This window comes from Cupressus sempervirens, chromosome 1 (assembly GCF_028749045.1).
Source record: "Cupressus sempervirens isolate cs-2001-9-10 chromosome 1, ASM2874904v1, whole genome shotgun sequence".
Classification (NCBI taxonomy): Eukaryota; Viridiplantae; Streptophyta; class Pinopsida; order Cupressales; family Cupressaceae; genus Cupressus; species Cupressus sempervirens.
In genome coordinates, this window is record NC_143118.1 from 331,866,421 (window position 1) to 332,010,599 (window position 144,179).

At 35.3% G+C, this 144,179-nt stretch overlaps 3 protein-coding genes across 3 annotated transcripts; 1 reads left to right on the top strand and 2 right to left on the bottom strand.

Annotated features, from left to right (window-relative positions):
* Positions 1-28,820: 28,820 nt before the first annotated feature.
* Positions 28,821-29,835, bottom strand: LOC149577525 (dirigent protein 16-like). The gene has a single exon (XM_089788562.1). The coding sequence runs from the start codon at positions 29,470-29,472 to the stop codon at positions 28,939-28,941; it is 534 nt and encodes a 177-aa protein (XP_089644688.1). The 5' UTR covers positions 29,473-29,835; the 3' UTR covers positions 28,821-28,938.
* A 5,384-nt stretch (positions 29,836-35,219) lies between these two features.
* Positions 35,220-90,860, bottom strand: LOC149577526 (ribokinase-like). The gene is made up of 5 exons (XM_089824192.1): positions 90,441-90,860; positions 77,411-77,698; positions 36,925-37,110; positions 36,600-36,795; positions 35,220-35,711 (listed from the first exon to the last, which is right to left on the bottom strand). The coding sequence occupies exons 1-5, from the start codon at positions 90,801-90,803 to the stop codon at positions 35,614-35,616; spliced, it is 1,131 nt and encodes a 376-aa protein (XP_089680318.1). The 5' UTR covers positions 90,804-90,860; the 3' UTR covers positions 35,220-35,613.
* A 768-nt stretch (positions 90,861-91,628) lies between these two features.
* On the top strand, positions 91,629-93,035 carry LOC149577527 (NDR1/HIN1-like protein 6). Its single transcript, XM_089824201.1, has one exon. It carries the CDS (start codon positions 92,083-92,085, stop codon positions 92,851-92,853), a length of 771 nt encoding a protein of 256 aa, XP_089680327.1. The 5' UTR covers positions 91,629-92,082; the 3' UTR covers positions 92,854-93,035.
* The last annotated feature ends 51,144 nt before the right edge of the window (positions 93,036-144,179 follow it).

Here is a 144,179-nt window from a genome sequence, read left to right on the forward strand (position 1 = left end):
TCAACACATTCCTTGATGACATATGTCTCTAGGGGTCCTAGGACCCCTAGGGACATATTATAATCGTTTATATAGGTCGAAAGTGACCATAGGATGACCTATGACCCCTTTCGACACATTCCATGATGACATATGTCTCTAGGGGTCCCAGGACCCCTAAGGACATAATATAATCATTTATATAGGTCGAAAGGGGCCATAGGATGATCTATGACCACTTTTGACACATTCCATGATGAAAAATTAATCTAAGGGTCCTACAACCCCTAGAGACATATTATAATCATTTATATAGGTTGAAAGGGGCTATAAGATGACCTATGACCCCTCTCGACACATTTTATTACAACATATGTCTCTAGGGGTCCTAGGACCCCTAGGAAAATATTATAGTCATTTATATGGGCCGAAAGGGGTCATAGGATGACCTATGACCCCTTTTGACACATTCTATGATGACATATGTCTCTAGGGGTCCTAGGACCCCTAGGGACATATTATAATCATTTATATGGGTTAAAAGGGGCCATAAGATGACCTGTGACCCCTTTTAACACATTTTATTACAACATATGTCTCTAGGGGTCCTAGTACCCCTCGAGACATAATATAATCATTTATATAGGTCGAAAGGGGCCATAGGATGATCTATGACCACGTTTGACACAATCCATGATGACATATGTCTCTAAGGGTCCTAAGACCCCTAGGGACATATTATTATTATATATATGGGTCGAAAGCGGCCATAGGATGACCTATGACCCCTTTCAACACATTTCATGACAATACATGTCTCTAGGGGTCCTAGGACCCCTAAGGATATATTATAATTGTTTATATGGGTCAAAAAGGGCCATAGGATGACTTATGACCCCTTTCGACACATTTTATTACAACATATGTCTCTAAGGGTCCTAGGATCCCTAGGGACATATTAGAATCATTTATATGAGTCGAAACGGGTCATAGGATGACCTATGACCCCTTTCATCACATTTGATAACGTCATGTCTCTAGGGGTCCTAGGACTCCTAATGAAATTTTATAATCATTTATATGGGTCGAAAGAGGCCATAGGATGACCTATAATCCCTTTCGACACATTCCATGATGACATATGTCTCTAGGGGTCCTAGGACCCCTAAGGACATATTATAATCATTTATATGGGTCAAAAGGGGTCATAGGATGACCTATGACCCCTTTCGACACATTCTATGGTGACATATGTCTCTAGGGGTCCTAGGACCCCTAGGGACATATTATAATTGTTTATATGGGTCGAAAGGGGCCATAGGATGACCTATGCCCCCTTTCAACACATTTTATTACAACATATGTCTCTAGGGGTCATAAGACCCCTAGGGACATATTATAATTGTTTATATGGGTTGAGGGGTTGAAAGGGGTCATAGGATTACTTATGACCCCTTTCGACACATTCCATGACAACATGTCTCTAGGGGTGCTAGGACCCCTAGGGACATATTATAATCATTTATATGGACTGAAAGGGGCCATAGGTCATCCTATGGCTCCTTTCAACACATTCCATGATGACATATATCTCTGAGGGTCCTAGGACCCCTAGGGACATATTATAATTATTTATATGGGTCGAAAGGGGCCATAGGATGACTTAGACCCCTTTCGACACATTCCATGATGACATATGTCTCTAGGGGTCCTAGGACCCCTAGGGACATATTATAATTGTTTATATAGGTTGAAAGGGGCCATACGATGACCTATGAGCCCTTTTGACACATTTTATTACAACATATGTCTCTAGGGGTCCTAGAACTACTAGAGACATATTATAATTGTTTATATGGGTCAAAAGAACACATTCCATGATGACATATGTCTCTAGGGGTCCTAGGACCCCTACGGACATATTATAATCATTTATATGGGTTGAAAGGGGTCATAGGATGACCTATGACCCCTTTCACAACATTTTATTACAACATATGTCTCTAGGGATCATAGGACCGCTAGGGACATATTATAATCATTTATATTGGTCGAAAGGGGTCATAGGATGACCTATGACCCCTTTCAACACATTCCATGATGACATATGTCTCTAGGGGTCCTAGGAACCCTAGAAACATATTATAATCATTTATATGGGTCGAAAGGGGCCATAAGATGACTTATGACCCCTTTTGACACATTCCATGATGACATATGTCTCTAGGAGTCTTAGGACCCCTAAGGACATATTATAATTGTTTATACGGGTCGAAAGGGGCCATAGGATGACCTATGACCCCTTTCAACACATTTCATGATGACATGTGTCCCTTGGGGTCCTAGTACCCTTAGGGACATATTATAATTGTTTATATGGATTGAAAGGGGTCTATGATGACCTATGACCCTTTTTGACACATTTTCTTACAACATATGTCTCTAGGGGTCATAGGACTCTTAGGGACATATTATAATCGTTTATATGGGTCGAAAGGGGTCATAGGATGACCTATGACCCCCTTTGACACATTCCATGATGACATGTGTCTCTAGAGGTCTTAGGACCCGTAGGGACATATTATAATCATTTATATGGGTCGAAAGGGGCTATAGGATGCCCTATGACCCCTTTTGCCACATTATATGATGACACCCCGAGGGACATATTATAATCGTTTATATGGGTTGAAAGGGGCCATAGGATGGCCTTTGACCCCTTTTGACACATTCCATGATGACATATGTCTCTAGGGGCCCTAGGACCCCTAGGGACATATTATAATCATTTATATGGGTCGAAAGGGGCCATAGGATGACCTATGACCCCTTTCGACACATTTTATTACAACATATGTCTCTAGGGTCCTAGGAACCCTAGGAACATATTATAATTGTTTATATGGGTTGAAAGCGGCCATAGGGTGACCTATGACCCCTTTTGACACATTCCATTACAACATATGTCTCTATGGGTCCTAGGACACCTAGGGACATATTATAATCATTTATATAGGTCGAAAGGGGCCATAGGATGACCTATGACCCCTTTCAACACATTTCATTACAACATATGTCTCTAGGGGTCCTAAGACCCCTAGGGACATATTATAATTGATTATATGAGTCAAAAGGGGTCATAGGATGACCTATGACCCCTTTCGACACATTTCATTACAACATATGTCTCTAGGGGTCCTAGGACCCCTAAGGACATATTATAATTGTTTATATGGATTGAAAGGTGTCATAGGATGACATATGACCCTTTTCGACTCATTAGATTATAACATATATCTCTTCAGGTAATAGAAGCCCAAAGAACATATTATAATTGTTTATATGGGTCGAAAGGAGTCATAGGATGACCTATTACCCCTTTTGACACATTTAATTACAACATATGTCACTAGGGGTCCTAGGACCCCTAGGACATATTATAGTTGTTTATATGGGTCAAAAGGGGTCATAGGATGACCTATGACCTCTTTTGACACATTTTATTACAACATATATCTCTAGGAGTCCTAGGACCCCTAGGGATATATTATAATTGTTTATATGGGTTGAAAGGGACCATAGGATGACCTATGACCCCTTTTGACACATTCCATGACGATATATGTCTCTAGGGATCCTAGGACCCCTAGGGACATATTATAATTGTTTATATGGGTCGAAAGGGGCCATAGGATGACCTATGACCCCTTTCGACACATTTTATTACAACATATGTCTCTAGGGGTCCTAAGACCCCTAAGGACATTATAATTGTTTATATGGGTCGAAAGGGGTCATAGGTCCTTTTGACACATTCCATGACAACATATGTCTCTAGGGGTCCTAGCACCCCTAGGGACATTATAATCGTTTATATGAGTCGAAAGGGGAAATAGGATGGCCTATGACCCCTCTCCACGCACTTCATCACAACCTATGTCCCTAGGGGTCCTAGGACCCCTAGGGACGCATTTGGTTGGTTCAAATGCATTGAGAGGGATCATAAGTTAACCTATGACCCCTCTTGACGCATTTCATGAGAATGTATGTCCCTAGGAGCCCTTGGACCCCTAGGAACCCATTGGGAATGCGTTGAAAGGGGTCACTAGGGGCCCTAGGGACATATGTTGTCATGAAATTCGTCAAAAGGAGTCCTTTCGATGCGTTTGATGACAATATTATAATAATAATATATTATTAGATTATATAGCAATAATAATCATATATGTTGCTAGATTATAGATTTAATAACAATAATAACCATATATATTATTAAATATAATAATATTCATATAATATTACTATATATATTTAATAATAATAATATTTATCATATATATTACTATATTATATTTAGTTATAATTATTATTATTATATTTATAACTTTATTATATTTAATAATAATAATCATACATATTACTATAATATAATAATAATCATACATATTGCTATAATATTATAGTAATTATAATCATATATAATAATAATAGTTAATAATAATAATATCAATGTCCATACTTCCCCCAAATAAATTTCCCTCTAAAACACTCTAAAGTTTCCCTCTCAAATTTATTTCCTCTCAAATTTCCCTCCCTCCAAAATTGCAATTGGAATATCTTTCCTCTCAAATTTCCCTCCAAAATATCAATTGAAAAATCACGAACCTAATTGGACACCTGATTTCAAATCAGGTATCCAATTTGACCCAATTTTATTTTGGGTATCCGATTAGGCTCAGTATTTACCAAGCCTATTTGGTCAACCCAAAAAATGTGTTTGAGAAGGGTTTCACTGACACTCAAACATCGGGTAGCCATCTGACAATGTTATTTTCATCAAAATTGAATGAAATGAAAAAGGTTTTTTTATAACACTCTCAAGATTTCATCGATATAGTTGTTGTCAAATTCTAAGTTCGATAAATATTTATTAGTTAATTTTCAATGAAGATGATTGTAAAGTGTTGATTGACATACTAATTGAAAAATAGCTATAACTTTCAAATGGCATAACATTTTTTAAATCCAAAAGTTGTGTCACATTATATGCTTCGCCTAGTATAAGAAAAATAAAACAAAAATTAAATTTGGTAACATTTTTTCTATTAGTTAAGGTGGTCAGACACGGAATTTTTTTCTAAAAAAGTTTTAGTAGAAAATTCATATTTAATTATTTATTTGGAATAAAAATACCCAAAAATATGTGTCACATCTAGGCATGAGTCTACTTTTCATATCTATAATTATATTAAAAAAATATTATCATTTGATTTTGATTAAGGTGGTCAGACATACACCTACTTTTTATTTTTGCCCTAAAATTTTTGTAGTATTGCATTATAATCCAAACTCTTGACCAATCAATTATTTTTTTCTCCAGATAAAGCCTAGTAGTTTAGAAACTACATTCAATTTCCTACAGATTATTTTCTTACAACTTTTTTATATAAAGTCCATAACAACTTTAAAATTATGTGTCAAGTTGACATAACCCTGATTTGTTGGTTTTTCACTGCCACTTAAGGCCATAGTTTGGTTGACCATGATCCTGCACATACCCAGACCTTCAATTCGATAGTTTACAATAGTATGATCCCTTAAAATGGCTTGTAGCAAACCCCCACCCCCCTAACCCCTCGCCCTCCCTCTCTCTCCCCCCTTGAGTGTTTCATATTTTTATCTTGGTTTTCGATGAGGACCCAAATCAATTAGAGGATTGGTGCCTCCTTGACCTTGATAAAAAGAAAACTTCTAATGTGTTGATGTATTTTACCATGATAATGAAGTTATGTGAGCACTAAAATGGAGCCTAAATGGATCATCCTAAGTAGTAAGTGTAGACACCTAAAAACCTTTAGAAAATAAAGTATTTTTATTTTCTAAAAAATTCTTGATGACATCATCATTTATTAATTATTTATTTATTTAATTTATTTATTTATTTTTATGTCATTAAATCCCTTTATCTTAATTAAAAATATTTAATTAAGGAATCCCTCCCAAAAATGTTTAAATCTTATTTAAACATTATTTCCTTATTTATTAATTATTTAATTAATAAATTGACCAAAAAACCCAAAATAAATAAAAAAATTATTTTTTTCCCAAAACTTGGCCAATTTCCTTAAGACCACTAACCTCTTCCAAAATCTTCTAATCCTTCTTTAATTTTGATTAAAGGCTAATCCCATCATTTCCTACCCCTAATCCCAACTCAAAATATTTAATTAAGATTAAATATTAATCCTCATGTTTATTAAAAAAGTTTTAATAAATATCTCCTCAACCCAAACCCTTGAAATAAATAAAACTTTATTTCTTTCCTAAAAATCTAATTTATCCTCATCCTAAGAAGTTCTAGACTCTTCTAGAAAGTCTTCATCCTCATCCTAGGAAGTTCTAGACTATTTTAGAAAGTCTTTATCCTCATCCAAAGTCTAGACTCTTCTAGAAGATGTCTTTAAACCTAATCCTAATCCCCTCCTAACCTTGTCACATTCTCTAAACATGGGTTAAGACTTACTAAACCAAGCCAAAGTTAACAAATATCTCCTCCTTCACCCACCCTCATTAAATGCCATCCACTTGTCTATCCCTAAGCTAATTTTAAACCATCCTAATCCATCCTCTAATCATTTGCACAAGCCTAAGCAAGCTTAAAACCTTCTTAATCAAGCCCAAGTCGAAATTCCTCTCATCTCCCTCAAAATATCCCAACCATAAAACTTTATGAAGCTCACTAGGCCATAAATGACTCCTCCAAAGCCCTTTTATTTCTCTTACAAGCCATTATGAGGATCTTTATGAAGATTTTATCCCTTGAGCCTCCTTTGTTGACTCATCCTTCCCCTTTCCTCCATCCTCTCACCTTGTGACTCTCTGATTGGCTGTAAGGAAGCACAATCCATGTGCTCTCCTCTCATGCAATCTGAGCCCTCCATGAGCTTTTTTCCATCCTTGCATCTTAGCCCTCAATCCCTCAAGCCTCTTTCCTATAAATTGGACCCTTCCCCTTTGCAAAATAACACACTCCATGAAGTAAAGTCATAATGTCATTTTAAGAAGCTATTTTACATCAAAACCATACACTCACACTCAAATTCCAACTTCATTTGAAGCCCTTTTTGAAGCATAAAGCTTGAGCATACATCCTATCTATTTAGACAAAGCCACTCAACAAGAGAGCTTCTTATTGAGAGAGTCCATTAATGGCTCATATTCTCAATTGAGAGCTCATCTTAGTCTATCTTGAAGTTTATGAATTTTGTTTAGTTTGTAGAAGCTTTATTTAAATTTGGTTTATATTAGCATACTAACATTGCTCATATACATTTTAGCACGCCCGATGGGACCCCGCATGGGTCATCTTCATTAGCTTTTTTAGTCAAGTTTTGTATGTCATTTGCTAATTTTCGCTAATTTTGTTTGTTTTTGTGATTGGTAGGATTGTATAAATTGGTTTTGTAGGTCCACATGAGCATGAAAAAGACAAAGGAACTCATAATCTATTTCATAGTGTTTGCAGATTTTTCAAGCTTATAAGTGGACAAAGCACTTGGAATTCTTCTTCCTCTTCTTGTCTATATTCTTCTTATTCCATCTACTTCTTCTTCTTCTTCTTGTGGGAGATCTTGGCCATTTTTTTTTGAAGGAAGCAAAATCATACACACTTCTTTTTAGTGCTTAAAATGAACCCCTAAATCATACTTAAATCCATTAAAAACTAAAAATTTGCAAAAAAAAAAAAAAAAAAAGCCTTTTAACAAGTGAAACTAAACCAATTCAATCATTTGCATCCTTGCAACATCAAGGTTTTAGATGCATTCATGCAAAGTTAGGAACACTTCATTTTTGGAAATTTAAAAAAAAATTCAAGTTTCCATTTCAAAAGGTTCAAAATCAACACTAAGTGCACACTAAAATTTAAATCAAACTCAAAGCATCAATCAAGGATAAAATGAACCTCATTTGCAAATATTTTAAAGTTCTTTTAAAAATCTCATGAAAACTAAGAGTCCTAAATGGTTGCCAAAAATTGTCCTAAAAGCTTTGTTATTTGTTCCAAAAAAATGTCTTGTTGCAAAATCTTGAATGTTTCTTAGGTTTTTCATGCATCAAAACACTCTAGGAATATCATTTTTGGGCTTAAAATATGCAAACTAGAACACAAAATCTTGAATGAAAACCAAAGTCCAAAGAGTCATTTTCACTTTTCAGTCCAAAACAATCTTGAATGATCTAAGGTTAAAACAAAGCACTTCAAAGTTCTTAAAACAACACACAAAATCTCAATCTTGAATGCTCAAAGGAAAAAACTTGAATGTTTAATCACTTGTCTTTGAATGCATGTTGCTAAACACACTCTTGAATGCCATGGATTAAAATCATATTTTTTTTGAATGCATGATTAAAACAACAAATCCAATCTTGAATTCCAAGGATCAATTAACCATTGCAATATCAAACACTTCATTTGGAGCTTCTAAAATTGAACAAAACAAATCTCTTTTCCACATGCAATTTAGGTAAAGTTTGATTTTTGGACATTTAAGAAACTTTTTTAAGTTAAATACAAATTTGCAAAAATCAATTTGAGTAGTTCCTTGGACTCACCTCTTTTCTAATCACCCATCAATTCAACCATTGGTTGCAATCTCAACGCCATTTATGGGGATGGGTCTACTTGAAAAAGGTGTTAAATGTTCCACAATCTAACTCACTCACTTGGTCTTTGAACGTTTGCTTTAACTTTATCAAAAAATTTAAATGACCAAAACTCTAGATTAAATCGATCACACTTCAAGTTTGGGCACTAAAATTGAACAACTATTGATGTGGAGGGCCTCTGAGCACGCGCTTGACAAATCGAATCTCACACATCTTTGCTTTGGGCTTAAAACAAAATCACACCAACTCTTGAATGCTTTAAAGAAAATTAATCGATACTTGATGTGGAGGGCCTCCGGGCGCACGAGTTTGCTTTTGTTGACCCTAACTCTTCTTTTTTTTTGCATTCTTCGATCAATTTACTTTTGTTGGCACTTCAAGTTGGAATTGAACATTGTCTCTTAAACATGAGTGCTTGCAAATTCTAGATTAGCACACATAAGAGTCAGTTGGTAAAAGAACAAGCGTGTGTTTTTTAGCCCAAGGTCATCCAAGTCTTCTCTCCCCTTGTCGTCTTTTGAGGCCATCTTGGGTGCATAAGATTAGGATCCAAAACCTTATTTCTTTTTAGGAGGCCTACTTGGAGATTTCATCACCCTTTGGATGACCTCAACTCCAGCGTTCTGGCAGAGTATAAGAATCGGGAGGTGAATCGAAAGACACCTCTCTTGGAATCAAGATTTTTGTCACTCGGACTAAGCCTCAAGAAACTTTACACCCTTGAGAAGTGAAAGAGGAGAAGTGGGTTACTGCTCCTCTCGGCTGTGTGACATCTTGTTGGTTTCATCTACGGATTTGGGCCTCACGTACCTTTGGGTATATCAAGGACTCCCTAGCTAAACCAATTGTCAACCTTGTAGACAACCATCTAGAGTGTTAATATGTTTGAAGTGACTGATCGAAACATTTGTAAAACATACACACTCCTTGGCTCAAGTATCACATTCTAGAAATCAAAACTTCCATCTGGTTGTTTCTATCTATTGCTTGGTCTTTTACTTATTGAATGCATGTTTGCCAAACTTGGTCAATCCTAGCTTAGGGCACACTTAGCGTAGTCACTGCCTATTCCAGAAGTTGAAAAAGTTGAAGAAAAACAACCAAGATCTCTCAAAGCTAAGCAGATTCAAGAATTGATGTCAGAGCAACCCAAACCCAAACAGAAGTTTCACAAAGTCAAACTCAAGCCATCTCAGGCATACCAAGAACTTTTAGCCAAGAGAAAGGAACTAACACCAAGCCCTCGAATTGCCAAACTCCACAAAGCAGAGGACAAAGCTGCTGACGAAGCCCTTCAAGACGCCTGGTTAGATCGCACCATCCAATTTAACCAACATCCAGGAGTTAACAATGCTTATGCCTTACCAACTAGGCATGATTTCTATGATTAATCCCCCTTGTTTCTCCACATCTTCTTGCATAAGCTTCACTTTTGCATTAGAGTCATCTTTGTAGGAAAGCCAGCCATCTTTAGTCTTCCCCTTAAGCATTTTAGCTCATCCATCTCATTTAGAATCAAACCATCTAGCCAACAATCAAAATCTTCACATTCAAGCCTTCAAAATTGTTGTCACTTTGCCAAAAGTTTTCCATTCCTAACATCTTCCAAATCCACCAATCTCACCAAGGTTATCCCTTTGACAGAGCTTTGTCTAGGGTAATCTAGCTTTGTCACTTGTCATCCCTCATCACCTTGAGCTAAAGGTTGGGATCCACAAGTGGTCAATCTCGTGTTCTTCCTAAAGGATCATCAGTCTATCCTTAAGTTGACACAATCACCACCAAGCTTGCACATAGGAAAGCGGACCTTTTGTGCTTTGGCAACATATCTTTGAAGTTAGAATCCCCAACCCAATCCTCCTTAGGTTTTGTCATATAGCTTTGCCTCAACCTAGGAAATCATTTGCATAGAAAAACCTTCCTTTTGCATCCACCAACATTTGTTGCATCTCATCCCTAGGAGCATTTTTCATGCCACCCATCACTCGCTTAGCCAAGAAGAAAGAAACAATGGAGCCCTATCATTTGGATCGAACAGCCTCACCCCCCTTGAGCACTCAGCCATCCTTCAGCCCAGAGAAATCTATGCCATCATCTACTGACATTGAAGCTTTCATGAACCAACCAGGAAATGCAGTATTGGTAAACGCCATTATAGACAAGAACAAAGAGACAATCATGGCTAATTTTCGAAGGGACAATGTAGGAACCTTTGACTTTGGAAGACCCCCTCCATTATCAGATCCATCTCACCCATTGTTTGGGCAGCTTCCACCACCCATAGGCTCTTATGATCCAAATTATCCTCAATATATGCCAAAAGAAGAGCCTCCAGCCAATCCATATGATCCAGTAGACCCAAACATACCATCCTCCACCCAAGTCGAAATCTCCATTCCGCAAGCCAATCCAGCCACCACCACTCCACCATTGGTCCATACTACTCCATCCCAAACTCCCTTCACCCAAAGCACCTCATCATTCACCCCCTTCACTATTGTTGCTGCTACTCCCCAACCCAGCCTTCCAAATCCACCCATCTCCCAAATCAGTGCTAGTATCTTTGGCCAACCTCTGCAATACAAAACTGGGATGCCACCCATGGGGCCAAGTAACCAACCCTTCATCACCCCCAGCTTGTTCACCACAGCCCAAAGCACAATCCCATCATTTCCATTAGGTCTTGGGAGCTCAGTGCCATCAGCCACAAATCCGCAAGCTACTACCCTCACTCCACAAAGTTATCAAACCCCACAAGCTACTACCAATGTTCTACCCAGATCTCAAGTGACCCAAGCTCCTGCCACCACTCTACCAAGCTTCCAAATCCAGCCACCAAGCTATCAAACCCCATCAATTCCATTTCCTAGCTTTCAATTCCCACCACCTCCACCACCAACTAATCCATTACCTCTTATTACCAACTACTTTTCAATGCCACTTCTAGGAGGTAACCCACCAATCCAGCCAACCACCAATTATTTGCAGGTACCATCCCAAATGGGGGCACAGCCTACATATATTGGTAACTCCTCAAATCCAAAGTCAAGTTCCACAAGCTCCCCAAGCTTCACACCCATCTTATACCTTACCTCCACAAAGCAATCCATTTATCCCATAGCCAGCTTATGTTCCTCAATCCCAACCTCAAATCCAATATCAGCAGCAAGCCTCGCAACATATGCAGCAATATGTGCCACCTCCACCTCAGCAACCCATCATCCACCATTCAGTTGCCCAAGCCATGTACAATCCCTACCAACCCATACCTCAAATCCATCCATATTCCATTGCCCCATCTAGCACATACCTACCTCAGGGCACTCCTACATTGGGGGCACCCCAAATGTCACCCATTAATTCAGAATGGGAAGCCATGAAAATAGCTTTGAAGAACATCCAAGAGGGAAATGATCCAAAAACCTTCAAGTTTGAGAATGTGTGTCCTTACCCGTTTGACAGAGCCATTACCATGACACCATTTCCCAAGCATTTTGAGACACCCAAATTTAACAAATTTAGAGGAAAAGGAGACCCTGTCACACATATCAAAGAATTTTACATGCACTGCCAAGAAGTGGCATACGATGACATCTTCCTCTTGCGTCTCTTTCCCAAAAGCTTGGTCGGACCAGCTCTTGAATGGTTTTATAGAATCCCCTATGGCACAATTAAAAATTTTGCTGAATTATCTGAAGCATTTGTAGCCCAATATGCCCATCTTATTGAAACAGAGCTATCAGTAGTTGATCTTGTCCACACCAAGCAAAAAGGTGGAGAAAGCCTTCCCGAATATCTGCAAAGATGGCAAACCCTTACCACCCGCATATCTTGCACCTTTCCAGAGCACCATTTGGTGAAAATGTTTATTGATAATGCCCATCCTAGCTTGGCTCACCACATGACCATGAACTGTTTGCAGACCTACAAAGATATCAAAGAGAAAGGAATGATCCTTGAGCAAGGACTCATTAAAGATGGTGTGGTCAAGATTTACAAGGAAGCCAACCAAAATCAATCACATTCCAATGACAAGTCTAGGTATTGGAACAAAAACAAGCATGTTGCAACAAATGGCGTCACTGACACCAGACATGTGAATATTGTTTGTCCTTCTCACAACCAGTCCAACCCACCCTATCAACCAAAAAATCAGCAAGCTATCAACTACCAACAGCAAAATAACCACAGCTATCAAAACCACAATCCAAGACCAAACTTTCAAGGGTCTAGCAATCAAGCTAATGTCATCAATGTAGCTATAGGACAAAAGTCAAGATTCCAACCTACACCTAGAAACTATACACCCCTTGGTGAGCTATTGGATGTCATTTTTGAGAAATTAGTCAAGGAAAACCTCATCAAATTTCCTCCTACCCAGCAAATTGACCCAAGCCAATCCAAAGCTGCATGGTACAAAGACAATGAGTACTGCAAATTTCATAGGGTAAAAGGTCACACTACCCTCAGATGCATGAAACTGAAAGACTATGTGTAGGACCTCATTGATCGGAAGGAAATCACTGTTGGTGCCCAAACCTCTCCCAATGTAGGCTTACAGATCTATCAAAATGCTTTTCCTCCTCACAACAATCAAAATCCTGGAAAAGCACCTATCCAAACCAACAACAACAACACCAACAACCATCAGCCAAACCAACAGCATGGGAAGAACAATGACCACACTTCATTCTATATAGACTATGGTAGCCTTATAGGTTGTATATCTGAGAAAGAGCCTTTTGTCAATGTTATCAATATCCAAGGACCAAACAATGAGTGTGCAGTCACCACTCGAAGAGCCTGATTTAACATCGCAGGCCCACCCGTTTCACCAGCACCATCAGCTCCATCAAAAAGCCAGTACAATATCTTGGAACACCTTGGAAACATGCCAGCCCAAATCTCCATTTTAGACCTTCTTCGCACTAGTCTTGTGTACAAGAACATCCTTGACAGTGATCTCATAGAATCCCGTGTCCCTTCTAATATCAATGCTACTGATTTTCGTAATCTTGTTAGACACCTTTCATCCTCATGTGCCCTATCGTTCAAACCCACTGACATACCCGTGGTTGAGCCAGATCACACCCTTCCGCTTCGCATAACCATCATGGTATCTAATTTTGTTGTGAAAAGAGTAATGATAGATAATGGATCAGCCTTGAATATTTGCACCCTAAAATTCATAAAACAAGCTGGGTATACTGAGGCAGATATCATCAGTGAGGTTATCACCATCAAAGCTTATGACAACATGGAAAGAACCACAGAAGGAACTATTTTGCTGCCAATCAAGGTTGGGCTAGTCATCCAAGAAACACTCTTCCATGTTATTGATCTAAACCTACCATTCAACATCCTCCTCGGTTGCCCATGGATTCATGCCATGAAAGTTGTTCCATCCACTTACCATCAGTGCGTCAAATTTCTGCATCAAGGCACTGAGGTAAACATCCATGCTGATCCAGAACCCTTTTCTTACTACAATGCAGTTGAAGCTTCATATACAAACCATTGCCCTAGAATTGATATCGGCACATCCATCGCCAGCTCATCCCACACTTGTAATGACCCAAAAACCATCCTCGCTTCTACCCTGTCTACCGTGAAGATTAATAACAAGGGTTGTGGAGAGTATAGTCTATCGGATGCATTTGCTGTCGGGGCACTCCCACTTGATCCACATGCCCATGGAGGACCGACATATCAAAAAGCTAAAGAGATTCCACCTCCTCGATACAAACAGTTTGGCCCAACAACCTTTGTATCCTCAAAAATCCCTCTTCGTGAGGAGCTCACTCCAGATATCAACAATTGGTTACATAAGGATGCACCTCAAAGGAATCAGGCACACCTTGATCACTTAAGCTAGAAGTATCCCCAAGAACATAAGCTCATCACTGACAAATGGAACTATCAAGGTGGTGGTCTAGGACCAGAAGAAAGAGGCATGTAGTGCCCCATCGACGCACACAAGTGGGAATCGAAGTCAGGTCTTGGCTTTGGCATACCCACAACTGAGGGCACCAATACAGATGGTCACACTTTTTTGAACATTCACCGCGACCTTGTCGAAATTGAAGACATTCCTGAGGAAGTTGAAAAGAGAGCCTACGACGATATCCTAGACCAAATCTCCCTCGGAGACTCTGTTCTCCAAGAACTATCCATCCACCTCATTGACCTACCACTCGCCCATCCACAACTCATAGATTGGAACCAACCAAGCATCATACACATTGATGAGTTCACATCAAAAGAAGCGCTTCTGAGATTCATGGGAGCTAAAACACCTCACAAGAAAACAAAGACATATTCTACCTATATCTACAAGCTAGATCCCAAGGGGTATTTTGGAGAAAATCTCCAACCTAGTTTCGATACACCCAAAACTGGAACTAAGGTGAATCTGAGACTAGCTAAGGCAACGAAGAGAACCCCTCAGCAAGAACATCCAGAGTCACAAGTAGAACATGAGGATTTAGCATTACCTCCTCAAGATAATCGCCCAGAGATATCTTCTATTCTAATTGACGATACTAGGGAAGTCAACATCGGTTCTTCAGAGATCCCTAGGCTTGTTCACATTGTTGCATCCCTATCACAAGACCAAGTTGATCTCCTCTTTGAGGCCTTAAGAGAGAACATTGGCTGATTTGCATGGTCATATCAGGACATGCCAAGACTTGATCCAAAGCTTGTAGTTCATCATCTTTCAATCGATCCAAAGATCAAGCCCGTCAGACAAAAGCTTAGAAAAATGCACCCCAAGGTGGCATTACTGGTCAAAGCTGAGTTAGAAAGAATGTTAGATGCTAAGGTTATCTAACCTATCGACTATTCAGAGTGGATCTCCAACATGGTCCCCGTCACTAAGCCTTCTGGTGACATTAGAATCTAGACTGATTTCAAAGATCTTAACAAAGCTTGTCCAAAAGATTATTTTCCCTTGCCCAACATAGATATGATTGTAGATCTTACAGCTGGACATGAAATTTTGTCCCTCATGGATGGATTTTCTGGGTATAATCAAATCAAGATTGCAGAAGAGGTTCAGTATAAGACAGCATTTACTACCCCTTGGGGAACCTTTTGTTACAACATGATGCCTTTTGGCCTAAAGAATGTTGGGGCTACCTATCAAAGAGCTATGACAGCCATTTTTCATGATCTCATCCATAGCATTTTGGAGGATTATGTGGATGATATCTTGGTCAAGTCTCATACCTTCATGGATCATCTTGCTGACCTGGAGAAAGTCTTTGATAGGTTAGCCAAATATCATCTCATGTTGAATCCCAAGAAATGTGTCTTTTGGGTCACATCTGGCAAGCTTCTAGGCTTTATAGTTTCTAAACGAGGTATAGAGATCGACCCCAAGAAGGTCAAAGCTATCTTATCTTAGACATGCCTCCTTCCTAGACATTGTGACAGCTTCGTTCTCTTCAGGGAAAGCTTCAATCTGTTTGGCGCTTCATCTCCCAGCTTGCAGATAAGTGTACACAATTTTCACATTTACTGAAGAAGGATGAGAACTTCAAGTGGGATCCTTTATGTCAACGTAGCTTCAACCATCTCAAGCAGTATCTCATCAATCCCCCTATCTTGGTTCCACCAGTTCCTGGTCGTCCCCTTATTTTGTACATATCAACAACACCTACTGCTCTAGGGGCTCTTCTAGCATAGCTCGATGACTACAGCAGAGAAAGAGTCATCTACTGCATCAGTAGAACCCTAGTTGGTTATGAACTCAATTATACTCCTATGTAAAAAGCTTGTTTGGTAGTTGTTTTCTCAACTCAAAAGCTTCGCCATTACACGCTAAGTCATACCATCCAACTAGTCTCCAAGATTGACCCTCTCAAGTATATGCTCTCCAGAACAACACTTATAGGCCGTTTGACCAAATGGGTTATGCTCCTTAGTGAATCTGACATCCAGTATGTGGACAGAAAGGCAATCAAAGGGCAAGCTATAGCAGATCACCTAGTTGATACACCTCTAATAGATTCTTATTCGTTGATCACAGAATTTCCAAATGAGCATATCTGTCTAATTGAAGAACAACCCCCATGGAAACTTTATTTTGATGGCTCATACACATCTCATGGAACAGGGGCAGGAATATTATTGGTCACACCTCAAGGAGATTACATTCCAAAATCCTTCAAGCTACAATTCCCTAACACCAACAATATAGCTGAATATGAGGCCCTCATAGCAGGATTAAAGATAGTTGCAGAATGGAACATCGCTGAGCTACAAATCTTTTCCGATTCTCAACTCATCATCAAGCAAGCCCTAAATGAATATCAAACCAAAGATGAAAAGCTATTACCCTAGAAAGAGCTAGTTGATCAGCTAACCCAGCATTTTACAAGGCTTCAGTTTACACAAGTGCCTCGAATACAGAACAAAGAAGCAGATGCTATGGCTACTATAGGCTCGCTCTTGGAAATTCCCCAAGCAGCTACACAGTATGAGTTTTTAGTGGAGCAGCTCCTCACACCCGCCTATGCGAATGAGGATTCAAACCGTGTTTGTATCTTGGTTAGTCCCCAATCCCCTTGGTACCATGAGATTCACACTTACCTTAACGATGGTATCATATCCCCTCACCTCACACGTACCCAACGCCAGAACCTCATCCAAAAATCATCCCTCTATGTTATCATAGCCAATACCCTATATCGCCGAGGTTATCACGATACTCTCTCTCGATGTTTAGACCAAAACAAGGCCGTGATGGTGTTAAAAGAAGTACACTCCAGACTTTGTGGTACCCACACAAGTGGTATTGTCCTAGTGCAACAAATCCTTAGAGCAAGCTACTATTGGCCTACCATTGAAGAAGACTCCTGTGACTTTGTCAGAAAGTGTCTCCCATGTCAGCAGCATGCAAATCTTGTGCACGCTCCAGCACAGGATCTACAGCCTATTGCACCACCTTGGCCTTTTGCTTGTTGGGGCCTTGATCTAGTTGAAACTATCACACCCCTCTCATCTGATGGACATAAATGGATAATAACAACTACAGACTATTTCACTAAATGGGTGGAAGCAGTCCCCCTAGTCTCAGCTATAGGAGTTCAAGTCTCCAAGTTCATCTTGTACCACATTGTTTGCCGCTTCGGCATCCCATCCACCATCTTCACCGACCACGGAGATAACTTTGAAAATCTCAACATGGAAGAATTATGCACTTCCCTCCACATCCATCACCGCTTTTCTAGCCCATATTTCCCACAAGGTAACGGCTAGGCAGAGGCAACTAACAAAAGCCTCCTCAAAATCCTAAAGAAAGTTGTCAATGATTTCGGCCGTGATTGGCACCTACAAATAAATCCAGCCCTATGGGCCTATCGAAGTTCCTTTCGTACATCCATAGGAACAACTCCATACTCCCTAGTCTATGGTGCCAAAGCAGTACTACCTATAGAGGTTGAACTTCCCTCCTTGCGCATATCTTTGCAAGGGAAAATATCAGATGAAGAATACAGAGTAGCTCGGCTCACCCAGCTAGATCTCTTAGACGAGAAGCGACAACAAGCCTATGATCATCTCACAGTCTACCAAACTCATCTCAAAAGGAATTTCAACAAGAAGGTGCTTCTACGACACTTTTAGCCAGGTGACATGGTCCTTAAAGAAAACATGAAAGTCCAAGAAGATCGAGAAAAGAAAGGCAAGTTTGAACCTACATGGCTTGGTCCTTATGTTGTCACTACATCCTTTGGCTCTGGAGCCTATCAGCTATCTACACCAGAAGGAGAACTCTTGAATGATCCTACTAACATCATTCACCTCAAGAGGTTCTATGCTTGAAGATCCTTGGTATACCCAGCTTTTGAAAAATACAAAAAAAATAGTAAAGAGAAATAAGCGTCCAATGGTGAAAACTTGGCAATTCAAGCGCCTTGGATAGGTACCTTGGTGAAAACCTGGTAATTCAGGCACCTTGTGTACTAAGACTAATCCATTATCTATCACTATCCTATCCTTCATCCATTCACCCACCATCCCATAAAACACCTGCTTGTTCCCTTGGTGTTCCAACCAAATATCCAAAATTTATTGGAACTTTTAAATACCTCCTGTACAGCTTGTAAATCGTGTACCTCAGCTTGTAAATCTTGTACCCCAGCTTGTAAATCTTGTATCATCCCTTGTATCATAGCTTGTATATCCAAATCTTGTCCAAAGCTTGTACCATATTCTAGCTTGTATTATATGCCAAATCTTGTATCCTAGCTTGTATCCTATCACATGCACACAAAGAATCCCATTTTCACTTAAGCTTTTCGCAAACCATCTACCTATCCGCCTATCAACTATTGCAGACATCCCACCCTTCACAAACATTTCCATCTCACAAAACCCAAACATGAACAACCTTGTACATTTGTAACATATCTTGGTCCGTTAGCTTGTACATCCTCTTTAACTTAGTACCATTGTATCTATCCATTTTTCGTGTCAGATCATCCTTGCTCAACATCTTGCACACATCGCACAACCCTTGGTTAGCTATCCCAATGCATCTTTTAGCTAGATCTTCTATCACCAAAGTGTTATCCTTCTTAGTGCAGCTTGCCAGACACATCACTCATCCAAATCCACCAGCTTAGGTGCTCTCTGATAGATCCTTGTAGGATATAGCTTTCCTCATGTCTGATCTTGGTCCGTTAGTACCTCGTCCTACCCATCTCGTTGGCAAATGTTTCTCTTTTGGATTTTCACTTTCTTTTGATTTGGAATCTTCCCTTTTGGGTCTTGAAGTATCTTTTCCAAACAATCTTTTTGTTCCCTCCTCAAAGTTGCCACGATCTTCCATATCATGGTATACTGCGAATGGGACAATCTGGGCTTAAGGTCTTGATCAAGTCTTTTGTTTGTTTTTCTTTTCTGCTTGTGGGTTACCCAGTGTTGGTTCCACTCTGATTCTTTTGAGATTCATGTGTGATGTTGGGGCAATCCTTGCGTGTTTGTTTTGAGTCAGTCCGTCAGTCCTCTGGATAGTTGGTGAAAAGGCCTTGATGTTCTTGGTAACCTTGGCAATTAACCAACAGTCCTATAGCAAATCTAGTGCTCAACTACATGGTGGTACTTCTCTTTGAAGTATCCCCTCGCTCAAAAAGCTTCAATGGTTTTCCTTCATCTCCATTATCCCCCATCCATATCCAGCATCTGTATCTCCTACCCCAGCTTATGCATCAGTATCTCTTTGAATCACTCCTCACATTTAGCTTTAGGGATCCACAATCCTAGTCTTAGGGATCCACCAATCCAAATCAATCCACCAAGACTCATCTTTCGAGATCCACAATCCTAGTCCTAGGGATCTCCGAAACCCATCTGCCGCCAATCTGACTCTTTGAAATCCTGTTGCATCAGCTTTTTAATCCCCTCATCCATCTCCCCATCCTGGATTCCTTTTATAGCGCTCTGCTCCTTCATCGTCTGCAATCCCTAAGATCTTAAGCTTGCTTCCTCTTGTGCCTCTGATTCTCCCTTTATCATTCTCCCGTAGTGAGAGTTTGAGCTAACTAAACCTCTTCTCTTAAGCCAATCTGAGTCTTCTTGCTCATCTCAGATTCTTGTACTTTTCAAGAAGTCGTCGAGCCTCGCTTTCTCTCCCCGCCGCCTTCTTGAGGGGGCATCTTGCAGTCCATTCTCTCCTCTTCTGCTCTAGCCTTCGGCATCTTATTTTCTTATCTTTGATGCCATGCCACTTGCGGCATCACATCAAAGAGGGGCAAAATGTAGACACCTAAAAACCTTTAGAAAATAAAGTATTTTTATTTTCTAAAAAATTCTTGATGACATCATCATTTATTAATTAATTATTTATTTAATTAATTTATTTATTTTTATGCCATTAAATCCCTTTATCTTAATTAAAACTATTTAATTAAGGAATCCCTCCCAAAAATGTTTAAATCTTATTTAAACATTATTTCCTTATTTATTAATTATTTAATTAATAAATTGACCAAAAAACCCAAAATAAATAAATAAATTATTTTTTGCCCAAAACTTGGCCAATTTCCTTAAGACCACTAACCTCTTCCAAAATCTTCTAATCCTTCTTTAATTTTGATTAAAGGCTAATCCCATCATTTCCTACCCCTAATCCCAACTCAAAATATTTAATTAAGATTAAATATTAATCCTCATGTTTATTAAAAAAGTTTTAATAAATATCTCCTCAACCCAAACCCTTGAAATAAATAAAACTTTATTTATTTCCTAAAAATCTAATTTATCCTCATCCTAAGAAGTTCTAGACTCTTCTAGAAAGTCTTCATCCTCATCCTAGGAAGTTCTAGACTATTCTAGAAAGTCTTTATCCTCATCCAAAGTCTAGACTCTTCTAGAAGATGTCTTTAAACCTAATCCTAATCCCCTCCTAACCTTGTCACATTCTCTAAACATGGGTTAAGACTTACTAAACCAAGCCAAAGTTAACAAATATCTCCTCCTTCACCCACCCTCATTAAATGCCATCCACTTGCCTATCCCTAAGCTAATCTTAAACCATCCTAATCGATCCTCTAATCATTTGCACAAGCCTAAGCAAGCTTAAAACCTTCCTAATCAAGCCCAAGTCAAAATTCCTCTCATCTCCCTCAAAATATCCCAACCATAAAACTTTATGAAGCCCACTAGGCCATAAATGACTCCTCCAAAGCCCTTTTATTGCTCTTACAAGCCATTATGAGGGTCTTTATGAAGATTTTATCCCTTGAGCCTCCTTTGTTGACTCATCCTTCCCCTTTCCTCCATCCTCTCACCCTATGACATGTGTCACTCCCTGATTGGCTGTAAGAAAGCACAATCCATGTGCTCTCCTCTCATGCAATCTGAGCCCTCCATGAGCTTTTTCCCATCCTTGCATCTTAGCCCTCTGTTGGGTGATGCGACGCACTCCCCTACCCACAGGTGGTTAATTATGTGGTGTTCCATGTTCACTAACAGTCATGGCTTTTGGTGCAACGGCAAATGGGCCCCACAATTGGTATCAGAGCCTGGTTTTGGCCTGGTCATGGGTTCAAATCTCCCCGGTGCCTTCTCGACCCACGTAAGCACCTGGTATGCGCGTCAAGAGGGAGATTGTTGGGTGATGTGACGCGCTCCCCTGCCCACAGGTGGTTAATTATGTGGTGTTCCATGTTCACTAACAGTCATGGCTTTTGGTGCAACGGCAAATGGGCCCTACACCCTCAATCCCTCAAGCCTCTTTCCTATAAATTGGATCCTTCCCCTTTGCAAAATAACACAATCCATGAAGTCATAATGCCATTTTAAGAAGCCATTTTACATCAAAACCATACACTCACACTCAAATTCCAACTCCATTTGAAGCCCTTTTTGAAGCATAAAGCTTGAGCATACATCCTATCTATTTAGACAAAGCCACTCAACAAGAGAGCTTCTTATTGAGAGAGTCCATTAATGGCTCATATTCTCAATTGAGAGCTCATCTTAGTCTATCTTGAAGTTTATGAATTTTGTTTAGTTTGTAGAAGCTTTATTTAAATTTGGTTTATATTAGCATACTAACATTGCTCATATATAGTAAGCACCTATAATTAGATGCTCAATTAGGATCCATTTTAGTATTCTTGAGTTTAAGTGTCCATTATAATTTATCCATCCTTTAATTGCCTGCATTTTTGGATTTCTCTCATCATTATTGGCTCCCAAAATTAATTTCACCTCTTATTGGCAGGAAAATTTCAGCCATGTCATATTCTTACTTCATTTTTTCTTTCCTTAAAATTTAGATCAAGGGCCTATCTCATTGGTTTAGTAGAATTTACATATTTCCATTGGCTTGTTTTTAGTTTTTAGTCTCAAATTTTTGTGAGAATTATAAGACAAAAAAATGTCTCCTCATTTTGGTAACCATGATTAATATTTTTACATAATCCAAAAGATTTGAAGACAAGGATTCAAAATAAAGATTTAATTTCGAGAATTCTTCAAGCATCCAAAGAACCTTTGAAGTAAAATCTTATCTATTGTAGAAAGATTATCTCCCATGATGACCAAGTAGAGGATAGGTCTCAAATCATACAATAAGATCCTTTTTCATTCATCCATTCATTCTTCAATGCAAGAGTCAATCAAATGATTAAAACATTAAAAATATTTTAGGGGTATTTTTGTATCTATATATTTTTTAAGGGTTTATTTTCCAAGATTAAAAACTACATACAACTTTATCAAATCAAAATACAAGAATCTTCTAGGGCATCATGATCTCAATATATGTTTATAAAGGTATATGCATTTATATAATAGATCTAATATATAATTTACATTTAGAATCTTTACTTTCATGCAGATTCGTTTCTTTTTCATATTGATTCCTCAACTAGGGATTGACCAATTCAAACCCCTTTTGTTCACAACACTTTTTACATTTTTTGGTTGCAAAAATAGGTAGCATTCACACTGGCTTAGATCTACAAAGTTTCAGATCTTATAGATAGTATGAAACTAAGTTTAATGAAAAGTTTAGGGAACATTTTGAGTAAGGTGACGTCTTCTTGAGAATAGGTCGAGCATGGTGACCTCTTCCCTCCAAAACAACATCAAAGTGAAATCACAAATTAGAAACATTTTCTAGTTTTTCTTTCTAGCATCCATACAAATTTGTATGTTTCCTATCAATCTATGTGCAATGAAAGGCATTCACTTCCTCCATTTCATAGTAGTTGTCATATATTCCTATCAATTGTTTATAGTAGTGAAGGAACCTAGATATCCATCCAGTGTTTGGATCCTTCTAAACCTATTGAGTTATCTATCCTTCCTAACATATGATAGGAAATAGGATTAATCCCACCTTTTCTAATTTTACAGGTTATATTATATTTCTCAAAATATTTTGAGATTTTAGACTTGATTAATTTAAATATGTTTAAATCTACTATTATCCATTCATTTTATAATATTTTCCATTATGTATCTTTTTATGTATGACTATTATAGAAAGGATATGGGTGTCTTCCATTTCAAATAAATTTCTTCTTTGGTTAGTTAAGGATTTTACATCTCTTATTTAAAATTATACTAGTACCTAAAGATTAAAGTTTGAGCACTAACAAAACTTGGTCATAAGTTGTGTTTTATATTTGTTTATAAAATCGATAAGGAGCATATAACTTATTAAAATAAGACAAATACATATGCCTTCCTTAGTAGAATGGGGTTACAAAAATATTGAACATGTCATTGAAGAAAAAACTATAAATATGATTAGTAGAGCCATCTTAGAGTAAAAAATTTAGGTATAAGTTTGTAGCATCCAAAATTTCATCCATGTGCAATTTATTTCTTACCAAGACCCTATTTGTAGCTTATATGACTTCTCGTGCCTAGATCCATTTTTCCAACTAAAAATTGGCTAAAATTTTAACTTTGCCTTGACATTCTAGACCCTAAGACCAAATTTGGGTCTTTATTAGCAGGAATAAGTTTCCTTGGGTGCCTCACTCCCCATATCCTCACCCTAAATAAAAATTAGGCAATAATTATCTTGTCAAAGTGGGAAATTGAAGCCTACGTCAGCTTTCTCTTGAATTAACACCCAGAAATGATAGGGATATGTTGCAAGTTTACCCCCCTTATTTTGAAATGAACGCACAAGATTTAATTAAGAACTAGATAACTCAAAAATTCAAATAATTTCATTAGATCTAACACTATTACAAGCTTCAACATCCTCTATGCAAGCATGTGTTCATAATTTTCCTTTGAGTTTGGTGAAGTCATATTATTCCATCAGAACTTGTGATCATATTCAAAAATTATTTTATCAATAAGGTATAATACATCTCAATTATTAGATCTAGCCTCTACTACATATCAACACATATTTTCAGTTTATTTCAATTTCATTATTAATTCCAAAATTGAAGTTCAACATAGCAAAACCCCTTTCAACACAATATTTTATCTCTTGTGTGTAAGAACAAGTAGTAGATGCATGGACAAAGGTATAAACTAAGCATTAGGAGATCTACAAAATGCCTACCAAAAGATCAAAAATGCAATTATCTCCTTAGAATGGATTTCTTAGATGTGATTGAGTCCCCTTTATTCTACCTAAAATATGGATCACAATTCAATTACCATATGTACATCCCAAATTATCTTCTTGAATCTATATATCAATTTTTTATTATGTTGGGATTTCTAAGAGTCATTGTCTAATCATCTCCTAGATCTTACATTCATCTTCCACAATTGCATGGTTACAATTCAGCTACCCCATTAAGAACCACTAAATTCACTTTGTGCCCAAAAATCATTTATCCAAGTGAATCATTCTCCTTTCAAATGTAATTAAAATTGAAATAGGTTTAAGCTTCCTAGTTTTCATATACAAGCTAGTGGGCCCTATAACCCACTTTGTACTCAAGAATATTTGAGCCAAGTGGGTCATTCTCTTAATTTAATGCCAATAGTGAAATAGGCCTAAGAGTCCTAGTTTGTGTGTAGACTAGAAAATCCTATTTCACAACACTACAAAGTTATTTATATGGCTTTTTACCTAAATAATGTGTATCCTACATCAACTTGTATTAACAAGGTCCCTATGTAGATAGCTTTATGCATGTCTAAGTCAAGAATGAATCTATCCTTTTTTTATTTTCTTCATAAAGTGAATAATTTTGTGATTGATGATGATGGATTCCAAATTCTATCTACTCTTCACAAAACTTCTTTTTTTGCGGAAAAATGGCCTCAAGGATGGCTTCAAACCTTAAAGAGAGTATTTTAAAAAAAAAGACACACTGAATTGCAAAGACTAATAGGTATCGATTTCACAAAGTTGAAAGAAACATTATTGTAAGGAACAAACATGTAATAATAGTAAGTTATGATGCTTGATTGCATAAATTCTTGAGGAGACTCCAAATATTTCCTCACAATATGTTAGAAATCATTTCAAAAGAAGGGAAGCCCAACTCATCCAAGAACTTTATGACCTTCAAAAGAGTTAACCAAATTTCTTTCCCCTTCAAAACTGAACCAACCAACATCTCATTATATTTATCCACCATGGTAGGATTAACTAGGTTTAAAAGCTACTTGGGTTTCTCCAAATCTTCAAAGTGGTCATGCAAAAGCATATTTTTAGATTAATGAGTACTGGTATCTCCAATTGGTTATTCTTCTAAAGAAAAAAATCGTTGGAACCAAGTCCTTAATTCTTTTAGCATGACAATATTTTGTAGCTATTAGGTGCAAAACCTTGTATATTTTTTCATCATCCCCAAGCCACATAATGAGGTTCTACTTCTTGTCAATTATAGAATGACACTCATATGATAATGTTTTCTCTTTCCATTATATGTATTGAGTCATGTCGTTTTGATTTCTTTTAGAATGTATTCTAGCCCAACAAAAATCTTATATTATTTAGAGAAGATATATACTTTTGAATTTCTCTTGACATTTTTTATTTATACAACAACCTAAACTTGGTTATGTTTCTTTAACCTTAATGCTCCATTAATCCTTTCGTTATGAACAAACTATGGATGATGTATCCCCATTTTTTATATAAAAAGGATACCCATTCATTGTTTCTCACTTCAAGTATGGAACCTTAATCAACACTTTCACAACCTACCTCTACATCCCATATAGCATAAGAGGAGATAAAGGAGGAACGATTATCCATATTTGCAGAGAAATATTAAGATTTATCATATGTTTTGAGGGGGGAAATGAGTATGAAAGTCATTATATAAAAGTTTATTTTCTTTTAGTGCAAACTTCTAAGCCTAGCCAACTCATTCTATACATTTCACCATTCTCAAAAGAGTTATGGCTATTTGAGACCGCTCATAAAAAGTATTATCTTAGATGAGAAAAAAAGATAGAAAAATGATCTCAAGGGGTAGCAATGATAGACCCACTGATAATAGAAGGATTTCAAAAGGTAATAAGACCTCTTGAAAAACTAAAAATATGCCCCCTTAAAGAATAATCAGCTCTCATAATGTTCTATTTTTTAAGTAACATTTCCATTAACATCTTAGTTTCCTAAAACATATAAGTATTTGGTCTATACTTTTCTTAGTATTAGCAAGTCCTACTAGTGGGTATTATTCAACCCTTATATACTTCATAAGATCAATTTTATAGAGTCAAGTGAGAAACCCACTATTTATAAAGTTTCATGACTCTCACATATCAATGTTTTTATTTTTTTTATTACGAATCTTCTTTTTATTAGATCTCCCCTTTTTCATCCAAACAAACATATCATTCCACTTACTTCAATTTATTGCGTTTGTAGCTCCAAAATGGCTTATAATAGCTTTCTTCTAACTATAAGTGTTTGTCATTTTTAGAGAAGAGAATTGTTTCCTAAATGGATATGACTATCATGCTTTAGAAACGTGGCATCCATGAGAGGATCGTCAACCTTCAAATCAAGAAAAGATCAGTTTCACCCAAGATTGTGTAAAAACGTGGTTGTGGCATGCAAAGAATATTTTTCTATTGAGCTAGACATCATGGAATAGATGCAAGGGCATATTTACCATTGGGGCTTGAAGACCATTTACCTTTTAAGTGTCTGTCACAAGCATCAAATAATTTATTAGAGGGAAATACCTTCTTAAGTAGACTCAATAGATTTGGCAATTAAATAGTCCTAGATATTTTGTCAATATCTAGGGGGAAATGCCTTGACTCATTGGACTTGTTATTTATCTTTATTTCATTATCCTATTTAAGCTAGTATTTTTTGTAATATGACCTACTTTATGGCAAAAAAAACATAAAAAGAATTTCTAAAGTTATTGCTTCTAGGAACCAAACTTGGGCATCAAAGTCAAATCTAAAGGTGGTGAGAGTGAAAAGAAATATTGACACTAAGTCTAAGTGAAAATGATGGATATTTTAGACCTGGTAATAAGGTCATTAAAGGCTAGTTATTTTAGAGAACTATTCATATCACATTCTTGTCCTCTAAATATTCAAAGGGGATAGCCAATAGTCTTTACCCATATTGATGTAAGGTTAAAAATTTCCTTAGATACTCGAAAGTCTAGGTACCATTTATTATTAAGAAACAATCTAACATGACTAAGAGTCCAAGGACCTTCAACAAGGAAAGGAAAATCCTTGCCCATGGCATGTTGGCTCTCATTTCTTCGTGGTGGTCACCTCCAATTGCCCATTTAGTGTACAACATTTAGCCATCTAGTTCCTAACTATGTTAATGTTTGATCTAAGGTTAGGAACTTTTTCCAACCAAAGAGTTAGTTGTTCTATCGACCAACATATACAATGTGATTCACCAAAATCAAAAATAGAAGCAATAAAAACAAGAAGGTTGAACACTTCACCCTAAAAATAAGAAGGTTGAACACTTCACCCTTGCATATGTTAAATAATAAAAGAATGCATATAATCTACACATCAGAATTGCTATAGAATCACCATGGAACTTGAATCTATAACCTGCTTTAGAATACCGATCCCATTTAAGAAAAATTAACTCTACTAGGGGAGATGACCCAATACTTGAACACCCTAATTTCGCGCTTAACAAAACCCTACGAAAAAATTTCAAATCACTCCCAAATTTTTATAGTAACTTACTTGGCGAGTCACCTACTTATAACTAAGGTTTCAAGTCCACATCACCCATTATGATGCCACATCAGCATGCTTTTTGCCAAGTTGCCCAAAACAGGCCAAAAAAAAAGTGAGACCAATGGTTGTGCATAAAAAGTACCCATAGTTGAACAGCTGATGTGGCATCACATCATTGGTTAATTTTTATAACTAAGGGTATATTTTATTCAATTTTGGATAGTTAGCATTGTACTAACAACTTTAAAGTCACAAGTATTGGTACAATGTTGTCAAAAAAATTGAGCATTGAGTCAATAAGTGTAGGTATCAAGTGAACAACTCCTATCACAACTATCGGAATGCGTTCAAGTACTAGGTCCTCTCCCCTATATAGTAATATACTCAAACAAAGATGAATAGCAAATCCCTCATTTTTCTCAAGTAAGCGTATCCATGTGGACGAAAAGTTAATTTATTCAAGAGAGCATATGGATTTCACTATTAGTGAAGTACACATTTCAGAATTTCACAATCGATTTTTCAAATCATTGTAATCTCTATTTATAAACTTTTGCCCCTTTACACGGCCATAGCAATACCAAATTTTATTATTGAAATTAGCTTATTAATGAACACATACAGCAAACAGCCTGCTACACACAACCCACTTCAAAATGCCTAAAATGTAAGATGGAGAGTGAACTTGATGATGTTATGTGGAACCGTTTGAAGGACGGCATAACCTCTTGCATTCTTGAATTTACCCGTCCCTCCCACCACTGCAATCTGCCTCTCATCCAAAAACACATTGTCTACTCCAAACAGATTAACAGAATCATGCCCATATTCACCATTCTCCTCAATCACAGCAGAAAAGACCATGAACTGAATCTTCTCATCATCATCCTTGTTATTCTCAGAGGTGGAAACATAGAATCCATGGCCTTTGCCCAATGTGGGTGAAAGCAAATCAGGTGTTTGAATCAGAACTCCTTCAATGGGTGTAACAGTTCCTAACCCAATGTTCAATCCCCCTATTGTGGGTGCAATTGGATTCAAATTGGGTATCCTCTCATTGATGTGATGATGCGTGTAAAATGTTATTGTATTTTGGGGCTTTTTGGGTTGTGGGGATGGTGTTGGGGCATCAGCTTCTCCATTGCTCAACACAATTCTAGCTATCAAAAGTACCAACATTATAGCTATCTTCATATTTTTTCAAAAGATATGATTTGCGGAGTCCCAATATAGTTGCAGATAGAGGCAAGTATTCATGAATGAGGCTATCACATTTGTAGGAGGTTTTAGTATTCTGAGTAAGACTTATTAAAAGTCACGAGTGGGAAGGTATTGGCTTACGCATCATTGAGAATAGTTAGTCCGAAGTCAATACATGTGATCTCACTCAATGTATGGGAATTCCCATTAGCTGGTCAGGTGTACCTGCTTTTCAACAAAGACCCAACTTTTATTGTCTTTCTTGTTTCATTCCAAAGTAGGATCGGAATGAAAAAGAGAGCAGAAGAGTCTATGAATATGATATGCCAATGTTTTTGTCTGCACTACCGTTGTGGTGAGAATAGTTTATTGAATAGATTTTAGCAATGGCCAAGACTTATCAAACAATAAAATGGGTTGTTACCTCTGAAAAAATATTAATGCAGATCTTTGAAGTCCCTGCATTCCCACGATACAGTATTGGAACCATCTTGTTTGATCGATCTAGGGAAACGATTCAGTAGCTGTTCACTTTATATGTAGTTTTTAGAAATTATTAGTATATGTGTGATTGGTTATTAGTACATTTAGGGTTTCTTACCTTTTTATGTTTTGCTGAATTATGATTTCTTAACCGTGTTTGTTAATTCTTGGAAGTAATTTTTTCTTTCACTATTATTTTTTATTTACAGGTAATTCTATTTTATTGAGTTAATATAATTGGTTAACATTTTTTATAAATTAAAAAATGATTTAAAGTGGTGTTTCCTGGTTGATTTGATTTTCAAATGTAATTGATTTTGAACATTGAACCATCTATTATATTGATCTGATTGACAAAATTTAAGTTTCTTAAAATTGATGTTTCTTGATTTCTTTACTATTCAAATGTAATTGTTTTGTCTATATATATATATATATGTCATCCAATCAAGAATTTATTTTTCAAATACTATGAAATTAAAATTTCATCATTTGTAGTGTTTCAATATATATATGTTATAAGAAAATAAAAATATTTATTTTTGCATATATACCCACATGTTGGGGCATCATGTGCAATTTGTCTAATGGTAACTACATTAAAGTAATGTCACATGTTGAAGTTATTAAACTACGTCTTTCTTTAGTTTAATTTATATCATATGTGTTGTAGAATAGCCATGAATGTAAAATGTGGAAGTATACAAGATGCTAATATGTTAGTTATGGGTTAAAAAAAAGATTTAGTTTAGACTCTTGTTGTTGTGTCTATGTCTATGTCTATGTGTGCTCCATTTCATTAGCACTTTAATGAATGAGTTCATGTGCAATTTTTCTAATGGTCACTACATTAAAGTAATGTCACATGTTGAAGTTATTAAACTACTTTTTTCTTTAGTTTAATTTATATCGCATGTGTTGTAGAATAGCCATGAATGTAAAATGTGGAAGTATACAAGATGCTAATATGTTAGTTAAGGGTAAAAAATAGATTTAATTCAAACTCTTGTTGTTGTGTCTATGTCTATGTGTATGTGTGTTTGATTTCATTAGCACTTTTAATGAATGAGTTTTCTTATCTCTATTTATAGTTGTATGTTTTGGTTGCAAACAAATTGTTTGGTTGGTACAAGTGCAAATCATTTTTAATGTATTAGGAGTGGATAGTCTAGAAATTTAAGTTGATGGTTTACACATTAAGGGTTTCAAAGATTCTTGTATTTTATACACTTTTTATTGGATTCTTTTTGTGCAAGGTGTATAATTAATTAAAAATATGAATTTAGTTATTTGTAGTGCAATGGGCATGGTTAGGCTAGAGAATAAATTTGTGGCTTTTATAATGACAATTTGAAGCTTTACTATCACTTTATATAGTTATTATTTGTATGTTATTGTTCCAAATATTTCTTTCTAGATTTGTGTTTGTTTTTAATGGTTCTTTATTTTCTTTGTATTTGATAGGATGGACTATAGTTTAAAAAAGGTAGATCTTTTTAATGATAGAAAATTAGTGTTCAATAAGTGCTACATAGTCTAATCTCATAGAAATTTGAAACAAATAAATAAACAAGACCAGTCTATAGGAGAAATAAGCTATCAAAAAATAAATGAAATAACACAATTACTTGGCACTTTAAAAAATGTGCAAATGTCAAGATAACAATATTGCATTAAAAGCTTAAAGACAAACTACATTATAATGACTACATGCATCAATGGTCATATATGTCAATGTACACAAAGGAATCTTAATTTGCGTATGTATATGCAAATACAAGCTAGATAATAATTTTATATAGAACTATTGAGAGTATGGAAGTCAAATATAGTGAATTATCCTTGATTTTAAGATTGTGACACCTCAATATCTAACCTACTAGTTATCAAGTAATTAAGACACTTTATTAACCTAAGCAAGTGTGAGGTCCCTCTTTAAACTACTTTTCATTTCTTATCATTGTTTGTGACGTTGACATCTCCACATCCCTTCTATGGGATATGGTTCCCATGATTAGGGACAAACCATAGACTTAATTAGGGGATAATGAGGGCCTCTCCCTTTAATTTTGTTGGTGCTTCTCTACTAGTCATCTAGCTACACATTTTTCTCCCTTGCATCGTAAAGGTGACACCACTTGGTCGAAGGATGCAAATGAGGATCATTTGATCACCCTGGCTTTTGGCTCTTCCTTTGATGACTATTAATGACTCTCCCCATGGTGATGCTCCTATTGATTGGCCTCTTCAAACTCGATGGATTCAACTCCACCACTTGTTATTGGTGTGGTCATCTCTAACTACTTGGACCCTTCTCTGACTACTGCTACTTTGCATATGCTCCAACCTTTGCCATAATGAGGCACAACATTGTCATCTCTCTAAAACTCGTGTTGATTTTCTCACATAGAGGATGCCTCCACCTTTCCCTTGTTTGGGGTTCCTAATAAAAGTATCACCTCGATGATTGTACATAGGCGAAGAAAATATTGCTCAAGAGTCTCTCATCCTCCTTCCCATTACAATGTGACTTGTCTACCCACTCTTGATGCAAATGACTCGCTATGTTGCTAATTTATTGTTAATGGTTTGCTCTTAACCTTATGTAAATAATTGTTTTGATTTGTTTTATTAATACTTTCAAACTATAATTTTGGGACGTAACCCTCATTTTACTACTTGATAAAATATAAAATAATACACCTCAATGATTATCTATACCATTACTTTTATGTCTTTATCATTAAATATCTTATTTGCCAAGCAATGCGTTGATAGTACTTACATTAATAAATTGTTACATGACAACTACTGATATGGAACTTTTCCTAAACCTACTTTTTGAGTTTTTCATTTCTTAAACAATTTTGAATTGCTTGTAAATGGTGTGACAAAGATGTCAAAGGCCTTCCAAATATTCATGCCAAGAAAATACACATAGATTGAATGAATGCATTTTTGTACACGTCTGGATATCGATTTATTTCTAACAATTTGTTTTTGTACATGTTTGCGAGCGCATATATATTATCAAATACATGTTCACTTTTGTTTTTGTACATGTTTGCGAGCGCATATATATTATCAAATACATGTTCACTTTAAAATCCACGTGCACTTCATAATAAAGACAAATTATAATGATGAAACTTTCATTACTTGTGTCAATGTCCATTTAATTTTGTGTTTTTTAATGGAATATAAGATTATACAATGGCATGTTAAAAAAAAATTCCTATATCCATTTACTTACCCATCCTTACACATCATCATTTCCTCTCTTACACACACACTCCTCATTCTTGTCTTATTTGCACCATTTATTACCAGGAATTCGAATTCTATACGTCCAATTCTTATCCTAAATCTCATATTACCAACTCTTACTCTTTTTCACTAGTCAATGGGAGTAAACTTTGGCACAACAATTCATCAAATATCCAAGTCATCATATCTTTATATTTGAAGTCGTTCATTAGAGCATTTCAAAACTATCCAAAATTCAGTAGAGTAGGCCAACACTTGCTCAAATCCCAAAACTAGACCCTACTAATTTAACTACCTACCTAAACATGTGTTTACATGAAACCAAACCATTCACATCTACAAAGAGTAAAACCATTGCGAGGTGTAGTCCTCTATAGCTAGATGGACAATACCACTGCTCTTGATCTACTCCAACCGTACACAATCCATTTAGTGTTGCCAACACTTCGCTCCTAATGTTGACAGTCCCACATTTGGAGTTCCACTATCCTTTGTGAGGAGCCCCTACCGACTACATCACTTGGTTGTATGTCAAACAAATGAAGAATTACTCTTCTATCTCTCCTTGTCCTCCCCCTGTTGTGAGTGAGTTGGCTACCCACTATAAATGTAAATTAGTAATGGTGTTGTTAGTGTGTTATTAATCATTTGTTATTGAGCCAATACCTTTGTTTAAGTATTGTTAATTTATTAATGGCTTTTAAGTAATGATTATATAGCAATCAACCCCCTACTGACAACATCACTTGGTTGTATGTCAACAAATGAAGAATCACTCTTCTATCTCTCCTTGTCCTCCCCCTGTTGTGAGTGAGTTGGTTCCCCACTATTACTGTGAATTAGTAATGATTTTGCTAGTGTTATTGATTATTTGTTATTCAGCCAATACCTTAAAAAGTATTGTTAATTTATAAATGGCTTTTAAGTTATGATTATATAGCAATCAACCCCCTTGCTGGCTGCTAAACTTCATCAAAAACAGTCTACATTTAAACCAAACATAAACGTTTAGTATCATGCAGAGGCTCAACCCACTATTTCTTGTCTGCATACAGTTCAGGGAGAATCTACACTCCAAGGTCATTCAAGTCACCAGCATCTGCAGTTCATTATCAATTCCAGATCTCAGCACACCATTCATTTGCATTTTTATTTAGCTAGCTCTGTTATTCAAGTTTTGCTCTTATTAACCCAGCTTTCTTATTTACGTTTTGCACTCATTAACCCAGCTTTGTCATATAAGTTGCTTGTTTCCTAATTGATGGCGTAAAATTGAATTACTTAGATGACTTCTTAAGAAAGTTTATTTTTCCTTCAGAAAATATTTGTTGAAAAATAGGGTAGCCCAATCGCAGGGAAAATTTTTACTCGTGTGCATCGATTAACAAGCGCAATACTTGTTCAGACGTGTCATTTATAACGGTCTAGACAACAGAAGCATTCCTAAGCAGGATTACTTCTATAATTATAATTTTTTCACAACATTTGGAAAAGAACTCCAAAATATCAACCATGAGGTATTCCAATCCTATTTTGATGCACATACAAGTAGGTAATTTGCGAGTACAAATCTACTGCATCGCTAGATAGCAGTGGAACAACATATTTTAAGGGATCCCTGAATGTGGTTGATAGATTTAGGTTGCACATAAGCAGTGACATTATCTAATTCATTGTACAGATTTCTGCTAATAGTCACATTCATTATATTCAGTAAAAGTCAACCAAAATGAGTTCATGGATTCAGAAGAGTATATCAGTTGAGCTAAAGACTCCCGACACTAACTATGGGAAAGAAGCCATATCTTGATTAACTTTTAATACTGCTCTAATAAGACTAAATTAATGGCTAAAGCACCCACCCAAACACTCGTAAATAACTCAGAACCAATGATCAAATGCATCCATTTCACATCTTAAAAATTGACTTCAAATACTACAAATTAAAAATAAATTATGAGCTATGAAACTTACCCCATTTCAATGCATACTAAAGCAAATAAAGCTCTCTCAGATATGACGAAATATACAAATAAATACTATACAACAATTTCACGAAACCTGCACCAAATTTTGGGGCATGAAACATCCTGACAGACCAGCATATTATAATTGCTCCAAGGGAATATACGAGTAAAGCTTAACTCCACATTACAGTAACAAAATTTCAACTTAAATCGTTGCATTAAGCAGACCAAGCTGTCTGCAGCTCCAACGGGAATTGATAAAGTTCAACACTGAAAATTATTTTGTGGCAGTAAAGATTTTCAGACGCTGAGATTTCAAGAGATTCTAAAACTTAGAACACCAAAATCCTCTCCTCTCTGATGTAAATGAAGAAACCAGATGCAAAACAAACACATAGACCCTAGAGTCTTAAAAAAATTACATGCCATCACCCTGCAGAAGTTTTGATACTGCCGATCTATCGGGCATGCTAGGAATGGCACCTTTGATCTGAATACATAAAGATGCTGCTGCAGCTGCCAGAACAGCCAATACAAAAGGTTCAGAATAATTCAGATAAATATGTTAAACATCCATTTCTATGTTGCTTAATAGAAAGGTCCATACAAAATATAAAATACAAAGAAAGACACAAGTTTTGAAGCTTTATATATTTCTTGACTAAATATTTGATATCCCTCTAAAAACGAAGTAATATGAAACATAATTCAAAGCATTCAACGATTTTTGTATTTATTGTGATAACTCGAGCAAAAATGCTTCCTGTGAAAGGTACCCATCTAGAATTTATGTGAACAACCCTACTGAAAAAGAGGAAAACAAGGCATGCTCAGTAGGAGAGCAAGGTAGATGAGAGTTTAAGGCAGCAGAAATTATGAAAACAAGAACCCAAAAGAAAAATTTCCTTAATGGGAAAATAAAAAGAAACACAATTAAACTTTGGTGACCCAAGCTTCCAATGTCTTTTTGTTGCTGTCACAAATAAATTGCATTTTCCCGCCTATGATAAACTTTCAGTTATTTCTAAAGATTGAATGACACCTAAGAACTTTGATAGACTAATTTACAAGTCATTTCATGTAAACTCGATCTATTTGTATTGCCATGTATCATCTTGAAAGATATGCATGGTTTAACTTCACCAAAACTTACTAATAAAGTGATGAATTTAATATTTTCCAGAAACAACCTGAAAACTAATTCGGTCAAATGCAGAAACAGCCATCAGTATCTCACAGAGATAAAACAGTATAGAGTCTAGACCACATCATATAGTCAGAAATAATGTTCTAATTCCAAATGATCTTGCAGTATACCTGCCCCAGTCAAGCCAAACATCACAATTTCAACAACAACATCAACAAACCCAGGATGGTACTTTGAATTAAATATAAGCATACAACCTGCAAACTTGAGACTGTCTGATGGCGACCTCTTTTCCAATAGACCAACAGCAAATGCAGCAGTAAAAGTATCTCCTGCACCTGTTGTGTCTAGTACTACAGGAGCAAGGATAGCAGGTTGTCTTATTGGAGGAGCATCTTTAGTCACAAGGATTGATCCCTGTTCTCCCCGTTTCACGAGAACTTGATTAACACCCTGTTAATTCAAACTAATCAGATTGTTAAAAGCTCATAAATATAGTCAATCTTATGGTAGCAAGCTAAGGCATTTTCAACAAAACAGACTCAAAAGCTTTAATGAAAAAAATAGGCTTAAGAAAAATACCATTTTGAGTAATTTTGTAGCTGCCTCAACAACCTGATCAACAGTCTCAGTAGGCATTCCTGTCAATCGGAGCAGCTCAGTTTCATTTGGACTTAGAATAGTAATTGACTTAAGGAGGTCCTCAGGAATAGGATCATCCATGCCTCCTGCATCAAGAATAACAGGAACATTTGCACTTTTTGCAATCTGCGCAGTTGATAAAAGCTTAAGAGCGGATTAATAAAATGGCCAGAGATCATAAACATTAAAATTATCCCATAGCAATAAAAATCACCTCTAGACGTCAAGAAAAATCTCCAGAGTATCAAAAACAAAGTTGAAACCAAATATGTTTCTACTTAATAGCCACATGTATGTCTCCTATAAGGCACACTAGTGTGCTTTAATTAATAATTAGGAGATATTTTCCACATTAAGTGAAATTGTGATACTATCAGGATTCAACTGTGTAGTTTCATGAGTCAAACTCATGAACCCATGTTTCATGAGTAGGAGATATTTTCCACATTAAGTGAAATTGTGGTACTATCAGGATTCAACTGTGTAGTTTCATGAGTCAAACTCATGAACCCATGTTTCATGAGTAGTGGTTGACATGAACCCATCTCTCATGAGAATGAATGGATCACTTAGCGCTCATTGCATTTAGGTGATGCTCACAAAGGTGAATCACACGTACATTCCAGGAGATCACCTTACCAGTATTATTCCAGCCTGATAGCACTTAACTAGGGAGTTTCCTCCATGGTTAAACCCACTCTGCTTGCAACCCTATTTGAAATATTACAGTTGAATCCTGATAGCAATATCACAATGCTTTAATTAGCCAAGAAAACACAAATCTGGCCTTACAATCAACAATAAATCAAAGATGACAACTCGTAGTTTCAAAGCTCAAAACAGATGCTAATATAGATTCCAGTTCTACCTCCAAACATCAACTAGCCTGGAATTCAAAACATCATGATTCATAACAGAAATGAAATTTTGATTATCTACAGTCATTAGGCTGCCGTATAAACATGGTAGCATTACACTCCAAAAACTTGTAGTTGACACCCAGTAATTAGCACCCCCCTCATTTGTCATGTTGTTCAGTCGTTCCCAAATTATTTGAATTTTTTTTGTATACATTCCGTGTTTGGCCATATTTTATAACTAGAAAAAGAAGCACAAGATTTAAAAAATTTAGTTTAGGGTTAAGACTAGGTAAGTCCAGAGTTTCAACTTTGAATAGATTTTTTTCATGCTGAAATGTTAAACTAATGATTTTTTTTACTATTAATTTTATCCTAATGAAAGTTTGGTATAAAAGATATAATTGCCACTAAAATAGTAGGCTGTGTTCCATTTACAGTAGAACTTGTGTGCTATTCTAGGACCAACCGTATGTTAGACTATCTTGTTTTCATATACTTCGAATTTTTAAATGTATGTTTACTTCTCATTTGTATGCACTACATTTGACATGAAATTTTTAAAAAATTAAAAACCTTCTTTGTTATTAATATAATATCTAAAGGTATCATCTCTCAAATTGAAACTTTAATCTGCACCTTTCTTTGGTCAAATAATATGAATGGTCAGAAGAAAATACTGCTAATTTCTATTCTTGCCATGTCAACCTCTTATAGAACAAGAGGTGCCGGACTTCCCAACATTACCCATAGGAATAGGGCTTTTGGTGCTAAACTTGTTTGGCAAATGTATGAAAAACCCTCTGCCAAATGGTGTCGCCTTTTGTAAGAGAAATATTTAGATGACTTGGAACCTTCCAGAGTTCTTATTGTGCTAGACCCGCCAAAGGGGTCTATCATTTGGGATTTCATGATGGCTTCTCGAGAAGTTATTACTTCATTCATATCATGGCAAATGAACAATGGGGATAGTGTCAATTTTTTGTTTGATTCATGGAATGGGTTCCCCTCCCCCTACCCTTGCCACTATTGATTCTCTAAAGGATTTTTCAAACATAGTAATTCAAGCTTGGGGGACATCCTTTTCTACTTATGTCTCAGCTATTCATAGGTTCACAGGGCTAGTCATTTGGCAAGACCCCTCATCTCTTCCTATATCCCACAATTAGGTTGCTTCTTTCAAACAAGTACTAGCTGAAAGGAATGTCTTTATGTCTAATCATCCAAATTGCCTCTTTTGTGTTCCAGCTAAAAATGGTAAATACTCTATTAAACTAGGATACTTGGCTCTCCAACACAACCAATATAATCAGACCATGTATCGTGCTTTTGAAATTCTGCTAGAATAGCTCAGTTTTGCCAAAAGCAGGATGCTTTGCATGGCTTGCACTAAAGAACCGAATTTTAACTAATGATCGTCTTCACAGATTGAACATTTCTGATCCCTTTAACTGTGTGCTCATCTGCAAGTTATAGAAACAACAGATCACCTCCTCTTAAACTGCCCTTTTGCCCAAGATTGTTAGCATTTTGTCCTTTTGCCCAAGATAAACTTTATCTCCATATGCCATTACCTAATTCTCTATGGGATTTATTCCAAGCATGGCCAATCTTATACTCCAAATCAATGTTTTCGTGTCTTTGGAAGTGCATCCTTGCATCTGTAGTATGGGCAATTTGGTGGGAAAGAAACAAGAGCAATTTTAGACAAACGTCATCTCTAATACCTCAATTTTTGGAAGGATTAGAGAGATCAATTGTTGAGCTTGTTAATGCTTCAATAAATAAATATAAGGGTAAACATTTTTTTTCTCCTTGGGATGGCTATGTTATTCAGCAGTGGAAGGGTTTACTTTTTCCTCATCTTCCTACTCCATTGTGTCCATCCAAGTTTCCTCTTATCCGAACACAAACCAAGTGGATTCCTCCAAGTGAGGGTTATTTCAAACTCAATTCTGATGGGGCCTCTAGAGGAAATCTAGGCAACTCTGGCTATGGCATAGTCATTAGAGATTTTGAAGGTCATGTGATTGCAGCAAAATCATCTTCTCTCCCTCAGTGTACTAATAACAAAGCAGAGGCCTTGGCCTTGCTTTTTGGTTTGGAACTTGCAAAATCACTTTCTATATCTAAGCTACATGTTGAAGGGGATTCATCAATTATTATTAATGCGTGTATTAAACGTCATGTATATAATTGGTTCAAACAATATATATTACATCAAGTATGGTCTCTTCTTGATTCAATCTCCGAATGTTACATCATGCATACTTATAGAGAAGGCAATCTTTTAGTTGATTGTCTGGCTAATTTAGGTACTGACGGGGTTTATATAAACTCTTTACTTTCCCCACTTAACCTCCTTGATCTTCCCAACTTGGTTAATTTTATGACAAAAGAATATGTTTAGAATAAGGCTTAGTCCTCATATTTTATTTGATAGTAAATCATGACTTCTCTATGATTTCGCATGTTTTTATCTTTTATGGATCTCACTTGTTCTTTTGAGATATTATATGCAGGTCAGGGTCTTGGATTACACTTGCATCAGATGGCTTTCTAATATCGTGGTCTTAATTAAAGTTTTGGATGTAGATTAGTGATGGTAATCTTTGTGACATTTTTCGCTAGGCTCTGGGTCTTGTATCTAGCACCAATCAATGAATTGTATTCATATGAGTTTTGGGCTCTTTGTAATTACTATATTCTCGATCTAAGAATCTCTAAGACAAGATTCGTTAGTGTTGATAGATACTCTCTCTTGATGCAGTATTTCTTCTTCTGCATTCTTTTTTGCATCAGGCAATGACTGGAGTTTTTCTTTTCTGGTTCTTTTCTCTAGGAGCTTTTTTGAACCAGTTATTATTAATATAAATATAATGTTTTGCCAAAAAAAAGAAAAATTATTTCTTTTCATAACCACAGTTTTTGCCAAGTTTTTCCAATTTTAAGCCCAAGTGATTAAATTCCATTTATAATGTTACCAAATCATGTAAATGGAATGTTACTATGTGTGTATCATATCAATCAAGTCCTAGTTATTGTTATGCATATTCAACTGACAAGAACGAAAACAGTGATGTACAAATAATAGGTGTAGTTACACAATTTTTCATTTTATTTTTTGTATTTCCTAGCTACGCTAAAAGATGAACTGAGCATGTAAAATAAATCAGGGGTTGACCTTTTGGGTGTTGAAAACAAAATGTAAAAATAATTAATATATAGAAGCAACATATATGTTAGTTTTTTTTATCAATGAAACTCAGCCTAAGGGGAATGCATCTTGTACTGATAACATACAAGTTACAAATTTTACATCTGTCTATGCCAACTCAGCATCAAAACGAGTCTGACCGTCACTGATCACCCAGTAACATTCTCGACATTCCCTATGACCCCTTAAAATGTGCACTAATGACTCTGTATATATCCACCAAACATACCAGAAACTTCTAACTAAACTAACATACACAACCAAAAAGAGACCCCAGCTGTTACAGCTTCACTGGGCATCCCACTATGAACCCACCGAAACAGCAAAATTTGATCCAAAAAAAGACAAAAATCTCACACTTTGCTATCCACCAGAGCCATTCCACCCATCTCCTCCAACTGGTGCTTCTTACCCACCTTCCATGGGCAATCGGGTCCACAACCACCATGATCTGTGGCCCTCAAAAGCTCCTCCACACCTTTATCAGTATCCTTCTCTTCCTCTTCAATCTGCAAGTCACTCTCATCTATATCCTCCAAATGTGCCTCCTTGAAGACCTAGAACCACTTTAACCTCTCCTCTGACACCAGACCCAAAATGTGCTGCTTCAGAAATAAAATTCCCTCTGACACAGCCTATCTGATTTTGGCAGTTCCAAGGGGTCCCTCACAAAGATGAGTGGAAATCTGTCTTGGCTGCTTCTAAGTTTGGCATTGTAGTTCCTTGGCAAAGAGATGCCAAACCTAGCCTTCACATTGTTCAGAATTCATTCTGTACATATCCTGCAATCATTACATTTCATTAGATTACTTCTTTTTGAATTGTTATATCAAACATTTCACAGTTCAAATGATTTCCTTATGCTTCCTTGTGCACCAATCTGTCAAAGCGGTAAGTAAATAAATCACAAACAAAGGTGATATTGCTCAGCTTTATTGCATTTCTCAACCATACTTGGTGTATCATACGTGCATTCCATGAGATGACATTTCTTCAAGCTATTATGTAAAACAATTTGCATCCCTTATTTATGCTTCCATATTTTCCAAGTACATGTCCACAAGGGGAGTTAAAACTAGAACTTCTTACAAAAATATAACAGCCATTCGTTCGTCAGTGCATGCCCTCGTGATTACGAAGCTCCCACATCACTTTAGGCAATGATGATGTTGGCAAAGGCACTTGAAGTTTAGCTTTACACCTAGCAATTGCCTTTAGAGTCAAGTGCAATTAGGTTCTTTATCTATTCTTTCACATTTTGCATTTTTTGCTCTTAAAAGTTAACAAAAAATATATCAATAAATTTACATTGCACTCATACTGCCATTACAACACTCCAGGAGATGACATCTCCTTCGATCATTCTTTCGAACATTTTAGGTGCTTTATCTATGCTTTCACATTTTGCATATTTGTCAGCCAGAGCATATTTGCAAATTGCAATATCAACCCATCACATGGCCATATTTCTTTGAGGCATTTTACAAAATAGTTTATATGCATTGTACTACCATGCAACAAGGGCTGTGCAACGAAAAGGTAGCATTTGGTTTTACACCATTTACAAACAATTTACATGCTTTGTTTATGATTACACATTTTGCAATTGAATTCATACTACATTTATTTAAAAGTCTCAAAATCTTTTTCAAAAATTCTATTTTCACAACGCTGCAATCATGGCATACTGCAAGCCCACATTTATTTGTGTTTTTCAACCAAATAATTAAAGTGCTTTGTCTGTGCAGAAGAGAATAGACTATGGTTTAACAACAACCATGTGCATCTACTCAAAAGCTTCTAAGGATTTTTCAACAAATCCATTTTGTAAAAATCGAAATTCCGGCATTACACGTGATGACATCTCTTTATGACATTTAAGAAAATTCACATGCACTGTGTGTGGCTCCACATTTAGCATTAAATTCATTGCTTCGAAAGCTTTTGAAGCCTTTTTGACAAATTTATTTTGCAAATTTCCTGTGATCACAGCATTCAACTATTGACATGCCAGTCTCTTTAAAGCATTCGGTCAAACTATTCATATGTCACATTAATGCTTCCACAGACTGCCTGCATGTTTGTTACTTCTTCACAAGAAATTTGTGTATTATCTTCTTTTTAAATCTAAGTTACCATATTTGCTGCCCAGACCCGGAATTGGAAGTTGGTTCACTCAAAATCGCTACATATTCGTTGTCAGACTCTGGAATCTGCTTCAAATTCACACAGCAGCACCCTGTTCAAATTTGGTCGAATTTGAGCGAATTTCAGAAATGAGGAGCGAATTTGGTCACTTTGACTTTTCAACAGAGATTTTTTACTTATTCTTGTTGTTCCAACCCTAAAACGATGGGATTATTAAATGTTTTTTGGCATTCAACATTTCATATTAGATGGCTTGTGTATTTCACGGCAAACTCTTAAGCGTTTTTGTGGTATTAAAGTGCAGGTCTCTTCATTGCACAGGAGCAAACTCACGGGACAATCTGGGTCTAGCAACCATATAAATACATGGTAACACATAACGGATATGCTTAGGAAGTTGATTTGCGGCTGATTCTACAGTTTGTGGGGAAGAAGAACAGAACACAAGGCTAAACTTCTCGGCAAACTAATTGCATTTAGCAGGGCCTTCAGCTGCACCATTGTGCTTGTTTGTCCTGTAATCATACTTTGTTAAGCAAAACCATACTTAAATAACAATTCATATGGTCTTAATTAATTAGATATACTTTCTGGTTTCAATTATATGTCCATTTTTTCACCACCTGTCATTATAATTCTATAACAAAGTGACCAAAAACTAGTCGCTTCAACAGTCCGATGTCTCATGTTTTGCAATACCCACTGTGGGTGAACAACTCATTTGTACATTTTTCTCCTTAACACGTTGACATTAATTTCTCAAATAGAATGTGATTCAAACCAACTTTCTTATGATGTGGTTGACTTTAAAGTTTTAAACTTAGAAGTGGGTTCAAACAAGATTACTTTTAATATTAACATTGGGGTGTATGAACTTATTTGCTAGAGAATATTTTTTCATATATATAATTTAAATTGAAAAAATTGTACAGATGAACCCAAACCCAGCCCCAAAAAAATTGAGCCAATGTCAAACCCACATCCGAACTGGAATCCAAACCGGCAACTTAGTTTTAAATCTAAACTGCCATATTCCTACCTGGCAGCCCAAGGTCCCGATCTGGTTGAGAAAAAAGTCTGTTCCAGATGCAGGCTGACCAAAATTCTTCTTGCAGCCTGCCAATTCGTCCAAAATTCTCTCAAAAGAATCTGAGCTAAATTTTGGCATTTTCCAGTGAATTCCCCAGCCGGCAGCAGGACCCAAGCCACATTTGGCCACTTTCATACAATTTTTTTGCTTTTAGTTTATTTAAAATTTATTTCGGTCAATTCAACCCGCCAACCCTAAAATCGTGACTAAAAAGGCCAAATAGGTAGAGCATATTTCATTTATGCATCTATGAATGAAAAAGACAACTTATTGCCTCCATTGCTACTCTCTAGTTCTATTTTATTTTTTCATTTTGGCTTGCGGCTCTGTATGTTGTTTATAAATTCATAGAATGGCAATTGCTTCTAGCACCAGAACTCCTAGTTCAAAACAAACTTGGGCTCTATATTGTGGAAACATGTGGGAACTGTTCAGCAAATACCAGGTGGAGAAGGTTTAGTTTGAATTTGCAGCCAGTGCAAAGTGGAATATAGAAGCTCTTATGGTAGAGTGAAAGCGCATTTGTGTTTTATCCCAAAAAGGAAGAAAATAAGTTCATACACCACCATAGACAATCCCAAAATGAATGTGAAGCACCCCAAGAAAATATCAATGAATGTCAAACCCGAATCCAAACCCGAACCCGAACCGACCCCAAAAAAATTGAACAAATCTTGAACTCAAACTAGGACTGACAACTTTGTTTTAAATGTCCAAGAGTTTTGCAATTGTGCAGTTGTGAGCTGTAGGACCCCTCCTCATATGTACTTATTTAAATATGAATTTCTTGTTAAACCCTTTATAGTAGATTTGATGATGAATATGAATTAAGGTTTTATGGCTTAGGTGTTCTAATACAAATTGATATCAGTTGACATGTTCATGTTTTGAACCCTGTGATTCGAGACTTACTACATTGTTCGAATGTTTAAACATTGATTTGTACTAACAATGATATGAGGTGTTTCATCTTATGATGATGATGTTAATTATGGCACTTGGTGATTAGGTTATATGCATTCAAATAGTTTTGTATGCTCTATTGATGATGTTATGATGTTTTGAGTATACATATGCATTACGATGATTATTTCAGTATTCTTATTTGAACTGACGAATATGTTATGATGATTCAATTATGAGATTAGTGATGTTTAAATATGTGTGCAGAAATGAGAAAGGTTATTTAAATTAAAGTTTTAATATTTTGATCACTGTGATTATGCAAATTTGGTTTAAATATTTAAATATATGAATGTGATGTTATCAAACTACTAATATTCGAGTGTGCAGGATAATTAACCATAGAATTAATCGGAGAATCGATAATGACCCTATGTGCAAACACTAAAACTAAGGTTGAATCCAATAAAGTGATTCGAACCTTGTTGTCTAGTGTTTAATTTGTATCGTAATATGAATGTATGTGTATCATTCTGAAATTTGTAATGTGTCGAATGTTATGTAAAAGTAAATCTTATGGTGTCACTTGACACTCGTTTATGCATGTCTGCCGACATGTCAATTTAGGGTTAGCAGAGTAACCCGTTAATCTAAGACTGATTAGTTAGTGATCTAAATTAGTTCTCCTTAATTAGGTTTAGTGAAAAGGTTACATCCTCAGGATTTTTGAACAAAAAATATTTCAAGCCACTTGTATAGGTCATAAATCGATCCTAGAAGCCAAAATTAATGTAATTCAAGTGCCCAAGTGGTATGTGTATGGGTTGGGAACCTTTTCCACCCTTCTAGAACTTCCTAGCAACATTTATGACCCCTAAAATATCTCAATTTCCCTTTGTTGCGAAAATAGAACATCTCCATGAGGATACCCAAGTTTCACTCTTTCTAAAAGGTTGTCTTTATGATAGGGGCAAGTGGGAAGACCATAGGAGGCTTAAAGTCAAGATTAGAGTCATTACTATTTTGGATAGATAAGTTTATAGGCTATTTAGAGTCCCCTTGAAGAGTTGGAAGGTGTTCACCCATTCTCTACATTTAGAGAAGTCTTGGAATTTGAGGAAGAAAATGATTTTAGCTCATCTCAAAACTCTATTGCCATAACCTTTGTGAAGGTAGGTTCTCCATTGCCATAGTTTTTGCTCACTGTTCATTGCTTGTGTGTGTAAAGTTTTTGCATATTGTAGTATGTGTTTGTGTTTGTATCATGTGAGGGATGAGTATTTGTGGGTTTTTACTTGTTTTCATTTCATGTTTTCTTCTTGGTTTTGTTGGAAAAACTGTGAAGGGAGTGTTGGCATTACTCACCCTCGGATAGGGTAGAAGTGGCCATGTACGGAAGAAGGGCTTCAGTTGGACTTCAGGTCAGTGCAGAGTCTTCTCATGTTGAGGAGAGGGAGGAAGCAAGGTGTTATGGGCCATTGTTTGTCAATGCAAAACTGATTTTTGTTTGGGAAATAAGGAGAGTATGAAATGGAAGATTATGTCACTTTTGGTAGCCTTGGAAGAGGCATTTGATTGTGTTCTTTATTGACTTCTCCTACTTGGAAAAATCCACTTTCTCCCTAGTCTTGGTTCAATATGAAACCTGTTGTGCATACCTTGGAAGGGATTTGTTCGTTGAGTTATGTCATTTTGATTGGATTCTGAATGTCACCCAATCAGTTACTGATTCTCCTAGTTCGGTGGGTGACTGTTTAGGGTCTAGGATGGGAGATGAGCTCTCCATGGTTGTTCTTGTATTTTGCAGATTGCTTGGGAGTACCTTGTAGTGGGACAAATCTGGATTCAGAGTCTTTTTGGTGGTCTTGGGTTTATTGTCATGGGGACTTATCCATTTTGATATCTTCTCTTTGCACATTGTAAATTTGAAATATAGAAAGTATGTAATTTGATGATTTCCTATGTAATGGATAAATTGTTGAACACTCTAAATTTGGCAACATAAATATCGATTATTGCATAAAATAGAGCATGTGATTGATAGGATTTTCATGAGTTGCAAAGCTTATCTTACCCTCGTGTGTTGATTTTGCATGAGTATCAAAATGAAAACTTCGTAATTCGTCTAGAAATCATTAGATTTAAAATAATGTAAATCCAAGTTCTTTTTATGAATATCATGTAATAGGAAGACTTTAAATTTCAGTGACAATATTGTATCAGGAAATTCCTATTAAGATTTAATGTTGAATTTCAATTAATTGTATGTATTTTGCACATTAAAACACCTAATACATTTAATGGTAATACAATAACAATATTGAATTCAATCCTAGAATACAAGCTTCCACCGTTATTCATCCCTTATACCTATAGAATATACTTAAGTAATATTGTCTAAATGAAGAAATAAGGTCCTTAATACCACCTATCCATGTTAAAACATTACCACCCAAAACATTTTAGAAGTTCCCACAGAGAAAAATATGTTTCAAAAAATGTATATATATATTGCCCAAAATGAGCACATACACGATTCTGTCAAATACATGAGGGAGGGAATTAAATTGAAAAATTCATGACAGTCAATATTTTATAGTTTATTATGATATGTATAAAACTCTTAAGTTCAAAATATGCATATAATATACACTTGAGCAAATATATAAACTAGGATAAACTTAACCCTCCCCCTCACCTACTAAAACTTTATTCAAATAACTCCTACCTTTACCTTTTTTTTCCAAACTCTTCACCCACGTTGGCAAGGCTTTAAGGGCTGCAAGATGCTGCTACACGTGCCCCCATGTCAGGCCTAACATGTCCATTGGGGTGAGCACTTAAAGACATGGGAGACTTTTTAAAAGTTTTGGAATTAAAAGAATGATGCAACTCATTAAAAAGTTGAAGTTTTAAGCCCCCCCTTCATGGTACCTACATATTCCATCTACTTGCAGGTCTTTGCTGCATTTGCAGCCCTTGCGAGAAGTGCATGAGCCTAGGGGAGCGCCCACCTTGCCTTGGGTGATGTGACCATCAAGTGGGCAGGGGTTAGAGGCTAGGGGTAGGTGCTAGGAATAGGTATTAGTTAGGGGTTTAGTGTTAATACTCGGAGATTACGATAGATGTTAGGATTTAATTAGGTGTGTGATGTATTATTCATTATTCTTTGATTTTCTATTTTCAATTTGTCAATTTATTTTTTTGTCATGTTATTTAAAAAGGTACTTATTGTATTATTTATTATTCTTTGATTTTCTATTTTCAATTTGTCAATTTATTTTTTTGTCATGTTATTTAAAAAGGTACTTATTAATGTCTTCTAAAGAAGAGGGTTATTAGACCTAGTATTGTCTTCGAAAATGGTTAGAAGTTAATGACTTGAGTTTTAATTTTTAAGTTGAATAATTTAATAGACATTTAGAAAATAAATTTCATCTTTATGATTGAAAATAATTGATCTAATTAAATTGGTAGAAGGATTATGGACATTAGTCTATAAGGTTAGAACTAGGGTTAAATCGGGGTAGTGATTGGAGTAAGAGTCATGTTTAGGTGAATATGTTTAAGGGTGGTTTTGATTTTAAATATTGAAAATATAATGTGGGACTATATTATTTTATTGGAGATGTATTTAAATAACATGTTATAATGTTTTTATACATTTACTTAAGGGTTCATTTAATTCAGATTGCTAAGGTTATAGGTTTGAAGGGTGTAATTGAAGGGGTCTTATGTAGATAACCTAATAGTAGTATAGGGTTGTGTTTTAAAGATGCAATGAATGTTGTAAATGATTTAATAATGAATATTCAATATTTTTAATTAGTTGTAAATAGGTTATGATTATAATCAAGATCAAGTATTAAGGTGATGGATCAACTCCTTAAAAGTGCTTAATTAGTTCCCCTAGGTGATTGAACTATTATAGTGATATGAGTGCTAGGTGTTGAACCAACCTAATATAGCTTATGTAATTAATGGAATCAAATTTTTCAAAAGTAATATAGATAAGTAAGGTTGACTTAACCATCAATTAGAGTTAAAATCCGAATATGACAATGAAGAGGTGTGTGTTCACCCTCATGACGGAAAATGAAACTTGTGATCCCAACATTTCTAAACTGAACCTATCTAACTTAAATTCAACTTAAGAACTCGGAAACCCTAAATGCTTCTCGAACCATGATGTAATACTTTAACTATGGTTTACACAATAAACTTATTTAACCCGAACCGAGTGTTCCTGTAGTACTGGAACCTAGGGTTTTGGATCCCATGTAGTAAGATGGAATACCTACTCTGCATTCTTATGTGATATAATATGAAACTCAACCTTGTACCTAGACCCTGTAACTCAAAACTAACTGTACCAAGTTATCACCCTTCTACAATATACTCAATAATGGTATACATTTAAAGTCAGTATGTGTGTTAACGTAGTTGTTATCACCTTTTTTTCAAAAAAATTGTTTGTGTTTTTGCTCTGATATTTTGGGCATGACATGAGCAATTGAGCACACGAGCATTAACAAAGGCTAAAGGTGGGTTGTATGGTTGTGTGTTTGTGAGCAACTAAGCACATGAGCATTAATAAAGGCTAGAGCTGAATTGTATGATTGTGTGGTTGTGAGCAACTAAGCACACAACCATTAATAAAGGCTAACAGTGAGTTGTGCGATTGTGAGCAACTAAGTACATGAGAATTGACAAGGTAAATGTGTGTTAAGCCCAACATTTAACTTAGCACAACAAACAAACTTCCTAATACTTTTAAAACACTTTGATTTAATTAAACATCAATGCCTTTAAAAAATTACATTATTTCTACAATGCTTGTTAGCTAAAATCCCTATTGCCTCTAGCATTGCAAAACAAGAGATACACACACCTTTTGACTGGTGAAACATTTTTCCATGAAAATGTAATGTCCCCTTCTCCGCGCTAGCCCTTTCCGGCGCCTTATTGGTCTATCTTTCCATCCAAATAGGCTAACGGCATTAATCTAGAGGATGTCAGCTAGTCACAGGAATTTATTTGGTTTCGTTTAGGGAGATATTAAATTTTGGGGAGCTTTTCTATAGCTAAGTCACTTTATTTTATAAAGTGGATTTATAAAGTTACTTTATGACTTAAAGTCATTTTATTAAAAAGGTAACTTAAGTGACTAAAAGACAAAAAAGGTTTTTATCCCACATTGTTTAGTTGTATGTGCTCTCCCTCATATCAAGGTTATAAAAGGAATAGGCCTTCTTGGAAATTGTACCATGAAATATATCAACATATTGAATAGATGAAGTCGATTGCTTAAATGTGACTGGTTTTCTTAAGGATGAAATCCCTTAAGAAGAATTGAGAGGTTAGACATAGCCCCAGCACCTCACTTTACTATATTCAAGTCTGGAACTAGAGGCAGCATATTGGAGTCAGCAGTAATCACTCTTACAGTTGTGGCAGATTGGGAAAGGAGTCATGGGCGATCAAGCAGAAAGTTCTTTTGGGCATGAATTTCAGTGGCATCAAACACAGAGGTAAGCAAATTTTGTTTGTAGCTTTAAGCCGTCAAACTTAGAGGACAGTTTGGACGTAGCCCCAAACTAAGCAGAGGTAAACATATACGAGTTCATCAAGGGTATTGCGTTCATGCTCGGTTGACAGAGTAGAGGAACATAGGTCCACTTCTAAGCTCCGACTAAACAATAGAGGCACCCTGCGTTGAGGTTGGTGAATACAAACTCATGGCACTTGTCGAGCGACAGAGAACTCCATATTATTTCGAGCACTGAGGCATCTGTAGAGTAGCAAGATGCACGAGTACTATGAACTAGGTGGAGATAGTGTGCGGTCTGCTGCAATCCAAGGCGGAGTGGCATTTTGAGAACTATAGGGCAAACGTTGGGCTTGACTAGATAGGAGCTAGCATGGACAAGCCACTCAACCGTGGCACACTCCTATCACCGTGATCATGGTCTACGAACATCACTTCTAGGTCTCTTCTATCACATTACTTCTTGCATGTTAGGACGTCACCTTAAGGGAGTTAGAAGTTAATTCATTTGAATTTGCTACTGAAGGAACAATCCATTTCCAGTCTGTTACATTTTCCTTTCAGTTGGAATTTTTTGTTAGCAATTGTAATAGAAATTAAATATCAGTGCAAAATAATGTTCTTGGGTCTGTTAAGTTTTCAGCACAAAAATCAATGAAGATAAACAGCAATAAGAAAGAGCCAAAAACTAAAACAATAACCACCAGAATTACCATGGGAAAACCCTCCTAGAATGAAGGGAAAAACCCAACCACACAACAAAATATCATTATATTGATCATAAAAGTTCAAGTACATAGGTTTCCACTTGATTGATTTACAATATACCAAGCAATCATATAAATAGATTGCATAAGACTCTTCACCTATCACACGAAGGTCTCTTGAGTCGCAAAAATAAGACCATATTTCCACATATTCAACACTTCATATTTTCATACGCATGACGTATGACACATGTATTTTTACATAAAATTATAACTTAAATATGATCGCAAATCTCTTTCAGTTGAAGATGACAATAACAGTCATTACAAACAAATTTCTCTCTGATAAAATCAGAGATAAAGATCTTTGTCGCAACTACCATCGTCAACACTCCCTCTTAGCAACAGAGAGATCTTTACTCAAGCATGCACACATACCTACAATCAAAGATGATAAATCCACATATGTTATCTCAGCATAACATAATCCACCATGGTTATTTCATAAGCACATAGAATGTAGTCACACTTATGACTTTCACTGTACCTGCTTGCAGAGGGTAGAACAAAGACATTTATTTGAAAACTTCTCCTAGAGAAGAATGCATAATCCACCATGCCTACTGGCAAAGGGTGATTCACCATACCTACTTGCAAAGGGTGGAACAAGGGCTTTCACCTCAAACTTCTCCCAGAGTAGAATGCATATCCACCATGCCTATTCGCAAAGGGTGATTCACCATACCTAGTTGCAGAGGGTGGAACAAGGAACTTATCCCAGAGAAGAATGCATTAATAATTGAGATTTTCTCTTAACATAGACTTCCTCTTAACAAGGACAACTTTAATAATGGTGTCTCCCTCTCAGTAGGTACAACTTTAATCATCACAATAAGATGGTTGACTATTGCATAAACTTGCAAAGGGGTTGACATCTCCCTCTATCACGCAATCTCCCTCTGAAGCTATATAATCTCTTTTTAAACATGATCTACCTGCCAATCTAATCACAAGCGCTTGCACAAGTTCAAGTTAGTATACACATGATGTGATCATGATTGACAACACTGAATATTAAAACCTCTTATGGATGTTCTTACAACAGACATCAACATCTTGTGATAATAAGATTCTCTCACAGAACATACCAAAGCCCCTTATTATGATGAAGCGAACCTATATTTCAATGAAACTTTGCATGCACATGAAATATAAAGATTCAAATATACAAGATATTTGAATAAGTGCAGTTCATCTACTGAGATCAGAATACAAAAAACAAAAATTCAAGAAGTTTGAAGTAAAAGTATATTACCTGCCCGAGATCAGAATACAAAAAACAAAAATTCAAGAAGTTTGAAGTAAAAGTATATTACCTTCCCGTCATGTTGACACTTAACTTCCCATCAACCTAGAGATAACATAGGGGGATGAAAGAACTACTACAGAATAGTAAACTATTATGCATGCAAAAATAAACTTCCATGAAGGTTCAACAGAGATGATGCTAGATCATCATTGCCATGAAATCCACAAAGGTAGGAATATATATATGGACAGATAACCCTGTTACTGCTAAACCTTCAAAGCTTCATAATCAGAAATTAATCAGAGTTATACAAATGCAAACATAGTATTGTCATAAAATAGAATTATGATCAAAACAGAATACTTATCTCCTTGTCTAGATTCCTTAGCTGTCTCCTCACACTAGAGAACTCAACACCAAGAAGAACATCCAAGTCTCTTCTATCACATTACTTCTTGCATGTTAGGACGTCACCTTAAGAAAGTTAGGAGTTAATTCATTTGAATTTGCTACTGAAGGAACAATCCATTTCCAGTCTGTTACGTTTTCCTTTCAGTTGGAATTTTCTATTAGCAGTTGTAATAGAAATTAAATATCAATGCAAAATAATGTTCTAGGGTCTGTTAAGTTTTGAGCACAAAAATCAATGAAGATAAACAGCAATAAGAAAGAGCCAAAAACTGAAACAATAACTACCAGAATTACCATGGGAAAACCCTCCTGGAATGAAGGGAAAAACCCAGCCACACAACAAAAATTCATTATATTGATCATAAAAGTTCAAGTACATAGGCTTCCACTTGATTGATTTACAATATAACAAGCCATCATATAAATAGATTGCATACGACTCTTCACCTATCACACGAAGGTCTCTTGAGTCCCAAAAATAAGACCCTTCATATTTCCACATATTCAACACTTCATATTTGCATATGCATGACGTATGACACATGTCCTTTTAGATAAAATAATAATTTAAATATGATTGCAAATATCTCTTTCAGCTGAAGATGACCATAACAGTCATAACAAAAAAAATTCTCTGATAAAATCAGAGATAAAGATCTCTATCGCAGCTACAATTTTCAACAGGGTCACCACTGATATCAAAATCTTTTTGGGAGACAATCAGTTAATTTGTTTGAGCAGTCACACAACATTTTTGATAGCAGTCCCAGTAGAGACATTTCAGAAAATTTGCCATGAGATCATTATAACACACCTTTGATGGTTTGGATCTGCAATTTGGCAGATTGAGCATTGCTTTTCAATCACTAGACTAGTATAAAAGAGATAAGCAGAATAAGAATCCTTATCCAATATCTCAGATAAATAAATACAAGTACATGAAGCTCAACAATGGTTTGGATCTGAAAATACATCAAGCCTTGCTTAAGTTGACTTTCCTCTACTTCTTTTGATCTTGCATTTCACCTGAAGACCAACATCCATTTGAAAAAGAACTTCTTGCAAGGCATTACCCCCAAGTCCTTTGTCTTCAAATCTTGATTGTGCATGCAATAGAGTAGAGATCTCTTCTACCTCTTCTCCATGTTTTTTGATTCCTTAATAATACCACTTTTCATTAAATCTCATTTCTTTTGCAAGTAGAGATTCTACCTTTAAATGGTACAACATAGCGTGTTTGTCTTCAATTGATTTAACTACCAGAAGAGTAAAGGCTAATTTGGACATATGATTTTCCCCTAACAACGGTTCACTAAGATGAGAAGTTTGTTCATAATATATGAAGACAATGTCTAAAGTATCAAGACGACAAAAAAAAAAGTAGACTTTCATGGATTTAAACCTTCTTTTGAACCTCTTTCAATTTATCAACACTCGCACATAAAATTAGTACCTCCGACTGTATCATCTACATAAACAATTTTTATTCTATCCATGTTACTATCTTTATTATGCATGTGGAAACTTTCAAAGCTATGATCTAACTTACATAATCTTTTAGATGAAATTGAAAACCTTATTGCTACCTTAGGATGTATGACTACTCTCGACTGTTTTCCTTAAAAATCACAAGTTCGTGTTCCAGAAAGGGGACTTGGTTCTATTTTAATGCAACTAGCTCAAATCAGATTAACCAGTATGTTTTGGGAATATAACATCATTCCTACTCTCGTAGCTAGTATTTAGGGATAATGCAATAGTGGTTTTTAAGTTGTTTATGGTTTGCTAGTTAGAATAGCATGTGAGAAAAAATATATTTATTATTTATTATTTTTGGTTGTACAGGAATTTATAAAATATAAGATGTTAGAACTTCTTGTCTGGGTAGAGAAGATGTTCTAGGAGGTTGTACTAGTTTTCCTACAGTTTAGGTGATAACACTTGTATATAAATATGTGTTGAATGAATGTGAGAAATGGAGGAATAGAAGCATTATTATTCTGGGAACAAAACATGACTTTTGAGGTAATTAAAAATTTGATCCAAAATGAGGTGAACACGGAGATTTTAGGAGCAAGGAACACAAAATTACCCCAAATGCCTTGCAATTCACATCGACTTTGCAAGAAATTTCCAAAGTCGCGAGTGCATTTCCAGCTCCTAATAGAAATTCTGCCGATCCTTGCAATCCATTTCCAGCTCCTAGGTGTAATTCTGCCCAAGAGGTGTAAGATGAAACTTGAAAGTTCAAAGTAGTTTGGAACTGAAAATGAAAAGGGATCTTTGAATGAAGATGAAGTTTCTGATTTATAAGATGAATTTCAAAGGATAATAAGGAAAAACTTAAACATATAAAGGATCACTGAATGAAGAAGTGAAATTCTTGAATGACCATACAATATCTAAACAAATTGCAAGTGAGAAAAAAAGGTTCAACATCATTTCCAGCTCCCATTAGAAACTTTGACCTAGCATTTGCTCATTTCCAACTCCCATTAGGAATTCTGACCTAACATTTGCTCTTTCCAGCTTCTGTTGGGAATTCTGACATAGCATTTGCTCATTTCCAGCTCCCAAATGGAATCCTACCTAGCATTTACTCATTTCCAGCTTACCTAATGAAATGCACCCAAGGAAACTGTTCACTTCCAGCTTCATGTCTAAATCCCACCCAAGGAAATTATCAATATTTTGACTAAAATTTGGAGAATGCAAAAATAAAGAGGTGCGAAAATCAGAAACACAAGAGCAGATGTATGAAAAGTCAGAACAGAATCTGTTTCAGAATGTGCAAGTTTGAATTGCGTTTTGTGTTGTGCAGTACACCTTATAAATATAGTTTTCAACCAAGGAAAAGCCATGGCTGAGGAGGGCCAACCTGATTGTAAGGAAAGAAATTTAAAATGCAAAAATAAAAGTAAAGGGAGGTGACATGGAGTATTTTTTAGTTTAAAATTTATACAAGTGTCAAGTCAGCCCTAATACACCAATGTTTATAGAAAGCTAACTAACTCAAATACCACCTTGCTTGCAACTTTGACATGATGTTTCATTGTGTAAATATGTGGACGCGAAGGTTGTGAGGGAAGAGCAATTGAAGTCTCAGAAGAAAACAACAAAAGAATGAGGAAAAATCAACAAATAATTGTCTTCTACTTCAATATTCACAAATGGATCAAGTTATAGTAGCATTTGACCTAGAGAATGTAATTCTAGGAGTTGAATCATCCCAAATAATACACCTAGTTCCCAACCATCATTGAAAACACAAGTTGGAACAAGGACAAACACATGATGGCAAGGAGTGCAGTTCATGAATTTGGTATTTTTAAAACAATCCCTTCAAAGCAGCGATGCAACATTTTTATTTTTTAAGCTCATTTTCTATCTATTTGTCTCTTGATCTGTCTATATATCTATCTCTAGATATAACCTTCTTTAATTGGAAAGGATTCATTGATGCAATTGTTGTCGCTGGTCATAAAATCAGAACACCTACAAATGATCTTCAAAGACCATTTTTGACAATTGTGCTGACATACAAAGATTATTGATTAGTAGCAAATTGTTTAGAGAATGAATGGATTGATATTAGAAAAAGGGACATTATTGAATTTTTCAGTATCGTCAAGAGGTACAATCATCTTGAAGTCGGCGCACTCTTTATTTAAGAGTCAAGACTAAAAGTGTAGGTTATTTGTGCAGTCTTTAGAATATTGGAAGTGGAGGAGCAAAATGCAATACAAATGGTCACCAACAATACACCATAATATGTTGTTGTGGGTAGGTTATGAGTGGAGAGATATCTCCAGCATTTTTTGTGCTCCTTGTTGAACATGTTGCTTTGCTCTAATGCTAGATGACATTGGCATACTAGAGAGGGATTAGACTAAATCAGAGGATGGACAAAAGTAAAACGTATGTGAATACATTTGTAACCCTATTGGAGTAAACTTCAATAAGATAGTACATTGTTGGTATTTTTCCTTCATCAAAAATCAGGTTTATTTTTTGTTTCAAAAGTTCAAATCATTTGCAAAAAAAGAGTAGTCAACATATTATTACTCTTAGAACTGACAATGGGGGTGAATCTTGTTGCTCTACCTTCTCCCACTTCTAAAAACATGGCATAAAGTGTCAATTAACAACACCCTACATCTGTAACAAACAGATTTTCATAACAAAATAAAGGAGATCTAGAAAGAGTTTTCCTCAACTAATTATTGAAATAAAATATATTGAATTCCTTTTTATGACACATTAACTAATTTTAACTACTAACGATTAACTGAGATAACAAAACCAAACTGAAATAACGTTCAACTAAAATAATTGTAATAATGATTAACTAAAATAATTGTAATAATTTTCAACTGAAATAACTGTAATAATGATCAACTAAAATAACTGTAAAAATGATCAACTGAAATAACGATTTACTATCTTTCCTTGCATACAAGTAAAGTAAATGCATAACATGAAATAGATAGAAGAACATACGAGAAGAAACTGGTGAGTCTTTAATTGGTTGTGCAAACCTCAGCTTTCGATAAGAGGAGAAGCATTGACTTAGGCTTAACCTCCCAACCTCGGACCATATTCATCCTCACATAATCTATTGAATAGAAAGGCCCTCCCTACCCCGAGATTGGGCTTAGGATACTTTTAGTCCAGCCACCTAAGCATTCCAGTGTCTAAAATGTCCGCACAGTTATGGACGGACATGTCTAAATAACTGGCACTACTGACATCAAGTGATCATAGATGACAAACATGCCTTTAACGACCTTGGCCAAGGTTTTCGGATGGGTACAATTACCCGATCACCACCGCTCGACTTGACAACAGGAGAACAATAAGTATCAACATGCATGAACTATTAAATGATTTTCCTTTTTCAAATAATTTAGAATTTGTATGTCATGTCTGATTTTTATTTCTTGTTAATGCAGATTTCTATCTCACCTCTTCACCTCTTCCTTGGCTATACAGCCAGGTGAGTCCTAGATGTTTGAATCTCAGAGCAACCAGCTCTTTATGTTGATCTTCAACTGATATAAGAATATTATATGTTTCCAGCTTATCACATTTCTATGATTTGAGAAATATAACTTCAAGACTTGTGGAACAAATACCATTTGATTCTAACATTCAACGGCATAATAAAGATATGATATCATGTCATGGATACTTGGTTTTGACTCATCATAAATAGTTTTATCCTAAAGAGGGTCTAACCGATGATATATAAACAAAGATGATTTTCAACATATTCTGGAACTGTATCTTACTGCTGTAATTTCAAAATGCAGTAGTATCGGAAAATAAAACATATTATAATCATTAGGATATGGGGCAACCACATAACCTAGTAAAATTTGGAAATATAATTGAGTCTTGGCTGGACGCTATCAATCAGTCCCCTTTCACGGAAGAACTTTGGATGCAGTCTTAGTGCGATTACTAATCATGTGCTTCGGTAAGGAAAAATATATAATGAAAGAGAAGTTATTGTGGCAGAATTGTTATGCAAGGAAAGAATGAAGAAAAAGATCTCAAAGGAATCCACCGTAAGAAATAATGCAGAGGTATATATCGTCTTGGTCTCTCACGGCTTCCATAATTTAAAGAGGTATTCGATAAACCTTATGGCTTCCAAGAAGCCGTAACTTATAAAGAAAAGACTTGGCTTCTTGAACACCAATATAATATGCCAAAAGTGCATTTCGGTCTCTAGAAAGAAATTGAATAAATATGGAAAAAGATTTGAAGGTTATAAATCAAGGATAATTTACAATATATTTCTATACTTCCATGTAGATGTATTATGAGACGGCATCATATTATTATTTTATCCAAGGTCATATCTATTACTAAGTATATCTAAATAAATGTTTTATTTGGAAGATTATTTTATCTTCTTGTACATGTATTTAAATGTACGTTCTAAATAAAATCTTGTATAAAAATAATATTATGGTGTCACCTTTATTTTTATATCTATGTGCATGTACATAAATATATGTTATAATGATGTGGTGGAAAAGTCACTCAAAAACCATTAGAGGTACGCATTATTTTTAATTAAAATAATTAATATTTTTAAATGTTTATTTAATAGCCCATGCAGGTCCATCAATTGTATCCTAATGTTCAAGTCGCTAGGTCCTTACCAAGACAATTAAAGGTCATACCTGTCAACCCGATAATTGGACTAAGCAAGTATCCCATTCCATTGATCCTGTTTAGCAATGCTTCTCCCCTTCATCTTCTCCTGCAATTCACCTATGCAACATTTTCCACAATAATAACAAGTTCCATGATAAATCCAAAATAACATTTAATGTAGATAAGGAATTTAATTATTAATCATAATTTCGAAACCAAGCATAATTTAAGGAATCATCATATGACAAACAATGGATAACGACCGTCATCATTAAACAGTTAACATAATGAATACAACAAATATATTTAACTACCCTTTTCACATGATCATGAAAGAAAATCCACTAAATTCAACAGCTATAAATAAATTTAAATTAGGTCAAAATTTGGGATGTAACATACCCTCCACCTTAAGTTTTTCATCGTCCCCGATGAATGTCACAACAAAACTTAAAATTAATATCTATTCAGACCATTATATTAATGAAAAAAACTAAAAAGTAAAAGTTCAGGCTCTAGCCCTGGAGAAAAGATGAGGGTATTTTTGGAAGATTTCGTGATAATCTTCCCAAGTAGCATTATCCTCTGCATACTGATCCAACTAGACCTTGCATTGAGTCACATCTCGATTTCGTAAGCGTAGCTTATGCACCTCAAGTATTCTGAGTGTTTCTATTTCCACCACCCCTGGTTCTCGTACCCGTAATAAGTTCTAATCAATTATATGATCATGATGAGTGATGTATTTCTTAAGGTATGACACATGGAAGACATCATGCATCCTTGCAAGAGCTGGTGGTAGGGAAATTTTGTAGGCTACTAGGTTCATAATTTCCAATATTTCAAAAGGTCCCACATACCTTGGGGCCAACTTGGCATTCTTACCAAACTCGATGGTACTCTTATGAGGTTTTACTCTTAATAGCACCTTTTCTCCAACTGAGAATTTTCTAAGTGTTCTTTTTGCATCTGCATAACTTTTCTATCTATCATTGACTTCTTTCAATCTCTAATGAATTTGGGTTACTTATTCTTCCATTTCCTTAAGCATTTTGGGTCCAACAATAATTCTATCCTCCAATCGATTCCAGCTCACAAGGGTTCTACATTTGCAGCCATATAGAGCCTCAAAGGGGGCCATTTTAATGGTGGATTGATAAGAATTGTTATAAGCAAATTCTACCAAGGGTAAATACGTTTCCCACAAGTATTGCCGATCCATACAGTAAACTCTTAAAAGATCTTCTGAAACTTGGTTTACTCTTTTTGTTTGACCATCAATCTCTAGATGATAAGCTGAACTGATGTTCAACTTAGTCCCCAATGCTGAAAATAATGATCGCCAAAATCTAGAAGTTATCCTAGCATTCCTATCTGAGATAATTTTCTCTAGAACTCCATGTAATCTGAAAATCTCCTTTATGAATTTATGAGCGATTTCTGGTGCTCCATCGATTAGAATTCCTGGTATAAAATGAGCAACTTTTGTCAATCTATCTACTACTACTAGAATGGTGTTGTGTCTATTTCGTGTCGTAGGTAACCCTTGTACAAAATCCATGGATATTATCTATCATTTCCATTCTGGTATCTCATTTGGGTGCAAAAGGCCAGCTGGGTAACGATGCTTTGCTTTTACTCTTTGGCATTCCAAGCATCCTGCCACAAATTTTGTAATTTCCCTTTTCATTCATTTCTAAAAATAGAGGTTTTATATCGGACAGCATTTTAGTCACTGTAGGGTGTCTAGAATATGGAGTTGAATGAGATTCTTCCAGAATCATTCTTCGAAGTTCAATTTTGTTCGGTATATAAATCCTATCATGATATCTTAACAATCCATCCTCCTCTATCCTAAATTATGAATACTTGGGATCCTATTGATCTCTGATGAGAGCTTGGTTGATCTCTACATAAATTCATCATGCTCTAGATATTGTAAAATTTGATCTTTTAATTTGAAATTTATAATAGCCACTGCGGAAATGTGTTTCCTTCTGCTTAAGGCATCTGCCATTTTGTTTTCATTGTCCTTGATGTAATTAATGTCAAACTCATAGTCTGTTAGAAATTCCAGCCATCTCCTTTGTCTAGCATTAAGGTTGGGTTGGGTAAAAATGTACTTTAGGCTGTGATGATCGGATCGAAAATCAAACAATTTCCCAATCAAGTAATGTCTCCACATTTGGAAGGCATGTACTATAGTTGCTAATTCTAGATCATGAGGGGCATAATTCTACTCGTAATTCTTTAACTTCCTTGACTCATATGCAATTACCTATTCATCTTGCATTACTACTCCTCCAACTCCTTTCCCTGATGGATCCATTATGACTACAAATTTCTTTTGTGGATTGAGTACTCTTAATATGGGTGCAGTAGTTAAATTTTCTTTCAAACATTCAAAAGCTGATTGACATTTTTCAGTCCATACAAACTTCCTTCCCTTTCTCTAGAGTGATGTGATCAGATAAGCTATCTTGGAAAAAATTTCTGACAAACTTCCTATAGAAACCTTGCCAATCTCATGAAACTTCTGACTTCTGTCACATTTTTAGGTATAGGCCATTCCTTAATTACCTTGATTTTTGACGGATCTATAGCCATTCCCTGAGCTGATATAATATGTCCTATATACTTGATTTCCTTTTGATAGGAAGCACACTTAGACAATTTTCCGTATAATTTATGTTCTCTTAATCTTTGCAAAACCTTTTCTAGAAGCTCTTGATGTTCCTTCTCATTTTTCGTATAAATTAGGATATTGTCTATAAAAACCAATACAAATTTATCTAAACAATCTTGAAATATGCTATTTATCAAATTCATAAAAGTTTCCGATGCATTGGTTAACCCAAAAGGTAACATTGTGAATTAATAATGCCCATACCTAGTTCTGAATGCACTTTGTGAATATCTTCATCCTTAATACGAAGTTGGTGATATCCTGACCTCAAATCAATCTTTGAAATTACTGTAGCACCTTTCATTTGATCAAAGAAGTTGTCAACTCTAGGAAGTGGATATCGATTCTTGATAGTAACCTTATTGAGCATTCTATAATCTATGCATAATCTCATAGTTCCATCTCCTAACAAACAATACTGGAACTCCCCATGGTGAAACACTAGGGTGGATCAATTTCTTATCTAGCATATCCTGCAACTGTAATTTCAACTCCATTAATTCTGTTGTTGTCATCCTATAAGGGGCCCCGGAAATTGGTTCTACTCCTGGTGTTAATTCTATAGTGAAGTCAAAAACTCGTGATGGAGGTAACCCAGGAAGTTCCTCAAGAAATACATCCTAATATTTCTTTAGATAAGGGTACTTCCTTTCGAAGGTATCCTTCAAATTTTCCTTCATTTCATGTGGAGCAACACTCAAATCTTCAATCCTTACTACAAAGATCTCACAACCTTTTCTTCCACATTTCTTAAGTTGCATGGCGGATATTTATTTTGATTCAATTTCATGTATAACCCCTTTTATGTTTACCGGTTTGCCTTGGTCATCCAAACAATCTACAATTTTAGCAAGATAGTCAACCTTGGCCTTATGCTCGTTGAGCCAATTAATGCCTATAATAATGTCGTAAGACCCAAGTGGTGCCACATATAAATTCAATTCAGTGGAGAAATTTGGAAAATCAACCTGAACCTCAAATAGACACTGCTCTACCTTAGCCCTTAACTGGTTTGCATACTCAACTGTCCATGGTTTTGCCATAAAACTAGATCTCTTTGGAAACCTACTTAATAATTTAGGTGATATAAAACATTCAAAAGCTCCATTATCAATTAAGATGGTAACAAGGTTTCCGTAGATCTTACCCGGAGTTTCGATCGAGCTTATTTGTTGTTCTACTTGTCATTGTCAAGGGCTGCGTGGATCCTTTGCTGATAAACATGTTGCTGTTGTGGAAGAGGTGGTCAGTGTGACTGATTGGTATTGATCTTAACACGGCATTTATTGCCCCTTCTTTTCACTACCCTTGTTACTCTTATTTGTATTGAAATTACTTTTAGAATCCTTGATTCCGTTCCCTTTTGTTTCTAGTTTGCTAAATTTATAATCCTTAAACTATTTCTTTTAAAATCCAGTATCTGTACTTTTTGTATTCTAGTTTGATTTTCTTTTATTATCTCGGATGGAATCATCTCTTGATTTTATATTCCTATCAGACAGTCTTTTCTAGAGCTTCTTCCCTGGTTCGAAGAGTGAGCACATCAACTACCCCTCCTATTCTATTATTCAGTCCCATAATGAATTTCCTCACCTTGAGGTTCCTATCTTGTTGGTATGGTGGTATATACTTCAGTAATCGGGTGAATTTCTCCTAGTACTTATGTACAGTCATATCTCTTTGCTTAAGATTTTGAAAATCCAACAACTTTTGGTCATAAAAGGTTTGGGGTAACCAATGGCTCCTAAAAATGGTTACAAATTTTTCCCAGGTAATCTCAATAGTTTTAATGTTTAGTTTAGCCTTGGTGTTTTCCCACCATGTAGCTACTTCTCCAGTAAAGTGATATATTTCCCAAACTGCTTTTGAGGTGAAAAGTTCCTAATTTCAAAGTACTGTTCCATTTTGGTTAACCAAGCCTCTACATTCTCTCCGAATTCAGAACCAGCAAATTTGGGTGGTTTGATCTTTTTAATATTTGCGAACAAGTCACTCATTATTTCTTGTTTTTTTTTTTCTCAGTTTGGGTGGGTGAAGCTTGAGAGGTTTTCTTGTTGTGTTCAGAGACTTTTGTTTCTGTTCTGGGAGCAGGCGAGGATTGCATTTCCTCTTGGTTCTGCCCCCATCTGGGCTGCTATCTCATTCATTCTTTTTTCCATATTATCCAACTTAAGTTGTGTTTCTTGCAAAATCTTAAGTAATAAATCAATGGATGATTGTGGGTTATTTTCATGGACTATGTCATGACCTGCAACATTCTCATCGCTGCTTATTTTGTTTGTCTACTAGTTTAACCTGGAAATTGCAAGATTCTTATGTCAATTTGTTGTATATATATATGTGTGTATATGTGTGTGTGTGTGTGTGTATACACACATATACACACACACACACACATATATATATACACATATGTGTGTGTGTGTGCGTATATATAAGCATGCCTTCAAAAAATTTAAAGAGTTTGTGAGTGGATATAACACATGAATAAACCAATTTATTTAATCAACTTTAATACTTCTATGTTGCATTTATAGCAGCCTTTATTTACAAAAATTTCTTCTACTGAGGATATTTACATTATGGAATCTAAATTTTGTTTTTCAGCATTCAGTTTAGTTTCAGATTTGTACATATCCCACACCATCCAAGATATATGAAAGTGCATAAGAGAATTGGCCTAGTGAGCATTCCAGTTTTGAATTAGTTTGTTTCTATATGTTGTTTTACTAGCAAGAGTCCACCTGACTCTTTCCTTCTTCATTCGTTGCAAGGCCTATTTTAAAGTTTCATTGTCTTGAGGCTTGGAACAGCAAGTGTAATTGTAGTTTCGCATATTCTTAATCAGGTACAAGAAGATGGGATGTCATGCCTTCTTGCAAGGTGTTTTACGTACTTGCATCTTGTACATTTATTCTAAGAATTTTCAAGTTTACTAGAAAGTAATGTGCCCTAGGCTCAATGTTGAACCCAGTGCTCTGATACCATATTTAACAAACAGATTTTCATAACAAAATAAAGGAGATCTAAAAAGAGTTTTCCTCAACTAATTATTGAAACAAAATATCTTGAATTCCTTTTCATGAGACATTAAATGATTTTAACTACTAACGATTAATTGAGATAACAAAACCAAACTGAAATAATTGTAATAACGTTCAACTAAAATAACTATAATAATGATAAGTGAAATAGTTGTAATAATTATTACGAGGTAATTGGTAAATACTTGCTTATTAATAACAGAGACCGAAAGGTCAATTTATACAAAAGGAAGAGACGATGTTTCCTTAGGAAACGATCGTAAAGAATAGAAACATTCTATTCCAGAGAAAGCAAAAAACGAAAGCAAACTAAAGCTAAAGATATTTACAAGATAACCATTCACTAATAATAGACGTCTTATCTATTATTGTAATACCCTCCCTTAATGGTTAATCTATCTAACACACCAAGCTGTCCTGTGAATTTGACAAACTTATCAGGACCAAGAGGCTTGGTGAGAATGTCTGCAGTCTGATCTGAGGTAGGAACATACTGCAGATCTATAGTCTCGTCTTCAACCAGCTGTCGTATGTAATGACAATGAACATCCACATGCTTGGTTCGTTCATGGAAGACTGGATTCCGTGCTAACTTGATAACGCCTTCGTTATCAACAAACAGAGTAGTCGGTCCTGCTGGTGACATCTGCATATCCCCAAGCATCCGACGAAGCCAGACAACTTCACATCCTGCCTTAACAGTCCCTCTGTAGAAGAGAGAGAAACTGCCTGCTGCTTCTTGTTGGTCCATGTGACTGCACCGGATCCCAAACTGAGCACATATCCAGATGTTGACTTTTTATCATCAACAGAGCCTGCCCAATCTAAATTTGTGAACCCACTGAGTTTAGGATTAGAACTCCAAGAATACAGAAGTCCATAATCAGAAGTGCCCTTCACATAACGAAACACACGCTTTGCTGCCATCCAATGATCAGCCTTAGGAGCTGTCATAAAGCGTGAAATATAGTTGACTGCGAAGCTGATATCAGGCCTAGTAGCAGATAGGTAGATGAGGCTGCCTGCTAGTTGCCTATACGTAGTATCATCAACGGAAGGAGAATCAGACTTGGCTAATAACTTGAGACCTTTCTCCATAGGTGTAGATGCAGGTTTGCAATCCTGCATTCGGAATTTGTCTAACAAGGCCCTGGCATATTTGGACTGAGAGATGAATATACCAGAAGACTGTTACCAAACTTCAACACCTAAGCAATAATGCATGAGCCCAAGGTCAGTCATATCAAAAGACTGGCATAAGTGTTGTTTGATTCCTTGAATCAAAGATGCCGAACTGCCAGTGATGATAAGATCATCCACATAGATAACCAGAAGGATGATGTCACTGTCAGTAGTCTTGATGTACAGATTTGAATCTGAAGAACTCCTCTTGAAGCCTTGATCATTGAGGTACGTATCAATCTTGATGTACCATGCCCGAGGGGCCTGCTTCAAACCATAGAGAGCTTTTACCAATCTGAGAACCTGATGGTCTTTACCAGCAACCTTGAAACCAGGAGGCTGCGTCATGTAGACCTCTTCATGGAGATCACCATTCAAGAAAGCACTCTTTACGTCCATCTGATGGACCTTCCAGCCAAACTGTGCTGCCATGGCTAGGACTAATCTGATGGTGCTCATCTTTGCAGTAGGAGCGAAGGTCTCCTCATAATCAATGCCCTGACGCTGAGAAAAGCCCTTTGCCACTAAACGAGCTTTGTACTTATCCAAAGTACCATCTGATTTGTATTTGATTTTGTAGACCCATTTGCAGCTAATGGGTTTCTTCCCTGGGGGAAGATCAGAAAGGACCCAAGTGTTGTTCTTCAGCAGGCTCTGGTGTTCAGATTGCATGGCCTGTTCCCACTCTGGAATTCCTTTAGCCTCGGAATATGTTTGAGGTTCAAACACGCTGTGAATGTTGGCCATAAGAGCGAAGTTAACAGAATCTATAGTTTTGCTCTTTTTCCAAGTAGTTCTCCCATCAATGAGCTCATCATCATGAAGATCAGCAAGTGTCTTAGCCCACCACTTAGGCCGGAGAGGAGAATGACCAACAGTAGTACTAGGAGATGCTTGATCGGCAAGATCCTGATCAGAAGAATCTGGATCAAACTCAGGTGAAGCATCTTCAAACGAGGTGATCCTGCAGGAGAAGTCGGAGGTGGCTGTACAAGTATCACTGGCAGGACTGGAGTTGTAGGAGCTACTGGAGCCCTCCCATCAGGTGGACCTAATGGAAGCCGAACTCCCAAATCATGAACCTGCACAGGCTGGTCTGCTGGATCAGGAACAGGAGAAACAGGCATGAATGGTCCTCGCTGCTCATCAAAGACTACATCGCGGCTGTATATGAGACGAGATGTCTCAACATCAATAAGGCGGTAGGCTTTGTGAAGACTGCTATATCCAGCAAGCATCAGTTTCTGACTCTTGGCATCCAACTTGGTGCGTGAAGCATCAGGGATCCAAACAAAAGCAAGAGAGCCAAAAACCTTCAGGTGACTGATTCTGGGCTTGCGACCTGACCAGGCCTCTTCCGGAGTTTTACCTTTGACCGCCACTGTGGGTGACCGGTTCAACAGATAAACTGCAGTGTTAACTGCTTCTGCCCAAAAATGCTTCGGAACATGTCTGTGTTCGAGCATGGAACGAGCCATCTCGGTGATTGTCCTGTTCCGACGTTTAACTACACTGTTCTGTTGTGGCGTGTGGGGTGTGGTGAACTGGCGTTGGATGCCATGTGTATTCAAGAAGCTGGAGAAAACATTAGAACAAAATTCCCCCCCATTGTCTGATCTAAGAGTAATAATAGATTTCCCAGACTCTTTTTCAACTAAGGGTTTAAACTTCTGAAATACAATAAATGCATCGGATTTCTTTTTAAGGAAATACACCCACATTTTTCTACTGAAATCATCTACAAACAACAGAAAATACTTGTACCCAAGAACAGAAGGAGTGGCCATAGGGCCGCAGATATTAGCATGAACAAGTTGAAGTACTTGAGAAGCTCGCCAAGAATCGCCACTGGGGAAAGGTGTACGATGTTGCTTCCCAGCCTGACATGCGTCACAAACTCCAAGGTGTTGGGTTTGAATCTCTGGCAAACCAAGAACAAGCTCATCCCGAGCAAGTTGTGAGAGATAATGCACATTTAAGTGCCCATATCGCTGATGCCAAAGTGTGCTGATGGAAGATCGCCGAGCAGCCATAGCTAAGTCCTGCGAATCACCAGAATCAGTAAGTCTGAAAAGACCATGATCCTCAAGACCAACTGCAATAGTAGACTTAGTCACCCGATCAGTGATGGTGCACTGATGTGAACTGAAGGTGACTGCCAAGTGTGGAGAATGTCGCAGCAACTAACTGACCGAGAGTAGATTTAGTTCCATCCCTGGAACGTAGTACACATCAAGGAATATGAGCTTCCTCCCAACAGACTGAATTTGAATGTTGCCTTTACCAACAACCGTGTACTCTTCTCCACCACCAAAGATAACAGAATCTGAATAAGGCTGGTAGTCAATAAACCAGTCTCTGCGGTGAGTGAAATGTCGAGACGCACCTGAATCAATGTACCAGGCAGATGACTGCACATGATCTGCGGGTCTTTTAGCCATGAAGGCGTAAAAGGCAGATTCTGCCTGCTCAGTGTGCTCTGCACTGTTCACTTTGGGTTGCGAACCTGATTGCTTAGACTGGGCAGCTAAGCGTTTCCGACATGCAACCTTCATGTGACCATACTTGTGGCAATAGTTGCATTGAATGTTCTTCTTTTTGGTACCATTGGATGCTGGAGCAGAAGACTTCTGCTGAGATGATTGCTGAAACTTGCCCTTATCCTTCTGAAAGGATTTCGCAGCAAAGGCTTGCTCAATGGAGGTGGAACTGGAGCTGCTACCGAACTGTTGTTTCCACCGATCTTGCTGAAGTAGTAGGGTGCAGAGATCAGTGAACTTTAGATCAACACCAGTAGATGTGATGTTGAGAGTCTCGATAAAATGCTCATAGGAATTTGGTAAACTCCGAAGAGTGATTACCACAATATCCTCTTCCTCCATCTTGCGACCGATGGCAAGTAACTGATCACGGATTTCCTGAATCCGATTCAGGTGTGCCTGGAGCGAGGTGCGCTCATCCATGACAATAGAAAACAGAGTGTTTTTCAAAAAGAAGGCTCTGCTCTTGTCGGAAGTCTCATGAAGACCTTTGAGATGTGTCCAGATTTCGGCTGCTGTCTTGCCGGATGGAATCTGAGAAAGCTGGTCATCAGCTACGGAGAGTTTGAAAAGCATTACTGCCTCTCGATTGTTCAGATCCCATGTATCTTGATCAGGACCCGGAGAAGTCGGACGCTGCTTAACACCCAGAACAAGTTGATCGGTGTTTCGATATTCGAAGATTGCGATGATGCGCTGCTTCCAGGTTCCATAATTGCGACCATTGAATTTGGAATTATGCTCGAGCAGAATATTTGTCAGAGATGCCATGGCACGTTTTTCAATGAAAAACTGTGAAAATCTGTGAAGGCACGTTCTTCGAGGCAAAAATACGGAAGACCCAGAAGAATCAGAGAATGACCCAGAAGAGAGCTTGAAAAACCCAAAAGGAATCTGCTGTCATTTTCTGAATCCGCTGGCTCAAAAATCGAGGCACCCAGAAAAAACGGATAACAACCCAATTGAGCTCTTGAAAAACCCACCAAGAATCTACAAACAAAAATTTTTTCGACCCCAAAAATTAGGGTTTCGAAAAAAAACGGCCCTAGCTGAAAAAAGCTTGAAAAAACTTCAAATTTCTTGATGAAAAATGGTCGAATCTACTTCCCAGCAAATGATTAGAGACTGAGACGTTGCAAGACAGAGTGTGACCTCCAAATGATGGCGGATTTGCAAAGGTTTGTAAAAAAAAAACGCAAAGCCGCGACTGATACCACGTGAGCTTGCTGAAGAGAGAAGCCACGATTTTCACCAAACACAGAGCCGTGAGTCTGAAGGACCAGACAATTTGTGGTAAAAAATACCAATAAAAAAACGCGATTTGCAGAAGATGTTAGGCAAAAGAAATCGCGATTTTTAGATACCAGCTAAGAATGGTACAAAACGACCACGATTTTCATGCAATTTGCAGACCCGTAATTCGGGAATTTCTCCAAGCAGAAAACCCTAGGTGGGTTTTGGAGAATTTAACTGAAATAATTTTGGAAAAATTTAAACAAATAATTTCAAGAAGAAATTATAAATTTTTCCGAAAAAGTTTAAGTATTTAGCTCTGATACCATATTACGAGGTAATTGGTAAATACTTGCTTATTAATAACAGAGACCGAAAGGTCAATTTATACAAAAGGAAGAGACGATGTTTCCTTAGGAAACGATCGTAAAGAATAGAAACATTCTATTCCAGAGAAAGCAAAAAACGAAAGCAAACTAAAGCTAAAGATATTTACAAGATAACCATTAACTAATAATAGACATCTTATCTATTATTGTAATAATAATAACTATAATAACGATCAACTGAAACAATTGTAATAACAATCAACTGAAATAACTATATTAATGATCCACTGAAATAACGATTTACTATCTTTCCTTGCATACAAGTAAAGTAAATGCATAACATGAAATAGATAGACCAACATATGAGAAGAAACTGGTGAGCCTTTAATTGGTTGTGCAAGCCTCAGCTTTCGGTAAGAGGAGAAGCATTGACTTAGGCTTAACCTCCCAACCTCAGACCATATTCATCCCCACACAATCTATTGAATAGAAAAGCCCTCCCTACCCCGAGATCAGGCTTAAGATACTTTTAGTCCAACCACCTGAGCATTCTGATGTCTAAAATGTCCACATAGTTATGGATGGCCATGTCTGAATAACTGGCACTACTGACATCAAGTGATCATAGATGGCAAACATGTCTTTAACGACCTTGGCCAAAGTTTTTGGATGGATACAATTACCCGATCACCGCCACTCGACTTGACAACAAGGGAACAATAAGCATGAACATGCATGAGCTATTAAATGATTTTCTTTTTCAAATAATTTAGAATTTTTATGTCATGTCTGATTTTTATTTCTTGTTAATGCAGATTTCTATCTCACCTCTTCACCTTTTCCTTAGCTATACAATCGAGTGAGTCCCAAGTGTTTGAATCTCAGAGCAACCAGCTCTTTCTATTGATCCTCAACTGATATAAGAATATTATATATTTCCAGCTTAACACATTTATGTGATTTGAGAAATATAACTTTAAGATTTGCACAATAAATTCCATTTGATTTTGACATTCAACGGCATAATAAAGATATGATATCATGTCATGGATACTTGGTTTTGACTCATCATAAACAGTTCTGTCCTAAAGAGGATCTAACCAATGATATTTAAACAAAGATGATTTCCAACATATTCTGGAATTGTATCTTACTGTTGTAATTTCAAAATGCAATAGTATCGGAAAATAAAACATATTATAATCATTGGGATATGGGGCAAAAAATTTGGAAATATAATTGAGTCTTGGTTGGACACTATCAGTCAGCCCCCTTTCACAAAAACTCTGGATGTAATCTTAGTGCAATTACTATTCATGTGCTTCAGTAAGGAAAAATATATAACGAAAGAGAAGTTTTCGTGGCAAAATTGTTATGCAGGGAAAGAATGAAGAAAAAGATCTCAAAGGAATCCACCATAAGAAATAATGCAAAGGTATATATCGTCTTGGTCTTCACGGCTTCCATAATTTAAAGAGGTATTCGATAAAACTTATGGCTTCCAAGAATCCATACCTTATAAAGAAAAGACTTGGCTTCTTGAACGCCAATATAATATGCCAAAAGTGCATTTCGATTTCTAGCAAGAAATTGAATAAATATGGAAAAAGATTTGAAGGTTATAAATCAAGGATAATTTACAATATATTTATCTACTTGCACATAGATGTATTAATGAGGTGGCATCATATTATTTATTTTATCCAAGGTCGTATCTATTATTAAGTATATCTAAATACATGTTTTATTTAGAAGATTAGTTTATCTTCTTGTACATGTATTTAAATGTACGTTCTAGATAAAATCTTGTATAAAAATAATATTATGGTGTCACATTTATTTCTATGTCTATATGCACGTACATAAATATACGTTATAATGATGTGGTGGAAAAGTCAATCAAAAACCATTAGAGGTACGCATTATTTGTAATTAAAATTATTAATATTTTTAAATGTTTATTTAATAGCTCATGCGGGTTCATCGATTGTAACCTGATGTTCAAGTCGCTAGGTCCTTACCAAGACAGTTAAAAGTCATTACTGTCAACCCAATAATTGGACTAAGCTAGTATCCCATTCCGTTGATCCTGTTTTGCAATGCTTCTACCCTTCATCTTCTCCTGCAATCACTCGTGAAACATTTTACATGATAATAACAAGTTCCATGATAAATCCAAAATAACATTTAATGTAGATAAGGAATTTAATTATTAATCATAATTCTGAAACCAAGCAACTGCTAATCATCATATGACAAACAATGGATAACAACCATCATCATTAAATAGTTAACATAATGAATACAACAAATTATATTTAAGTACCCTTTTCACATGATTATGAAAGAAAATCCATTTGATTCAACAGCTATAAATAAATTTAAATTAGGTCAAAATTTGGGATGTAACAAGACCTCTTAACAAAACGGTGTTGTTGAGTATAGAAACTACACAATCGCCAAAATGGTTTGGCCTATGCTTGAACACAGGTGTTTCAACTATAGTGGTTGTCAAGAAGCAAACTCCGAAAGAGGAGCAAACTCCGAAAGAGGGATGGTCAAGCCATAAGCTCAGAATCAGCCATCTCAAAGTTATTGGATCCACTACTTCTGTCTGGATCCCTAATGCTAAATGCACAAAGATAGACACCCAGAGCCGGAAACTCAAGCTAATCAGCTACAATAAGGCCTGCAGATTGGTTGATATCAAGACTAATTGTCTAGTGTTTAGTTGTGATGTGGTCTTTGACAAGGAATGAGGGTCATTTCAGCTCTCTCTTCAATTATGGATTTTGAGGCCAATGTCTCAAAGCTCAAGACTTGGGTGTTCGTCTTCCATTAGGTCCACCTGATGGGAGGGTTCCAGTTGGTCTTGTTCATGTTCCTCCCTCTCCACCACCTAATTTTTCTTGGTATTCATCTAATCTTTTGTTTGATGATGATGATATTGTTGCACCTCCTACTTCTGATGTTGCCACTTCTACTCTCCTGCCGAAATGGTGGGCTAAGACAATTGGGGATCTTCATAATGATGAGCTCATCGAGGGTAGAGCTGCTCAAAAGAAGAGCAAACCTTTTGATTTGTACATTTTGTTCTCATAGCCAACATTCATAGTGTGCATGAGCCTCAAACATACACAAAGACAAAAGGAATGCCTGAGTGGGAAGAAGCGATGAAGCTTGTGCATCATAGTCTATTGAAAAATAACACTTGGGTTCTGTGAGATCTTTCTTTAAGAAAGAAAATCATTGAATGCAAATTGGCCTACAAAGTCAAATACAAGGTTGATGATACTTTCAATAAGTACAAGGCTCATCTTGTTTTCAAAGGTTTCTCTCAACATAAAAGAATTAATTATGAGGAAATTGTTGCTCTAACAACGAAGATGAGCACCATCAAATTAGTCCTAGCCATGGAAGTTCAATGTGGTCAAAAGGTCCATCAAATGAATGTGAAGAGAGCCTTGTTGAATAGTGAGTTACAGGAAGAGGTCGCAGCCTCCTCTATTCAAGGTTTTTTATAACAAATACTAGGTACTCATATTGGTGAAAGAACTCGATGGCCTCAAACATGCTACACAAAAATTAATAAGTATCTCACATATTGTAGTTTCCAAAGGAGTCCTAATTTGAATCTATATGTCAAGATTACTGGTGGTGACATCATCCTTCTAGTTATTTATGATGATGATCTGATCATCATTGGCAAATTGGCAGCTTTGATTCAAGAAATCAAACAAAATTTATGCTAGTCTTTTGACATGACCGACCTTTGGCTTCTACACTATTGCCTAGGTGTCAACGTTTGGCAGCAAGCACATGGCATTTTCATCTCTTAGTCTAGATATGCACGAGCACTGCTTGAGAAATTCAAAATGTAGAATTGTAAACAAGCACCTACACCTATGGAAATTGGTCTGAAATCGCCAAGCAATTCTAGTTCTTCTGTTGAGAATGAACTTGCATTCAAGTAACTAGTGGGTAGTTTGATCTATCTCACTGCCATTAGACCTAATCTCGTATTTGCAATGAGTTACCTCACTTCATGACAGCTCCTACTTCAGATCATTGGGCTACAACAAAGCGCATCCTCCACTATATCAAGGCCACTCAAGACTTTGTTATCCTCTGTTGATGAGCCAAAGATCCCTGACACACCTGTTACACAAACTCAGATGGGGAGGCTTTGTTGATAGAAAAAAGTCCACTCCTGGTTATGTATTTAGTTTGGGCACAGCTGCTATCACTTGGACCGATTAGGAAGTAGCAACTTGTGTCTCTTTCCTCGATGGAAACTGAATATCAAGGAACAGTAAAAGTAATTTGTCAAGTAATTTGGCTTCAAAGAATGCTTTTCGACATCCATATGTCTTACGCAAGCCCTTTACACATTTTTTGCGACAATCAAGGGGTACTCAAACTTGTCGAAAATCCAGTCTTCCATGAGTGAACCAAGCATATTGACATCCATTATCACTTCATCTATCAATTGGTTGAAGATGGATCCCTAGATTCGCAATATGTTCCCACAGAAGACTACGAATATTCTCACCAAGTGCCTCCTTCCAAATAAGTTTGTCTAAGTTCATGGGGCTTCCTAGTGTACCTGACAGATTGACCATTAAGGGAGGGTATTAGAAAAATATATGTATATTCTCCTAGCTAATTTGTTTCTATTTTAGTGGTCACTTTTGTTGTTTACATATTTCTCATAGATGCTTGGATGTTTCCATTTTCTATCTTACTTTTTTAATGTAAACTTCTTTTGTAAACTTGTATACATTGATCTTATTGATCTCATTAAATTTTAATTCATTATACTCTTTAAAATTGATCCTCTTCTACTATATTTATGAGAGGGTGGACCAATCTAAAGAGCATAATGGATATTTCTATAGTGATGTGGTGGAAATGTACGGCTCGTTTGGGATATCATATACCAAAGCAAGATAGGGCCACTTCATCCTTGTGCATACTTCCTCCATCTAACCTTCTAATTTCTTTAGAGCTTAAGGTTGATATAGAGGTTATGGGAGGTATCTACTTGCCTTAGAGGCGAAGACCGCATTTAAAGATCATATTCAAGATTAGATCTGCAAAAATGCATTAAGAGATCTATTTTGTCAAGAAATGTGCAAGTCAACAAGAACCACTTGTAGACCTTACAAAACTTGCATTATTTGAAACATTGATTTTCAATTTAAATATTTTCCTTCTTTGTTATTGAATTTTGAATTTCTTTTAGTTGATCTAAAATATTCTTATTTTATCATTGCAAAGGCATAGTGGGAAAACAATTGTGCTGAAGTGCCCAATCTTTTGAGAATTCCCCTTGTAGTGTTGAGCCAACTGTGCAGCATTTCAAGTTGTAAGTGCAGCTGGAGTATGTTTGAGCACATACATTCCAAAGGTTTTCAAAGAAAAGATTATTATCATTACTGACCTTATTTTTGAGCTTTACATCTACTGCCTCTACCACAAGAATCATTTAGCTACAGATGAAGAATTAGCCTCCATAGTGTTCGAGTATCATGCCACATCAAAGCAGATCACTGAAGACGACAGACACATTTATAAAGGACCATGCATGGTGATCATGTTGATCAAAATGAAAATCTTGTAGAAAAGGGTGAGGAAGAGGCTCGAACCATACAACTAGAAACAAAAGCATTGTTCAAGACAATGATGCTACCTCTTGTGCAAATAAAATGGTTGAAATTTCTTATTTGGCACACACAATCCAGCATACAGTCCAGTATATTGTAACTAATTTTGGAAAGAGTGGCTCCTCTGAAACTGTGTGATTTTTCCATGTGGTTTTTCACTTTTATACTTAAACACATCCACAAGGATTTCTTAATTCATTTCTTGTGCATAAGAAACTATTTTAAGCATATCAGAGTGATTTTTTCTCTTGTATTTGAAGTTGTGTTTAAAGTTCAACTTTCACTATGGCTTTCTTCAATTATTACTGAACTTGTTTTGGCATGAGATGGATTGTATGAGTATTTTCCTAAGGTTCCAATTTTTCAATGATTTTTAACATTTGCTGACGTTTTGTTGAGTTTTCCAACAAGTGAAGTCCAAGTCAAAATCAGCTTGCTTAGTTTTTGCCAAGCCTGAATCTGATTCTGTATTTCACAAAAATTTAGCGAAAAACAATGACTGGTCATATTGCCTTGATCTGTTTTAAAAAAATAGCCAATATATGATAATATGACTTTAAATGCATTTCTTTGAAACTACAAATATACTCAATATTTATTTCCCTCTAAGTTGGAGCTTCTCCATAACATTGACAAAACTAAAGTTAGTTATCTGTGTCAATGTTATGGAAATCAATGCAAGTAACTAAAAATATGGAGAAGTTCCAATAGAGAGAGAAATAGATAGTGACTATATTTTTAGTTTCAAAGCAATGCATTTAAAGTCATATTATCATATGTTGGCTATTTTTCTTTTAAAGGATTAAGGCAATATGATCAGTTTTCATTTTTTATTGAATTTCTACAAAAAACAGAAAAACGTTTAGTCGGACGGAGCAGACTAAAAAGAGAATTAGCTTACATTGACATACAAACTATTGCGATATAAATTATCTTGTAGAAATTAATTCAATGTTATATATTTATCTCAGCTATGCAGTCTACAATTTTTTTTCATTTTTCAAAATCAGAGAATTACATTTTCACAAGAAGGCCAGATGGAAATACTCAAAAGTTCACATGTACTCCAGATCTGAGAGAATGTTTTTAACGCATGAAAGCATTTGCCTTTTCTCGGCTATGTGGATTGCATCTGTCTCATTTCAGCTTACAACTTTAGAATAACATCTTTTGCACACCTTTACCTCAAGCATTACCACATTGCTTGGTTAAGTTATTGTCTTAACAGTTACCATTGGTTCCAGTATTGAAATTCAGATATTTGCTTTGGAAACATATTTCACCCTAATTATCAGCATGTGCCAGAACCATTGGCTCCAGTATGTCCTTGTCAGAAAGGCTAATTTAAACACAATACAGAGAAAGACTTTATTTAAAATAATAGTTACCTTTGCAACTTCAATATTCACACTATCAGGAATTTCTCTCTGCAAAAGAATTGCTCCAGCTCGGCGTATTTGATGTTGAGCATTTGTGGAAAGGCGACCCATACCACCTTCTAGCCTTGGCCAGGAAACATTGGCACCACCAACAATAATAATGGAGTTTTGACCACTAGGCTGCAGCATAACAACAGCATGTCCAGTAGAGACTGATACAGTGTTGAGATAGTCCAAATGAACTCCATAAGAAGCTAGACAATCTCTGATCAACATTCCATGTGCATCTTTTCCTACCTGCTCACATAAAGAACAAGCATTTAATTCAAGGCAGATCATAAATGCCTGAGCTATAATGTGACTTTGCCTTTTACTTTCATTTTCTTTGCTTACATTAGGCATTTAGTTCAGTATTTCATTTGCATGAGCTAACAGACTTCTTTTATGGTTTTTCATTCTTTACTAGGAGCAAAACACAGTAAGACATCCAGCCTATCCCAAGAAATCCGCATTTGCAGGATCCATTAATATCTAGTTATGTAAACAGTAAATATGATATTCAATGTTACTATTATATTTTCTTAGTCAAATATAAATAAAATTGTCTGTTCACTGACAAAGACAAATCACCACCTTCAGTATATAAAAGTAAACAAATTTATACCCTTCAACATTCTCTGCAACAGTAACTCTTAAGGATGTTTGCTGAAGATATGTTGTACCTAGGCTTACCCAGGGATGAAGGGATGCCTTGAGGACATCCATAGGCCATCACCTTTCTGCCAAAAAAGGAAAGAAACATCCCCAGTCACAAAGGATGCCTGGGCTTCAAGCTGGGACATCTGACTGTCCTGAGGAAAGCACGGGACGTCTATGACATCCCTTGATCATCCTGAGGATGGACAGACATCCACGAAGCCCCTTTTTCAAATTAAAAAAAAGCATTCCCAGCTCTCAAGAAAAAACATTTGTTTATTTTCAAGTGGGTTCCCCACATACCAGCAAGCCCTAAAGGAGGAATAGAGCTTCATCATTTATTCATTTCAAGACTTGCTTGTGAAAAAAAAAAGATAAGCAGTATAGTTTAATTGGAGAACTCTTCTAAGCAAGGATAGAAGGAGCCAGATGCAAAAGATATTCAATCTAGGGCAATGGGACTATAACTTCTTCAAAGAGGTAAGTCATTTATCCTTTTATTTTAAATTTTTCAATTTATTTTCCAAGTTTGAAGCATGAAATGTCCACTTTTTTAATTTTTTGCATTTTTTGGTTTAAAGTATTAGAATATTTTTAATATCGCGCTATAGTTAGCTAGTTCTAGTTAATGGTCATTTAGGCTTTCTTTTTAGTTTGCTCTATCAGTTTAATTTATAAACGATGTCTTTAGTAAGACAACCTTGCTTTTTTGTTCACGCTATAATTAGCTTCTATAAACTCTATTTAAGAGTTCATTTCTAATGCAATATTCATTACATTTTCTCCATTCATTCAGTCTTTAATAATTCTGTAAAGTTGCATTAAATCTCAAAGAAAAAGAGCAGCAGTGGGAATGGTAGTAGTAGTGACAATGAATTGGATGACATTGGAGGAAATACAAGAACAAATGTTAAGGATGGTAGTGGGCAACAATTAAATCTATTTAAATTTTCTTCAATAGCCTTGGGAAAATATGCAATTCTCTTTTATCATTGAAAAACAACTTGTCCAATTTGTTAGACTTGGAAATAAAAAAGTTTAAAATCAAGGGGGAGTAGGGCTTGGATTTGTCACATCTGCAAGAAAGACTTTAGAGGGAGATACACAAGGGTACAATCTCATTTTTTGGGTCTTACAAGCCATGGAGTTAAAATTTGTCCAGAAATAAAGAACATGAGAAAATCAAGTGCCATAAAGAGCACATCGAGGCAGAAATAAGGACTCAAAATGTAACAATTTCAGCACCTTCTTTACAAGTGCATAATCATGAATGGCCATGCCATCCACAATTGAGAGTAGTGAAGTTGCCGCAAGAGGAAAGAGGAAGATTAATGGTGGTGAGAAGTCAAGGAAAGGTGAAGCCATGTCTAATGTGCATGCACGATATCCTACAAAGTCTTTCACTACTAAATTCTGTTTTGCTCATGCCCTCCCATTTCATGTGGCTCATTCCTCCTATTTCTAACAAATGATCAGAGATGTAGCCTCTATGGGCCCCTTGTTCATACCCCTCAGAGATCATAACCTTTGCACTACCCTCCTAGACGAAGTATTCCAAGGTTAATGTGCTCATGGAGGATATGAAGCAAACTTGGATCAGTAAATTGTTTTGGTTTGATGGATGGGTGGACTAGTATTAGATATCAGCCACTCATTAATAAATTTGTCCCTTGCCCTAATCGCTATTATTTTCTCTAGAGTCATGGATTGTTCAGAGTAGTGTGAGGCTATAGACTTCCAATTTAGCCGATAGAGAAATGCCATAGACAGCGTTGGACCCTCCAATGTTGTACAAGTTGTCACTAATTCAGCATGTGTGTGGAAATCAGCTTTTTTGATGGTGGAGGGTGCTCTGAAGCATATCATGTGGACCCATGTTTGTGTTCATGGGTTAAACAGTGCATCGAAAGACATAGGGAAAATAGAATGGATGAAGAATGTGGTGGCAAAAGCTAGACATTCAAATGTTCACTTGCAAACACCACACCTTGCTCACTTCAAGACATTTTTTAGAGGAGTTCCTCAAACCTATTGAGACAAGATATGCCAATTACTTCATTTTGTTAAGGAGGCTGCTTGAAGTGAATGGGCCTCTTCAATTGATGATGGTGAATTCAAAGTGGGGTAAATGACCTGATTTAAGCTCTACTGAAGGAAAAGACACAAAACAAAAGATCCTTGATTGCCAGGTAAGACATTGCTTATTTATTATGAAAGTGCCAGTTTTCTTAAAATTAAATTAAGAATATTAACATTCTGATTTTAATGTTTAAATTCTATTGTTCAATGTTCCAACATTTGAAGTTTATAAAATGTCAATTAACTTGTTGTAATGCCCTGTTTCTGAAATAAAATTTTGATTTACCAATTGTTGAACACACCACAAGACTAAGAGGGGGGTAAATCAGTCTTGTGCATAAACTTTTTTTTTCAATTGTGAATCCACATCAACTTTGACCAATTTAGCACCAAAGAAAGATAAAGCAATGAAGAGCATACACATGAACACCAGAGTTTTACATGGAAAACCCAAGAGGAAAACCACGATGAGGATTAACTCACAATATATGGAAAACTATTTACCATATTGTTTTAGGCTAATAGCCAAAAAAAGTTCATTGCACCTAATTTGCCTTACATGCTAAGGTGCACAACCATAGAGCCAGATACAAAAGATTTGCAAGTTGACACAAACTATCTTGAGGTAAGATACAAAAGACTTTCAAGTTGAAGCTCACTGCCTCAGAGCAAGATACAGATCTGCACAAAGCTGCCAAGAAGACCTCACTGTCTTCGAGCACACACAAAAATGAACAATCTCCAAGCATGAAATGATACTTTAATATTTACATCAAGCAACCAACTTCATGAGAAACACCACATACACAACCAATTTCTAAAACTGTAACATTTTGAATAATATGACCATGAAAAGCACATCTCAAATTGATATTCACACTTGGTCCATGCACTAAATCCACACAACAACATGCTGAAATGATCATTTGTCAATGTCATCAAAACTCTCAACTAGGTCAGCCAAAACAAAATAATCATAATTTAAACCAAGATGGCCCCCAAAAGCAACTACAATGATTGTGGTCCACTTCAAGAGATAATGGAGGCCCAAATACATCATAATACATCTTCCTAACTCGCTTCTGACAGTTCACACACAACACATCCTCCAAAGTTGGCACCAAATGCAAATAGCTTATTGTGAATCTTTACATGACACAATACGACCTATAACAACACTTTAACTCAACTTCCAACACAAGTCCAAATCAAAATAGTATGATCCAAATAAGAAAACCAGGTCAACTAGAGCATAGTTGGCAAAATCGCAGTTTAATCTGCGATTAGATACAAATCACCGAGTTTCTTTGCTGGGCGAGTTTTTCTCAGAATAAATCGTTGATTTTAGAAATCAGCCAGCCCCAAAAACTCGTAGAGTAATTGGCGAGTTTTCCTAAAAACTCGCAATTATTCACTAAAAACTCAGTCGCGTGTGAGTTCCAGCAATATAGGCAAAAACAATATTTTTTTCAACACCAATTTTGTTTTGTGCATTTGGAGGCTTGAGGAGGGGAGAGAAGAAGGGTTTCAAGGCATTCTAAGGTGATTGCAAGCTATTGAAGAGAAAGATGTGATTGTATTGATGTATTTACTATTTAGCATTTACTTCTAGACTTCTAGTTTGACAGAAACTATTTACTATTTTGCTTCTCGCCATCAGCATTCCTCATGACAATGCGATTTTGTACCCACTATGCATTTATATATATCTAAACTCTGCTTATTTCTTTTGTGTTCTCCTTAATTAACTCATTAGATGCATCTTCTCATTGAAATTTGCAAAAAAATGTATTTTGAATTAAATTTTAGTGGTTTTTTTAGGTTCCCGAATTTTTTTTTTTAAATGGCCAATTTTTTCACAAATAAACTTTTAGGGGGCTTGGCGAGTTGTTGCCATGTCCGAGTTTTCCAACTATGAACAAGAGCAACACAAACAACAATGTCAAGAAACAATAAACCACAACTGCTCTTGTGGAGCAAACCAACACTTAAAAATTGAACTAAGAAACTTCACAAACATTCAAATATGTCCTCCAAATCGCACAACCAAAAACAACACTATGGTGCGATGCAGAGCATTCTCTAGACCAATCCTAGCAAATAGCTTTGTTGTTAGCAAATTGCCACTACCAAACACATCAATTGCAATGCAAAGGACATGAAAACATAGTAGTGCAATATCCACTAAACATAACATTATATCCAAAAGTGCATGTGGAGGAATGTGGAGCATTCTCCCATACAAACTTCAAATGCTTTTCTACATATTCTCTCTCCCGATACTATAACATCCCAGAGACAATACATACTCACTCAAGAGCAATCCAAGAGACCATAGGAACATCTAAACAATATTTTCAGGCCTCTTTCACATCAAGCTAACATCAATGACAATGCAAGATCATATTGCTAAAAGTGTCCCCCTTTGTCATTAATGGGACTAGCAACGAAAAACACTATCAATGCACAACTTCCCCTCATCGTATATCTCTCCCATGTACTCACTCTGCAAGTATGTCCCTCTTACAAGTACAACTCATCCAATTGACATCAATGGCAACAAACTAACAATGTTGTGAACGATACCTTGGATCTTAGATCAAGCAACCTCCTTCCATGGTCCACTATGTTCTATGTGTTGCATATCAGTTTATTTGAGGCCAACCTAGGTGCTACTATACATTTCATCTTTAGGTCCTATTGATGCAACCTAATTAGTACTTTATGTGTAGTGGAGAATATATGAAGGATGGATCATTGGAGAATGTGTGGTGAAAAATAAAGCAGACATGAGTCATATCAAATAAGGATGAATGTGTGAAGTCGGTTTGAAAAGATAATTGTTCTCTAACGAACCATTGAAGAAGCTGTAATTACATGCTTGGGAGGGTCTTGCACCTTTGAAATTGCATAAAAGAGCTCAATTCCAACTGGAAACACAAATACACAAGAAAAGATAACTCCGCGATTATTTCCTATAATGCCAATCATGACCTTATAAAGGGCTCCAAGAAGTATATGGAAGGTTACAATGAGATGACATCATTTTATTTATTATTTTGACCACTTTTTATTTTATGACTAAATTAGTTAATGAAAAAAGTCCTTTATAAAATTATTTAATTTTTAGGACCACCTAACTAATTTACTCTCCATTAATTTGGGTACCAATCCTCGTCACCCAGAGATTGCTTGCCCTCAAGCAATCTCTTTCAAATTGTTTGCCAACTACGAAGCTCTAGGATCCAAACCAAGAGAAAATGCTAATAGATGTCTCCGTTGAAAGCTTGATGTCGCAACATGACTAAGAGCACCACTTGCAAATCCTCAACAAGCTTCCTCTACTCTAATATAATATAAACATTGCCCTACTCAGTGTTGAGGAACAATGCATCAATATCCAATTTGCTTTCTCCATCTAGATGCCACTCACAAGGAGAGATGGCAATCATGCATGCTTTATGCCTAACCACCCACAAGGATGAATGTCAAAAGTCAGTTTGAAAAGCCAATTGTTTTCTAGCCAACCACTGAAACTACAATTACAAACTAGGGAGGGTCTTCGCCTTTGAAATTTGCATAAAAGAACTCAATTCCAATTGGAAACACAAATACACAAGAAAAGATAACTCCATAATTATTTCCTGTAATGCCAATCATGGCCTTATAAAGGGTTGCAAGAAGCATCTAGAAGGTTACAATGGGCTCAAACCATTTTATTTATTATTTTATTGTTTTGACCCCTTTTTAATTTATGACTAAATTAATTAATTTAAAATGTCCTTTATAATATTATTTAATTTTTGGGACCACATAACTAATACACTCTCCATTAATTTGGGTACATTACAGTCCTCATCGCCCAAAGATTGCTTTCCCTCAAGCAATCTTTATTCAAATTATTTGCCAACTACGACACTCTAGGTTCCCAAACCAAGCACAAATGCAAATTATTATATCGATAGGAAGCTTGATGCCACACCGTGACTAAGAGCACCACCTACAAATCCTCAACAAGCTTCCTCCACTTCGCTCTAATATAAACATTGCCCTACTCAAAGTTGAGGAACAACACATCAAAATCCAATTTGCTTTCTCCATCTAGATCCAAGGGAAAACTTCATACTCAATCCAATTGTAGTGATTGCTCTTGCAAGGGATCATTGCTAGAGTTCGCCTCTCTATGAAGTTGATCAACCATTGTTGGCTTGACAATATTTATACAAACATCTTCTTCATCCTTGTCTTTGTCTTGAAATTTTAGGTGTTCTCCACTTAAAGGGACAATTGTTGTCTCTTACTTGTCCATATCCTCCTATGGTTGGGGTGAACATGTTAACTTGTCTTCATCTTCCTTTCCACTCATGGTACCACCAACTTTTTTATGATTGTACATAGTTTGGCCTTCCTTTTGATTCTAATTGAGTTCTTAATTTAGTCCATCTCTTTTCTTTTCCTTACATAGCACCTATGTTACATCCCAAATTTTTGCTACTTTAAATAATATTCTAGCCATTGGAAAATTTCATTTGAAATCAGTTGTTCATTAATCTCATTGATGATAACAATTCTTGTGAAATTACTTATACTGATAAATATGTTGATTCATGTGAAATGGAATAGTAGTTAGTAGTTGATATATCATGGGGATGTTAGCTAGCAATTAAGATGAAATTAAAAGAGTGAATATTGTAGAAAATTAAACTGATTATGCAATGTATTTTATGTTATAGTCCTTTTAATCTTGGAATATGTTATTACCAAGAATCACTTCTATTTTGCAGGAGCAAGACAACTAAGGGGAAGCATTGTCAAACTGAGAGTTAGGAAGGGGACACGCAAAATCCACCGTCAGTATAACAAGTATGAACTTAACCACCTAGACTAAGGATTTGAATGACTTGACAATCAAGGAAGTACAGAGAAAACCATGAGCTAATCGATTAAGCATATATATATATAAAAGAAACATTAAAGAGTAACTTACGTAAGATTAACACCTTTATCAAATTCCTTGCTCTGTGCAAGCTAACATACCTTGGTATAAGAATATCTTGTCTATACTCATACTTGTGTGGGTAAGAAATATGTACGTATGTATACATAAACACACACACACACACACAGATATATGTGTGTGTGTGTGTGTGTGTGTGTGTGAAATAATCATTAGTGTACACATATATATGTCTGTATACAAATATATATACCCATATATCATAGGACTCAAGCAAGCATGAATATATGGTAAGTAGTATTCTTACACCAAGATATGTTTTAAATATCTTTTTCCACCTTGCTCTTATGATCCTTCTCTTTGGCGTGGGCATGGTTTTATTATTATTGCTCGATCAACCTTATTATCGCCACCTCATGATATCAAGCTAATAAGTTTATAAATATTTGTTCATTTTTTAAATTCAAAAGGCAATCTTGCAATGCTTACTCTGCGTCCATCATGTTTCTAATTGAACCGTGGGAGGCCTCACCTTCTTGACCACTGCAAGTTATATATGTTTTATGATTTCTTGTGGGGGTAGTCTCTCTTGAATACAATATTCATCGTTCCCTCTTTTCATCTATAAAAACTTTTTGAGCATTGAGAACTATCTGCAATATAATTTGATGTGTACCTCATTAAGGTGGTACAATTGAAGCTAATTTCCAAAGCCGAAGCTCATAAGTCAGGCCAAGTATTGCTATCGACCCAATCAAGAGTATCGATGTCAGATCGGTCTGCTATTTTCAGACCGATACCAACAATCAAGTCATGCATTGTTTTCATTATGCCATGTCATTCATATGTGAAATAACATGATTACCGGGACTGAACTATTATTTCATATACTTTGTCATTCATATGTGCTACGCCATGTTTATCAAACTTGTTCATCGTTTTAATGCTTGTCGCAAGATTCAGAATTGCAAATGATAGTTATATGTTGATATGTCTATGCAAGATTGTTTATTGTCAAACTGTGATGATAAAAAATTTGTCCAAGAGATCCATATAGGGGGCTCTAAGATGAGTTACACACCATTAAGATATCAAAACAGAATTAAGAGCTTGCCATCTTATAATGCCAAAGTCCGATAAGGCATGATATATGGCAAAGGAATAAGAGATCATGAATTCGCAACAAATCCTCCACGAAATCAAGGACCATCATGGTCGAGCTTAAGGAGGAAATTGTGAGAAACCTTGCGATAAAAAGGGAGCAAACAAATCAGTATTAATAATACTTTAAAATTAGAACTTAACAATGAAAGCTCATGGTAATCCAAATGTATTTTCTTGTTGTCAAGTCGAGCAGTGGGTGATTGGGCACGAGTTGCCCATCCGAAATCCTTGGCCAAGGTAGTAAATGGCGTTTGCCACCATGATCACCAAAGGTCAGAGTGCTAGCAATTGTAAGATAGGCTGGTTTGAATGTGTCCACAGTCTCAACAATTGCCTAGTGGACAGGATGCTCAGTGGCTAGATAAGGGTGTCCAAAGCAAACTCCTAGGTTAGGTAGGGCCTTTCTTGCTGGAGATTGTGAGGGGATAGTATGGGTCCGCCGCTGGGAGGTTAAGCCCATGGCAATGCTTCTCCTCTCTTCTTGATGCCAAGGCTTGCACAGCTTTGTTTCAACTTCTTTATTTTTACTCCAGTAAATCCCTTTTAAGTTTCGTTTATATTCTTGTATGAAAGCAGATTTCTTTTAAATATTCTTCTGATGGAAATGGTAATTAATAACTAGATGTCATGTGAACTAGCCGTTGTTAATTCCTATTTAAATGCAAATAAATATAGTTAGTTTGTATTTTCCTTTTCATGTGAATTAGTTGAATAATTGTTTAACTGTAATCTCTTTCTATTCGGTTTAGATTTAAATCTGCTATCTTAATTAGAATTAATTAGTTCTGAAATTTTAGTATATTACACCTATCAAAGGATTTGGTAGCCTTGATCTCCTCGGGTTCAATGGTGTATTCATCAAAGATTCTAATAACCTCCTCATACATAGGTATACTTTTTCCTACTTTTTCCTGTCAAAACTAGATAATCTTCAAATGTCAAAAGATTCTTCCTTTTTTTTAATTTGTTATACCACTGGACAACAGATTCTTCCTCTTTTGATATTTGTTATACAAATTGGCAATTTTAGTGGCAACCATTCCATTATCCCTTTCTTCCATTTATGTATCATCCCAAGCATTCTATAGGTTGGCAGGATTTTGGCTTTGATACTATTGTAATGTACCAAATGAAAGACTAGGCCTCCCCCACTATACGACACCCACACTCTTTTGTACCAGTGTCCCCTCCGTACGCTAACAACACCTCCACCATATCATACACACTTCCACCATACTGCACACTTCCATTGTATCATATTCAATTCTTAGACAGCTCCACGATTAAATCATAGATGTCAATTATGGAGCTAGAATACCATAACTCCATTGAGGCAAATAATAATGTCAAACTAAAATATGTGCACTTATTATACAAACAGCGCTAATGATACTTATGACACAAATATAATACCAATCGCCAAATTTGAAAATAGCCAAACAATTTCATCCAATATCAGATAGGAAATATGGATTTCACCTAAAGCAATTAGTATCTCCCATATTCTGCAGAATATAATAGTTGATATCTCTATCCAAAACAATTTATCTTTAGATGAAGACTTCACAAATTTGACAATGAAGCACAAATTAAAATATATGAGCAATATCTCTAATGGAAAAGTAGAGTGGTGGCTAACCACCAAATCTGCAATTACAGACTCGGGAGGGTCTTGCACCTCTGAAATTGCATAAAAGAACTCAATCCCAATCAGAATAGAAAAATATACATGAAAAGATAATTCCACAATTATTTCCTGTGATGCCGATCAAAGTCTTATAAAGGGCTCCAAGAAGTATCTAGAAGATTACTAGGGGTGAACATCATTTTATTTAATATTGTATTATTTTGACCCTATTTTATATTATGACTAAAATAATTAAATAAACAAGTCCTTCATAATACTATAGAAATTTTGGGACCACCTAATTAAATTAATTAACTTAGTATCCATTAATTTAGGGGCATTATATCTACATTCAAAAGATATCCCATAACATATGTTTGGAAGACATAAATCTTTATACAAGCTTTAAGCTTTTTTCATGAACTAGGTTGTTAAATTTTATTAGAGGATACGGGAATTCCACTATAATACTTAAGATAACAACTCCTTATTTCCAAATAGGTTACCCATTTTTTACACAGAGTCAAAGATGCTTTCGTATGCCTCTTACAAGTTATAGATACTTCTTACACAGTCCTTACAATGTTCTAGATACTTTCTACACCACCATAAATAGTGGGATTATCTTCCAATTCATGTCAAGCGTCCAAAACTATTGTCACTAGTCAAATTAAGTTTCCCCATTCAATACTACCTTGCATATAACATCTATAGAGCTCAAAAAAATATTTTTATTGCAAAGTACACCTCATGAGATCGGTTGAGGACTGCATAAGGCCAAGAGGAATAGAGATTTCACTTTTGGCCCCAGGGTCAAGTTAAGGGCACCCTATTGCAATCTCCCCTTCCAGCGTATATGGGTGGGTATTGAGGCAACTAAGAAAGGGGTTTCCTCGATCATAAGTGGAGAGGGGATATTGTGATGAATGGGAATGGTGTAAAGGCTCTGCTAGGTACATTGTCACACGTGCATTGTTAATACCACATAAGGCCAAGGGGGACAATTTTTTTGCTCTTGGGCCTAGGGCTAGGGATAACTAGGCTACCTCATCATGTCCTTCCTATAGCAACCCTCAACATGGTTGGGCCCATCATAGTTATGCACCATGAGTGCATTTCTCTCTTAACCCTAAAAATGGATGTATTGCATGTATTGTGATTATATTATTATCTAATTTGGTTGTAGGTTCCAAAACAAGCTTATGTCTACTTAATCATAGGTTAGGGTTATATCTCTAACTACATTGCTAGAATTTTGTGAATTTAGGGCAGATTACAAATCAACCCAAGAAAGAGACATTATATAATACTTAATATAACAACTCCTTGTGTCCAAAAAATTGTTACCCACTTTTTATACATGGTCAAAGATACTTTCATATGCCTCTTACAATTCATAGACACTTTTTACACACTACTTACAATGTCATAAATTCTTTTTACATCATAAATAATGGAATTCTCTTTCAATTCATTGCAAGTGTCTAATTGTCATCGGCCAAATTAAGTTTCTCCACTCAACAAATCCTTGAAAAGAATATCTCTACTTGCAAAAATTGTTTTCCCTTGTGTGCGAGATTGAAAGTTCCCATTTCATAACCCTCAAAGTCATTTAGAGTTGAGATAAATAATCATAGGATAGAAAGGCTAAATTTTAATATCGCCAATCTTTTAAAATATTATAGTTAAGATGCATAATTATAGAATTTCAAGGTTGGTGTCACCAATCCTAACAAAAAAGGTTAAAGATGCTAAAACTTTAACCATCACCAGCAACAAAACTTAAGGTAACCCTGCCGGCCCCGGCTCTGCTGGTCGCAGCACCCGGTTCCCAGGGCAATGGATCGCACTGTTAAAGAGACTAGAACCCAGAAAGGAATCATGCAAACTAAGCTATAACTGTACAATCAACGCTCCCAAACTGAACATACATAACCAGTATCATTCTAAAATGTTCGATGTCATCACGTATAATGACGGTCCAAACAGTAAATACTTAAATCAGAACCAACTGCAAACCGAACATCAATATCATTATATTCCAATTGAAGTCCAAAGATACGCAAACCCTCCATAGCTAATAACCAAAACCATAACATGCTCCAAAAACCGCCCTAATTGAAAATACACAACAGAAAGATTTAAACAGAATCAGCGATTCTAGCATTTTAAACTGCCTTAATCTAAAATCCCAAAAAGCTAATATAATACTCTTTATTGCCGATCAATAAAAAAATCGCAAAAGACAGAGCTCAAGAAAGCATAGCGTTCTATGCAAAGCAAGCAACGATAATGCACAGCAATTCGTAAAATGACCTAAGGCCATTTAAATTCACTCTTGTTTCTTAAAATTTTCCACAGAATCTTCTTTCATTTTGAAATTTTAGACGGCACATTCTAATTCTTGGAGGCTGCACCCATTTTTATCAGCAGAGCCATGAAAATTAAAATAATAATAACAAATTTGCAGCTCACTAGCTGCAAACGATTTCTATTCCGCAGAAGCAGAAAAATACCTGGCCGATGAAGTAAGTGGGATAAGACAGCCTTGCGGCACAGGCGGCCTGGTTGGCGCCCTTCCCGCCTGCAAGCGTCTGCCCCGTCCGAGCGGCAACTGTTTCTCCTTCTCTCGGAATTCTGTCCACTTCCACGTATATATCAGCATTTGCAGAGCCTACGACTACCAGCGCGGGCATGACGTTCGGCTTCAGAACCTGATCCGACATCGCGGCCTTGGGCGAACTATAATACAATATCACTGTCCGCTTACCTGAGCGAGCGAATGAAATGGATTTGGTTTGTTTGAAGGTGGTTTTGAAATTAAACACGAGTGGTTTTGAGGCAAGCTGGCATGGCTGTTTTATTGCACTATTCCTCATCGGGTCACAGCATTGAGATATTTCCTCCGCCCCTGTGGCCTTCGGAGCCTCGGCGCTAATTTATTTTAGTGCCAAAAAGGAATTTATACTTATTCTAATGTGAGTGGGAGCTAGTTAGAGTGAACGGGCAACGTCTATACAGCCACGAAAATGCACTTTCATAGGAAGGAGAGGACTTAGTCAATTTTTTAAAAAGTTAAAAAAAGCAATGTAAAAGAAGTGCATTTTTGTGGCTGTATAGCCATGGGCTTGAGTAAAGGCATAGAGCACTAGTACAAAGTTTTAAAGAGTTCAAAATAAAAATTGAAATCTGTTCAAAACAAACAGATTTGTGAAGGTGGTGTGTCATTGATGGCATTGATATCGCCATGCTGGCGTGCAAATCTTGTTTGCAGCTGGCGATCCCATCTCGGCATAAATTCCCCGCCTTCCTGAACACGTCTATTCCATGGGCAAGGACTTCGCTGCGTCACTGTTAGAGGCAAGTACCACAGGGACGCAGGGCCGCAAGATGGCATGCGGAGGAGGCATATGACTATGAGGATGGGGACATGGCGGGGGCATACCCGAGGCAGTCGATCCTCCTGCCTGGGTAGCCGTTGCCCAAATTTTCGGCCAGATAGCCAGTGCCAAATTCAACTATGTAGTTTTAATTGCTGTTTACCCAATTAATTACTCAATTTTCTACACAAGATGCTGAAGCGTAGCGTGTACGGCGACGACACAGTGACAGGAAATGGTATCGCTCGTGAACAGAATCAGGAGCATTAATTTGATGGCAAACAACCGTATCATTTGCCCATCCGTCTTTTGTTCACGCGGGAAATTCGATCAGTATTTTAATTGTGTCCGGGCTGAAATTCAATTCAGATTTAAGACAAGGAAATTCCATAGCCGTTCCATCCAAGAGATCGCTCCAAATCCACAGACCATACAACATGAAAAATGCAAGGAAAACGTCTGAAAATTCTCAAACCAGATTCCTAAAAACACGTCAAATCGACGAAACGTCCAGGAGTGGTGGAGGAAATTTAACCACGGACTGATCCAGGAGAAAATCGTGAAAGATACGGAAGGATGAAGAGATTCCAGCAACCCACGCAAATTAAATGCTCCTCCTTCACAAACTTCTTAACAGAACTTTTTCCTTTCAAATCTCGCCCCTTTACGATTCGCATGTCTTTCTCTCCCAATTTTCGTTGGGATCAATTATTTCCGAGCGAAAAACAGAGCAGAATCAGCCTAAAATAGGGCTGGATTATATATTACAGAATCAGCCATGGCAGAATCCATTAGGGTTTTTCTGGACAAGGAAGATGCGGAGAAGGCCGTGTTGAAAAAAAATGCTCTTCTGGATCCCAAATCGAACCTCGCGGCCGAAAATGTAGATCCGGCCGCTAATTATGGCCAGGGTTCGCAGGATCAAATTTTCACAGGGGATTTCCCTAGATGTTACTCACGCCTTCCAAAGCGCCGATTGAATTTCTGCTGCCTTTGCCTCATGTGGACATTATATTTCCTTTTACTCGTAATTGTGGCTACAGTCATAGCTGCTGCCATTATTTACTCCGTCTTCCAGCCAAGAATTCCCAAATACTCCGTCGACAAATTTGAAATCACGAATTTTGCCCTAAGTCGAGACGCTACCGTTTCTTCGCAGATTGAGATGTTTGTGAGGGTGAGGAATCCGAATGGAAAGATCGGCATTGATTATTTGCAAAGCAGCTATCTTGGGGTTTTCTACAGCGGCATAGAGCTCTGCATGGGGAAACTGCCAGCGTTTTATCAGGGCCACGGGAGTACTGATAATTTAAATGTTAATCTCACTGGAAGTAATGTCCAGATTGACAACGAGATGGTTACGACACTTAATGCACAGCGGCAGCAGGAAAACATTCATCTGCGTTTGAAGGCGGATGTTCCCGTGAAGATTGAGTTTGGGAAACTGAGAACCATGAAGATCACTTTTCGCCTGCGTTGTGATCTGGTGGTTGATAGATTGGATGAAAACACCCGTGTCAACAGGAAGAAATGCAAAGTGAAGCTTTGAGTTGAGGAATTGGACTTGTAGATTGTTCTATTCTATCTTTTTACCGTCTTGATTGCTTTCGATTAAGAGAGGAATTATTAGATCATTGTTGGGCTGCCATCTTTTATCTTTGTTATGTTCCATTAGTCCAGTAATTCTTCTGTAACATCACTAATACATATGGACGTATAGTTTATTGTGCATACCTTTTGGTTTTGACGGTCACTACTTTTATTTTCCACATTTTGGATCAAAATCGACCTTCATCAGAAAGAATAAGAGAATGTTGACTATCCTCCATGATCTTTTTCAGAAAAGTAAGAATTATTCTTCCACGATCTAGGATATCAAATTCTACGATCCTTCTATTTCCTTTTCTTTCTTTCTGATAAAACTCATAAAATTCTATATTCTATTTACAGTTATAAAACTTCCTAAAATCAGAAACTATGTTAGAAATGATGGCTGGAGGAAATGACCCAAAAGCTGAGCATCTACAATTTCTAATCCGAATGTCAAAATTTGCCAATTTTTTCAATGAACCTCTGTTGGTGAGTGAAAAACTTAAAGCTAAACTTTTTGCTTTCCTCCATTTGCGGAGCTCTTTGTACAACTCGTAGAGTGCTCACCAAAAATTAGTACATTTTGCACAAATGAACCGATTAGAAACCAAGAAAGCTAAAAAAGGGTCAACTATTAGTGTATGTATGATCGACTATTCGTATATGTGCTATCATTTTTTGAGTTTTTTATGAGTGGTAATTTGAGAGGATAGGTAACGGTAGAACGTGACGGTTATTGGAACATGGATGGCAAGTAGCTCATTTCCCCTAATCATATTTGCATTCCATACATTAGATCTTGTTTTGTCACATAAAAATAGGGTCTCAAGTATAACAAAGTTTGTCACCACAACCTTTCACTATATATGTGTAAAATATCATTGACAAATTAAAGAGAAATTTTATGTAATATTTGCATTATGCTTCTTTTTATCAATAAGATCACAATACATTTCATTGTATTTTCTCATGATGGAAGTGAAAACATTACTCTTTTATATATTTATATTTGATTGAACACATCTGCAATATTTATAACAAAATGTAATAAATCATCTTAAGAAATTAATTGTAAGGAAAACAATTTATTTACCTTCAATTATTCTAGTTATTGAGAAGTCTTATGATTCTCAAATTTAATGACATTTAAAATGGTCTTTTTAGTAGCACTCTTTGTATAAATAATTTAAAATATTTATGTCATTATTCATAACATTTATGTTGTGGCTACCCTACTCTTCTTCGTTCTTCATTGGACTATGGGTGTCATGTTGTTGCCTAATACCCAAGTCATGCATAGTGATAGCGATGGAGATCAATGACCATGCATGTATATGGGATATTTCTACTAAAATTGCTCCTAGTTTTGGTGGTTTCAACCCCGTCCAAAATTTCTTTAGGGATGATGTGGGTCTACCTAGTTGGTTTGTTTTGGGGATGGCTCGAAGTTTGGCTCTTTGTTGAATGGTTTATGATTTATTGCCTTCAGTGCATAAGCCCATTGGACTTGTTCATATAGATGGTGGGAGGTGTCCTCTATTATTAAAGGTGTCCATTGTTGATGCCCCTCTTGAGGAATTGGTGGGAGTCATGTTTTGTTGTGGGATTTGGTGTTTTTCTACTGGTGGGTCTATCCTTGTTTTGTGGTTTTGGGATCCCCACTTTTTAGATTGCTCTTTTTTTGCTATCTTGTCTACGCAGATTATTGACTCTTCAGTCTTGAAGAGTTGAAGAGGTGCTTAGTATGGCGGACTTGGTAGTTTGGGCTTTCTTGAACCCATTGCATTTTGATGAAGATGATGAAGTTGTGAGAAAGTCCACGCAGGTTTGTGACAAGGGGTTTTGTTCTTTCCCTAGATCGTGGTTGCAGTTTATGGTGGGTGTTCCTAACATTGGGATCTTGAGACAATGGAAGCTTGGTGCCTGTTGGTATTTTTTTCCCTCTTCACACCTTGTGTGTTGGGCTAAGCCCCAATTGTTCACAATCGCAAAGATACAAATTTAGACTATACCTATTGAAGTTACTTCCTATAAAGATGGTTTTAGAGGATTGACTTTTACCACTAGATTTGTGATTTTGAACTAATTTATGATGAAGTTTGTTGTCCATTATGGTTCTCCTTTTATCTTTTTGGTAGGATTAGCCATCTTAGTCAATTAGGATAGTGGCCTTGTTTTCTTTTGCGGCCAATCAGTTGCTAGAAGTTTGCATAGGCTTAATTTGGTTTTGGTTTGTAGTTATTTATTGTAGTTGCTTTTGGGGTAGTTCTATTAGACATTTTGGGAACTTGACAAATTATATTTTCTTCTTTGTCTTTCATGGTTCGTATAGAGGTGGAGATTTTCTTCATGAAAAAATGAGATTAGTAACTTTATGCGAGCTTCATTATTTTGTGCATAGTTGGATGTGGATTGGATTTGCAGTGGTCTTTCCTTTTGATTAGTCTCTTCCTTTTTTGCTACTATAAAGGAAGGTTCCTTTTATATTGAGGTGGAAAGAATTTTTGTAGAGGGGAAGGAGTGTATTAGATGAGGAAGTGTTATCTTTGGCTACAAGATGTTTTGGGACATCATTTTGGAGACCTAGTAGATTAATCGTCCTAAGTTAATTTTTCAAACTTTTCTCCAAAAAAATATTGAAGAATGGTAGGATATGAAGCTTGTTTTAGACACCCATTTAGATGCTTCATGAAATATATCACTTTCATATATGGATTTGATTGTTAACTAGGTTAACCCCGAAACCCTTAAACTAGGCTTCCTAGGTGCTTAAAGACCTAATTGCCAAACTCTTCACCAGTCAACTTGTTTGATCAAACCAACACTTGCAAAATGTATGTACCATAAACATAAATTATTCCAACCAAAATTTGGTGACCCACGAATCACTCCTTACAACTTGCAACTATATGTTTTACAGTAAATCAGGGTTGTCGCGTGAAAATGCCAAGCCTAGGGCTTGATGCCAACATTTTCCATTTGTTTGGATTGTTCATAACTTACACCTATACCTAACATTCCCAAAGATATAGATATAACCAATGGTGATGCTAGATAAAACTCCTTTTGCTTTGAGATCTAGGGTGTTTCTACACATTCATGAAAATATATTTTAGAAACTAATCCAACATGAGTTATGCCAAACACTAAAACAATAAGGTTAAACAAAACTATGCTCAAAACAACCCTTCAAAACTTGCATTTCTTCACAAAGCCACCTCATTTACACTAATTCAAACAATTTTGTATCACTTAAACCAACCATCTCCAACCAACTTTTCAATTGGTTATCCATTGGTTGCAAAATTGCTAGTTTGTTGTCAATGTTGTCATGAACAACTTTGATAACTTTTGCAACATTTTGACACAAAGTACAACTTTGCTCAAAACTTATCAAAATTGATAGCAAATGGCCTAGAATGATCCATGAAGATATGAAATAAATCAAAACACATTCCTACCATCTTGAGTTGGTCATTGACCAATTTTAACTATAACCTAAATGCATTATGATACCTTATATATAGCAACTTGGCTTATTTGAGCCTTATTGCAATGAAAGAAGATCAGAGATCACATAAGACCTTATTACAATTTTAACAAGTTTCAAGGTCTTTATTGGGTCCTTGGTATTACAACGTGGGTGCTCTACACCATAGATTTGTTAAAATATTTACAAATTATTTTATTGCACTTATGGTATTCATTTCCAACTTCAACTTAAAACATGGTGGGCATTCACAACCCATAAGGGTCCGTTTGGTTGCGGGAATAGGAATAGCTATTATGGAATACTTATTCTGTAATAGAAAATGGGTCTACGTATTCCTGTTCTTTGTTTGGTTCAGCCAATATTTGATGGGGAATTTGCGGACTCCAAAATTTATGTTTTCTAAAATATAAGAGAAATGACAGCAGAAGATAGATTTTTCTTCACAAGATGCCAAATTACTTGAACTGCTAACAAGGGCAGAAAGTGACCCTATGTGCTAAAAGCGCCATTGAAAGGAAAGAGCTGATGAGGTATGTTGTCCACCATGACTTGTGCGAGGCAAAGATCTAGCACAGATGCCTCTACAAACTCCACTTTGTTGTCATTACACTTAATAAATACCTCACCGTCACATGTTTCTAGTCTTCCCGCCATTAGATAGAAGTAAAACTAGGGTTTCAAACAGGCTCTTCTTCAGGCGCTCCACCATGGACTCAAATTCTTGGATGCTCCATCCCGTGGGAGCGAAAAAGAGGAGACATTTCTACATGTAATAGACGAACAACATCCAGAGATCTTAATAGGTGAGTTTGCATTTTTGTAACAGAGAAGGTGGGGGGGGGGGGGTAGGAAAAACGATGCGGAGAGAGACCCTAGACCCGACGAAATCATAAAATTTGATTAAGTGAGAATGAGAATAGGAAGGGGCATTCCAATTACAAGTATTTTTGGGATTAGATAAAAGCTCATTTTGGGCTATAATGGGAATACGTAATCCTATTCTCCATTCCAATTCCGCCAACCAAACAAAGAATAAAAAACGTATTCTAATTTTCAAAACCTATTCTTGTGATATTCTAGCAACCAAACTAGCCCTAAATATCAAGGCGTAACACTCAAAACAAAATACAGATTGATCATTAAGGGTCATAGTCATGGTTACCAGGAGACCCGTCTCCCCCCTAAAAGTGGCGTCTCGGAGACCCGAGACGCGTCTCGGAGACTTTTCGCGTCTCCGGAGACCTCAAAAAAGGTTGGAGACTTCACGACAAAGTCTCCTGAAGTTTCCCCGTCTCCTAATCCAAAAAGTGAAGTCCCCTCGAAGTCTCCTGATAAAATATAAATGTAAAATATAATATTAAATAATTTTATATATTTTAGCCCTCATTTAAATGTTTTTAATGCAAAAATCTAAGGTACTATATGAATTCCGTAACAACTGCTTGGTGATGTACGTCACCTACAGGAACACGATACAAGTCTAAGACAACATATTGGAAGCTGTACAGGATTGCAGTAAAGATCCCAAATCACATAAATTTATGTGGCTGAGAAATTAGTGTGCAAAAACTGTTGTTAGTGCATTAGAAGATAGTATTATGTATGTTACAAAAATCTGATATGCAAATGCTTGATAATAGTATTATTCCTCATGAAAACCAAGCATCTATTTGCTGATAAAGACTCAGCGATAACAGTGATAGACTAGAGGTTTTATGTATGTTAACATGAATGTATTTGGTCCCATATTTCTGTTTTTTCAAGAGGATATCATGTTTCAGTTTGATGTATAAGTCGTATTTGTTATTCGTACCTGTTTATCTGCTGTTGGCAATATCCTAGTACCAATATAGGAATTTTTGTTAGTTGAATCTGTGTAACTGGAAAAAAAACACTATTACAAAATGATTTACTCCCTTTTAAACTAAGCAATCCTAACTCTTAGTTAGAAAATAGAAATCCTAAGTGTGTCTCTATGCATGCATCAATGTTGAATAATTCAATAATTTTCACAAATTTTTTGTAGCAATGCCAATTTGTCAGGTTTTAAAATCTATTTCAGTAATGTACTTATGTATCTGACCGCTTATTATTATTATAATCTTTGACAATTTGACTCTATGAATCTATTTTAATTTTTAATGTGACAACACTAGTATTATTAATTTATTATTTACTTTAGTCTTTTAGTCTTACGGTATTACTATTTTGAAAATTTGAAATTTCGTATTTACTTTTAGTATTAGACTCTTTAAGTTTAAACTATTAAAAATTTATTTAAAAAAAAATAAAAAAAATTGCCGTCTCCAAGTACCCCCGTCTCCTATTTGAAAAATTGCCGTACCGGTACCAGTACCAGTACCGGAGACCTCAAAGTCTCCCCGTCTCCCGGTAACCTTGGTCATAGTCATTGTGATGTTTTAGGCATGGTGCTTAGCATATCTACACAAGCTTGTGAGCTTTAACTATTCATTGTCATAGTCAAAGTATCCTTTGAAATTTGAAAAATAAATAAATTTCACTTTACTACCCATATTAAATTCATTCACCTCATTATGCTTAAAACCATGCCACGTGGGCCACATGAGAGACTAAATTTCGAATTGGTACGTTCACTCGCCCATGGCTATACAGCCACAAAAATGCACTTCTTTTACATTGCTTTTTTTAACTTTTTTAAAAATTGACTAAGTCCTCTCCTTCCTATGAAAGTGCATTTTCGTGGCTGTATAGACGTTGCCTTTACTCGCCCATGGCTATACAGCCACAAAAATGCACTTCTTTTACATTGCTTTTTTTAACTTTTTTAAAAATTGACTAAGTCCTCTCCTTCCTATGAAAGTGCATTTTCGTGGCTGTATAGACGTTGCCTTTACTCGCCCATGGCTATACAGCCACAAAAATGCACTTCTTTTACATTGCTTTTTTTAACTTTTTTAAAAATTGACTAAGTCCTCTCCTTCCTATGAAAGTGCATTTTCGTGGCTGTATAGTCTAATGAAGAATGTAAAACGTTAAAAACTGTATACAAAAATTCTTATCTTCCACACAACCAATTAATCTCAAATACTTCGCTCATAAATATCATTATTTTACTTCACTTGTTTTCATACAAACTAAAACTTATTACTAAAATTGATATTATTTTTCACGTTCTTCTTATTCATTTGTAAAGTTTCAATTCATTTTTATAAAGTTATATTCACATTATTTTTTTCTATTAGAAAACAAACTATAGAATTACAATAAAATCCACCTTCTTAGAGAAAGTTTACTTAAACTAAATTAGTTTATTTTTTATATAATTTAAATATAAAAGATTAATGTATTAAAGATATCTATTTTCATCATTCTTGCAATGAATTTATAAATATTTTTAGAAATGTAAATGGCATTATATATATATATATATATATATATATATATATATATATATATATATATATATATATATATATATATATATATATATATATATATATATATATATATATATATATATATATATATATATATATATATATTCTATTATACAAAAATATGAGAACGAGGTCTTGAGATGGGAAAAAATAATGAAAATGTTATGTAAATCAGTTTCTAGATTAGATTGTGTGGAGATTTTTACCATCGACGTTTCGAATCACACTACATGATCCACCATCAGGATGAGAGAGCAAGAGATGTCAAACAAAGTGAAAATCTGATTGCATTAATGAAAATGTTATTTAAGCAAAATACTAATGAGAATTGCAATAAATAATTCATTATAAAATTATATATTTTTTATTTTTTAAAAGTTATTTACATATTTAGAATTAATGTTTAGTGTTTTATTCATTATATTTAAACACTTGCGATAGTTGTGTTTCTTTTTTCAATTATTTTTCATTTTTTTATTAGTTTGATAGTTTCATAATAAATAAATTCAAACCTACAAGTGTCATTTATGTTTTGTTACTTGGGTTCAATTAGAATCTCTAAGCCCAATTTTGAATGGCTCTCAATTGTTTAATCGTGTCCTTCCAATTCTATGTCAAACTCTAATTGTTTAAATACATTACATCAATTTGTTATGATGTGATTATTACTTGATTTCAGATACATTCTCTATCTAATATCCAAATTCTATATATTTCTTCAATATATAATTTGTGGTCCTTGTCCATAATTTTGGATAATGTATATGGCCAACTATTTTACACTACTTATTGAATATTGAATGGATCCAATTTTACACTACTTATTGAATATCATAAAATATTATAATAAATATATTGGTTCAAAGAAAGCTCATGAGGGAAATAAACATAAAGAAAACTCTCATTCATTACTCATAATATACAAGATGTGCAAAGTGTAATCACTAAACTAAAGTTGTCGACGAAACCAAAAGGCTTGTCTTATATCCTCTAGATACTCAAACTCTCACCACATATTGGAACACTAATGAGGCTTTACAAAACAACCATATAAAGTGTCGATACAAATACAATCATGAATTCATTTATATAAAGTTTGATAAACTATAATGATTATCTCAAGATTAATTGAGAGAGAGAGAGAGAGAGAGAGAGAGGACTTATTAAAAGTAATTGACTAGTTATAAAAAATAAGAGGTGGAATTTCCATGTACATACTAGTGGTCTAATTTCAATGAGTGTTATTGTTTTTCTTAACAAGAGTAGAATATCACCATATATTATAATAAATAAACTGGTTCAAAAAGAGCTCCTGAGGGAAAGAACAAAAAAGAAAACCCTGGCCCCTCATTCGTTACTCATAATATTCAAGATGTGTAAAGTGTAATCCCTAAACTAAAATTGTTAAGAAACCCAAAAACCTTCCCTTATATCTTCTAGTTATTCAAACTCTAACCACATATTGAAACACTAATGAGGCTTTATAAAATAGCCATATAAAGTGCCCGTACAAATATACTCATGAATACGTTTATATAAAGTTTCATAGACTTTCATGATTGTCTCAAAATTTATTGGCCATAATCCTCCATATAGATATCATCAATACCTACAAAATGAATGAGGGCATGTGCAGGATCATGGTGTACCAAACTATGGCCTTAAGTGGCAGTGAAAAATCAGCAAATCAAGGTTATGTCAACTTGACACATAATTTTGAAATGGTTATGGACTTTATATCAAAAAGTTGTAAGAAAATAATCTGTAGGAAATTGAATGTAGTTTCTAAACTACTACGCCTTATCAAGAGAGAGAAAAAAAATTGATTGGTCAAAAATTTGAATTTTAATGCAGTACTACGAAAATTTCAGGGAAAAAATAAAATGTAGGTGTATGTCTGACCACCTTAATCAAAATCAAATGATAATTTTTTTAAATATAATTATAGATATGAAAAGTAGACTCATGCCTAGATGTGACACATATTTTTTGGTATTTTTATTCCAAATAAATAATTAAATATGAATTTTCTACCAAAACATTTTCGAAAAAAAAAGTCCCGTGTCTGACCACCTTAACTAATAGAAAATTTTACCAAATTAATTTTTTTAAATTTTTTTCTTATACTAGGCAAAGCATAGAATGTGATGCAACTTTTAGATTTAAAAAATGTTATACCGTTTGAAAGTTATAGCTATTTTTCAATCAGTATGGCAATCAACACTTTACAAAAATCTTCATTGATGATTAACTAATAAATACTTATCGAACTTAGAATTTGAAAAATATTATATCGATGGAATCTCGAGAGCGATATTAAAAAACCCTTTTCGTTTCATTCAATTTTGATCAAAATAACATTGTCAAACAGCTATCCGAAGTCTGAGTATCACTAAAACCCTCTTCAAACACGTCTTTTGAGTTGACCGGGTAGGCTTGGTAAATACCAAGCCTAATCGGATATCCGATATGGCTCGGTAAATTTTGGTGGAAAATTTGAAATCCCAACCCATTTTGGAGGGAAAATTGAATTTAAGAGTTATAGCTTATGATTTATAAATTACTTTTGTTATATTACCATGTATATATATATATATAACGTAATGTAAAGATATAACATATAATATATTAAAATATAATAATATATTATGTTATTCTTATTATAATCTATAAATATAATAATAATTTTTTTTTTACTAAATATAATAACGTAATATATATTATATTAATATATATAATAATGTAATATTTTTATTAAATATAATAACGTTATATATATATATATATATATATATATGTTATTAATATATATTATTATAATAATATGTATGTTATTAATATATATGACTCAAAGGGGGTCATAGGTTGACCTAGGACGCCTAGGGACATATTAGAATCATTCATATAGGTCAAAGGGTGTCATAAGTTGACCTATGACCCCCTTCGACCCATTACATGATGACATATGTCCCTAGGGGTTCTAGCACCCCTAGGGACATATTAGAATCGTTCATATGAATCGAACGGAGTCATAGGTTGACTTATGATCCCCTTCAACCCATTACATAACGACATATGTCTCTAGAGGTCCTAGGACCCCTAGGGACATATTAGAATCATTCTTATGGATCGAAGAGGGTCATAGGTTGACCTATGACCCCCTTCGACACATTACATGACGACATATGTCCCTAGGGGTCCTGGAACCCATAGGGACATATTAAAATTGTTCATGTGGGTCAAAGGGGGTCATAGGCTGACCTATGACCCCATTCAACCCATTACATGAAGACATATGTCCCTAGGGATCCTAGAACCCCTAGGGACATATTAGAATTGTTCATATGGGTCAAAGGGGGTCATAGGGTGACCTATGATCCCTTTCGACCCATTAAATGATGACATATGTCCCTAGGGGTCCAAGGACCCATGGGAACATATTAGAATTGTTCATATGGGTCAAAGGGGGTCATAGGACCCTATGACTCCCTTTGACCCATTAAATGATGACATATGTCCCCAGGGGTCCTAGGACCCTTGGAGACATATTAGAATTGCTCATATGGGTCAAAAGGGGTCATACGTTAACCTATGACCCCCTTCAACCCATTAAATGACAACATATTAGAATTGTTCATATGGGTCAAAGGGGGTCATCGGTCACATTACATTACGACATATGTCCTTAGGACCCCTTAAGACATATGAGAATCATTCTTATGGGTCAAAGGGGGTCATAGGTCCCTTCGACACATTAGAATTGTTCATAAGGGTCGAAGGGGGTCATAGGTCCCTAGGGAGATATTAGAATTGTTCATAAGGGTCAAAGGGGGTCATAGGTTGACCTATGATCCCCTTCGATTCATTAAAAGATGACATATATTAGAATTGCTCATATGGGTCAAAGGGGGTAATAGGTTGACCTATGACCCCCTTTGACCCATTACATAATGACATATGTCCCATTACATATGAGAATCATTCTTATGGGTCAAAGGGGGTCATAAGTTGACCTATGACCTCCTTCGATACATTACATAATGACATATCTCCCTAGGGGTGCTATGACTCCTAGGGAAATATTAGAATCGTTCTTATGGGTCAAAGGTGGTCATAGGTTGACCTATGACCTGCTTCAACCCATTACATGATGACATATGTCCCTAGTGGTCCTCAAAACTCTAGGGACATATTAGAATCATTCTTATGTGTCTAACGGGATCATAGGTTGACATATGACCCCCTTTGACCCATTACATGATGACATATGTCCCTAGGGGTCCTAAAACCCCTAGGGACATATTCGAATGCTTCTTATGGGTCAAAGGGGATCATAGGTTGACCTATGACCCCCTTCGACCCATTACATGATGACATATGTCCAAAGGGTCCCTAGGACCCCTAGGGACATATGTCGTCATTTAAAGGGTCAAAGGGGGTCATAGGTCAACTTATGACCCCCTTTGACCCTTTAAATGACGACATATGTCCCTAGGGGTCCTAGGACCCCTATGGACATATTAGAATTGTTCTTATGTGTCAAAAGGGGTCACAGCGTGACCTATGACAACCTTCGACCCATTACATGACGACATATGTCCCTAGGGGTCTTAGGACCCCTAGAGACATATTAGAATTATTCTTATGGGTCAAAAAGAGTCATAGGTCAACTTATGACCCCCTTCGACCCATTACATGATGACATATGTCCCTAGGTGTCATAGGGCACCTAGGGACATATTAGAATTGTTCATATGAGTCAAAGGTGGTCATAGGTTGACCTATGATCCCTTTCGACCCATTAAATTATGACAAATGTCCCTAGGGGTCCTAGGACCCCTAGGGACATCTTAGAATTGTTCATATGGGTCTAAGGGGGTCATAGGTTGACCTATGACCCCTTTTGACCCATTACATGATGACATATGTCCCTAAGACCCCTAGGGACATATGAGAGTCATTCTTACGGGTCAAATGGGATCATAGGTTGACCTATGTCCACCTTCGACACATTACATGACGACATATGTCCTTAGGGGTCCTATGACTCCAAGGGACATATTAGAATTGTTCATATAGGCCAAAGGGGGTCATAAGTTTACCTATGATCCCCTTCGACCCATTAAATAATGACATATGTCCCTAGGAGTCCTAGGAACCCTAGGGACATATTAGAATTGTTCATATGGGTCAAAGGGGGTCATAGGTTGACCTATGATCTCCTTTGACACATTACATGACAACATGTCCCTAGGGACATATGAGAATCATTCTTATGAGTCAAAAGGGTGTCATAGGTTGACCTATGACCCCCTTCGACACATTACATGACAGCATATGTCCATAGGACCCCTAGAAAAATATTAGAATCATTCTTATGGGTCAAAGGTGGTCATAGGTTAAGAAATGACCCGCTTCGACCCATTACATGATGACATATGTCCCTCGGGGTCCTTGAAACCCTAGGGACATATTAGAATCGTTCTTATGGGTCTAAGGGGGTCATAGATCCCTTTGACCCATTACCTAATGACATATGTCCCTAGGGGTCCTAGAACCCCTAAGGACATATTCAAATGCTTTTTATGGGTCAAAAGGTCTCATAGGTTAACCTATCACCCCTTTCGACCCATTACATGATGACATATGTCCATAGGGGTCCTAGGACCCCTAAGGACATATTAGAATTGTTCTTATGGGTCAAAGGGGGTCATAGGTTGACCTATGACCCCCTTTGCCCTTTTACATGATGACATATGTCCTTAGGGGTCCTAAGACCCCTAGGGACATATTAGAATCATTCTTATGGGTCAAAGGGGGTCATATGGTGACTTATGACAACCTTCAACCCATTATGTGATGACATATGTCCTATGACCCCTAGGGACATATTAAAATCATTCTTATGGGTCAACGAGAATCATAGATCAACTTATGACCCCCTTCGACACATTACATGATGACATATGTCTCTAGGGGTCATAGGACACCTAGGGACATATTAGAATTATTCATATGGGTCAAAGGGGGTATAGGTTGATCTATGACCCCCTTCGACCCATTAAATGATGACATATATGTCCCTAGGGGTCCTAGGACCCTTAGGGACATATTAGAAATGATGACATATATGTCCCTAGGGGTCCTAGGACCCTTAGGGACATATTAGAATTGTTCATATGGGTCAAAGGGTGTCACAGGTTGACCTATGACCCACTTCGACCCAATACATGATGGCATATGTCCCTAGTGGTCCTCGGAACCCTAGGGATATATTAGAATCGTTCTTATGTGTCTAAGGGGTCATAGGTAGACATATGAACCCCTTTGACCCATTACATGATGACATATGTCCCTAGGGGTTCTAGAATTCCTACGGACATATTCAAATTCTTCTTATGGATCAAAAGGGATCATAGGTTGACATATGACCCCTTTCGACCAATTACATGACGACATATATCCAAAGGGGTCCTAGGACCCTTAAGGACATATTAGAATCATTCTTATGGGTCTTTACATGACGACATATGTCCCTAGGGGTCCTAAGACCCCTAGGCACATATCAGAATCGTTCTTATGGGTCAAAGGGGGTCATAGGGTGACCTATGACAACCTTCGACCCATTATAAGATGACATATGTCCCTAAGAGTCCTAAGACCCCTAAGGACATATTAGAATCATTCTTATGGGTCAAAGGGAGTCATAGGTCAACCTTTGACCCCTTTCGACCCATTACATGACAACATATGTCCTTATGGGTCATAGGACACCTAGGGACATATTAGAATTGTTCATATGGATCAAAGGGCGTCATAGGTTGACCTATGACCCATTTTGACCCGTTAAATGACGACATATGTTCCTAGGGGTTCTAGGACCCCTAGGGACATATTAGAATTGTTCATATGGGTCAAAGGGGGTCATAGGTTGACCTATGACCCTCTTTGACCCATTGCATGATGACATATGTCCCTAGGACCCCTAGCGACATATGAGAGTCATTCTTATGGGTCAAATGGGGTCATAGGTTGACCTATGACCCCCTTCGACACATTACACGGCAACATATGTCTCTAAGGGTCCTATGACCCCTAAGGACATATTAGAATCTTTCATATAGGTCGAAGGGGGTCATATGTTGATCTATCATCCCCTTCAACCCATTAAATGACGACATATGTCCCTACGGGTCCTAGGACCCCTACAAACATATTAAATTTTTTTCATATGGGTCACAGGGGGTTCATAGGTTGACCTATGACTCCCTTTGACCCATTACATGATAACATATGTCCCTAAGACCCCTAGGGACATATGAGAATCGTTCTTATGTGTCAAAGGGTGTCATAGGTTGACCTATGGACCCCTTCGATGCATTACATGACAACATATGTCCCTACGGGTCCTAAGACCTTAGGGAAATATTAGAATCATTCTTATGGGTCAAAGATGTTCATAGGTTGACCAATGACCTGCTTTGACCAATTACATGATGACATATATCCCTGGGGGTCCTCGAAACCCCAAGGACATATTAGAATCATTCTTATGGGTCTAAGGGGGTCATAGGTTGACCTTTGACCCTCTTTCACCCATTACATGATGACATATGTATCTACTAGGGGTCCTAGAACCCTTAGGGACATATTTGAATGCTTCTTATGGGTCAAAGGGGGTCATAGGTTGACCTATGACCCTCTTCGACCCATTACATGATGACATATGTCCCTAGGGGTCCTAGGAACCCTAGGGATATATGTTGTCATGTAATGGGTCGAAGGGTGTCAGTCCCTAGGGGTCCTAGAAACCCTAGGGATATATGTTGTCATGTAATGGGTCGAAGGGTGTCATAGGTCAACCTATGATCTCCTTTGACCTATATGAACAATTCTAATATGTCCGTAGAGATCCTAGGACCCGAAGGGACATATGTCATCATTTAATGGGTCGAAGGGGTTCATAGGTCAACCTATGACCCCCTTTGACCCATATGATGGAATCTAATATGTTTCTAGGGGTGTTAGAACCCCTAGGGACATATGTCATGATGTAATATGTCGGAGGGGGTCATAGGTCAATTTATGACCCCTTTTGAGCCATAAGAATGATTCTAATATGTCCTTAGGGGTCTTACGACCCCTAGGGAGATATGTAATCATTTAATGGGTCGAAGCGGGTCATAGGTCAACCTATGAGTCCCTTTGACCCATAATAACGATTCTAATATGTCCCTAGGGATATATGTCATCATTTAATGGGTCGAAGGGGGTCATAGGCCATAGGCCAACCTATGACCCCCTTTGACCCATATGAATGATTCTAATATGTCCCTAGGGGTCCTAGGACCCTTAGGGACATATGTAGTGATTTAATGGTTTGAAGGGGTTCATAGGTCACCCTATGACCCCCTTTGACCCATAAGAACGATTCTAATATCTCCCTAGGGGCCCTAGGACCCGTAGGAACATAGGTCGTCATGTAATTGTTCGAAGGGGGTCATAGGTCAACCTATGACCCCCTTTGACCCATAAGAACGATTCTAATATGTCCCTAGGGGTCCCAGGACCCCTAGGGACATATGTCATCATTTAATGGGTCAAAGGAGATCATAGGTCAACCTATGACCCCCTTTGACCCATATGAAGCATTATAATATGTCCGTAGGGGTCCTAAGACCCCTAGGGACATATGTCATCATGTAATGGTTCGAAAAGGGTCATAGGTCACCCTATGACCCCCTTTGACCCATAAGAAAGATTTTAATATTTTCCTAGGGGTCCTTGGACCCTTAGGGACATATGTTGTCATTTAATGGGTCAAAGGGGGTGATAGGTCAATCTATGACTCGATTTGACCTATATGAAGCATTCTAATATGTCCCTAGGGGTCTTAGGACCCCTAGGGACATATGTCATCATGTAATGTGTCGAAGGTGGTCATAGGTCAACTTTTGACTCCCTTTAACCCATACGAATGATTCTAATATGTCCCTAGGGTTCCTAGGACCCCTAAGAACATATGTCATCATTTAATGGGTCAAATGGGGTCATAGGTCTACCTATGACCCCCTTTGACCCATATGAACAATTCTAATATGTCCCTAGGACCCCTAGGGACATATGTCATCATCTAATGGGTCAAAGAGGGTCACAGGTCAATATATGACCCCCTTTGACCCATATGAACGATTCTAATATGTCATATGTCATCATGTAATGGGTCATGAATGATTCTAAGATGTTCTTAGGGGTCCTAAGACCCCTAGGGACATATGTCATCATGTAATGGGTCGAAGGGGGTCATAAGTCAACTTATGACCCCCTTTCACCCATAAGAATCATTCTAATATGTCCCTAGGGGTCCTAGGACCCCTAAGGACATATGTTATCATTTAATTGGTCGAAAGAGGTCATAGGTCAACCTATGACCCCCTTTGACCCATATGAATGAATCTAATATGTTCCTAGGGGTCCTAGGACCCCTAGGGACATATGTCATTATGTAATATGTCAAAGGGGATCATAGGTCAACTTATGACCCCCTTTGAGTCATAAGAACGATTCTAATACATCCCTAGGGGTCCTAGGGCCCCTAGAGAGATATGTCGTCATTTAATAGGTCGAAGTGGGTCATAGGTCAACCTATGACCCTCTTTGACCCATATGAAGCATTCTAATATGTCTTTAGGGGTCTTAGGACCCCTTTGGACATATGTCGTCAAGTAATTGGTCGAAGGGGGTCATAGGTCACCCTATGACCCCCTTTGACCCATTAGAAGGATTCTAATATGTCCCTAAGGTTCTTAGGACCCCTAGGGACATATGCCATTATGTAATGGGTCGAAGGGGGTCATAGGTCATCCTATGACCCCCTTCGACCCATAAGAACGATTCTAATATGTCCTTAGGGGTCCTAGAACCCCTATTGACATATGTTGTCATTTAATGGGTTGAATGGGGTCATAGGTTGACCTATGACCCCCTTTGTCTCATAAGAATGATTCTAATATGTCCCTAGGTGTCCTAGGACCCGTAGGGACATATGTCATCATTTAATTAGTCAAAAGGGGTCATTGGTCAACCTATGACCCCCTTTGACTCATATGAATAATTCTAATATGTCCCTAGGGATCCTACGACCCCTAGGAACATATGTCATCATGTAATGGATCGAACGGGGTGATAGGTCAACTTATGACCCCCTTTGACCCATATGAAAAATTCTAATATGTCCTTAGGGATCTAGGACCCTTGGGGACATATGTCATCATGTAATGGGTCGAAAGGGGTCGTAGGTCAACCTAAGACCCCCTTTAACCCATATGAATGATTCTAATATGTCCCTAGGGGTCTAAGGACCCCTAAGAATATATGTCATCATTTAATGGGTCAAAGGGGATCATAGGTCAACCTATGACCCCCTTTAACCCATATGAAGCATTCTAATATGTCCCTAGGGGTCCTAGGACCCCTAGGGACATATGTCGTCATGTAATGGGTCAAAGGGGGTTATAGGTCAACCTATGAGCCCCTTTGACCCATAAGAATGATTATAATATGTCTCTAGGGGTCCTAGGACCCCTAGGTACATATGTCGTCATTTAATGGGTTGAAGGGGGTCATAGGTCAACCTTTAATACCTTTTGACTCATATGAAGCATTCTAATATGTCCCTAGGGGTCCTAGGACTACTATGGACATATGTTGTCATGTAATGTGTTGAAGTGGGTCATAAGTTAACCTATCACCTCTTTTGAACCATAATAACAATTGTAATATGTCCCTAGGCATCTTAGGACCGCTAGGGAGATATGTCTTCATGTAATGGGTCAAAGGGGGCCATAGGTCACCTTATGAGTCTGTTTGACTCATAAGAATGATTCTAATATGTTTTTAAGGGTCCAAGGACCCCTAAGGACATATGTCATCATTTAATGTTTCAAAAGGGGTCATAGGTCAACCTATGACCCCCTTTGATCCATATGAAGTATTCGAATATGTCCCTAGGGGTTCTACGACCCCTAGGGACATGTTGTCATGTAATGTGTCAAAGGGGGTCATAGTTCACCTTAGGACCCCCTTCAAACCATATGAAAGATTCTAATATGTCCTTAGGGGTCTTAGGATGCTTAGGGACATATGTCGTCGTGGAATGTGTCGAAGGGGGTCATATTTCACCCTACGATTCCCTTCGACCCATATGAATGATTCTAATATGTCCCTAGGGGTCTTAGGACCCCTAAGGACATATGTCATCGTGAAATGTGTTCAAGGTGGTCATAGGTCACCCTATGACCCCCTTCGACCCATATGAATGATTCTAATATGTCTTTAGGGGTCCTAGGACCCCTAGGGACATATGTCATCTTGTAATATGTTGAGAGGGTTCATAGGTCATCCTGTGACCCCCTTCGACCCATATAAACTATTTTAATATGTCCCTAGGGGTCCTAGGATCCCTTAGCGACATATATCGTCATGGAATGTGTCGAAAGGGGTCATAGGTCATCCTGTGAGCCCTTTCGACCCATATAAACGACTCCAATAGAAATAATATAGTAAAAATAATAATTATATATATATATATATATAAAATATTTATAGATAATAATTTACATATGATAATAATAATAATATATTATAGATTATAATTTATATATGATAATAATAATAATATGTATTAATAACATATATATATAATATATTACATTATTATATTTAATAAAAATACAGTAAAAATAATAATATATATTATATTTATAGATAGTAATAATAATAATAACATAATATGTTATTATATATTAATAGATTATATATTATATCTTTATGTTACGTTATATATATATATATATATATATATAATATTATATAATATTATATCATTATATAATATATAGATTATATATTATTTTATATATAATAGTTATGTTATTATATTATATATTTATAGATTATATATTATATCTTTACATATTTCATAACTCAAATTAGTTATATCACTTAGAAATTCGTTTTTCCCTCTAATTTTTGTGCCTTTTCCCTCCAATTTTTATGCCGCCGGTATTGGATATCGGATCTCATATCGGATATCCGATATGAGATCCGATATCCAATATGAGATCGGATATTTGATATGAGATCCGATATCCGATATGAGATCGGATATCCGATAAAGTTTGGGAATTACTTTTCAGGTTTGGTATCTGGATAGGTGAAAAAAAGTCAGAGCGGATTTTGAAGCGCTTTTAGACGTGTTCAAACTCTATTTTTTTCACATCGCCACTTTTTGGCACACCATGATCCTGCACATACCCATGAGTTCGTTATAAAATTCATTTAAAAATAAGGTCTTAGAAAATTGAATATCATTTAATAATTTCCTTACCATCTCCACTTGTTGTGTTTTGGTTAAGGTCAATAGAAAAGGGCAACCCATATTGTTGCTTAGTTTGTTGATCATCTAATACAACAATGCGCATTTAACACATCCATTTAGATAAAATTAAATTACAAACTAAAAACTCAAATAAAATTTCAAATTTTTATTTTTTCTATCATAACAAATTCTAAATCAAAATATTGTTCTCATAATCTATATCACATTATGTAACAAGAAGAAAAATCAAAATTCCATTACCTCCACAAGTTTGTTGAAATGTCTAAGGATGAAAAACCTTTGGCGTTGATGGTTAATCTCCACAAACTACATCTTGGTTATTTGATAAAGCATTAAATGCAATTAGAAATGTGAACTACGTAATCAATTTTAATAAAAAAAGTTAATAGTGAGTAAATTACCATCTAGTACTTGTGTGTCATCTGTTATTGTTTGGTTCAAATCAATAGAGAAAGGCAATCGACATCTTGGAGATTCTCCTTGATCAACCGAACCTATATTGACTCATGTTCAACATATGAAATAAAAATAACAAGTATTGAGCTATATGTTGAAAGTAATAAAGTACTTTTAAATAAATGTACTCACCTTGTTGTGACAGAATAACTCTTTTAAATAAATGTACTCACCTTGTTGTGACAGAATAACTCTTTCTCCTTGTATTGCTATGCCTGAATGATTAATGACTTTTTTTCCCTTTTTCTTTTTAGAGTGTATAGAGGGGAATTGAAAATTTTCATGCTCATCAACTCTTTTACGTAAGTTTTGAGTCATAGGTTTTTTTTTTATGAATAGATCGACGCTTACACATTTTTCTTGGACTAAACCATGGTTTCTTTCGCCTCATAGACATGTTTTCTGAGCCAGGAATTGATTCAAAATTGGAATTTGAAGCAAGAGATGCATGTATCTCTTTTTTAAATCTCCCAACGTGTTGAATGAATATTTGTTTTTCATATTCTTCTCTAGTTGACAAATTTTGGATAAATGAATTTACATAATCAATGCAAGTTTGAAGTTCATCATGAGAAGTATCAAATGATCTCACACAATCTGTAGTAAAAAAAATAAAATTCTATAGTCAAAATACTATTTTAAAATACCATATATTTCTTAAGAAAAAATTTGGTATTAAAACTTGCTAGTTCTCTCATCTTCGCCAATGTTGACTCCAAGCACATCTTGATCTTCTGAAGGTATAGAACCATCTGCAATTGGAAAAAAATCACTTAACTTTTTGATCCATAAAATAATTTAATATTTACTTGTAAACACACATTTTTATGACCAATGTTATAATTTTTATGACCAAAATTTCCTCCAACTTTGTTGTAATCCTCAACCAATGTAGTAACATCATCTATATTTAAGATCAGTTTAAGTAGGTCTTAACAATATAATAATTGATTGTATAATATAAATAATTAAAATTAACTCTCAAATGATACTTACCAACCACTTGACCTTGCTGGTTTATATTGGTTCTCTTTAGTAGATCTAAAATCTTTAGCACATGTTTGCATGTGTTACCTCTTTTTGCCCACTCACAATCACACACTTGCGAATTTGGTCCAAAATTTCTTACAAGATACCATTTGGTTAAAATGGTTTGACTTCTAACTTTAAATGTATTAGGAAGGTCATATAGGTAGCAATTTGTATTTTCTATTCTTTTTTATCTCTCTAAAGAAGTTACGTAGTATCTTTCCTTTTTGAAGTTGGTTAGAAACCCAGATAATTGCAAGTACCTCTTATTTTTATAGTATGACTCTACCCTATGAAGAAGAACATGAATGAACCAATCCATTCTCCTTGTGCATTTTCTAGAACAATCGGTCAAGTAGTGACTCTTGATGTGCATGTGGTATGACTCTATGGAAGCATTAGTATCTTGATTTTCGTGAGAGAAACGTCTAAAATTTTTTGCCCACATTTCTATGACAAAAATATGATAATGTCTTAGCATATATATAATAAAAGAACCAAGCAATAAAAATAAAAATATAACGTAATGAATAATGTATATGATCTTACCAATGCATCTCTCGTCATGACACCAAGTCTTTCTAAAGTAATCAATAAACTCTTTTTGTTCTTTGAATTCGTCCATAAATTTTTTTATTAGATGAGTAGTGATATCTCCATCATCACTTATGGCATACATTATCTCACCTGGTCTAGTGAACATATCTATTGCAACATCTTTATTGCTTACAAACCTATAATAAAAAATATAATATCAAGCTATGATGTTAACAGATATAACTTTAAATGCATTTTAAGTAGAAATGACTCACTTGTAGACATTCTTCAACCATGCCCTGCGTACATGCTAGATACATAAAAGTACTTGACAATTGAAGGATGATCTACAAGTTACATTATAAGCATTAATAAGTAGCATTCAAACACAATTAGTTATTAAACTAAAATTATATATTTAAATAATGAAATGTATGGTTTGAAAACTTATATATCAAATATAATTAGAGGATAATAAAACCTAATTGCTTCAATCTTGGCACTAGCGTCATCGATCATGAATGCATTGACTTGCCAATCTTCTTTACATTGCTTGCCTCTTTTGTAAACTTCTGCTAGCCACCCATGTATATCATCAATTTTATTTCTTGAGGATATGGCCCACGTAATAGGTACACTGACCTCTTGTTCATCAAATACAAGTAATGAATATAACTCATACTACACATGAAGAAATCAATAAATTAAAATTTTAGATAAATTTTAGATGAACTAAACTAAAATATATAATATAGTTGACATTGGTAAACTCATAGCATATTTGTTTGTTGAAAAAGTGGAATCCATTGCTATAATAGAGTTATGTGAATATCTCACCATCATCTCTCACATCCATGGTGTTTGAATACCTATGATAAATGGAATGTTTTCTCCACTATTGGGTGTTTTATAGTAGAAGAAGTTGTCTTTCTCCTCTACATGCCATAAACTTACACTTTTGGCATCATTTCCATTTTTTTGTGATCGAAGGGAACGCACCCTGTTCCATGCATTCATTACATCTTTTCTTAGCAAAAATGTGTCCCTCTTATTCATTAACTTCATAATACTAGGATCAAAATAATGTTGCTCACATATTGTGGAAACCCCCACACCCATCAATAACAATGACTCAATATAAGATTTATATTCATTTGACAATCTCAGTGCAACCATACTCCTTGGATCACCAGAAGGGTCATCCTTTCCATAACAAAATTCACCATTAGCATATTCATGACTAAACTCATTATAAGTAATGATGGCAATATCTGGTCTTCCATACACAACTCTAACTCAAAAGTGTGTTTTACAAGCCCTTTTCTTTGCAAACCTTGGTAACCTTTCCATATTTGTTTGGGGTTTTCTTCTATTATCATTAGGTCCAAATGCACATTGATATCTGTATATACATGTACAAATATATTTATACCAATTTATAATCAATAAATTTTTGAAAATTAGAATACTGCATACTTAATTATTATACTAAATCTAAACAAACCTTGAACAAACCTTGGTAGCATGGTTAGTAGGGTTTGTCAAGTTCATCTCATTATGTTCTTTTCGTATGAATGTTGTTTCTGTACCATCCAGTAGACCTTCTCCCTTGACAAAGTGAGACAGTCTCTCAAGAGGGATATCAACACATAAATCCATGAATGCATTATGATTTCCAATAGGTGTCCACTCTAGTTGTGCACTTGAAAAATCATTTCCTTCATTGGGGACATCTTGCATAGGTAGTTTGATGAGTGATTGCCATTTAAACTTTGTATCCATTTTGAGAAATATTAATATGGTTAGTGATCCTTAACAATCACAATAAATACAATTATATCCTCGATATGAAATAATTTCACTATACCATCAATGAAATGATTTCTCAAAATTATATTAGAAGTTGATATTATATATTTTATTCTATATTTTTCCAATCTTGTGATCTAGTAATGAGATGCATGTTACTGCAAGCCTAGGACACATGATTCATATTGCCCTAATAAGCGAATTCCTCTTATATAGAAAATAAATTTCTATAATTTCAAAACCTTTACTAGGAAATCATGTTGTCACTTATAAATCTATAGTTATTAAAATCTAATTTTATTAGTCCACTAGTCATATATTCTAATTCATCATTATTTACCACTAACTAATTCATTTATCGTGTCATTAAAGATGATCACCTAATTTACTTTTTAATACTAGGCTTCGTGTTATGTATGTACATTAATTTAAGCTTATAATAATTTTGAATGAACTTGAGTACAACTAACATGGGATGTAATTCTCCTACTTTCCTAGCAATAAATAGATTGATTTGTTCTCCTATCTTCATGTTTGTTCCCTCCTTTCCTTTGGTTGGGGTATATTCCCTACTTTCCTTCTAGTTGTAGAGTTTCTCTAATAAAACTAGATCATAACTCATAGCATATTTATCTAGGTGAAGTTGTAGAGTTTCTCTTATGACTAAAGTCTATAGGGTTTGAGTTATGAGGTTTCTTGCATGATTTAGTCCACTCAATTTCAACCAATTTAGTGTTTATCCCATGTAGTGTTCATTGCATCAAGGCATTGGATCTTAACTCATAACATTTATATGTTTTTCTTATGATTGAGGTTTTCTTATAGCATCTATATCTAGGTGAATTTGTATAGTTTTTCTTACGATTAAAGTCTTCTTAGTTTGATTTATGGAGTTTCTTTCATGATTTAGTCCACTTGATTTTAGCCAATTTAATGTTTAGCCCACTTCATGTTCATTGCACGAAGGTCTAGGTCATTTTCACATAGTGAAGTTATGGAGTTCTAAGTCATTTTCACATAGTAAAGTTATGGAGTTTTCCATGGATAAGTACATTTAGCTATCAAGATCTTAGTCATTTTGTTATCAAGGTCCATAGTGTTCATTGTATCAAGGTCTAGGTCATTTTCACATAGAGAAGTTATGAAGTTTTCCATGACTTAAGTCCATTTCATTGTATCAAGGTCTATAGATCATTTTCACATAGTGAAGTGTTCATCATTGCATCAAGATCTAGGTTGTTTTCACATAGTGAAGTTATGGAGTCTTAGGTCATTTTCACATAGTGAAGTTATGGAGTTTTGGGTCATTTTTACATAGTAAAGTTATGGAGTTTTTCGTGGATAAGTACATTTAGTTATCAATCTTTAATTCATTTAGTTATCAAGGTCCATAGTGTTTAAGGTCCTTAGTGTTCATTGTATTAAGGTCTAGGTCATTTTCAAATAGTGAAGTTATAGAGTTTTCCATTATTTGAGGCAATTTCATTGTATCAAGGTCTAGATCATTTTCACATAGTGAAGTTGTAGAATTTTCCTTGATTAAGTCTATTTAGTTATCAATGTCTAGGCCATTTAGGGTCATTTGCACATAACGAAGTTATGTAGTTTTTCATGATTTTGTCATTTTCACGTAGTGAAGTTATGGAGTTTTCCTATCATTAAGTCCACGAAGATTTCCACAATTAAGTCCATTTAATTATTAAGGTCTAATGAAGTTATGTAGTTTTCTATGATCTTGTCAATCATTTAGTTAAGTTATGGAGTTTTCCCATCATTTTGTCAATCATTTTCACATAGTGAAGTTATGGAATTTTCCCACCATTAAGTCCATTTAGTTTGCCACTGTAGTGAAGTTATGGAGCTTTTCCTTATGGATTTTATTTCATGATTCAATTCACTTAATTTTAGCCCATTTAGTATTTAGCCCACTTAGTGTTCATCTCATGAAGGTAAAGAAATTGTTTTCTAGTTGAACATGAATAATTAAATCAATAGATAAAACCATCATATTATCCATCATTTATTAATCTAATTTAGGAGAAATCTTTATGGAACTCTAGTCTTATTGACACTAGATCATAACTCATATCATAAAATCTAGGCTATATGTTCACAAGGTGAAATTATAGAGTTTCTTCTATGATTAAGCCCACTTAGCCTTCATTTGATCAAGGTCTAGGTCATTTTCACATTGTGAGGTTATGGAGTTTTTCCACAATTAAGTCCATTTAGTATCTCGTAATCAAAAGTATCTTGTGAAAGATATTGACCCTATTAGGAATCTATTACAACTATTTAGTTTATCTGTTATTGTTAGGGAACTAGGCCTTATTAGAAGCCTCAACCCTATTAGGAGTTGTTATTATAATACAAAAGGTACAAGATGAGCCCACTTGTCAAGCATGCATATACAACTGTGCAATGCTTATCTATTGGGACAGATACAAAACCTTTCATTATGTTGATATCTTCTATATTTGACTAGTCTTTGTGGTTCTTCTTTAAAATTGTACATACAACTACTCTTCTTTGCTCTTGCATAAAATTCACATCTTTACAAAAACACGGTTACCTTAGAGTCCAAATGATGAATGACAAGTTGTCCTTTTTTAACCAACTAAGATCAATTTCATATTTATAAATAATAATTAGGCACATAGAACAACAATCAAGGATTTCAAGCAAACGTTTACAAGCAATGGGCAAGGGACAAAGCAACCTTGCGCATGAACAAAAATAGTGTCATAGTATGAATCTAATCCCTAGAACCACTACTGTGTATGTTCTCAAAATATTTTTCAATCACGCACATAGTCCTAGAAAAGAAAATTTGGTAGCACTAAGATTCGTAGTAATGGTCAACTCTGTAGCTTTTGCAATCTAGAGTGGGTGAAATCCAATCCGGTGTACCAAAGTTTTGACATATTTTGAAAATTTAATCGATTGGAGATACTGAGAAGATCTGACAACCCAACAAAAGACTACACTTGTGGGGATTTCCCCCACAAGGACATTTATATAGCGGTTGCTACTACCATGTCAAAAATGGCTATTACCGCTTGAGGTACCATCCACATGGTTGAACCAATAAAGGGAATGTCCACTATGGTTTAACCCTCTCTAATCAAAGAAGACTCACAAAGTTGTACCACATGAGGACTTGGTTTGGATTTAAGGGTTTCAAGTTTTTGATGTGCCCAAAAGGGAACAGAGCATACTCCTCTAGCATCTTCACCTTACCCAAACATAGCAAACAAGATTATTTGACACACTAATTTGAAATCACGTCACCAACTTTTAAAAAAATCCAACAACAAACACCACCAGTCTCAAAAGAGAAAGTACTAGTGGATGTTGAGGACAAACCCAAGCGGAATAGTGAGACAATAACAAATATCCTTCCCTACCTACAAGGGGATCCGTCGTCAAGAGGAGCTTCGCATGTAAAGCAAGTGAATGAAGCTCAGTCTCTCAAGATCTCCCAAATAGTGTTCATAGGGCCTAATTACTATGTGAAATATATATGCATGAAAGAAAATCTATATCCAATTTTAGAGCACCAAATGAAGTGTGAATCTATGAAAGCATGTAAAAGCACTCAAGTCAAACACACAAGATGTTCGTTTTAGTTCCAAATCGAAGTGTTATAGAGATCCAACAAAATACCTAGTAATCCTTGCAACACATTTTTCTCTATTGTACCTTTTCGTTTATGCTTGAATGCCTGCTTGCAATGAACAAAGCAACAAGCAAACACAAGATATGCAATAATATACCAAAGCCAAGAGGTATTCCTAGATTATAGAGAAAATGAAAATTAAATGAAAAGGTGTGACCCACATAAGAGAATGTGCAATTAACATTTAATTAAGAGATGTGGAGTGTAAAACTCCATAAAAATTATAAGATGAGAGGTGTTTTATTTAATATAAATGTAAAATAATCCTTTTTCTTATAAAATAAAGTGTGTGACATTTATTTAATTATTTCTTTTAAAATAATAATTGTTGCACATAACATTAAGTGAGTAGGGGTTTTATTTAATCAAAAGGGAGCAAATTCTTTTAATTAAATAATACAAAAATAAAGATGATCCAACCATTTATTTAAAATTAATTAAATACATTAACTCCAATTTAATCAAGGAAATTGATGTAAAATAATAATGATTAATTAAATAATTCAAATAAATTAATTTTATGAAAGGAAATGGTGATGTAAATATCGATTCAAGCTTGAAATAAATTATGAAATAGGGGCACATAGTCAAGATGACCATTTTAGAGTGCATACACTAGGATGTTGATTCTTAGTTGTTTGCTAGTTGCTAATTTATAGTGTTTAATCCTTGTAATAGGTTCTTTAGTGGAGTTCTAGATCCCTCTCAAAATCTATTTTTAAAGGGATTGAGGTCCCTTTAAACCTATTTTCCTGTAATAAAAAATATGGAAAACCATCTTCATAAGCATTTAACAACTACGAGATGAGATCTTTCTCATCTATATAAAGGATAAGAACAAAAGAGTATATTCTTTAATAGTAACTTGTCAATAATGATTAAGCCCAAAAAATGCCCTTTATAGAATTTAAGATATGAACTCAACATTTACTAGACCTACTATATCCTTGTAAATTTGTAGTATTTTATCTTAGAGTGTCTCAATTAATTTTAGGTGTTTAACACTTTAAAGCGTAGAGTAGATATTATTTTTTCTTCGTGCGCCTACTTATCCTATTCTTTTCTATTTTCCTTGTTTTGTTGCTATGAATTTTTCATATCAAGTACCTAACACTTCTTTGTGGATGACCCCCATAAAAAAAAAAAAAAAAGGATTAGGAGTGTAGAGTATTTAAATTTGTTCTTGTTTCAATGAGAGATCATTAGATAATTATGCTAACCTTATTCTTGATTATTGGAACATTTGTGTAAGTATTGGATCAATTGTACCACTTATTTTGGCTTCAAAGTAAGTGGATAATATAACGATATAAAATATAATTCAAATGGCATTATGACCACTTTTAACACTTGCATGCATGAAGGATTCCACAAAATTTACCTCAAAGCTAAATCAATAGTTATGAGTAATTAAGTTATATATAAAATTGTCAAATTAAAAGTTGTGCATTCAAAAACATGTAGGAGGTTAAGTACATTTTTTGTGCACACACACACACACACACACACACACATATATATATATATAAGCAACTCAAAAAAGAATCATGTTTAGAATGTCATGTACCTATAAGTATGGCAAAAAAAATCATTACAAATTTCAAATTTTGAAACATGTCATTCTAATTTACATTAAAGTTTTTGAATAAGAGATCAAGCCAAAATCTCATGATAGATAAGTTCAGAGATCACTTATCAGCAACTTGAGTTATATATGAGACTAAGAAAATGGTCAAAATCTATTGTATCATTAAGTAGCTTAGGATTCAAAATTACTATAGTAGCTCTTGGTACTCTTCCCCTAGTTTAATTACAAATTGTTCTTTACATTTTTTTATTATTAGTTGAAATACTTTTGATTGTGGACTTGCCTTTGTACTTTCATATAGAAAAACTTGTCTCATATTATCAAATCACCCAAAATAAAAATAAAACACAACACAAAAATACTTTTGTTTTATTCTCATTTCATATTTGTTCTAAACAAAAAAAAAGTCACAATTTGTATTTTTAAAAAATATATATAATTAAATATTATCAACAAGATAAAGAATGAAAAAATAATTCAATTTATTATTATCAAGTGCTTTAATAAATATATATTTTAATATTATTATACTTAATTAGGATATTATATTTTTAATCTTTCAAAAAGTAAAAAAATATATTAAAGATGAAAAATTAACTTTATTATATTCTATTAGTTCTTATTAAATTATAAATAATAATCAAATATATTAGAATTTTTTTTTATATATTAATTCTTGTATAATAAAAAGATATAAAATTATATTAAAATTTATATTTTTAATCTTATTAAATTATATAGATTTAAATTACATTATACTATTAGTTATATAATATAAAATAAATTAAAACTTTCAAGTGCTAATTTAAATTGTTATTTATAATAATGATAAATGAATAAATAAATAAATATTGTATATAAAATTTAATTTTAATTTTATAAAAAACAACAGTTTTTTAACATTGATATTTTTAAAAATCTCAATGAATCTAAACTAGCAATCGCACCTTAAGGTGCAATGGGTACGCCGAATAGATATATAAGGTCAATTAGGATAAATAAAATTAGATTTATTTTTCACATATTTATAAAGTTAATAAGGTGAGTAGGCTAACTATTTCGGAAATGATATTTGTACAAAATATTTTTAAATAGAGAAATGATAGCTATTAAAATAACTATGCATCTTAACTTAAACTTAAAAATTAACTCTATAATCTATAAAATCCACTTGATTTTATAATAATAAAAATATTGAAGAATATATGGTAAATCAAATATGAAAAAGAGAAAAAAGAAGAGAAAGTATTATGCTAATAAAAATATACCTCAAAATTTAAAGGCTTTTGAATCTTTAGATGTCTATCAAACCAATTTTCAATATCAACATACCTAATGTTATAACTTTGATATAATTTACTTTTTAAAATTAATGGTTATTGTTAAACTTAAATTTCAATCAAATTAGCATTCTACTTAAAATTATAAATATTTGTAAGCTTAAATAAATAAATCATTTTGTAGTGCCTACTCTCGTTCACATCTTTTCTAGACATTGTTATTATCTTCAGACTATGATAGACTAGTTTTATGTTGATGGATTAGTGGTATTATTTTGACACTATCAGACATTATGTTATGGATTCAGTGGTAATATGATGAGATCATTTAGATTTTACATTTCATGCATACATGATGATCATTATACTGTTTTCAGTTATTATTGATGATTAGATGGATGGTTTATTATCTTATGTGTTTTATTATGGATACTTACCCCATACTTGCATGTGTATAGTGTGCGTGTTTTCTTATTGTATGGCGTTTCTGATGTGGTTAACGAAGGGAGTCGTAGTCACCTACTTAGTCGGGATCTACACGATGCACCACTTCCTGCCATTGTCTGTTTAGCTTAGCATTATATTTATATATATATATATATATATATATATATATATATATATATATATATTGTATGTACATGCATAGTTTTTCTGCAGGTTGTAGGTACCAGGTATCGACTTCTCTGAATTGCTAGGATGAGCATACCCTATTACACTATCTCAATGATAAGAGGAGGGAGATAAATTCTCAAGTCCAAATCCCAAACCTTTAAGCCAATTGTCCTAGTGAGGTAGGCCAAGTATTTGAATATCTTACCCACCGAATGTGTCGGATGACATGATTCATGATTTTTAACCCCTTAGACTGATTTTGAGTGATTTGCTCTATGATGGCTTTTCATATTTTATCTTGGAGGTCTATGGTGAATTTTCTATTAATTAAGTCTTAATAAATGGATTTAATTAATAAATTAATTATTTGAGAAAATTAATATAAAATATCATGTTATTTGATATTTTGATTATAATTAATTGAATGGAATTAATTGAGGAAAAATGAATTAAATAAAAGAAAATTAGAAATTAAAATTAATAATAATAATAAAATAATAATAAAGTAATAAATAAATAATAATAATAAAAGTTATAAAAATTAAAATAAAAGTTATAAATATTTAAATAGAAATTATATAAAAAGTGAATTGGAGTTATAAGTTTGCATGGGAGTTAGCGCACTTCTCTATTTCTCAAGTGTCAACAACACGGGGGTTAGTGCATCAATTAAGCACATGGTGTCTACAACCCTAAGGCTCATCTTGAAAGTTGGAAAAGACCCATACTTAGTTGGTGACACCTTCCAGCTGTTTCTAGAAGCATTCTAGATGTTTCCTGAAAGCTCTTTATATTCAGGCATTCATAGAAGCTTAGACAGAGCATTGGGAGAGCAATTGGAGCATTGGAGGACTCGAGAATTCTGAAGAAGGGAGGAGCTTGCTTTGCGAATTTTCTGAGGAAGAGCGATTTAGCATCAGAATCCGGGTAGATTCTTGTGATTTTACTTATGCTATTTTCGCATTATGCATTCCCTGTCTTCTTCGTGTCTTCCATATGTCTTCTGAGAAGTTTCATATTTATATGCATTCTCAACGTGGGTAGATTAATTTAATTGGAGAACTTTATATGCATTCTATAATGCAAATATCTTATTCTTAATTGTAGATATAATCTTTGTGGAAAAACAAAAGAAAAGAAAAAAACATACATGGTTATATACTCGGATCTGCATACATATACATATATATAAATATATATTTATATATATGCATATGTATAGATTTATTATGGATCTATTATAAAATTTGAATATAGATATATACATACATACATACATATATATATATATATATATATATATATATATATATATATATATATATACCTATGTATATTTATATATAATGCACCGAATTGAGCGATTAATAAAATCGCAGTGGAAAATTTATTAATTTGTATCGCAATTCATATTGCATGAAACAAAGTTTATATATTATATGCTGTGGGCACGATTCGTACCCCGCGCCGGCGGAAGGCAGAAACCTACCGTCGCAAGTCTGCGGTGACAAGGGTACTACGTACCCGCTGTTGGTGCAGTGCCTGCGATCGCAGGTACTACGTACCTCAGCAAGAGTTGGGGGGGGCGGGGGTTTAATTGATGTCAATGATATGCAAAAAATAATAATAATGTTTATGTTAAAACGTTTATATACAATCTATTTTCATATGGTGTCAATCGAAAATTGTTAATTCGATTTTACGAAAACGTATTTACATATGTGTATGTATATGTATATGTATATGTATATGTATATGTATATGTATATGTATATGTATATGTATATGTATATGTATATGTATATGTATATGTATATGTATATGTATATGTATATGTATATGTATATATATATATATATATATATATATATATATATATATATATATATATATATATGTAAATATGTTATTATTATTTGATCAATGACTTATATTGATGGTGACTCTTTAATAATTTTCAATTATTTAATAATTTAAATATTTTAAATTATTAAATAAGGAATTGACAGTTGGGTGGGGGATGTATCAAACAAATGTTATTAATTGGAAAATGGATTTTTAGTTCTAATAAGGAAACTTTTATTTATCCAAAACAATATATGTGTTCCTCCATTCATTCTTTAGACTTGGAAACTTAAACTGAGATCTCTACATTCAAGTTGTAAAACCAAAACATGTGTCTACATTGTGTATTCTTTATGCAATTGTTTTGGGTTTTGGGTTGATTAGTGTTGACCAGTATAGGACATCTACCAGAGGCTTGGGGGTTATGTGATTATGGTGACATGATGATGTTTTAATCTCGATCTTTATAAACCCAACCATGGTTATGTGATGGAATGCTCTATGTATTGGTTGTGATTACTGATTGTTATAGTTGAGATTCTTATGTATGAGATAGTTGACTTAACCATTATTTTTGGTCATCGATCAGTTATCCTTGGTTATTTTTCTAGTCGGCATGATGGGACTGTAATGTGGGTTTATTTTGATGATGTCATATTGTGACATGTTTGACTCAACCATTTTTGGAGTCTTCGATCAGTATGATTGAGATATATATATATTTTGGTTATTGAGAACCATTGGATATTTGATTATCAGTGATACTTCAGTTGCCAATAGAGAGCTGTTGTGTTCATGATTTTCTATGGATGTTAGCTCATGGAGATTTGATGCTTTTATGCATATTTGATGATTTTATGGATTATCTTTTGTAATTTTGAGATTTATGATTCCATGAGCATTAGGGTAGGATATCTACATGTAGTGATAGGAAGTGGCTTGCAATGGGGACCAGGGCCCTAAGAGGCTGCTAGGGTAACTCATTGTAAGTTGGATTAATAAGTGATAACATTCACACCTAATACTAACTGAATGAACCTAAAAAGATAAGTGTTTTGTTCTCGCCCATGCCTTGAGTGCTTGTACAGGCTAGGATGGGAGTAGTGAGACGCATGGTTGTGACCTTGCATTCCGTAGTATGCCTCGTCAGTATGAGAGGATACTAGTGGCCGCATGAAATCAGTATGGACCCGTGGAGTTTAGCTAACTGCCAGGGTAACTTGTACGTGATAATTGTGATGACACTTTCCTGCTTGCATAGTAGGTTCCTACATGTCATTGTGTGCCTCTGGGATTAGATGTCAGATTTTGTGTTTGGAACCTTTGAGTTAGTATACTTTTAGGATTCCTGGACTTATAGAGATATGTGCTATGTGATTTTGATAGCCTGCTTGGGACTTGAGATTATCTCCTTAGCACGGTGGGAGTGGACCACTTAGGTACCACGCGGTCGGGTGGTAGTGTATTTTCCACTCTTATCATTTTGAGATTTATTGAGACATCGTGGCTGATGCATCCTTAATGATGGTGGATATGTATCCTTTTTCATTGATAATTAGCATATGTTAGGTGATGTTATCTTATGCTTTTATTTGCATGTTAGATTACTTCTACATATGATGTTGTATTTATTAGGAGTGACATTCCTACTATGTAATACCGATGATCTCTTTGGTGATTTGGAATGTTATGCACGGAGGGATGGCTAGGATCTACGTTGGTCTAATGATGCTATTGACGGTTGGAAGGAACCGTGCACTTAGTTTATTATGTTTGATCTTTATGATGGATGTATATGTTCTCTATGATGTTGTATCATGGATTAGAATAGGATGATGCACCTTATTCTATGTATGTATATTTTTGAGCTTGTCATACCCTGTGACATGTACAGTGGATGAATGAGCATTTGAAATGTAATGTATAAACATTGGACTTATCATTTCATGAGGATGTTGCACTAGATGGATTCATGTATGTAATTCAACGTTAAGGGATCTTAAAGAATGTAATCTGTTATTTATGTTATGTTTACTTTCAGATGGACATTGCTATTGCTTCCGTTATTGTGCATAAGTTATATGTGATGTTTACTATCATGAAAAAAAAAAAAAATGCTACTAAACTTAGTGAAATTCTAGGTTAATTCTTTGGATCCCTTGGCGGGGCATTACATTTGGTATCAGAGCCCGAGTTTCTACATTGGGAGCTCTGGGTATTTTGGAACAACTAGAACTTTGAAATATTAAGTATAACTTTCCAAACTTGATCTAGGTGAATTGAAACAGGACTCAAACTGTTACTTGAGTATTTTTCATACTTCAACACTTAGTTTCAAAACTGGAAATTTTCCTTAAACCTAGACATAGAACTGAACTTAGTACCTTGTACTGTTGTAGGATGGTATCTGGGACTAGGTCTTCTATTAGAGGCCATGGTAGAGGTCGTGGACATGGCAAAACTATCAATGTCCATGAATCTGCCCATGAGGGATCGACTCATTTAGAGAGCAGGGAAGAGCACTCTAGTAGGCAGCAGGAAGAGAGCCATAAAGAGGACCAAGCTGAGTCTGAAGAGGTCGGTTTGAGGCAGATGATGCAGACTATTCTAGAACGTCTACCTCCTGTTCAAGAACAGCCTAAAGTGCATCAGACAGAACAAGAGCATATACCTAGATCTAGAAGTCCTTGGAAGGAACGCCAGAGGTCCATTGTGTCCACTCAGATGAAGGATCTTTCAAGATCCAAGGTTAAGCCTTTCAATGGGCAAGGCTCTGGTTATGTGGCTGAGCAATGGCTTATTTCTCTCAACAGGATTTTTGCCATGCAGGAGTTCGACAACAATGTTAAGGCAAGGTTTGCGATCACTAATCTAGAGAATTTTGGGGCCACTTGGTGGACGATAGAGGAGAAGAAGTTGGGAATCGATATGAGCAATGTTACATGGGAATTATTCCTAGTGAGTTTTCGTGAACGATTCCTACCAGAGGAATGGAAACAGCAAAGGGCTGATGAATTTCATAATCTCAGACAATACACTTTGTCAGTGACCAAGTATGAGCGTAAGTTTTATGAGCTCATTCCTTTTTTAGGGTTCAGTGAAAATTCAGCTCAGTTGACACAACATTTTATTAGGGGTTTGAATAACCGTATTATTGGGGGAGTTAAGGTATTTGAGCCAAAAACCCTCAAGGATGCGGTGCATCGAGCTATCCTTGTTGAGAAAAGTGTCAACCTTGGTCAAGGTGGTTTTGTTGGAGCGCTAGCGGCATCAGGACCTAAAAGCAACTACAATTCAGGTGGTAACAAGAAGTTTTCTTTCTCTAAGGGGAAACAGTATCAGCAATAGTCTCAATAGACACAGCAATAGAAGGGCTCAAATTCTCAAGCTCAAGGTGGTGGCAAAGGTTCTAACACCAAGAACAACCGCAATAAACAAAATCAGACCAATCAGCCAGCTTAGAGTAGCCAGTCTTTTGTTAGTAGGAACAATCGCCAGCAATCTAATGTACCACCTATGGGAAGAGGTTCCAACAGAAATACGAAATGTTTTTCATGTGGTCAAATTGGACATTATGCAGCTTAGTGTCCTCAACGAGCACCTCAGTTTTCAAGACCTAGACCTATAGTTTCAGAGCCTACAGTTGGTGATGCAGGTAGAGCTCATAGAGTTTTTGCAGCAGTTGATCAGCGTCAGGCAGATCATCAAGGAACAGTGGTTGAGACCACAGGTGCTATTAGAGGTATATCTCTTTTAGTATTGTTTGATTCAGGAGCTACAGATTCATTTATTTCACCATATATAGTTTCTAAGTGTAAGCTGGATGTGGTGAAGCAAGATCGTGGTTGGCGAGTGGAACTAGCCTCAGGCATTAAGGTCTCCACAGATTCTGTAGTTCATAAGTGTGGGCTTGGTTTAGGAAGCTTCGATACGATAGTGGATCTTCAAGTCATACCCCTTGGTTCCTATGATGTGGTTCTAGGCATGGACTGGATTGGATCTCATAGAGCCAGTATAGATTGTAGGAAGAAGATTATTATGTGCCAAGATGACCAAGGGAATGATGTGCAGATAGTTGGGATACCGAGGCCTATATCTTTGCGGATGATTTCTGTAATGCAATTGAAGCGAAGTTATCGTAAGGGATGTCAGATATTTGCTGTTATGGTAAATGATCTTGATGAAGAAGATTCCATGAGGAAGACTTTGGATCACTCGATTTTGCAGGAGTACGCAAATGTTTTTTCAAGTGAGATTCCAGGCATGCCTCCAAAGAGGGACATTGACTTTAGTATTGATCTGATTCCTGGAGTAGAGCCTATCTCTAAAGCTCCTTATCGCATGACTACTCAGGAATTGGGTGAGCTACGTCTTTAGCTAGAGGAACTTTTGGCCAAAGGGAGCATTCGACCTAGTGTATCACCATGGGGAGCTCCAGTGCTCTTTGTGAAGAAGAAAGACGGTTCTTTGCGCCTTTGTATTGACTATAGACAACTGAATAAGGTGACTATTAAGAATATGTATCCTTTACCTAGGATTGATGACTTATTCGATCAGATCAAGGGAGCTACAGTATTCTCCAAGATTGACCTTAAGTCAGGATACCATCAGCTTTGCATTAAGGAAGTAGATATTCACAAGACTGCTTTTCAAACTCGTTATGGGCATTATGAGTTCACAGTGGTACCTTTTGGATTGACTAATGCTCCATCGATTTTCATGAGTTTGATGAATGGTGTGTTTCAATCTTAGCTGGATAGGTTTGTACTCGTGTTTCTTGATGAGATATTGATATATTCTCAGACTCAGAAGGAGCATGAGGAACACCTGCGGTTGGTATTGCAATGTTTGAGAGACAATCAACTTTATGCTAATGCAGCTAAGTGCGAATTCTTCAAATCAGAGATTCAATATTTAGGGCATGTTATTTCAGGTGATGGTATTTCAGTGGATCCTGCAAAGATTCAGGCAATAATAGATTGGCCTACACTGACTAATGTGTCAGAGATTCGTAGTTTCATGGGTTTAGCTGGTTATTATCACAGATTTGTCCAGAACTTCTCTAGGATAACACATCCTATCACTTCTCTTCAAAGGAAAGGAAAGAAGTTCGTATGGACAGAGAAATGTGAGGAAGCTTTCTAGAAGCTTAAGGAGCTTTTGACTAGTGCAACGATTCTAGCCGTACTGGATCCAGAAGGTGATTTCATGGTATGTACAGATGCTTCTCTTGAAGGGATCGGGGCAGTATTGATGCAGAATGGACGGGTGATTGCATATGAATCACGCAAGCTCAAGGATCATGAGTTAAATTATCCTACACATGATCTTGAGTTAGCAGCAGTAGTTCATGCTTTGACAAGGTGGAGACATTTCTTGTTGGGGCACAGATTTGAGCTACATAGTGATCATCGTAGTCTTCAGTACATTTTTACTCAACCTAATTTGAATGCTCGCCAGAGGCGATGGATGGAGTTTCTATGCGAGTATGATTTTGAGGTTAAGTACATTCAAGGTAAGGAGAATGTGGTGGCAGATGCTTTGAGTCGCAGGAGACATGTGTTATCATCGATGACTCTTAGTGTGGATTTGAGGAGTCAGATTCTTCAGGCACTTCCTACGGATTCTTGGTATTAGGAAGTGTGCAGAGAGATTGATTCAGGAAGATCTTTGGAAGGTAAGTTTGCAGGTTATGTTCGAGAGTCAGATGGTCTTTTGAGACATTTGGGGAGGATTTATGTGCCATTTTTGGATGAGCTTCGCACCTTGATACTGGCAGAAGCCCATCGTACACCTTACTCAGCACATCCAGGTGTCAAGAAGATGTATGCTGATTTGAGATGTTTGTTCTTTTGGTCTTGGATGAAGCGAGATATTGCTGATTTTGTGGCTAGGTGCCTTGAGTGCCAGAGAGTTAAGGCAGAACATCAGCACCCGGCTGGACTTTTACAACTTAATCTCATTCCTTCTTGGAAGTGGGATATCATCTCCATGGATTTCATTGTGGGATTACCTATGACAGTTCGACGTCATGATGCTATCATGGTCACCGTTGATCGATTGACTAAGGTGGCACATTTTTCACTGATTAGGTCTTCCTACACACCTACTTTTGTAGCTAATGTCTTTATGCATGATATTATGAGATTACATGGTATTCCTAGAAAGATCATTTCTGACAGGGATCCTGTATTCACATCTGCATTCTGGACATCGCTGCGGCATGAGCTTGGAGCACAGTTAAACTTCAGTTCCACATATCATCCAGAGACTGATGGTCAGACAGAGAGGGTGAATCAGGTTTTGGAGGATATGTTACAGATGTATGTGATGGATAGGCAGACACATTGGGAGGATTATCTCTACTTAGTGGAGTTTGCTTACAACAACAGATATCATAGTTCTATTGGTATGGCACCATTTTAGGCCTTATATGGATGTCCTTGTCATACACCATTGAGTTGGGACAATCTTGAGGATCGCATCCTGTTGGGTCCTGAGTTGCTTCGTGATATGGAGCAACAGGTAGTGCGTATTCGTGAGCACTTGACTACAACATAGGATAGGCAGAAGAAGTATGCCGATGCTCATAGGATTGATAAGCAGTTTGCTATGGGAGATAAGGTTTTCTTGAGAGTGTGACCGCGAAAGAGTTTGATTTGATATGGAAAGGGTTCTAAGCTAGCACCTCGCTTTGTGGGACCATTCGAGATTCTAGAGAGGATTGGCCCAGTTGCTTACCATCTTGCTCTACCGCCCAGCCTAGCTCGCATTCATGATATTTTTCATGTTTCAGTGCTTCGGCAGTATATTCCTGATATTGTACATGTTCTTGATTGGAATGCGTTGCAGGTAGAGGACGGGCAGTTGGCTTTGGAGCCGGTTCGTATTCTGGGGTAGCGGGAGTTGACCCTTAGGGGTCAAACCATCGAGCAGGTAAGGGTCCAATGGGACCCCACTCATGATTCTTCAACTACTTGGGAGGATGCAGCTAGATTGAGGGAGTTATATCCCTACTTGTTTGTAGGCTTCCAAGAGTAAGCCTAACCCAAGGGGGGGTGGATGTAGTGCCTACCTTCGTTCACATCTTTTCTGGACATTGTTATTATCTTCAGACTATGATAGACTAGTTTTATGTTGATGGATTAGTGGTATTGTTTTGACACTATCAGACATTATGTTATGGATTCAGTAGTTATATGATGAGATCATTTAGATTTTACATTTCATGCATACATGATGATCATTATACTATTTTTAGTTATTATTGATGATTAGATGGATGGTTTATTATCTTATGTGTTTTATTATGAATACTTACCCCATACTTGCATGTGTATGGTGTGCGTGTTTTCTTATTGTATGGCATTTCTGATGTGGTTAAGGAAGGGAGTCATAGTCACCTGCTTAGTCGGGATCTACACGATGCACCACTTCCTGCCATTATTTGTTTAGCTTAGCATTATATATATATTGTATGTACATGCATGGTTTTTCTGTAGGTTGCAGGTACCGGGTATCGACTTCCCTGAATTGCTAGGATGAGCGTACCCTATTATACTATCTCAATGATAAGAGGAGGGAGATAAATTCTCAAGTCCAAATCCCAAACCTTTAAGCTAATTGTCCTAGTGAGGTAGGACAAGTATCTGAATATCTTACCCACCGAATGTGTCGGATGACATGATTCGTGATTTTTAACCCCTTAGACTGATTTTGAGTGATTTGCTCTATGATGGATTTTCATATTTTGTCTTGGAGGTCTATGGTGAATTTTCTATTAATTAAGTCTTAATAAATGGATTTAATTAATAAATTAATTATTTGAGAAAATTAATATAAAATATCATGTTATTTGATATTTTGATTATAATTAATTGAATGGAATTAATTGAGGAAAAATGAATTAAATAAAAGAAAATTAGAAATTAAAATTAATAATAATAATAAAATAATAATAAAGTAATAAATAAATAATAATAATAAAAGTTATAAAAATTAAAATGAAAGTTATAAATATTTAAATAGAAATTATATAAAAAGTGAATTGGAGTTATAAGTTTGCATGGGAGTTAGCGCACTTCTCTATTTCTCAAGTGTCAACAACACGGGGTTAGTGCATCAATTAAGCACATGGTGTCTACAACCCTAAGGCTCATCTTGAAGGTTGGAAAAGACCCATGCTTAGTTGGTGACACCTTCCAGCTGTTTCTAGAAGCATTCTAGATGTTTCCTGAAAGCTCTTTATATTCAAGCATTCATAGAAGCTTAGACAGAGCATTGGGAGAGCAATTGGAGCATTGGAGGACTCGAGAATTCTGAAGAAGGGAGGAGCTTGCTCTGCGGATTTTCTGAGGAAGAGTGATTTAGCATCAGAATCCGGGTAGATTCTTGTGATTTTACTTATGCTATTTTCGCATCATGCATTCCTTGTCTTTTTCGTGTCTTCCATATGTCTTCTGAGAAGTTTCATATTTATATGCATTCTCAATGTGGGTAGATTAATTTAATTGGAGAGCTTTATATGCATTCTATAATGCAAATATCTTATTCTTAATTGTAGATATAATCTTTGTGGAAAAACAAAAGAAAAAAAAAACATACATGGTTATATATTCAGATCTGCATACATATACATATATATAAATATATTTATATATATGCATATGTATACATTTATTATGGATCTGTTATAAAATTTGAATATATATATATATATATACATAAATATATACATATATATACATATACATACATATATACATATACATACATATACATACATATATATACATATATATATGTATGTATATATATATATATATATATATATACATACATCTATATATATATACATATATATATGTATACATATATATGTATATACATATATATATATGTATATACATATATATGTATACATATATACATACATATATATATATATATATGTACATACATGTATATGTATATATATATGTATATACATATATATATGTATATACATATATATATGTATATATATATATACATATATATATGTATGTATGTATATGTATGTATATGTATATATATATGTATGTATATATATATATATATATATAGATACACACACATATATATATATGTATATATATATATATATATTTATATATAATGCACCGAATTGAGTGATTAATAAAATCACAGTGGAAAATTTATTAATTTGTATCGCGATTCATATTGCATGAAGCAAAGTTTATATATTATATGTTGTGGGCACGATTCGTACCCCGCGCCGGCGGAAGGTAGAAACTTGCCGTCGCAGGTCTGCGGCGACAAGGGTACTACGTACCCGCTATCGGTGCAGTGCCTGCGACCGCAGGTACTGCGTACCACAGCAAGAATTGGGGGGGTTTAATTGATGTCAATGATATGCAAAAAAAAATAATAACGTTTATGTTAAAATGTTTATATACAATCGATTTTCATATGGTGTCAATCGAAAATTGTTAATTCGATTTTATGAAAACGTATTTACATATATATATATATATATATATATATATATATATATATATATATATATATATATATATATATATATATATATATATATATATATATATATATATATATATATATATATATATATATATATATATATATATATATATATATATATATATATGTAAGTATGTTATTATTATTTGATCAATGACTTATATTGACTGTGACTCTTTAATAATTTTCAATTATTTAATAATTTAAATGTTTTAAATTATTAAATAAGAAATTGATAGTTGGGTGGGGGATGTATCAAACAAATGTTATTAATTGGAAAATGGATTTTTAGTTCTAATAAGGAAACTTTTATTTATCCAAAATGATATATGTGTTCCTCCATTCATTCTTCAGACTTGGAAACTTAAACTAAGATCTCTACATTCAAGTTGTAAAACCAAAACATGTTTCTACATTGTGTATTCTTATGCAATTGTTTTGGGTTTTGGGTTGACTAGTGTTGACCAGTATAGGACGTCTACTAGAGGCTTGGGGGTTATGTGATTGTGGTGACATGATGATGTTTTAATCTCGATCTTTATAAACCCAACCATGGTTATGTGATGGAATGCTCTATGTATTGGTTGTGATTACTGATTGTTATAGTTGAGATTCTTATGTATGAGACACTTGACTTAACCATTATTTTTGGTCATCAATCAGTTATCCTTGGTTATTTTTCTAGTCGCCATGATGGGACTGTAATGTGGATTTATTTTGATGATGTCATGTTGTGACATGTTTGACTCAACCATTTTTGGAGCCTTCAATCAATATGATTGAGATATATATATATATATTTTGGTTATTGAGAACCATTGGATATTTGATTATCAGTGATACTTCAGTTGCCAATAGAGAGCTGTTGTGTTCATGATTTTTTATGGATGTTAGCTCATGGAGATTTGGTGCTTTTATGCATATTTGATGATTTTATGGATTATCTTTTGTGATTTTGAGATTTATGATTCCATGAGCATTAAGGTAGGATATCTACATGTAGTGACGAGAAGTGGCTTGCAATGGGGGCTGGGGCCCTAAGAGGCTGCCAGGGTAACTCATTGTAAGTTGGATTAATAAGTGATAATATTCACACCTAATACTAACTGAATGAACCTAAAAAGATAAGTGTTTTGTTCTCGCCCATGCCTTGAGTGCTTGTACAGGCTAGGATGGGAGTAGTGAGATGCATGGTTGTGACCTTGCATTCCGTAGTATGCCTCATCAGTATGAGAGGATACTAGTGGCCGCATGAAATCAATATGGACTCATGGAGTTTAGCTAACTACCAGGGTAACTTGTACGTGATAATTGCGATGACACTTTCCCGCTTGCATAGTAGGTTCCTACATGTCATTGTGTGCCTCTAGGATTAGATGTCAGATTTTGTGTTTGGAACCTTTGAGTTAGTATACTTTTAGGATTCCTGGACTTATAGAGATATGTGCTATGTGATTTTGATAGCCTGCTTGGGACTTGAGATTATCTCCTTAGCACGATGGGAGTGGATCACTTAGGTACCACGCGGTCGTGTGGTAGTGTATTTTCCACTCTTATCATTTTGAGATTTATTGAGACATCGTGGCTGATGCATCCTTCATGATGGTGGATATGTATCCTTTTTCATTGATGATTAGCATATGTTAGGTGATGCTATCTTATGCTTTTATTTGCATGTTAGATTACTTCTACATATGATGTTGTATTTATTAGGAGTGACATTCCTACTATGTAATACCGATGATCTCTTCAGTGATTTGGAATGTTACGCACGGAGGGATGGCTAGGATCCACGATGGTCTAATGATGCTATTGACGGTTGGGAGGAACCGTGCACTTAGTTTATTATGTTTGATCTTTATGATGGATGTATATGTTCTCTATGATGTTGTATCATGGATTAGAATAGGATGATGCACCTTATTCTATGTATGTATATTTTTGAGCTTGTCATACCCTGTGAGATGTACAGTGGATGAATGAGCATTTGAAATGTAATGTATAAACATTGGACTTATCATTTCATGAGGATGTTGCACTAGATTGATTCATGTATGTAATTCAATGTTAAGGGATCTTAAAGAATGTAATCTGTTATTTATGTTATGTTTACTTTCAGATGGACATTGCTATTGCTTCCGTTATTGTGCATAAGTTATATGTGATGTTTACTATCATGAAAAAAGAAAAAATGCTACTAAACTTAGTGAAATTCTAGGTTAATTCTTTGGATCCCTTGGCGGGGCATTACACATTTTCAAATTTAATTATGTTATAAATGTTATTGATCTTTATGTACATTTGTTCTTATATATTTATACTATAGATATAATATAATTTAAAATAATATAATAATATAATTATGATTTAATTCAAAATAACATAATAATATAAATTTGCATCAATGTAAAATAAGAACTACAAAAAAATTTAGATTTATTTATATTAGTCTATATTATATATAAATTCTAATTTATTTTTTTTAATATAAAAATAACATAATTTTAATCTATAAATATTAAAAAAATTAAAAATAGCAAACTTTTCATCTATATGTAAAATTTTAACAAAAAATAATTTCTATTTTGTAAATAATAAATGTTAAATCTTAGAATTTATAAACCTAATTAAAAATATCTAAATTGAATATATATTATAATTATAATAAGAAATATTCAACTCTAATTATAAACTTAATATTAAATCTAATCACCTTAACCCTTACTCTAAACTAAATTGAGACAAACAAATTCCCAAATTAAATTGTAAGCTATATAAATGTACTAATTTATCTATCAAATCCTAACATCTTTACCACTATTGGCAGCCAAAAGATTCTAACATCTTTACCATTATTGGCAGCCAAAAGAGTCCCCATTTAAAAAGTAAAATTACCAATTAAATTTTTATGGGTTGTCAATGACAAATGTTTTCTAAGGAATTTAAATGTTCTGGGAAGATAATGGAAGCCGACTTTTTAATCCTCTGAAGTCTGTTATGGAAGGAGATAAACATGCGCTTTTTTTCAATATCAATTGATATTTCAGCGATTTTTATTACGTTGCGTCTATTGTTTTTTTATTTTATTGGAAATATAATAAATGTATAATAAAAAGCAGACGAACCAATTTAATTCAATCGTCTTGCATCCAATGTAAGGAATTTTGGGCCATAGATTGATTTTTGAAGTTGAACAACTTCACTATAGGAACGCCTTCGACGTACATATCTAAAGATCTTTGCATTATATATTAAAATGAATAATAATAAAAAACAAAGCAAAACTATACGGACATGGAAAAATCAAAGCAAAACATGCTGCACACATACCTTTTGCCTAGTGAAGAGTGGGGAGCCAGATGATTGGAAGTAACAGCAGTAAGATTTCAGTGCAGATTTCAGCAAGTGGCTACCTTTTACTAGCACAACAGCAACAAGATTTCTGGACAGTTGAGAAGCTTCAACATAAGTGACAATGCAAAACATAATATGCTATAAACCAATAGCATTTTCTCTCAAACCAGTAGCATTTCCACTCATGGCCCTTCCAAACGCCCTTATTGTTTGTGTTGCAACAAATTTTGAAGCTCCCTAGTTGCTGATGAAAAGCGCCGCCCAACAATTAGAGGATTGCCAATAGGGATGCATAGAAAGAACAAGAAAAAGAACATAGAAATGAGCAGGCTTCTCGCTTATTTTTTTTAAGGAAGTTGGTGTATCATTTATGGCATTGATATCGCCATGTTGGTGTGCAAATCTTGTTTGCAACTGGCGATCCCATCTCAGCATAAATTCCCCACCTTCCTGAACGCGTCTGTTCTAGGGGCAGGTACTTCGTTGCTTCACCGTCAGAGGCGAGTACGACAAGGACGCAGGGCGGCAGGATGGCATGCAGAGGAGGCATATGGCTATGAGGATGGGGGCATGGTGAGGGCATACCGAGGCAATCGATCCTCCTGCCTGGGTAGCCGATGCCGAAAATTTGCACCCAGCCAGTGCCACACTTCATAGCCTTTAGCCATAGGTACTATGCATCTATCAATGGATTGTGTGGTATTGTGCAATACATACTCTATTCTGTTGGAGACATTTATCGGGGGATGGAATTTAAATTATTTTATTGATATGGACACAAATTTATTTAGTGAGATGTTTGAATCAATATCATTTTAATATTTTTATTATATTATTAATACTTAGATTTTATATTCTTATTTATATTATATTATATTTGATTTTAAAAAAAAAACTTCTATTAATTTATTTATAATTTACATTAATAAATAAGAAAACTTATATGCAAATATTGATATTGACTTTTTTTGTTTTCTAAATGATTATAAGTATATATATATACACATATCCAATCTTATTACTATGTATTGCAATTTTAAAAAATCATATATTAAAATTTAAAAATAATAATTTTGGGGATGTTTTTATATTGTTTTTCATTTTTGTGTTACAAATCTAATCATATAAAATATATTAAAAAATAGATTATAATAAATATATACTTTAATTTTTTATAAATTTGATTATTCATATATTATTATATATAATATAATATTTAGTTTTTTCTTATAATTAGTTTAATTTTCACAACTGTTTTAATTACTATTTTGTCAAAAAATTATATCTTAAATTGAGAAATTATATATGAAAGTATAAAAATTAAAGTACTCTAAAAAACAAGAAGTGTAATTAAATTATTTTTTTAGTATAAAATTGGAGACCAAAATTAAATTCTATAATTGAATTATTTCTAATTGAATCACATGGAGGTACATTTTTTAATTTCAAGATTTTTAGCTTAATTAAAATATTTTAATAATTTAATTTTAAATATGATATAATGTACATTTTAATAGTAAAATTTAAATATTTGAACCACTTAAGTTAAGTAATGATTATCAAATAATGATTATAAATTGAGAAATTCATGTAACAATATTGACTAACATTAAATCACCTTTTTTTTTTTTTACAAGCTTATAAATCAATATATCATTACTTATTTTTAATAACAAAATCCTTTATTAATTTTTGAAATTTCCTATGTCTTATAAACATAGTAAATAAATCATGATTACTTTACTACAAACATGAGTACACAAACTAATTTAAATTAGAGTTAGATTAATATAAATTTAAATAATAAAATATTGAAAAATTAATCAAAATTTTAAAATTAGATAATATAAATGTACTATATATTCCATTTAAAGGAATTTTAAATAAATTATTACTATAATCAAAATAATAATAATGTAGATGAAAAATAAAAAATTACATCTTAAAATTAATATAAATTTAATATATTGAAAATATAATTCAAGATTAATATAGTATATATAAGAATACACAAATTACATTTATTAATAATATTTTTTATTAATGATATTTAAAAACTTAATAATATAAATATAATAATAAAATCAAATGATTACTAAAACATCTCAAAAATAAATAAATTTACCAATCTTATCAAAATATCATTACAACAAGTAATCATTATTTACTAAATATTATATTATATGTAATAATATATGAATAATCAAATTTATAAAGAAATAAATTATATATTTATTATAATCTATTTTTAAATATATTTTATATTATTAGATTTGTAATGAAAAATAAAAAACAATATAAAAACATCACCAAAATTATTTTAATGTAATATATAGTTATAAGATTGTGTGTGTGTGTGTGTGTGTGTGTGTATTCATATAGAAAACAAAAAAAGAAGTTAATAACAATATTTACATATAAGTTTGCTTATATATTAATTTAAATTATTCAAATATAATATAACATAAATAAGAATATAAAATCTAAGTATTAATAATATAATAAAAATATTAAAATGATATTGATTCAAACATCTAACTAAATAAATATTTATCCATATCAATAAAATAATTTAAATTCCATCCCTCGATAAATGTCTCTGACAAAATAGAGTACTTACCACACAATACCGCATAGTGCATTGACAGATGCATAGTACATATGGCTAAAGGCTATGAATTGTGGCACTGGCCGGGTGCAAATTTTTGACCAGATAGCTAGTGCCGTTGAATTTCGATAGTTGGAGTTATATTCGTCTGATCGATGGTCTTTCAAAAAGTTAAGGTGCTTTATCTTTGTGAACATGGCCAACCTAAATCTAGTGAGCGCTAAGTGTTCCATTCAGAGTCATATGAGAGATGGGTTCATATGAACCATTAAGAAGTCTACTCATGAAACATGGTTTAGTGAGTTTGACTAAAAAATGACATAGTTGAATCATGATAACAATGTCAAAATTTGATTTATTTTGAAAAATATCTCCTACTTATCAATTATATTTTTGTTTTTTTGTTTAGACTTTTTCAAATTAGATGGTCTTTTAGAGCATCATTTTGATACTTAGTTGAAAAAAAATGTTTTAGGGTTAGGAATTTCTTATCATATTTTTCATGCTTAAGGTATTACTAGAGCAAAATTGAGGTGTTTATTTGATGTGTTATTTAAAAGTCCAAATGCTCTAAAAGTCTATTTAGAAATTTCACACATTAATCTCACTCTTATCGTTATTATTAATTGCAAAGATGTTTGTGATGACTCATTATCCAAGAACATGGTTTTGTAAGTTATTAAATCAACTAACATTGCCTAGGAAAAATATTTTTTTTTAAAATCATAGAATATATATATATATATATCTCCCATACATTTGTAATTTGATTATGTATCAAAAATTCTCAAATCTATTGTCGTAAGCATGAACGACAAAATGCCCCATACGCAACTTAGTAAATTGCCACCATAGGGTCTGACATAACCCATATAGTGGCAACCTCATATGATCCCTTCACCCTTCTTTCTGCACAAAGAATCATAATTATATTTTAAGATCTAGTTCAAATCTTCATTTGGGATATTGAGAAAAATCTATTCATTTCTATTCCTCAAAGTAATACCCAAATTCGCCATATCTGTTGCTTTTTTTGCCTCTTTGTTAATGTGTGTGATCTTGTAAGAGATATTTTTTAGAAGTCCCCCAAGATGTCACTATTCTTTGTATCCTCTAGTTAGGGGTTGATCATTTTTTATTGCATTAATTAAAATCTAGGAATCACCTTCAATCAATATCGAATTCAATGCCATTTTTAAGCTTTGGGGTCCCCTTGCAAGAGGCATAGCCTCCGCTTCATTGTTCATGGCAATGCCCAAGTATCCACACAAGCTGAAAAACATCTTATCATAAACATCCCTAACAACACAACTATAACCAACAATGCCTGGATTTCCTTCTTCCACCCTATCAAAATTTAACTTGATCCACCCATCTTTTGTAGCCATTCAAGCAGCCCAAAACCTTTTAATTTTCTTGCATATGATATTTATATTTGGGGTTTCTTAAGTCCCACAATATTTTTGAATTTTCTTTTCCCATTTAGAGATGTACTCAATTTCCTAACATATATCAATGTGTTGGCAACTTCACTTATTCCTATCTTAATTTTGTCAGTATATTTTATCAACAAGTAGGAACTTTTCTTCAAAAAAATTTCAATTTCGCTCTTTCCATATATGTCATATAAGCATGGAAGGAGCAATATTCCACAAAGCCCCCCATACAGACTTCTTATGAAGCCTCAACCACCTTCCTATGCAATTCATCAAACAATCATCTGATATTGAGAACCACGCTAAATTCTAATGTTACCAATTCCAACATTATTTTGCAAAGGGGCATTCATAAAGTAAATGATTTGTTGTTTCGTCATTTTGTTTACACATAGCACAAACTGATGGTCCATGTATGTCATAAATTTTCAACCTCTCACTTGTTAGATTCCTTCCATGAAGTATAGTCCATAACAAGAACCCTGCCCTGGTGGAAACCATCTTGTCCCAGCAAAGATGTGAATGCCACTCTTTATCTTCAACTTCCACACATTGCATTTGATACCCCAATCTAGTAGAATATTTTCCCGGCCTTGTAGCACACCATACTGTTTCATTGGTGTTTTTCATTAGATAATTATTTTTCTCTTTAATATTGACTCCAATCTAATTCTATCATCTTCTATTAAATTGACCTCCTGCATCAGAATCCACGCAAAGATGCAAATGCTTAGGAAGGATTCCTTGACATCATCTACTACAAACTCCTCACATATAACCTCAACCTTGCTTATCCAATGTGGTTAACAAGATGAATTAATTAAGCTTTCATGACCATCCCAAGAATCAGATCAAAATTTAGTGTGCTTCCCATTACCAATTTTCCAAGCTAAATGATCCACAATGATAGGTTTGCATTCCCTCATAAACTTCCATACCATTGAACCACCATTGAGATTGTAGTAGGTGAGAATTTTGTTAGGATCATCATTGTCCAAATACTTTTTTTGCATTAGCTTAGCCCAAAGCTTGTCGAGGTCTCTGCAAAATTTCCATATAAGTCTCACTCCCAAGGCCAAGTTATGCATCTCCATGTTCTTAAGACCCACTCTACAATTTGTTTTTGAGTTTCACACCAAGTCCTAGTTGAGGAGCGGGATCTTCTTTACATGGTTGTTTCCTTCCTAAAGGAATTTCCTAAAGAAATCCTCCAAAGCTAGTGAGGGCTTTTTGGATAATTTGAATACAAACATGGCATAAATTTTATATATAAATATATAGATATAGATATAGATATATTTCAAGACTATAATGAGAAGAAAAGTTGGAAGACATGCACATTGTCTTTGATTTGAATAAGTATTTTAAAAAAGTGCTTTCAAAGCATAAAAAGCTATTTACGATGTATAAAAATGGCTACATTCAAAACCTACAAGACCAAAGTAACAAAACTATAAGGTGTAAAATTTTGAGATCAATTATCTAAGTTGAAGAGCAATTTATGTTAGAGAAATACTCTTGATAATATTGTGTATAAATTTGTGGCATTAATGTTTCAGATTAAACTCCATGATTCATCAGAATAATGAGAGAGTATAAGAATCAAAGAGATGAGAGAAATTTATGGTTCAACCAATAAAATTGTATTTACCTAATCAATCAAGAGGAATAATATATTAAATGTTGTATTTTTGTCAAAACTTCTATATGTAGTGTTATGAACAATAGGGGGTAAAAATGAGGGAGATCTAGTTTGCATTTTCATTGAATGTAGGAAACCCTCTAATCAAATTCTAATATCCTCAAATACTTGCACTGAAGATGAGAAGAAATTTCCAATATTTCATATAGTAAGTATTGATTTAAAAAAAAAAAAAGATAAAATGATTGATATTATGAAAAACTCATTTATTGATTTATGCCTCTTTCATTGCTAAAATACATAATGAATGGAAAAAAATTCAAAAATTATTATTGTCCATGCCTTGCATAAACATGCATGCAATTATTGTCTGTAAAGGCAAGAGATCATTCTCATCCACATTGTCAAATTTACAACTAACTTTAGTTTCATCTATTAAGACCCTTAAATATGAATACTTTGAATGCATTCTCATGCCAAATTTATCAACATTGAAAAGTAATAATTAAATACTAAAAATCAACATACGATTTTAAAATAATTAAAAATAAC

What these genes read in the sequence shown, in the direction of transcription:
- LOC149577527 (XM_089824201.1), top strand. Translation starts at nt 92,083, where the DNA reads ATGGCAGAATCCATTAGGGTTTTTCTGGACAAGGAAGATGCGGAGAAG.
- LOC149577526 (XM_089824192.1), bottom strand. Translation starts at nt 90,803, where the DNA reads ATGAGGAATAGTGCAATAAAACAGCCATGCCAGCTTGCCTCAAAACCA. An exon ending in CCACTTACTTCATCGGCCAG is followed by an intron (nt 77,699 to 90,440) that starts GTATTTTTCTGC and finishes TTATGTGAGCAG; the next exon opens with GTAGGAAAAGATGCACATGG. An exon ending in AGACAGTCTCAAGTTTGCAG is followed by an intron (nt 35,712 to 36,599) that starts GTTGTATGCTTA and finishes CTGTTCTGGCAG; the next exon opens with CTGCAGCAGCATCTTTATGT.
- LOC149577525 (XM_089788562.1), bottom strand. Translation starts at nt 29,472, where the DNA reads ATGAAGATAGCTATAATGTTGGTACTTTTGATAGCTAGAATTGTGTTG.